Here is a 107,964-nt window from a genome sequence, read left to right on the forward strand (position 1 = left end):
ATGTAAACATTGACACCATTGACGGCCGCAAAGGCCCCCCCCCCCCCCCCCCATCATCAAAGTTATGAAAATATTTGTGATATTTTGGGGAAGGCGTTATGTTATTTTTGGAGATGCAGGCGAGCTGTTATCAATGCTTGGCACCACAAGCTACACAGGAAGTGACTCATGCTGATATTGATAATGTAACCCTTTTCTGTTTACATGATTTTTTTTAATACGTGGATTCTAATTTGATATATTTTTTCTATTTTTCAAATCCTCACACCACCCCCCCCCCCCCCCCCCCCCGGGCCAAAAAAAACCTCCTTTACAATGTATTTAAAAGTGTCTCACTGTTGCAATCGTAGCTGTGAAAAGTGGATAATAAACAAAACAATAACGCGCAAACCAAAGTTTTAATAAAAACTTCTGGAACATCACAAAAGTTTACGCCTATAGCAAGTGTATAGGCCTGGGCATCCTGGTGTTCAGTGAAGTCGAGAAGAAGGGGTAAATTTCACAAAAATTCACAAACTACGCATAGCATCAAAATAATATTCACTACAAATAAAGTTTCTAGTTTTGATCAAGGAGTTGAAAAATTAAAAAAAAAAAAATTAAATTAAATGTTAAATTCTTCTAATTAACTGGTTTTGATGAAATCTCATCACTTCTCAACTTGCCAATATTCAATTTGTATTTTCTTTTCTTTTCTGTAGAAGAGAGTTTTAAAATTTTCACATAAAGCTCAGTTTTATGAAAGGTTGTATACGACCACACAGCGCAGCGTACAGATCGGCCAGATTGTTTTGACAGTTTTGTGGTATTTCCTTCAGTATGCCAAGGTTCCGAGTGGTTCGACGCAGTTGCCGAGAGCGGTTTCATTACGGACACCCCATTTTGTTCTAGTTCTGTTCTTCCACTTTCCAGAGGAGTTATACTAAATAGGATCGCCATTGCCTCCTAGGGCAGCATCAAATTTATTTTTTGTGTTGTCTTCTGTTTAATCACATCTTTTAAGTTACGTTTGGTAAGAGGACATTCATTTTCAAATATGTACCCAACACTACGTTTACTGCCTCGAAGCACGCCGAACCTTCTTGCAACTCGTGAAACGGATGCACAGATATCGCTTGCGGTTCGCCACATCTTCCGCAACACTACAGTTGCTACGTGAACTTTTAGTATTTCCAGTGATACTACTTACGAATTAGAGTAGTCCTACAGAATTAATTTACATCTTCAGTACAACTAATACATTGGCTAATGTAACATAATAAGTGTAAATACATATTAAATATTTAATTTTAACTAAACTCATTTAAATCTTATACAAGATTAGAGCTTGAATGAGCACTATGCATGCATAATAAATTAACTATTATACATAGTAGTTGTATAAGTATTTTTATCTTTGATTTATTACATAGTGTTACTATAAAAAAATTATATGATTTGGTATACAAACACAAAGTTTAAAAAAATTACAGCAATTGTGATTACTTAATTTACATAATTTGGTATACGATGTTAAAAAATAATGACAATTGTAGTTACATATTTTCTGACTAAAATATAATATTTTAAGTTTTTTAGATTTTGGAATCTAAAATAAAGGAATGTAATCTTTTCAGGAAAATTTTTTTTTCTTCAGAAAATTAAAATTTGTATCAAGTGTTCATGTTATACCTCTAAAGGTGCAAGAACAAGTATACATGTGTTTATGCACTACTGCAGACGGCAGTCTTAAGGCGGGAATACGTGAGGGAACTAGACTTCCTCGTGTACGATCACAATTTGTGCAAACTGAGTCACAGTTCTGAGCTCATTTGTTTCGAGGGAAAAAAAAAGTCATCACTTATATCATTGAATATATATATATTCAATGCTTATATCTACACATTTATTCTCAGGTACAGAGTTAGAGCATACATTCGTCCACAGTATTTAAAAATAATGAGTTACGTTACTGCCGGAATCGGCAATTATAAAACATATTTATTCCATAGTTCAAAACAAATTGTTTTAAACGTGTTTATTGTTAAATGTGTGTTCAAAACATATTTTAAACACTCCAACACTTCGTTGATAACTCGTTCAACAAACCTGGTGTGATGCTAACAATTGTTAATGTAATGAGACATGATAAACGAAAACACGAAGTCACACAGCCTTCACACGGAACTCCTTTTCAGAACAACTATGTACTGTAGGGCCGCGACGTCTTGGCGGGTCGACTCCCTAGAGCTCAGCGACCTTGTAATCGACACGTCCCGCCTTGCCTGCTCCGCTGATAGCAACGGCCTGGAAGTCTTCATGCCGATCCGAAAACATTGGTCGAGAACAATCTCACGTACGGTGCAACACAGCGCAGATCTTAATGATACAAAGATGCGATAATGCTTTACGGTAATTTATTATTGAAAGGTAGTGCACTATTTGCTCGACTGGGCAGCTTTGTTAAAAATAGTTAAACATAGATATACAATACTTTAAAAGTTAAGAACTAAATTTGTAATTGTGGGTTGCTGTAGGAAACACAATTAATTAAGACTTGCAGCTAACTCCCTCGTTGATGCTTTCTTTTCCATTTGGTTTGGCTGAAACGTGAAGACGATCGACATGACACTTTGACGCACGTCAAGAACCTTACCACTTTTATGCACTCGGGTTGGTATTTTTTCCAGAATTGCAGTCTGAAAGAAAAAATTTAGTCATTTTGAGGGGGCCGAAAACCATATTTCTAGCAAACCATCCTCGGGTAGCAATATCGGCTACACTTGTAGCTAACAAATATTCTAACAAGCGGTGCAGAAAGTCTGGAAAATTGCCAAATGCAAAACAAACAAACCGCGGGTGAAAATACGGGGAATGCGTTGAAAAACTTATAATGTAAGTATTATTATTTAAAGTTATAATTATCTTTTATTGCCTGGTTTGTTTGTTTTTTATTTGGCGTCTCTCAGTTGTGTTTTCGGATGCGCGAAACTGATCTTTGGCTTATACCTGTGTATCGCGCAGCTCTTTCGGTTGCTTTTGCAAGAGGAACTAGCAGACATTTGTTGGAAGCTTCTTCATTACAACACTGGATTACACTACTTATAATTCCCCTTTCTCCACTATGTATTACTTTATTGTATCTTGAATGTCCTGCGTCGGGCTCCATTGCTCACTTCAGACTGAGAGCGTGGCGCCTGATGTTTTTGCTATGAACCACATAGCGGCTGATGTGCGCGCGCAGCTGCTTCCCCTCTCATTTACTCTTCCCCGCTTCCCCGCAAAACGACACGCCAAGACGTCGCGGCCCTACAGTAAGTATACCAACAAAAAATTACAAAAAAGAAAATATGGGAAATATTTTGTTTCTACCTGGAAGTTGGTTTAAAACAATGTGTGCGCATGCATGTATGTACGTATGCTCTTAATAATGTTCGCAGTAGCTAACTGCTCCCTGACGATGGCGACTGCAATGTCGACCGAAACGTCGGTGAATTATTCGCTAAGGACACGGCTACAACCCAGAAGCCAAGCTACTTATGTATGGTCTTCTTGCACACACGCGGGAAAATGTTTGCAAGTTTGTTCTTACTCTCAACTCTCCAGTCTTATTTATGACTTGATGTAAGCTTTTGGTCATACGCCATTGCTAAGCACATTTTCTGTAGAAGAAAACTAAAAAATACCCAAAGGGCAAAAAACACAAAGTAAGCAAAAAAATTGCAGTTGTTAACAGGATATAAACACCACATAATAATCCATAACAGGAATATGGTCAACAAACAAAGAAAAACAAAGAAAAAACAAAAAAAAACACAAATGATGACAGCACAAAAATATTGAACCCAAAAAAATTCAGCACAACAGTTGGAACGAGACAAAAACACGACAAAACGAAAAGACGAAATAAACACAATAGTTTTTTTCCAAAACAGAAACAAGTGCTTAGCAATGGCGTATGTCCAAAAGCTTACATCAAGTCATGCACTCCCATCGCACAAATCTTTCAGAGATAATAGTCTTATTCAAGTGCAGACACTCGGCAATGACACTCGGCAGTGACACACGGCAGTGACACTCGGCAGTGACATGGAGAGCTGTCCACGTGTCAGGCCTCGACCACGGCCTTGCCGAAGTTCTTCCCACGAAGCATCTCGATGAACGCCTGGGGCATGTTCCGGAAACCCTCCGTGATGGTTTCGCGGTACTTCACTTTCCCCTGGAACCAGCAGAGCAACAGCACTTTCAGCGAGAACACAGCTCCCCGGTCTAACTTCCAGAACACAATAAGCTTCAATCCAGACTAAAATACCTGTCTACTGTGAGCTTTATCAACAACGAATAAAGGTTAGGCGAAAAAATATTACAAATTCCTGCATGCCAAAAGATGCTCAGTGTTTGTGCATAGACAAGAAAGCACTGTACATTGAAATGGTATTAAAATGAGCAATTTTTTGGCATCTGAATTAAAAGTAAAGTACGGAAACTGGTTTAAAATATTTCTAATCAAGATTTATTTTTGCTGAAAAGTTACAAATATTACTAGTACACATATTTTCTGCAATTTTTTTGTGTGATAATAGTTCTATGTGGTTGTTCTTCAAAGAAATAAGAGATTTAAGATACCATACCATGATAGAATTTTTCAAATGAAAAAAGCAATTTGTTGCAAAAATACTACTACAGTATTTACTATTCGTATCGATGAAAATACGTAATGTGTTAAACATGTCTCAAAACTTGACAGTCGCTACATGTCGTGTAACTGGTGTGGCAACACACTCTCAACAGCGCTAGCCAGTAACGCATGGTTGACTAGTACTAGTCGGGCGTATTAGAGATATTGTGTGAGTCCTTCTTGATTGAACATGTAGCTAGCAGACGCGAAGCTAAACAAACCGGACCACTGCCAGACAACAACAGCATTTTTTGTATTCCCAAGATCCAGTCAGTACATTCTTATTGACAAAAACAAGTGGTAGGTCACATCTCAAAGAGTATCTCGAATATACCTCTCGAATCGGAGTCTAGGCCTCAAGGGTCGAAAATATAACAATGGACAAGAAATGAAATATATTGAAATATGATGAAAGATGAAAAATATCAAATAAAAGATGAAGAAAGTATAGACAATGCAATAACCGTTGCCAGAAGATAAAAAAAGAATCAACAATGCAAAAGCTTATGCCAAAAGATGAAAAAAAATAGCAATGCAACAGCCATTGCCAGAAGATGAAGAAAGCAACAACAATGCATTAGCCGTTTCCGGAATATGAAGAAATATTTATTTCACAAACTAAGTTTTAAGAATCAATATATCTGACAATTATTTATATAAATAAATGTTCAAAGTACACTATCTTGGGGAAAGGTAAACGTATCATCATGAAGAAAACGGACCTAGTAAAATTCAAAAGGTTTTTGATGTTGAATTTTTTTTATAATTTACTTTATTCCCTATTATATTATCTTTCGAATCTTTTCGTAAAATATCGGATCCTACGAATACTAACGATGTGATGGTATTTATGGATTTGAGGATTTGATTGGCCCATCGATAAGAAAATCCCATTTACATGGCACGACTGCGGGGACGCACCACAACGCCGAAATACCACAACGCCGAACGTACAATAACGCCGAAAACAATAACGCCGAAATGCCAAATTGACCACAACGCCAACAGCTAGAAAACTGCTGTTTACCACAACGCCGAATTACCACAACGCCGAAATACATTAACGCCGAAAAATGTCATTGCAGGACTGCCACATAGGTTAGGTTAGGTTAGGTAAGCTTAGCACACAAATTCATTCATTTTTTTTTCATTTTGCTTCTGTGCGCCCCCCCCCCCCCCCCCCCCCCCATCACCGCAACAACATTTTTCGGCGTTACTATTTTTCGGCGTTACTGTATTTCGGCGTTGTGGTACACAGCAGTTTTCTAGCTGTCGGCGTTGCGGACAATTTGGCATTCGGCGTTATGGTATTCGGCGTTATTGTACGTTCGGCGTTGTGGTGCGTCCCCGCGTCTCACTGGGTGGCCTTCCACTCGCAGCTGCTTGTCTGCAGACTCCTGGGTCGCTGCAACCACGCATCATTCCTCACACGTTGTTGACTACACAGTTTCACATGATATGGTACACGATGCCAGAAAATAATTGCAGCTATAACTGTGACTGTATACTTTTACATGATTTGGTATATGATGTCAGAAAATAATTACAGAAATAATTTTGACTGCGTAGTTTTACGTGATTTCGTAGAGACCTGCAAAATTCGCGGATTCATTCGGTGATAGGCTAGAATTCAAACACATATACCTCTTAGATAATTTTGTTATTGGCTTACTGTTCATCTGGACGAATCTCAACCAGTTTTAAACCCTCAACCAAAGAAGGATCGAATCACAGACAAACCAGCTGAGACGACTTACAAGTCGGCAGCCAATGAACTTGCGTTATTTGCCCGAGTGTACAGGGGTATGTGCAGTCTATCCTGAAGGCCATCGAAACCGCGAATTTTGCAGGTCTCTAGTGATTTGTTTTTGTTTTTTTTATACAAATTGACAATTTTTTTTCCCGACTTGGATGAAATTGAACGTACTTGACATTCAAAACAAGTTTTATAAAAAAAAAAAAACCACCCTCATTCCTCTTTCCCGCCCTTTAAAACTGAATTTTGGTACGTCTAAGGTAAAAGTTTTACAAGATCGATGTTTTGATTAGAGGAATATTACTGTCTACATTTAATTGAGAACAACTTTTATAGAAACAAATATAAATGAGATCTTTGAATATGAAGTAAAAGAGTCACATTTCTGAAACATTCAATTCATTCAAAGATTTCTTTTTTAATATTATACTCTTTATAAGAGCATTTTTATGAATATTTTATGGTAAGTTTCTTGAGTATGTGTTCTTTTAAAAAAATTTAAAATAAATTTCTGAAAATAGTATTTATGATTTCCTGTCATTCTATATGATGACTGATAAACAGCATTGCTATAACTCAAGAGGATAGACAGTAGTTCACTGTTTTGATCAGTGGTAAGGTTAATAGAGGTTAACCAAATTTAAAATGCTGTAAATTGTTGTAAATGGTTAGTTCATTTATGTAAGTGAAATTAAAAATACTTAATCGTATTTTTGGGACAATAGTAGGCCTACCGAAAAATACCATTTTAGTATTTTTAATTTTTTCCAGATGAGCACCTATTTTATGAAATTAACTGATTATTATGTTTCATGGAATCATTTAAAAATAAATGATTTAAAAATATCAGGTTTAAAATTAAGTATGTTTCATTGTTAAAATTTGTATGATATGTATTCTTTTGTTGTCAAGTTTAAAGTTAAGTCATTTGTCATGATCTTAAAGTCAATATATTTTTGTGGATCGAGAAAAGTTTTTTTTTTAAATTATGAATACACTGTTTTATACAAACGTGTGGAGTGTAAATTCATTTCTCTACGACAACAAATTTTCCAAGCGACAAGAAAACATTTGTGCCGAATCGGCCGCTTAATACAAGGGAATATGAATTTCGCGGGCATTCTTCAGGCCAAGCCGCTAGGATCGCTGCAGTCAGGTGTCGCCAGCGTGCGCCATGTTAGAAGGCCTGATTTCCCTATGTTTTCCCACTAAAATATTTGGTGTTGTTTAAAACTAATCCAGATATGACTTGCTCACTTGAAGCATCCACTAATATACTTAATGAATCTTTAACACTAACTGACTGACAGACAATACAGAGCCGGTGGGTCTAACATAGGAGTTCCTTGTATAAAGTAGTGATCACTAAGAAAGGATATTTGAAAATTCATCTCCTAAGAGGGTTAAATAAATGGTATTAAATTTGGTATCTAAGTTTGTCATTATTGAAGTTAGAAATACGGAAACTGGTGTTTTGATTTCTGTTTATAAATAAATATAAGTTGTATCAGCGTTTTTGGAAATTCATAAAAAAATGAGGGTTCAAATACTTTCCCAACGGGAACACAGCTATTATTGAAATAAAATGTCAGTGTTTAAAAAAAAAAAAAAAAACAGTCCACCAGAATTCATTTCCTTACCTTCAGCTTTGCGCATGACACCCGTGTTGTACGTGGAGAATGAGCCACAGACCGCCACCCTCCCGAATTTGTTCATGTGGCTCATGACTGCGTGGCTGATCTCGCCTCCGACCTACAACAGCATCCACGGCGGTGAACCTCACTGCAGTCCGACACAGCGGGCCTGAGACTCACTTCCAATGGCACGCCCTTAGGTCAGAGGTCAGAGGCGTTGGTGAACGCTACTGATGTAGTCAATACTGTTTCTCCCGTCTAGAGACGGTAACCTCTCCATACGCACTTATGCCACATTATATACTCTCGCCTGAGGGGAAGGTGCTTTAGGCGAGAGTATATAATTACAGGATAACTTGTAAGAACCTCAGTAGGTAACTGCTCCCTGATGATGGCGACTCCAATGTCGACCGAAACGTCGGTGAATTATTCGCCAAGGACAAGGACGCTCCTACAATCCAGAAGCCGAGCTACTTCAGACAATGGCCTTGAAAGCCTGCGAACATTATTAAATCTTAGTATGGACTTATAAAATAATAACCATATTTATACCTTGTATTTTCAGGTTAAATAACATTCTAAAAAGAGTGTTGGTCAGAAATAACCATTCAATTATAATGTAGCTCGTGGCAGTAAAATTGTCGGGGCGGGGGGGGGGGGGGGGGTGTCTCCGATCCTGGGTCCAGGGCCCGTGGTCGAATGTGGAGGCCATGCCTACATCTGAACCTTTACACGGACAATCTTGGAAACTCTGTTGCCAACTATGTCGCTTCTAAAATTGCGAGGCAGAGCTTTGTACCATTTGAAATTTTACAAAGCTCCACCTTGCAGTTTATCAAGAAACATCGTTGGCAACTGGATGTTCAAAAAAAAAATCACACTGTAACTTTAAGGGATTCTAATAGCAACGTTTAAACAAAGCGAGGAAAAACAGAAAAATTAAGACAGCTCAGTTTTAAGTCAGAAATAAAGTTGAACAAAAAAATTAAATTTTTAAGTGCAGGAAAATTTGTAAAACAAATTGATACCCCCACATCAAGGTCTCAATTTCTTAAATATATAAGCCCAAAAGAATACTTGCTAAATATTAAAACCCTAATCCAATAAATAAAACCAATACGTACGAGTGTATGTGTGTATGCTAGAGTAAAGAGGGTAAAGTGAATATTTGGCAATGGAAGTTGGTTTAGGATAAACCCTTGTCACGGGTTTTACTAAAGACATAGGAAAACCCTAACAAGGAGGAAAAAGAACGTATGCGGGTGGTTCTGAAATTAGTTGCTAAGTTAAGTTCATTCCAATAACAATTTATTGACAATCTCAATAACACAAACAAGTATTTCATTGAATCTCAAACTGACATAAAGAGTAAATAAGTCGGGTTCTTGTGGAGTCGAACTGCTGATACAAGATCCCACTATAACACAAGACATGTGAATTAACTCTCTGTGACGGATTCTACAAGAATTTAAAAAAAAAAAAAAAACAATACCCTTAATTCTGGCGAGCCGTGAGCTCGTCACCGCCAACGCGACCGATACGCCGTCAATCTAAACTACTAAGGCTAGAAAACATACAAAGTCACACTGAACATTCATAATCTTAAAATTACTAGTAACATAAATTCCGATCGTTAATACTAGTGGTTACAATTATTTGCACACAACCATGGGTGTAACATAGTCTCTGTTTATGCGGTTCTGTTTTCTGTTACTCTTCGGCTGCTACCGAGTGTAGCTCTCTACACATCCCCGCAGTAACGCATAAGTTCTTTATCTTGCTCGCTGTCTCTTGTGTCTACAATTCTTCGTTACCGGCGGTAGAGATAAAGTCCGTACTGTGTTGCGATCTGGTCGTGATAGTGTCCTGATAGTATCAAGACACCCGCTCGCTCGGCCCTCACGGAAGTTGCTAACGCACGCCCTCTTGCCCTTGTGGCTGGACCTTCGTTTTTAGTTAATGTCAGTTTGGAAAGATTTTAAGCCTAATCCAGCGACGCTTCCACATGAACTGTCCATATCCTGGGTTACAACTCGGAGAGGTCTCACCCAGTCGAAGTCTTCTCGGTCCTCGAGCGGCAGCAACTCCGCGGTGGTAGACGGTGTAGGCCGGCGAGCGGTGTCGGAGCAGCGTGGCAGCCTGCCCGCTTGATGTTCCAGTTGTTCTGCTCCTCGATTGATTTTTTTTTTCCTAACCTAACTAAAACTAAGTGTATTTGGTTTGGGAGGGTCTGGGTTAGGGGAAGATTCTAGGTGCGTCCCAGGCCGAAGCCTTTACGCCTATTCATGCTGGGTTTAAGCCATGCAGACAAGGGAGCATGCATCGTGTGCTTGTTCGGGGATTGGCCAGCCATGGCTGCGATTGGCGCCATGACTAACTCCCCTATCTTAATACTAGACTATAACTAGATAAGTTGGGCCCAGGTAAAACCTCCATAGACAGAGGGAAAACCCTGGGCACTTTCATGCGGGATGCAAATTTTCATGCATTAATTACTAGCAGGTTGGTTACAGGAACAGAAGGATGGTTCAGGAGAAGAGTTGGTCAGAGTAGAAAGAGTCTACCATGCGGGGGTTGGGCGCTTGGACGGTTGTGTCCGCTTGTGGTGTTTAGGGGCACTGGTTTTTTGGGGGCGACTTAGTCGTTTCCCCCAGCTGCCATCCAGCTGAAATCCTCGATTGACTTGGCGCATGCCCTTTTATACTCGCTGGCTTCCCTGACGAGCTGGAAGAACAGTCTCGTCTATTCGGGTGAAGCCAGCCCAGCTCACTGTTGCGCGGGTGGTATTCAGTGAAAAGTCAGGGGTACTATTCTTTGCAAGTGTACGCAGGTACACACGTTACAAGGATTTTTTAAAAAAAAGTGTGTTTATGTACTCGCCTTAGAAGTTATACTTCTTTGGCATGATTAAGAAACTGAGAGTTAACATGCATGTTAAAAGTTTGTCCAAGTAAAAATATGAAAGGAGAGAAGTGTGATAATAAAATAGTAAAAGTATTAGTCCAGTGTGTAGGCTTCGTGCTTGGGTATAAGCGACGGACGTATGTACCGACGCGACGTCAGCCCGCGTGAGGAGATAATTGGCAGGCCTGTCAACCTTCGTCCGCGGCGGTGCTAGCAAAGGGCTGTCGTGCACCTGCGGTCTCGTGCGATGTACTAGCCACCCAAAAACATTTCTCAGCACGTCGAGGAACCGAGTCGTTCTTCCTTGTGTTTCCGGAGGAATGTTTTTCTATCTGATCCGTAGAAAGGTTTACGTCACCACGTTACCGACGAACCTCTGCACCTGGCGGGCACTGCGCTGTGCGTGTTCTGTTTCACAGACACGTGTTCGTATCTGCTCGCCTGGTTCCCTTCCCGGTAAACCACGACGGGTGTCGGTTATGTATCTGAGGAAAACATCTGAACAACCTCTCTCTGTTTTAAGTTTCTTTTAATTTACGTCGCTGAATGTAGAAAAAATAAAACCTCCCGCAAAAATAACCTTAAAAATCCTTGAAAAAATTTATAAACACAATTTCTATCACTAATATTTACAGTAAATATATATTTTTTAATTATATGGATCAGCATTCAATATCACTACTAAATTATATGATTTAAAAGTACATATATAATTTTTATGTAGCTTTTTTTATCCCGTCAATTTTTGTTACATAATGCGCGCGCATCGTACGAAGTCATTCTAATTTTTTTTTCACAACACGCTTTAAAAAGTATAACTTAACCCCTCTTACATAAATAAACCTGAAAATACACTTGAAAAAATTTATAAACACAATTTCTATCATTAATATTCACAATAAATAGATGTTTTTAATGATACGGATCAGTATTCAATATCAATCACTAAATTACAAGATTTAAAAGCACATATGGGCCTATAATTTTTATTTGTATGTAGCCTTTTTTGGCGTGTATTTTTTTTTCCATCCTGTAAAAATTTCGTTGTATGGTAAGTGCTAATCGTAATAATTTACTTTCATAATTTTTTCATAAAGTGCCTAAAGAAATATAACTTCAAAACGTTCTTACCAGTGAGCTGTTATTAAACTGCAGGGATTTTCATTTTCTAAAACATTTTAAAATGGTCTGCCCTAGAATATTTCTGGTTAATTTTCATGTTTATATGTTTTAGTGTGTAAAGCTATCAAATAATTCGCCCTTGCCTATAAATTATGCTTTTTATGATGCAATATATATTAGATAATTAGTTTTATTCTTGAATAATATTTTTTAATGTAAGTTTAAGCGATATTATGTATGTTTGTTAAGTATGAGCAAAATATATTTATAACAATTATTAATCAAAATCGGCCTGTAGTAAATCTTTTTTAAACCGTGCCAAAAATATAAACTTTCCTACTACATAAATACTTTTTATATTAATATATTATTAAACATTAGTAACATTACTAATTATTAATCATGTTAAACATAATGATTCCTTAATTCAATTTGAAGACTTACAATTATTTATGTAGTGTGTCGTATTGCTCGGAATGCGCCATTTCACCAGAAGTTGCGGGTAAAAATAGCATCGTGGTTATAGCTTTTGTACATCCACTGCAGTACTAATGGTAAAATCCGTTCAAGTTTTATATACAAGAATAACATTAATAAAGTGGAGTGTGCACAACTGCAATTATATCTCAGTTTGTTGTTATTTAACCGAATCGTAGGCTTTTATTTTAAGGTGCGCCCTGCTCCCCCACTTTTCCCTACGCAGTAGCGCGAAACGAGACCTTGCCGTATCACTGGCCGCACCGCGCCTCTTCGCTTATTTTTTTTCCTAACCTAAATTAAATCTAAGTGTGTTGGGGAGGGTTCCGGGTTAGGGAGGGAGACTAAGTGCGTCTCAGGCCGAAGCCCATACGCTCTAATCATGCAGGGTGTTAGCCATGCAGGAGGGGTAGCGCGCATCATGTGCTAGGAGGGGATTGGCCAGCCATGGCAGCGATTGGCGCCATGACTAACTCCCCTCACTGACTATACTAGACTAAAACTAGATAAGTTGGGCCCAGGTAAAACCTGCATAGACACTTGGAAAACCCTGGGCTCTGACATGCGGGATGCAAAATTTCATGCATTAATATCAAGCAGGAGGCTTACGGGAGAACAGAAGGATGGATCTGGAAGAAGAGTTGGACAGAGTAGAAAAGAGTCTACCATGCGGGGGGGGGGGGGGGGGGGGGGTTGGGGGCTTGGACATTGCTGTCCGCATTGGTTTGGGTGGCGCTGGTTGTTTCGGCGGCGACTTTAGTCGTTTCCCGCCGGACTGCTAGCCAGCCCACCCTCTTCGCTTCGTGCCGTTGATTGTACAACCCTGTCGCGGCGCTTCGCTTCTCCTCGCCTCGCGCCAGTAGGCACTGTGCCCCTTGCAAGCCGAGAAGTCTCGCCCAGGAATGTAGCAATCTTCAAACAATGTTAACATTGAAAACGTCATTCAAAATATTATTATCTCTGCGCCACGGACTCGGCAGCAATGCTAGGAGCAACAGGACAGCAAAGAGCAATGAAAATGTTACACTGTAAGCGCATGAAAACAAGAATTCATACGGCGTTACGGAGTCAGTCAGTGATATATTATAATTAATTACCTATGGGTCGCTTGCCTTTGCACAGGTACAGTTTTCTAGAGCTTTAAATTATTTTTTTAGGTTCTTTTTTTTTTTTTTTTTTTTTGCATTTCGTACTTCTGAATTTTGCAAGCAGAAAATATTTTTTTTTTATCTAATCAACTTCATTTGTATTTTTCTTTTAAATTGTTTTGGGGTTTTCATTTGTTTGTAAAAAAAATGACGTGTGCTAATTTAAAAATAGTTTAACATTTGATTTAATTATTGGTTTTATGAGCTGAAGAGTTGTATTTTGTTGTCGGCCGCTGGTGCTCGAATGCACTGTTTCGCACCAACACCCTTTTTATTTCTCGATTTACGTTCTTGAATTATTATTTTTTTTCACATGACAAACAGTGCAAAACTTCAATGGCGTATGTTAAGGAAATTTTTATTAATTAAAAAGTACAAATCAAACAGGCGATGTATATATATATATATTGTTTGAGTAGCACACGCCGCTATATCTACTGCATCTGAGACGCAGCACATCATGTTTAGTTCCACAGCCGCCGCTGGGACGCAGCGCGCTCGTTTGTTGTGTTCGCGAACGCCCGGAGGAACGGGGAGACCTAAGATGCACATGAAGTTCTGCCATTCCCGATTACACCCGAACAATTACTTCGGGATTTGTTTTATTTTTTGCGCAGGAAAAATTAAATCAAATATTAAAAGTGGTCGGTTAGGTTAGCCACGTTAAAACACTTTGAAACACCATGGACGGTTAGTTTGGTTAGTATAGCTACATTGAAATAAACAAGAGAAATATATATATATATATATATATATATATATATATATATATATATATAAATAAACCCCGAGGTTGGCCGAAGGTGAATATTGTTTGGGTGTGATCGGGCAGGGACAGAACTTGATGGACATCTTAGGATTCCCGGAGGAACGCACCTTTGATCTTCGAGATCTGGCCGACGAAACTGCCGACCGCCCCCGCCGCCGCGGACACCCCCCCCCCTCCCCCCCTTTCGCGGGGCCGGCAGATGTCCAGGGACAGGAAGTACGCAGTGTTGCTGGGGGAGAGAAAAACAGAGCGACCTGCGCCGTGACAGCTGTGCTGCATGTTCTTGACAAGCACGTACCAGACCAGACCAGACCGGTTCCTGCAACCCTCCCTCCCTCCCGCCATTTTTATTTCCCTTTTTCTTCCACCCAACACACACACACACACGTATCACACAACATGCATACACACGCACCTACTGGTAATGTTACTTCTATTAAATTCAGTAGTTTGTGACGTTATTTCTGTCAATGTTTCCGTGGAGCAACCAAGTCGCCCTATTGTTAGGGTACAGACACTGTCTTAATGGAGCTCCATCAACTTCTGTTAACTGATTACATAGTCTCAATAGTAAATTTTCATACAATTTTTTTTTTGGTCCATGGGTGCCCCTAAACTTTTTGAGTGGGGGACACAATACCCCCAAAGAGCCTCGCACCACGTGACTACACTCGCACTACATTCCCGACTGCGGGAATTCATTGTTGTTTAACTGAATATCACGTGTGTGCATCGGACGGAAGCTTCCGTGCCGAGTAAGTTGATCAAAATTCCCACAGTGTTGACTGCTGGCACCAGTGGTACAGCGCACTTTCTAAACGCACGCGTATCAACAATAAAATCAGCATTTGCAAGATCCGATCTGCGAGGATCCTTCCGACATCGATAGCTGTTCCTCGTAACAAGGGAAACGTCCAGGACGGGTTCGAACAGGAGAGTTAGATAGCATTGTTTTCTAACTCCTCAACTCAGCATAACTGCTTTGTCAGATCATATTCGACTTCTGAAATCGTCGAGTAATATTCACGCAACTTCGCATTTGCACAACTTCTTCCTGGTTCGACTTTTTACAGGTACTGCAAGTTCTCCTGCAGATGGTTTGCGTATAATGTGTGTATATATGTCCTACATATAAACATATATATAATTTTTCTCTTTATCTGAATTTTAGCCTCCAGCTACTTGGCGCCCTAGGCGGTTGCCTAGTTCGCCTATATGGATGCGCCAGCCCTGTCTCTGCAGGCCTCGAATGTCCAGTCGCGCAACCCGTCCGAACCAGTGACCAGATCATTTAACAGATGTGGTAGGTATACATCGGGATATTATGCAATATTTTAAGGACCTGGTTGCATTCTGCCCACCATAACGAGACATTATTAACAAGTCCATGTACTTCACACGGGAGAAAGGTTAAGATTGTGTGTAACTGGAGTAAAGTGCTTGCAACAATAAATCATTGACACCAGTGCTTTGAGTGTCTTTTCATAGTGCTATTAGCATCCTGGAGGGATGTAACACTTTGGGTTAATTCTATCTGGTCAAACATGCTACTGCCTACATGCCACATGGTGATGTCTTGCCCAGAGTTCTCAGAGTCTTATCGCTCCATGAGTTGGTGTATGGACAGACCACCTGCCAATTGGCACCCAGCATTCTCGCCCTTATAGCAAGCACAGAAAGGCAGTAGATGTCATAATAACATGAGTGGTTATGATGGCACTTGCTCCTTGTCCAAAAAATTGTGGCTGGCACCAGTGACGTAGCTAAGGTGACTGGCGCCACTGGCCAGAATTGAAAATGATGCCCCCTCTTGGATTAAAAGAGAGGGGGGGTGTTCAGTAACCCGAAAACGTCGCGGTGGCGCCCCCTCCTGCTCCGGCGCCCCTGGCGGGGGCCATCCCTGCCACCCGCTTGCTACACCACTGGCTGGCACATGCTGGAGTAGGCTGGATTCGTATGCATGGTGCATGCCCGTGTGCCCTGCACGAACTAGGGAACGGAGGGAAGTTTAGGCCATCCACTCGAAAAGCACATGGCGAGATGCACGCGGAGATCCATAAAAATAGGTTTAAACAATGTTTAAAGAACTATGGCATTTACTAATCAGTCAAGGTATGCTAATGATGAGAGCTCTGCGAGACTAGGTCTCATCCCACAGTGAATCGCCTGGAGCAAGGTTTACAAGCCCGCAGCTTCATTTTGTGGGAGCAGAAGTCGCATTAACAATATCACTTATTTTAATCTCAAATGCTGCCAGTCTGCATTTGGGTACCTGTAAAACAACATTTAAATTACACTCAAATATATAATTCTGTCCATATTGGTGGTTAAAGTTTTAAAGCAACATCTTTAAAAAAAAAAAAAAAAAAAACATTGGCAGCGGCTGGCCATGTTCTCATATGGTAGATGGTACTGGCACCTGGGCTTTACTTACTGCCCAGGACTGTAACATACAATATTAGTATTTAAGATTGTTGATTTACTGGAATGGGTTTGTCTAGACTTTAGTATATATGTTTTAATGTTGAAATAACATGTACATAATATTAATATTTTGAGTATTTTAATAGTAAGTTTATTTAAAACACATACTTAAAAAAAAAAAGGAAATACTTTACCATGTAATGAAAGGTTAGATGAACATAGAAGGAGCAACATCCTTCACATAGATTATTTTCGTATTAGTTGTGGTATGGTGGTGGTAGTGCTTTTATGCAATAGGTTTTATGGTCCTTATGCACAAATGTTTTTGGTGATCGTGTCCTGGGGTGGGGGAAACGCTCATAAATTCTGTTAGTTGCCATGGCCTTAAATATTAATGGAATGCCTTGCTTAGGGCAGGAGGCTACTTAAAATACAAGATATTAGGCCTTTGATGTATTTCAAAATAAATAAAATAACTTGTGGAACTTGATAGTTTACTGAATATAAAAATTCAAATTTGAGTGAAATTTGGCTATAGCTTGATTAAAAATGACTATGCCACATGTGTCAATTGCTGAATTCACTCTGCTACATCAGCGCTGCAATCTCTTGTGGCCAGAAACATGTGTAAATCAATTTGTGTTGTTGGCTACTTTGATGGTGTTGGCTTTGGGTTTTATATGTTTTAAGTTGGTAATGTGTTTTTGTTCGTTACAAGTAGTTTAGACAGAAAGTAACAAATGGTCACGTAAAATTATTTATTTTTTTAATTGTTTAATTCCTAATGTTGAAAGACCCCGAGCGCTTGTCATTAAGGAAAATGAGTACTTCTTCACATAGTTCGGACACGTTCACATTGACAGGTAAAGGTTTCTATGTAATCACGCAAGACTATTAATTTTGACAGTATGACATTTGACACTTTTATTTAATCTAGTGGTTTAGGTTGGTTATAAAAGGCTTTCATTTGAGTTTCTTAGATATTTAGTTTATAACGAATGCTTGGTGTTTGTTGTAACCTATTTTTGGGTAGGTAGATGTTGAAAATCTCAGCTTATTAAATGTTCAAAAATGTTTCTAGGACTAATATTGGATTCTAAAAAAAACCTTGTTTGTGGGGAAAGCCACATAGAGCAGGATTTTTTTGGTTTGAAAATCTCTAATATTATCAAGGGATACATTTTACGCATAAGAGCATGGAAAAGACTGAATATAAGGTACACTAATTGCAGTTTTAAAGCTGCTGCAAGTATGCAGGCTGGTCTCAGCTGGTGCACGCTGAATCAAAATGACACTACACAGTATTAATAACACTGCAATTAATATGCCTTATTGAGACCACTATAAAAAGAATAATGTGATTCATTTATCACCTACGGTTTTACGTTTTATTTATTCTATTGTTTAAAAATTTAAAAAAAATGTTTTCGTCACATTCATACAGTTAATTTTTTTTGTAGCTATTATGATTCATAGTTATCTAGTATTATAAAGTATACTTCAGCCCTAACTTTGTGAATCATCCCATTCAAAATGTCCCATTCAGTATCTTCTAGTGTAATAACTTGCAGATCATAATTATTTCAGCAACACCTTGTTGACGACCAATAATGTCCCTACCATATTTCAGTGTTAATTTATAAAAAAAAAAATTAATTTACTTGTTCTATTCTCACAGAAACTTTTGCTATGATAGGTAGGCTAATATTCTTTAAGCACGGATTTTGCACGAAGTGATAGTAAAATTCGGGAAATACTTTTTTCACACACTAGAGACATGCCTATGTTTACCCTAAAACAGCATTTCTATATTGCTAGGTACTGGTTTTTGAGAAATCACCATCAATGTTACATTACATGCGTGTAAGTTAACGTAGCCGCCGTCATTTTTTCCATTCCCATTAGGGTATGATTTGGAAAACTTGAGTTAAATTGTGAAAATGGTTGATTATTTTAGGTTAGCTAAATTAAAAATACTTCAAAACAATGTGGACGGTTGGTTGAGTTAGGATAGCTACGGTACATAAAAAATACTACGAAATCATGTGAACGGTTGGTTAGGTCAGAATAGTTACATCATAAATTAATAATTCCTAAGCAATCATTTAAAATATTTTACAGTATTTTTAATGTAGCTATACTAACCCAACCAACCATCCATCCACAATGTTTCAAAGTATTATTAATTTAGCTAACCTAATGTAATCCACCATTCTCATGATTTAAAATAAGTTCTTCAAATCATATTTGCACGCAGGCCCACACAGGAAAGTGAAAAATGGTGGTGGCCACGTCAATGTAAATTATAAACTGTGATTTTTCTGAAACAAGTAGGAATTCAAAAATGCTGTTTTCATGGTAAATACAGGAACGTCTCTATTGTTTGAATAAAGTATTTTGGGGAATTTTATTATTACTTAACGGAAAAGCCATGCTGTAAGAATATTTAATGTAACATTGCTAATCAAACACAATAAATCTCTCACCTACATGTCACTAAAATATTTTATAATCCTTGACAAACCACTTAACCTTACCTGTATTCATGGCATTATTCATTTGGTATCAATGAATGTACATATTGGCTATTTTACATTAAATACATACAGTATCGCAAAACACGAACACTTATGTTCACTTCTCTCGTTACTACTGTAATTACATGTAATTGTTCCTTATTGCTTGTCCAGTTGTGTTTTAAAATAAAATATCAAAATATAGAAAGGAATGTGTTGCGTTTGTGATGCAAAGCTGTACAATTACCAAAATGTAGTTGAATTTGAAAATATGTTTAAAACTTTGAGAAACATTGTTGTCGAGAGAAATTGTTCTGTGTAACATGTCCATTTGTATTTTAACATAAAATATTAAAATAAAGTAAACAGTCAAATGTGCTTCAGCAATCTAAAGCATGCACCAATTTAAAGAGTATAACATGTTTGTGAGCTGGTTAAAATTGCTAGCAGCTGTTTCGGTGGAACAAAAATGTAGAATTACAAAAATTAATTTGATTTTGAAAATATGTACCTATTATAGGAAAAACGTTGATATTACCGGGATATGCAATAAGGAGCAATTGCCCAATCACGACACATTCATTCTCTCTTGACTACTATACTCATTACCACACATATGAAATTAATTTCTTAATACCTACTAAATACTAATGGTATATATATATTTTTTATTCAAATTTCATTACTTCACTCCTACAACTTGGAACTTCAGATTTGACGATGGTTTCGCTAATTTATCCTAACAATGATAACATTCTCACTTATTTATAAAGCTTATGATCAAATTCCATCGGAATTGCATAATTGTATGTGGCAGTTCCAAAACCGTTATCCCTTCATTCCTCCATTTAAGTGTCTTATCATTGGCCAGCTACTATGACTTTATCTTTCCTCTAAATTTTTTCCGGCCATTAATACACCACTTACCAGTATCGAGATGTGGACTTGACACCTCTCCACATATAGTAATGTAACTGAAGAGCTGGGAAAAGAATCTGAATGTAAGGTACACTAATTGCAGTGTTGAAGCTGCTGCAAGAAGACGGAGTGGTCTTGCTTCGTGCTCTGAGAATCAAAATGACACTACATAGTTTTTAGTTAACACTGTAATATATTCGATTGATTATTGTTACAGTTATTATTTCTCAACTTTGCAATATTTTGGTAAGAGCTTTAGCATTTTTATTCATTAATATTTAGGGTAAATTGCTGAAAATTTTTTTTATCATGTTCACACTGTTGAAAGGTTTTCTAATATGAAATTTTTCATATAGGAGAGTCCACTAATGTACAAAACTAACTTAGTTTTAAAATTAAAAAAAAATTTCTAACATTAATAACAATTTTAAAGAACCTCAAATTTACCCAGAGTGGGATAATTTGAATCAAACCCCTTTTTTTTTTATATAAATTTAAAAAATCTGAGGTGAATTGCTGCACAAACAACAACTGAAAACTCAATTCTAAAATGCACTTCCATAAAAAAAAGAAAAATATTTTGTAATGATAAAATTTAAATTTGGAATTACAAACATTTGTATACAAAACTTTTTTTCTATAGTACCTATTTATTTCAACATAAATATTATCCACTGTAATGCAAGTGCTTTGCAATTTCATACTGGGTTATAAAGTACATGACTTTTAAATTAAACCCAAATAAATTGTTCACTGTCCAAAAAATTAATTTTCTTCAGTTTTATTTACCTCTGGTCTGAACAAGCATTTTGGGATGCTAAATAGCACATAACTTCTTTAATACATAATTTATAATTAAGAGTGTAGCAAATAATTGAGATAATAATGTAAATGAATTATTAAAAGTGAAACCATTCAAAAATATTACATTACAAGGAGAGAAAATTGGTGAAAAAAGACTTAATTTTAAGTTTTCAGCAATCTTCTGTCTTGCTACGTAAATTTTTTTTAATGTTTTCAGTTTTAATAATTCATTTACATTATAATCTAAATTATGTGCCACAATCATCATTATAAACAAAGTATTAAAGAAGTTATGCTCAATTTAGCATCCCAAAATGCTTGTTCAGGCCAGGGATGTCTTACTGCCCCTTAAAAAAAAAAACCTCAAAATTGAATTGTAAAAAAATCTTACCTGATACAGGGAAAGTAAAAACAAATTTTACATCAGCATAAAAAATATTTCTAAAATCACCTTACAGTCTCAAAACATTGTTCCAAAAAAATTTAAATGTCGCATAGTGTAATTTAAAAGATAATATCTTGATTAGTTTATAATTGTTTGTTCCCGTGAATCATGATAAACATTAATGAGCTAACTATTGTTGTTATTAGAGTGGAATTAGACCTTTCATCAAAAATAATTAGGATATTCTATTTCAAAATACAGTACTGTATTTAAAAGGAACCATTTGGTTTTTCTATAAAATAGTTAGTTTAAAAACCTTTGTGGTTTAAATCCCTGTACAAATCCCAAGGTTTGTCTTCGCGACAATCATCTGGCGACGTGTGTCAGAACATAACTGTCTTTATTTATCTTTTTTTTTTTGTCAGATCAGTGTGACTGGTGTGTGCATGTGAAAAAAAAAGGACATGATCATACATTCTGTTGAAAATACGCATACTTCAGAACTCGAGAGTTATTTTGTCACCTCGTGGATGTGTAGCAATGGCTTACCCAGGGGGGGGGGGGGGGGGGGGGGGTGTTTTGGGGGTTCAAAACCCCCCGAAATAAAGGCAAGAATATTATGAACACTCGTGTCATTCGAAACTTATTTTCTGAAGTTTCACACCCAGCGACGAGAGAAATAACGTCGCCAAGCAGCCCAATTGGGTAAGTAGTTAACGGTAAACAAATCTGAATTTGCAGCGGTTGGTTCGTGAACGTCCACTATGCAACATCCGCATCGTGACCCGGAGGATGCGTTTGCTGAATATTTGCCAAAAAAAAAAAAAAAAAAAAAAAAAGGAAGAATTCTTCTGTCAAAAAAAGTATAAGTAAGCTTAAAAAAAAGTTTATTATAAACCATTATTTTTTTTTTTGGTGTTTTGCAGTTTTTTCTTAAAAATCAGAAGCGCCCCCCCCCCCCCCCCCCCGCCCCCCGCCACGAAATAAAATCTCTAAATATCTGGAAGAAACACCCCTTCCCCCCCCCCCCCCCCCCCAGGAAAAAAATCCTGGGTGCGCCTATGATGTGTCTGGGATGTGTAACGGTGTGCTGGTTGAAGCTCGCGAACTGAACTGGACTGCGTCTGTGCAGAGCTGACCCCGGAGCAGCAGAAGCTGCTGATCGACATCCGGCGCCGCAAGACGGAGCTGCTGCTGGAGATACAGGTGCGTGCCCCGAGCCCCGTGCCGCCACGCTGTCCTCCCCGGACTGGCAGGGGGTGCTCGCTCGAGTTGGGCCTGTTGCGGCAACTGCAGCGAGCTTCGTTCGAGACGACTGTGGGGCGTGTCCGTAGAGGAATGTCCCAGTGTCAGGGGCGTAGCCAGGGGGGGGGGATGGTTTTAGGGGTTCAAACACCCCCCTCCCCTTTTCCCGCTTAGCACCAAATCTTTAATTAATTTCTTATTCATCACTCAAACAAATTTCATATTAAAATTAATTAAAATTTTTACCATTACAATTATTAAATTTATGTACTGAAAACTGCTAAAATAGCACTATTTTACACCTTAAAATCCAAATTTTCCTGGGGCAGGACCCCCGGACTTCCCGCTGTAATATGGGGGGGGGGGGGCATGCTTCTTAACACCCCCCCATACACAAATCCTGGCTACGCCACTGCACAGTGTCAATGGTATATTATAACCAGGGTTGGAAAAAAAAACAGTTTTCTTTTAAAATCCAAACAACTTTTTTTTGTTCAAACCAGCTCTTTTTTTTTATTACATTAGTTATTTTGGTTCTCAGCATGTTCAAATGAAAGCCATACAACATCATCCCGCTTTCTGCCACTCATGTTGAACCAGGAAAGTTACGACATCAAAGAACTGATGTCCAGACTTGATGTGGACTTAACCACAGAGATGGTATTTCCCCAACAGGAAGAGTATTTTCAATAGAATTGGTGTTTCCCACTGAATAGGGATTTACAGAACTGTCGGGGATTTCCCACAATAAGAATTTTTTTTGAAATAATACATTTATTTATTTCCTCATATGTTCTACACACTTGTCTATAATTCACTAATTAATTTAATTTTACAGAAGTATTTAGCTGGGTATAATTTACAACTTACTCAGATAATTTAAATGATTAGATCTTGATTAGTATATAATTTTTTGTTCCTGTAAATCACAAGAAACATTAATGAGCTAACTTTTGTTGCTATGAGAGTGGAATCAGACTTTCATTAAAATAAACTAATATATACTGTTATTAAAAAAAAAAAGATTTAAAACAACCATATGGTTTTCCAGCTTATCACTATATTATCATCATCTACATCTTTATGTTAAATTTTTTATTTTGAATGGCTAATGCAATGGTAGTTAATGTACAAATGTGGTTAAGTAAAAGAAGGCATATTGCCTTAACTTTACCACCTACAAAGATGTTAAGTATAAAATAAGTAATCTGCATAGTAAACATTTATTTTCATCAAAAACTGAGCATACAAAATCTCTGATGACTGTTACAACAATTGAAACACGTGCCAAGTAAGAAGCCTGTGTATACGGGAAGCCTTCTTTTCACAGACGAGAGAGCCAAAACCTGAATTTCCCCAAGTTCATGCTTTTTTTCCGTATCTTTTATGTAGCTATCCTAACCAAATCAACCGTCCACAATGTTTTAAAGTATTTATAATGTAGCTAACCTAACCTAATTAACCATTAGTATCCTTTTATCAACACCGCCATATTTATTTACAATGAACAAAAAAAACCGAAGATGAACGATCAGGCGTTTGGCTCTCTTGTCTGCGAAAAGAAGGATTCCCCTGTGTATACAGTTGTGTTACAAGAAGCTCACAAAGAAAAAAATGAAATTAGGAGCAGAACGCTGCAATTCAGTGCCTTTTTGTGTCAAGGCAAGATTTCCTTTACATTGTTCCATTAACGTGTCTGGATAACTCTTTATGTTACACACTTTTATGCCTTTTTTACTTTAAAAAAATTGTTGGAATTGGTACAATAATTAGAATTTTTTTTATGTATCACGTATAATTTTTTACTTAGTCTTTATTTCCTTAAGTTATTAAAATTATTTGTCTTATTTCATATGAAGTTTAAGTTTTAATTTACAAGTTGTATGGCCCAAAATGTTTTGTGCATATTGTACTAAAACAATTTAGAGAAAATTTAATGTTAATAAAATAAATACTGGCCATATTATCATCATAGAGTGGGGTAAGAGAATTGTGAAAATAGCTATGATTCTCTTCTTTAGTGATGAGATAATTTTATAACATATTTACCCAATTTTATTGCTTTAATGTGATAAAAGCTTTTTCGAATAAACATTATTTGTTTTATACAGTGAATAGGTTATAAAGTGAATTATGACTGTAATGTAAATACTTGCCAGGGTGAGTAATTTTTTTATAACTACTGCTTATTTCAAGCAATTAGTTTCCATTTTTAATACATGCATATTAACTACGTATTTGATTGCTTTTTAATTAGGTACGGTGAATTCAGTAGTTTAGTGACATGTTTGGCACATTATGCAAATGTAGAAAGTTCTAGTTCTGTGTAGGTATACAGAAAAAAATTTAACATTGAAGGAAAGTTTTTTTAAAAATTTGGGGAACTTATTTAACAATAGTCCTGTGATATAGGAGAGAAAATAGTAAAAGTACAGAAATGCTTTATGTAACAATTTTTTCATTCAAAATATAAATTTTTATTAAAGTGATTTTAACAGTTGGGTTTCCTGTAATGCAAAACTGATATCAATTTATTATGTTTTACTTACAGCATTAACTCTTTTCAATCTAAAGATATTGTGTTCTGAGATTTGTTAATGACTCATAGTGTGAAGCGGAATGTAACCTTCCAACATCCAGTGCATGTGTTGGCCGTGTTTCACACTGGCCAACCAGCTCCTGTTTACCCGCGGAGCCCATCCTTAAACATAACTACACCATGCACACACTCAGCTGCTGCTATTTCTAGCTCATCCTTGCCCCTGTTTGGCCGGCGGCTGTGGGGATGGTGGGGGGTTGGGGGGGGGGGGGAGGCATCGCTGTGCCCAACCTAACCTAGCGTCAAGCCAAGGCGAACTGCTCTGGAGGTACTCAGTGAACTTCCTGATGAGTCTGCTACTAGGAATGCAAAACCAGCTGAACTTATCAAAAAAGAGAATATCGTTGCTAAAGAAACACCACTGCCTAAGCAACAATTTTTTTTATTTTTAAATTTTGTTTTTTGTTTCTCTTTGGGAATGTATGCATTTAACATCATGCAGTTGGTGTTATTGAGCACCTTCTGTGTAAATCTAAAACAAAAACAACATTCAAGAGTTTTTTTGTTTTTTTGAGCTCTTCTGAAACATTTGCTTTTTGTCACATAGGCGGTGGTGTTTCCTTAAGTGATGATACGTATATTTTAAGACTTCATAAAATGTTTCTGCTCGGTGTTACGAATTCCTTAGGTAAGATACACAGAGAGTCAGCAGCTGTGCTCTATGTGCAAAGCGCAGTGTTCAGTGTCCCTCTGGTGTTGATTGAAGGAAGCTTGGAGTCTCGAAGGTATCGGAGATAGCGCTGCCGTGCAGGGGGTTGAGCGAACTGAACTGGCCGTGGTACGAGACGGGAAGAGAGTTGACTGTCGACTGTCCGCGAACACCTCAGAGCCACACGAGAGCCGGATGTAGGAGTCCCTCTGCAGTGCCCGGTGTGGCCATGAGGGGTTTAAGAAGCTGTGGAAAGAACTGACAGGGCGTTTGTGGCACAAAAGTTCACGAATATAACAAAATTGAAGAACTTGGCACGAAAAAGTCCCAGGGTGGAATTCATGAAACTTTAATTTCCAGGCGACATTTGATTTTTTGTTTTTCATGCCTTGCCTGAGTTTATAGTCACATATAAATAGTTGGAGACAGTCCACTTAAATGATGTGGAAATTATCGCTGACAGGTCTGTAATATAAATATGGACATGCTCCTGTGAATAGAAGATCTGTTTTGTATTATTTCTAATTTTGCTTATTTCATATAAAAATAACCCTGCGATGTTGAAAAATTTTCGAAAAAAATTTATTAAAAGGTTTTGAAAAGTTTGTTAGGAGTAATTTCGTGAAAATGGAACGGAAATGTAACAAAAGATGGTGGACCTACGTGTAGCAACGTAAACCCGTATATAGTCACTTACGTAAATGTTAGGGTACATACCAAACATATTGGTGTGTCAAATGAAACTTTATGGTAGTGAAACTATCCTGGAATATATTTGGTAAACTAAATATATTTGGTAAGCTAACAATTGTTGCTATTAGAGTGGAATCAGACTTTTCATTAAAATAAATTAATATATACTATTTGAAAAACCATTTGGTTTTCCAGCTTATCACCACTATATTATCGTCATTTCCATCTTTGTTATGTTAAATTGTTTATTTTGAATAGCTAATGCAATGGTAGTTAATGTACAAATGTAGTTAAGTAAAAGAAGGAATATTGCCTTAACTTTACCACCTACAAATACATTAAATAAATAAAAAAGTAATCTGCGTATAAATCATATATTATCTATATAGGCGAACAAAACTTCACTTCCATAAATATAATTGAAATATTTTATAAGCACAATTTCTATCACTAATATTTACAATAAATGTTTTTAATGATATAGACCAGTATTCAATATCAATCACTAAAGTATATGATTTAAAAGCATATATATATTTTTTATTTTTATATAGTTTGTTTTCACCCTGTTAATTTTTGTTTCATGCTGAGAGTGCATAATATGAGATCATAATGCAAGATGAGTTGATTAATATTATTTAATAAATAATTAAATTTAATAATTAAGGATAACAGTTCAGCATATTTATTGATTTTCATTATTTATTCTAAATTTTCTCTATTATTTTACTAAATGGAATAATATACATGTGTGTATATTAATATTGTATACTGAGTTTTTATCTAAGTATTTAAATTTTTATTGAAATTATCTTTATTATTTTTAAATTTCCAGTACTTTTATTTTATTTCTATTAAACATTCACACGCAAAATTAAGTTTTTTTTTTAATTGTGCTAAGTAAGTAGTATAACTTTTAATGCTCATACACAAGTTCACGCACCTATTCCCCCCCCCCCCCCCCTCTCTCCCTTAAAATAATTTCCTGCAGATACCCGTGGCCTCTGAGGGCAGTCCACAACAGTACAACCCTGAGGGCTGCCATGCCCTTATCCTAAAGTGAATGACTTCATGTCGCACGGAGCACCGCCCTTTCTACAATAGCGATCAATTTCGATGTCCAAGTATACTTATTTCTATAGTAGTTACCAGAGCGCCAAGATAAGTGTTTTTCAATTGCTTTTGTTTATTGTCTTCGTTTATTGTAACTGAGTACGCCGCTAAGTATTGAATATTCATCGAACTTGTAGGCGTTCAAACAATATTCAAGTCATTCCTTTCCGTTTACAAGCACAATTTTTTGAAACGATAAACCGGGAACTTCAAAAAAAATCACAAGTGTTCATCTTCCGTGCCAGCGAAGGACCATAGACTGTGACCGCTGTCGACACCATCCGTGACGTCAGAGTCTGACATGAAGTATTGTGGGACCTGTGTCCGTCAGGCGACACGAGGGACGATGCTGTTGTAGAGTGAGTGAGTGAGTGAGTGAGTGAGTGAGTGAGAGTCACGATACCCTCGCCCGGAGGCGGGCCAATGGCGGCTTCAGGATGACTTTTCGGGAGGGGCTATCGCACAGAAGAAAGGCCGTAGTTGCAAAAAAAATGAAAGTGGTCAGATGTTGGCCTCGGAATATTATTTACGAATTGCAGGTTTCAAATACAGGACCTTGGTAGCTGCATGCAACTTTTGATGAGATGAAAGTTTAACGTACGAAATTAAATATTTAAGTAAACATGAATATAGGCTACACTAATCAGTACAATTGGTCTCGGGAGGGGCTGTCGCCCCCACCGCCTCCCCCCTTCCCTGGAGCCAGGCTTGATGTGGGCGTTGTCGCGCGTGTAGGGGCCTCGCGAGCGTGCTGGGAGCGCCGCGCACCTTGGGGGTGTCGCCCTCCGCGCCTGCCGTTAAATGGCGCACGTGTCTCTGGGCGTGGCTCCCCCCGGAAGGCCTTTGTTCTTGTCTCGCCGCGTCTCGCCGTGGCGGCCCGCGCCGCATATCGATCGGTCGACGACGGGGAATCGTTTGGGTTAGGGTCGATTCGCGGTGGGCTCTCTCTCCGCTGTATGGCCTGCGAGAGCTGCTTGCTCTCTCGCCGCTACTGTCGGTCTCCCTGTTCTCCTGGAAGGGGGGGGGGAGGCGGGCTATCTCCCCCCACCCCCCGCCACTATTCCAGTTGCGACAGCACACGAGCTGTTACGACACTGCGATTTCAACTGCGTGCGTAGTCATGTCTCCACGGCTGCTATTGTTAGTGGCAAGTATGTACGCTTATTAAATTTTTTTTCCTCTCCTTCGAAATCCCACACCTCCCCCAGTCCCTGCTTGCGGCGCGAAGTGAAGGAATACAGTTGGTGATAGTGAGGTCGAAGGAGGAGTTCTCGGGGCATCTCGTTCGCAGCGCGCAGCCAGAGCGCGCGCTAGGCGCGCCGTCGTTGCGTGGGCGAGCTACTCCTAGCGTCATTGAGGACGCCGGTTTGACAGTCCGGGCGTGTCGGCTATCTGCCCCCTCATCCCCCCCCTCACTTCCGGCCGCCGTGGGGTCGCTGGCCCCTGGCCGCTCGGGGTGCCCCGAGGCCCACACGTTACCAGTGTTTGGGTCGCTAAAAGATGTCCTGCTCTTGATTGAAACTTCATCGCCCTCAGATGAAGTGTGCAGAGCCGCCTGCGCGAGATGCCTGAGTAAGTAAGTCTGTTCACGAGAACATCCGCTGAATGCGGACGAGTGGTTACGTTTCGGTATTTCGCTTATAAACAATTTTTGAGAAGAGAGAAGATGGGTAAAAATCCGTGTTTTAAGGATAATTATGTTGGAATTAAACTCCCGGTACGGATTCTTGAAAATTACATTACACAAATTTATCTTCATTGCGTGCCACTAAACACGGCCTTGCGCTTAGAGGCGACACCGCGCTAGAAGCACCAGCGAGCGTCGCACCTATCATCCCGCCTCACTCACACACGTACACCCCTGACTAGGCGCGTGTGCTCGAACAGTACTACGCATTCTGAAATAGGCATGGCGAGACTGGAGTAGCCTTGCGTGTTCCCTCCCCCTCCCCCCTCTTCTTCCCCACGAACGGACGATTTCCCTTTTGAGTCGTTTCGAAAACTTTTTAAGATCAACTTTTGTTTCGTATCAGTTTTATTTTTTTTATTTTACCTCTCCGTCAACACCGCTCGCTTCTCAAGTGCTGACAGTATTTTCGTAATTAAGTTTTTTTTTTATAATTTTTTGTTTCAATAAAAAAGGTGACATGTGCAACAATGCACAAACAATGCCGGAAAGTCCATGCGTAACCTCGCTGGGTGAGTGAGCTACACTACCAGTTGAACAGTCTACAGCAGAGTAGCGCACTTCTTCTCCTGTACGTTCTTTGAATGATCCACGCAATGGGGAATTTCTATTTCATGCAGTTATTTTTTTTGGGACATACGCCATTATAGTTTTTGCACGGTTTGTCATGGAATGAAATTCCGAAAAACAAAAAAATAATTTAAAAAATGTGAAGATAAAAAAAAATAGACAGAAACCAAGACTGAATCAGCTGGTGTTCGGAAAAGCGGTCCGCAGCTCAGTTGATGGACATTCGCTGCTGCGGCTACTCGCCCGGCGAGTTGTGTGGCGACCGATCCTGCCACCGAAGCAGCGAGGCGCCCCGCGGACCACGGCAGGCACACAACTCGCCGGGCGAGTGGCCGCAGGAGCGAGTGTCCGTGAGCCGAGCTCGAGGGCTGGAGTGACGGACAGTCCAGGAGTCCACGCCCCCCCCCCCCCCCCCTCTAGTCACCCACCACCAGACACAACACTCGCTGGGTGAGTCAGCCAGTGCTGCCGTTGGAGTTACAGCATATATAGACAGACTTTTATTTCAAGTTTATTGGAAGATTCATAACTCAATAAAATAATAACTGTTTTAAGGGAACTTGTCAATAACCCGCGTAAACTCAACATTAGTGTTCAATGCTAGTTTAACAATGCGTTTTGCTAATTTGTCATGACGTGAATTGAAAATTGATTCCATTGCCAAACATTAAACAGAAGGTTCATTAGTGTTGCAGGATGTTGTTAATGGTTATTGTAAATTGTTTTATTTAATCCACAGATGTGGGGGGCAATGAAAGAAATAGCCTTTCGGATGATCATAATTGTAGTAACGATGTTAATAATGATAATAATGATACATGAAAAAAAATTGCCGCTGGTGCATTACCCCTGCTTCCTTTTAATTTTTTTTCTGTTGTAAACGGCAACTAGAAGAACCGCGTCACGTGCCAGATGTGAGAAGCCTAACTTCGGGATTTGTTTTATTTTTGCGCAGGAAAAATGAATCCAAATATTAAAAGTGGTCGGTTAGGTTAGCTACTTTAAAACACTTTAGAACACTATGGACGGTTAGTTAGGTTAGTATAGCTACATTAAAATAAACAGAGAAATATAAATATATATGTAAATAAACCCGAAGCCGAAGGTGAATATTCAGGCGTGTTCGGGCAGGGACAGTACTTGATGTACATCATAAGCTTCCCGTCAGATGTCAGTGTCAAGTCATTGCTGCGACCTTACTCGCACTCGGTGTCGGTGGTTGATGGGAAGGGGAAGGCCGGCTGTTCAAGTCTCGCTCGTGGAATGCGCCGTGAATGCCGAGCTAGCCACTGGCCAATGGCTGGCAGTTGTTTGTCCCGCCGAGACCGGCCGTTGGGCGGTGAGTGCTTCTTCAAGGCCAGCCGGAGGACAACCCACGTCGCAAGTCGCAAACAAGCCACCGCATTCGTCGTTCTCTGTATTTGGCGAGACTGTTTTTGAACCGTTGCTTTAATAATTCCAAACCGAGTGGCCAAATGGCTAAGCGTTTGCCAAGTTCCCCCTTTCGATGTTTACGTAAACATTCCAACTAACTTAACATCAGTTTTAGCTTTGGCATGAGTAATTCGGCGTGACCGAATGTGTACAAATAATTTTTATTAGAAACTTTATGTTATTTTTTTACAAGGATTATTATATCTTGGTTAGTAGTAAAATGTCGTCATGAAACATTTAGACTGTAGTTAAAATTATAGCATTAGGTATATTTTTTAACTTGTTTATAATGTCAATTTTAGTTAATTTCATTTAGAATATTGTATACATTAAATTATGTTCAGTATCTTATATTAAGTTTTCAGTTTATTCTCTTTAGTTTGTTATGGTTAACTTAGTGATACGTGATTTAGTTTGTTATAAATTTACATGTATTTACTTTGTAACAGCCAGTTTATAGTAATTGTTGGTCAGCAACGCTGGCTTCTAAGGGTGATCATTATGAATGAGGCCGTGTATATAATCTATGCAACCAACGTAAGACGCAAACAATTCAGTAACGTTTATAAACTACGCAAGACGCAAAAACGCAACGCAAGCATCGGCCAACTGCCAACTTCTTGCATTTCCACCTTCCGTATTTGAAGTTAAATGTTTCGAAAAATTTTAAAGACGCAGCCGTTATGCGCAGATAAGACTACGATGTTGTTTTTATTGTAGTGACGATTTCACCTGTGAAACTTTCGCACAGTGAAAGAAAATAAGACTTTTAAATCAAATGAATGATGTGTTCATTGGTTTTCGTGATAAACAATAACGATCAAAAGGAGACATCGTAAGTAACTCATTTCCTAATGTTTTACAATTAAAAGTTATAGGGTTGGTGGCTTCTTGTGACTTTCGTGCTTTGTAAACATCATGATTTTCTTGCGTTGTTGCTTTGTTTATAATTTCGGTCTTGTGTTTCTGAAATAGTTTCACGAGTTCCGCATACTAGTGTCTATCCTACAGTAGACTATGCATTTAACAGAAAGTATGCTCGGTTACGTAGGCGACGGGCCTGGGCAAGAACCACAGGCAGGCCGCGCTCACGAAGTTGTCGCTGTTGCCGCTAGATGCCACTAGTCGTGCTGCGTCTGCCGTCGTCTGCCCGGCTGTGCTTCACACCTTGGCGTCTGACGTAATGCGTAGGAGCTGACGGCGTTTGTTATTGTTACTCGTGACCCATGACGTCAGATGCTGATGGTGCAAGAGCTGGCGAACTTGAACTTCTGACATAGACAGCACCATCAGCATGTGGCGTCGTGAACAATATTCGCTAATGAGAAGCATGACGAGCAAAACCAAACTATAATGGACGTAGAAAAATATTCTTTTCCAAAATATGTTTTAATTGTATGGTTATATGATTTCGTCTTGGGAGCACCATTTTGTTTATTTTTTTTCCTTTTAGTTGCTTTTAAACTGTACACTAAGTACCCGAAAGTAATAAAGATGATAAACGTGTGTAGACATGAAAATAACAGGTTTGGTCCAAAAAAAAAATTTTAACTTTTAGTTAAATTTCGAGAAGTATCGAAATTTTATTTATGTATAGTTGCACTAGCTTATCGAAATTTTATTTATATATATTTGCACTAGCTTGAAACCCACGTCTTCGCTCACGCAATATCAGAGCATTGTTAGAATATTACCATTGAAATAAAAGTATGTGATTAATTCCAAACATTTTTACTAAATAAAAAGTGTCCGGTAATTTGAATTCACCTCAGCAGTGGGTGGGGCGGCGAATGTGACCTGCCTAGGTTTGGCAGACTTGGTTGCGGCGAGCGAACATGAACTTCGAAAATGGCATCAACAATTCGTGCATTTCAAATTTAAAAATTCCAATGCCTGCATGTTGAAACTGCTTCTTTTATGGAGCAGCATTAACTGATCTACGTAATGATGTTATAGTTAGATCTGTAACGCAATTCTTGTTAATGTGTACCGCAAAGGCAGTGTTGGGGTTTCCCTCCCCAAGCCGTATGTGGTACACACGTGCGACAGGCAGAGCTGTACGAGTGCGTGTCCGCTGAAGGAACGACAGCCGTGGTCTGTCATGTTTGTTTGGTCGGTGCGTCTGTCGGTCAGCCGGCCGATGTGTGCTCTGGCTGCGTCCCCGTTTACGCGCGGGCGTGTAAACACGTCGGGCGCTTCGGACACGCGGCTGTGGCCTGCCGACGCCTTCCTTCGTCGTCCTTCGTCGTCCTTCGTCGTCCTTCGTCGTCCTTCGTCGTCCTTCGTCGTCCTTCGTCGTCCTTCGTCGTCCTTCTCCTTCCTTCTCCTTCCTTCTCCTTCCTTCTCCTTCCTTCTCCTTCCTTCGTCGTCCTTCGCCTTGAGCGCATCCTGTAGTGCAGTAGTTCTGACTCGGCCCAGACGAACTCGTTGGGCCAAGAACGACCAGGCAGTTTCGACAAGACAACCTAGCAAACATACGAACACAACGATGAAAATAAAACAGGTATTATAGACAACACTGCGAACCCTGTAGGTTTCCTATGATAAAAAAAAACAGTTGTCGCTGTTTTTGTCATGGGAAACCTGTGTTCGTCGATGCTGTTGTCGTTGTGTTGTCCGTAACACCTGTTAAGTCTCATCGTTGGGTTTATCTGTTCAGACAACAGCTGGACGAGAGAGATGCAAGGTTCGGGAATGTGCTTGCACACACATCTCGGCATCCAGAACACATAGCCCACATTCTGGAAAGATGCAGGGTAAATCAGGGGAAAAGGCTGGGAATATTTCTATGCGTCACTGGTGGACCCCTGTTGGATGTCGTGTGTCGAAGCGAGTCGCGAGTGCGCGCTCACACGGGACTCCGTGAACTGCTTCAGGTGCTGCAGGCGGACGCGGTCACGCGCAGTCTGGAGAAGCCTAAGATGTACATCGAGTTCTGTCCCTGCCCGAACACGCCCGAATATTCACCTTCGGCCAACCTCGGGATTTGTTTTATTTTTGCGCAGGAAAAATGAATTCTAACATTAAAAGTGGTCGGTTAGGTTAGCTCCATTAAAACACTTTAAAACACTATGGACGGTTAGTTAGGTTAGTATAGCTACATTAAAATAAACAGAGAAATATAAATATATATATATATAAACCCGAGGTTGGTCGAAGGTGAATATTCGGGCGTGTTCGGGCAGGGACAGAGCTTGATGTACATCTTAGGCTTCCCCGCAGTCTGCACATGTTTCCTTCGACCAACCTGAACAGGTCGATGTGGTAGTTCAGAACGACATATCTTTTGCGGTAGCTTTTCCTGGCACAAGTTCGTGTGCTGGTTTACCGACTGCAACAAAAAAAAAAAAAGATCCACCACGTAAATATATGTATATTTTTTGTTTGGATTCTCTTAACAAAGTACCTACACTCGCTCAAATAAGTAAGAGCTACGAATCATCCGTTCAGATGACAGTTGACAGTCGGTATCGGAGTAGAACACACTTCACACCAACTGCCGTGTGACCGCGAGCCTGTATACCTGAAGTGGTCAGGCGTGCAGTGTAACCGCGCCCCCAGGCAGTGCCATAGCCGGGGGGGGGGGGGGGGGGGGGGGGGGGTTCCAATTTTTTTGTATGTGACCATGCTTTTTATAATAATTTTTTTTAAAAAAGGAGAGTATCGCACTATGATTAATTTAATATTAATAAAATAAAAATTACTTAAAAAACAATAATTCTATAATTTGATTAAATATTTATAATTTTTAAATACATTGTTCTTTTATCAAGTTTTTAAATGAAATCATCAGGCAAGTAATAAATACATGGGCTTAGTAAGCATTAAGGTCCTTAAAAACATCAATCACACGTGACCGCGTCACGAACTTGTGCATATTTGTCAGACGTGTGATTGCGACTTACTGAGGAAATTTGCTCGTACAAGCGCGCCAACTGATACTAAAAATATAGAATACGTGAGAACAAAATACTGCCGTCTATGAAATTTGAGATCGAAAAAAAGTTGAGTAAAAGAAGGGAAGAAAGACACTACGGAAGCCCAGTATGTATGGATAACAACAATCCTTCACAAACACTATCTCTGTAACCTAAGCTAATATTATGTATTTTTTGACGTGACAACGTCTAATAAATCGATGAACGCCGGCTGCATGCACGAAAAAGTATCCCGTTACGCACATTGTTCCGTTACGTTGTGTCCCGTTACGCTCATTGTACGCTTGCGCCGCATCTCTCTCTCTTCCACTCGACTGTTTATAAAGTGAAGTTAATGTGGTTTTCATTGCTTATTACAATAACAATTTCGGCAATAAAGGTTAATTATTCTTGCTTTTTAAAAATTTATTACTAGTATAATTTCAAGTTTTTATTCTTTTATTATAAAAATGATTCATTTTATTCATAAAGTATACAATCATTTCATCAGTGTTTTGTTATGACGTTGTCACGTTAAACTATCGTCCGTAAACCGACTTTACAGACAACCTATTTTTTTGGGGGGGTTTAGCTATTTTTTTTTCCGTGAACCGGGAAAAAGGGGGGGGGGGGGAGGTCCGGACCCCCCGGATGGTTACGTCCCTGCTTCAGGGGCGGACAAGGAAGTGCGGGACCCCGGCAGTTGCAGGGCTGGACGAGGAAACCCCCCCCTCCCCCCCCCCCCCCCGCGCGGTAGACTCTTTTCTACTCTGTCCAACTCTTCTTCCAGATCCATCCTTCTGTTCTCCCGTAAGCCTCCTGCTTGATATTAATGCATGAAATTTTTCATCCCGCATGTCAGAGCCCAGGGTTTTCCCTGTGTCTATGCAGGTTTTACCTGGGCCCAACTTATCTAGTTTTAGTCTAGTATAGTCAGTGAGGGGAGTTAAATCATGGCGCCGATCTCTGCCACGGCTGGCCAATCCCCTTCCTAGCACATGATGCATGCTACCCCTCCTGCATGGCTAACACCCTGCATGATTTAGAGCGTATGGGCTTCGGCCTGAGACGCACTTGGTATCCCTCCCTAACCCGGAATCTTCCCCAACACACTTAGTTTTAATTTAGGTTAGGAAAAAAAACGAGGAAGCACCCATCCAGCACTCGCCCGAGGATCTTCAGGAAGCCGCGGAACCCCTAGGTTCAGGTCGAGGCCCTAGTCCCGGTGCAGACAAGGGAAGGGGAGGGGGTAACCGCCGCCATTGTGTCGGCAGGAAGTCGTAAATGCTCGTCAAGGGCAGGGCGTGAGGTCTCACGCAAGGCGGACGCCAAACTCACGTAAATCCTCGTTACTTTCAGCGCGCTGCTGGTTCCCCCCCCCTCCCCCTTCAGTTCAGTCGGAGTTGCGCGCCGCTCGCAGCAGGTTTCGCCGGGTTCGCGAGCCACGCAACTCACTTTCGTTTGTGAAGCACGCAAGTCGCAGAACGTCACCAATCTTGTCAATTTTAATTATATACGAATTTCCACCCCGGGCGTTTTTTTTTTTTGATAATCTGTATTTAATCATGGATTTTCAATAATTTTATTTAAAAGTATTACCTTTTACTGTATGAAAGTTTACCAAGTGTCAAACATAATATAGCCTATGTAATACAAAGAACATAGTGGGTTTCTTCGCACATAACTTCTGCGTCTCTAAAAGTTTTCGGAACAGTTCTCTTCCAATACGGCCGTCGAAAACGCAAGCAGAAACGCAAGAAAGTGTTAGGTTCAGCGGCACTCTGCGAAGAAACGGCTCTCTTAGCCAGTCCGCGCTGGAGCGCCACAGCTAATCAACAACAGAAGTGAGTCCGGATATATTATCAAGTGTACGTTATAACTTCAATTTAGTATGTTTCGAAAAAAATGTTTGTTAAAGCGTGGTTTTATTTATCATGGGAAATTTTTTAAGTGATTTGTAATTAAGTGGTCTTACATTATCTAAATCAATTCAACATGATTGTGAGTGTTTGGTCTTTTAACTTTTTTTTTTTCAGTTGATTAAAATTTTTTCGGAACTAAGAATATGGTTAAAATGTTTTGGGAACTAAGAAAATTCTTAAACAATTTTGGGTACTAATTGTCATGTATGGGTGTTTACATATTAAATAAGAACACGATATTTCTAGATGGTTTGCGATAACCATACTTTTATTTTAACATGAGCTCTCACAATGATTGCCATCGTTGCCTTCCCAATACACACTTCCGGTCCATAGACCACACAATCACACATGTGTGATACTAAGAATATGGTTAAAAATGCTTCCTGTCTAATCATGCGGTGGGAGTGGTGGGCAGTATGCGCGAGGCACAGGTCTCCACAGTCGCGCGCCGAGTGTCGTCGTGTCGGCGGAGCTGAGAGACCGAGGCGCTCGCGAGGCGAGGCGAGGCGAGGCGAGGCGAGGCGAGGCTGCTCCTGGCAGGGACGGACGCTCGACGACTGCTGTCTTCAGCTGCGACTCGCGCGTCCACAGACAACGTCGTGGGCGAGCAACGACTCCTTACACGGGTCCGCGACAAGACGTCCCTGGCGCCGCCACGCGCGTGCGTGTGTGTCCACGACTGGGATGAACATCATTCGCGCGCACGTGAAATGAAGCACCGATCATTCATTCCGGAGCTATTTGTTCGCGTGGAAAACTCATGCAACCTTGTTTTGGAAAAAAAACCGGGGTGACGCAAAACTCGGGACTCTCTGGTACATGTTTTTCAAATATTGTAGAAGGCAATGCAGGAAACTCGGACCTGTTAACATTTGAATAAACTACGAGTCCGGGTCGAGACTCGCGTCATGTCCCCGTGGTCGCCTCCCGCCAAGCGAAACAGCCAGTGTACGTCCACGCGGACCTCCGTGCACGATCCATCCTAGCCGCAGGCCTTGCAGCCCACTTTCTTATCCACAAATAGCCCCCAGCAGGGGGAAGGTTTTTAAAGCCCCGACCGCCCCCACCAAAGGATACAAGTTAAACAACACTATAGAAGTAACTCAGCATCATATTTTCACAGACATCCACACATAAACTCTATTTTAAAACAAGAGGTAGTGGGCGGCAATCCGCGGCCTGGAACTCTTCGCGGGCCCTTGGTTCGATGCTTTGTTCTGGCATACGGACCACGAGGCCCGCAACTGCTATGATGACAATACAGTTTGCGGCACACTGTGTCGCAGTGTTGTCTGATAAGCAAACAGTCTGAGCAGCCCCCGGGGGTCCCCATGGGCGCGGATCCGTAATCACGGGAAGCCGTCAGAGCCTCGGCTGAGGCTACCCACCCCAGCATCGCCACTCTCTACCTGTCGTCTGTGCTGCTGGCGCCTACCCTCCGAGCCACAGCAGCAACGAGACATGCTCTGTTCGTGTCCGGTGTAGCCCAATGGCCGAAAGGAACGGCGTGACGCCCGGAGCAGCTTGGACACACACACACACAGCGGTGACGCGGGCCGCCGCGTGGCGCTCGTAAGGACTGGGCTGTAGCAGTCCGCCCGCGGCTGTGTACCTGCGCCTGCGCACTGGAGGTGTTGGCAGAGGGAGCAGCACGTCATCCGAGCGTCAGGAAGAGAGCGGCGAGCAAGCCATTCGCGGCCATTGTCTGAAGCAGCTTGGCTTCTGGGTTGTAGCCGCGTCCTTGGCGAATAATTCACCTACTACGTTTCGGGTCGACATTGCAGTCGCCATCATCAGGGAGCAGTTACCTACTGAGGTTATTACCAGTTATCCTGCCTTTGTATACTCTCGCCTAAAGCACCTTCCCCTCAGGCGAGAGTATATAAAGGCAGAAAAATTGCCTAGAACATCAGTAGGTAACTGCTCCCTGATGATGGCGACTGCAATGTCGACCGAAACGTAGTAGGTGAATTATTCGCCAAGGTCGCGGCTACAACCCAGAAGCCAAGCTACTTCAGTAAAGAAGTAAACAAGAAATTTCACTCGCAGGTTAAAAAAAAAAAAAAAAATTCCTTTTCTCTCACACACTTTGGAATCGGTCACTAACGATTCTGACACTACCAACCACGCAGAATAAAACCAAAGAAATTTTGTTTTGTCTCGGACCATATCAGGATCCATGCCTCCATGCCTCCATGCATCCATGCCTCCATGCCTCCATGCCTCTGGTTGACACTCCCGGCGTGTGCGCTGTTCTTGGAAGCCTCCGCCGCATGCCGAGACGTGTGCTGTGTTCGGAGCGGCGGAGGTTCGTAGTCGGCCGGCAGGGAGCAGTGTTGGCTCCAAGCGCAGTCTTCTCGTCTTACACAGGGCTACCGTGACATCTGAGAGCTAACCATAACATTATACGGCGGAGAAATTAAGATAGAGGTGTAATGTAATGCCAGTCCATTGAGTGCTCGTGCTCGAAGTAATATGTACCGGGAATTTCATTACAAAAAAAAAGGGGGTTGGGTTTGTCTGTAAAGTCGGTTTACGGACGATAATTTTACGTGACAGCGTCATAATAAAACATTGATGAAAAATTGCATACTTTTAATTTTAAAATATTATTTACAGTTTTTTTGCAAATTTAATTTAAATAATGTTTTTAATATAATCACGAATAATTAGTTTGATATTATAGAAGATTTTCTAGCACGGTGGTTGGCCGGTTCTTGCGCGCTCGGCTCAGGCGGAACGGTGACAATTTTTCGTGCGTGCAGCCGGCGTTCAACGATTTATAAGACGTTATCGCGTCAAAAAAAAATGAAAATTCGCGTCTTAGCAGCAATCTCACTCTTCTAAAGATAGAGACGGAAACAGAACTACTTACTTTTTTTTTTGCAAACAGACACCACTCTGATATCTTGAGCAGGTTTCAAATCGCATGGTTTTTTTTTCTCCTAATGGAGCCAGATACACTGTGTGTTTTGTGCACACAGCTACTTAGTGTTGTTATGTCTCGGGGACAGCGTGTGTGGGGCCCAGACTGGTCGCCTGCTGCAGACGGGAAGCCTTCTTTTCACAGACGAGAGAGCCAAACTCCCGATCGTGCATCTTCGTTTTTATTTTGTTCATTGTAACTCATGATAACTAATGGTCAATTAGGTTAGGTTAGCTACATTATAAATACTTAAAAACATTGTGGAGGGTTGATTTGGTTAGGATAGCTACATTAAAGATACTGTGAAATCATGTAAACGATTTCCTAGCCCTGTATAGTTACATATTAAAAAGTTATTGCTAAGGAACCATAAAATGATTCTACAGTATTTTTAACGTAGCTATACTTACCTAATATAACCAACCCTCCACAATGTTTTAAAGTATTTATAATGTAGCTAACCTTTCCTAATCGACCGCAAAATTTAATGCCACACCTGTTTATACAATGAGATAGAACGGAAAAAAAAAGCGAGCATGAACTTCGGGGAACTTCGGGTGTGGCTCTCTCGTCTGTGAAATATAGGCTTCCCGCTGCAGACCGGAGCCGCCACAATCACCCAATCTGAGACCTAGTTTTATCAAGTAGTTTTAAGCCCACCCGCTAGATAGCAGCTTTCGTGATATATTTTTAACATAGCTTCACTGATTGCGACAAGAAATGCGTCAGTTATTATCGGACAAACAAACCAGTGAACATTTATTCACTTTTTTTGTAGGAACTTTTTTTTTGTGGTTTGGCAGATCAGAAATGTTGCATCTTATATCGAATTTATATAAAACATGCTTTTTTATATAAAACATTGCACATTTTAAATCTATTTTACTAAGCGGTTAGTCATCAAATCGTTAAATTAACATTGTAAACACGACACTTTGTATTTGAACCTCCCACCCCAGTTGTTTTTGCTAGTAGTTGTGGGCCCGCCCATCAAACAGCGCCACATGTCTGTTTCAGTTTGCGCTGTAAGAGTCGCGCGTCTATGTGTCTCTTGTTCTATGGCGACTGCTCTCTCCCACAGTCGCCGGGAACTGGTGTTGTGTCTACCCTCGCTCGTGACCTCGCTCAGACGAGACGGTAAACAAAAAAGAAAGGCCGCCGGGTTTGTTTACTAATGCCTCACCGACACACATGCTTTTGTTGAAATCACTTAAGTAATCGGACACAGCATATATTAAAAAGCCCAAGTAATGCAACATCAAAACACACTTTGCATCGGAACTCGTTCATGAAAGAGACAACGAGGTTATGTAACCTAAACGACGCACCAACTGCCGTCCGCCATGACACATTTTTGAAACTGTCCTGTTGGTAGATAAGCCATTCAGGTGTTACACCTTGGATGAGGAGCGTAACGAACAGTCCAATTGGTTGAGAACCAGCAGTATTTTTTTTAACAGTTCGATACTCGAGTTCACAATTAACAACAGAGGTTAAGTATCAAGATGGGGATGTAAATAATATATAGAATGCACCACAGGCTGGTAGAGCCTTGGCAAAGAGTACGAAATAGTAAAACGGCCGATCTTAAAGTATGGCCCATTAAAGGAACTGGTCAAAGCTGATATTAAATCTAACATCCCAAGAGAAAATCATTTAAAATGGAGCTCCAAAAAGCTTATTAAATTTGAGCACATTGTAAACAGGCAACCAATATTACAGGACCATACACTTTGGCATAACGAGCGCATTCAAATTATAACCAGCGTAATCAACATTCAATAATTAAACATATTCCACTAACAAGAATTGTAAGCTGTGGAAAGTAAAACCCAGTCTTTAGAAAAGGATATCTCGTTAAATTTTTCTCGTAATCGATGAAAAACTGGTAGAAAAAAAGTATCCGTACTGGTATCGAATCGGTGTTGCCAGTATAATGAGACGCTCTAACTTTTGCGCTGGTCAACGCTGCCTTAGCTCTTGTGAACGCAACGTTACGGCCATACGAGTTGTGCCTGGGGTCGCACCACAACGCCGAAATACCACAACGCCGAACGTACAATAACGCCGAAAACCATAACGCCGTATGCCAAATTGACTGCAACGCCGAAAAATGTCATTGCAGGACTGCCACAAAGGTTAGCTTAGGTTGGTATTTCGGCGTTAAGATACATTTAAGAAACACACACAAATCCATTCAGTTGTTTTTCATTTTGCTCCTGTGGCCCCCCCCCCCTCCCCGCACCAACATTTTTCGGCGTTACTGTATTTCGGCGTTGTGGTACACAGTTGTTTTCTAGCTGTCGGCGTTGCGGTCAATTTGGCATTCGGCGTTATGGTATTCGGCGTTATTGTACGTTCGACGTTGTGGTATTTCGGCGTTGTGGTAACGACCCGTTGTGCCTCGGTTTTTGATCGGTTGTGTATCGAGAACACATGAGTGTTGGGTTTTCTCCTACAGGGTGTGTCGCTATTGGGAAGTAGGTTGTTCTGGATGAGGGTGTCGGAATGGGCGCCGCTCGCTTGCAGGACACACTGTAGGGAGTTCACACGGAGGCGCTCTGCGCCAACACGTGACGTCACCACAAGGACGCTGCGGCGGCCTTCTTCCGGCCAGGGGTGTCCACGTGCCACCACCATTGTCGAGACTTCGAGTGCTGAAGTAATCATGGTGCGCTACTGTACCATTGTTTCACATCTGCAGCAACGTTTATAATATGAAGACATGAGTGGATGAAGGTCACATGGAACATGTGCTCATAATGCTTCCATTAATTTTTTTTAAATGCTTCTTTGACCTGAACTGACACCATCGTTCGTTTGTAATTTTCTAATTTGAGCCTAATACACGTGATTTTAATGGCACATCATGCTTATGTCGACGCAAACATTTGTTATGCCATGAAATAAAAATTAAAACAAAGTGTTACATATAACCTTCATCCGCCCATGTCTTCAATTATTCAATAAAATTGGCCTTAAAATATGTTTCAGTTTTTAAGTATGTTTCGCATTGTGAATTAAAAAAGTGTTCTAATTTTCAACCAAATGAAGGATTATAATCATCATGAATACCGAGAAAAGTGAAATAACGTTGAGACACAAGTCAATATGCGTAAAACCGAAATGCGAGACAAAATATGAATTGCAATTAAATTCACGTTTATTAATTACCTAGTTAAGTCTTTTAAAATTTAACATTCAATTCGTAAATTTTTACTTTAGGATTCTATTTAAAAAATCTTAACTATGTAGTAAGTTCTACAAAGATTTATTTAGTTTATGGTACCTCTTTTTTTGTTTTATGTTTACTGAAAAAGTAAAGAAGTCTGAAACAAAATTAGTATCTTTAGCAGTTGGCGTACATAAGTGTCTTAAGGCGTAAAGACACGTCACAAGGAAACGGATAAGGAAACTGATTTTGTAAAATCATAGTATAGTAGTAATAAGATATTGACCAAATATAATTTTATTTACCACCTGCTGATAATGTTATCTAAGGTTAGTAGTTCCAATAACATGGTTTATTGTTTTGGAACAGAAAATTGTGATAGTAATTTTTCGTATTTATACACGATACTCGTGACCTGTGTACAGCAGTCATAAAAATGTTAAGGATAAAAGAGAAAAATTAAATTTTTTCACAACGAAATTGGTCAATTAATAAAACCTAAAACCTTATCTTTATTTGCAAGACACTAACAATGATTTTTTTAAAAATATAAATACTTTTATCTTTGTTAACTATTAATATAAAAAGAATAGTATGTGAAACGTCATATTTGTAGCATCATTTTGTATCGTATTGTAGCATTGTTGCGAACATCCAGGACCGCCGTGGAGTTACTGACGTCATAGCATCGCTGCCCTGCGGTCAAGGCGCGGCCCTCGCGCGATTGTCAGCGGGGTCGATTGTCGGCTGGGGTCGATTGTCGATCAGACCTTCGACTGGTTGTTTGTCCGGCCGCGCTGCGAGGCCGTCCGCCTGCATCCTTCTGCAGCCTCGCCTGGGAGACGATGTTCGTTATCCTCGGAGGGACCGTACATAACGCTTGCCTTGATCTGCAATGACTTGTTTCTGTTTTAGAAAACTGTTGTGTTTGTTTCGTCTTTTCGTTTGGTCGTGTTTTGTCTCGTTTTGACTGTTGTGCTGAATTTTTTTGTGTTCGGAATTTTTGTGCTATCATCATTTGTGGGTTTTTTTTTTTTTCGTTCTGTTAGTCCATTTTTCTTTGTTTTTTCCTTGTTGGTTGACCATATTCCTGTTGTGGAATATTGTGTGGCGTTAAATCCTGACAACAGCAATTTTTGCTTAATTTGTGTTTTTTGTCATTTGTGTTTTTTTGTAGTTTTCTTCTGCAGACATACATGTGCTAAGCAGTGGCGTATGTCCAAAAGCCTACATCAAGTCATGCACTCCCATTGCACAAATCTTTCAAAGATAATATTGATCTGCAATGCTGGACATTTTGGAAACGTACTGTCACGTCCCTTGCTGACGTGTAAACATCTTGGCTCTGGGTATACGGGATTTTGTAGGAGTAATTCCACGTAAATGGAACGGAAGTCGATGGACGGAATCGGGACACAAATGATGGCGGACCCCGCATGTAGCAACTTAAACCCCGTATATTGACACTTTCGTAAACATTAGGGGACATACCAAACGTATCGGTGTGCCAAATGAAACTTAATATTGAAACCACCCTGGAATATATTTGGTAAACTAATATAGTCGTTAGTATCTTTGAAAGATTTGTGCAATGGGAGTGCATGACTTGATGTAAGCTTTTGGACATACGCCATTGCTAAGCTCATGTATGTCTGTAGAAGAAAACTACAAAAAACCCAAAAGAAGAAACGTTCTGTCGTGTTTTTGTCTCGTTTCAACTGTTGTGCTGATTTTTTTTTTGGTTCAATATGTTTGTGCTGTCATCATTTGTGGTTTTTTTTCGTTCTGTTAGTCCATTTTTCTTTGTTTTTCATTGTTTGTTGACCATATTCCTGTTATGGAATATTATGTGGTGTTTATATCCTATTGACAACAGCAATTGTTTGCTTAATTTGTGTTTTCGTTTTTGTCTTGTGGGTTTTTTGTAGTTTTCTTCTACAGACATACATGAGCTTAGCAATGACGTATGTCCAAAAGCTTACATCGAGTAAAATAGTCGTAGTTAAATAAATCCCAAGTTTTAATAAAAAAAACTTAAATTTAAATTACCCCAGAGTTTGCAATTCTCACTTGTAGCTACTATTAGTAATTAAAATGCATTAAACACTATCATCTTATTTTACCATTGTTTTGTTTTTGTAGTCTGTACCGTACTACATCCACACCACATTGCATCAGGTCAAGGTTACCATGATCTTGCAATGTCAGTGAAGTAACAGGATGCCGAATTTGTATCGATCAGGTCTGTCGAAGTTGCTCACATTCCTCCATCGACTAGCAAAGAGCTGGTGATCTTTAAACGGCTGAACAGATATTCTTGAATCATAGCTGATTACATTGGCAACTACCGGTTGGTAGAGCCTTGACAAAGATTACGAAATAGTAAAACGGCTGATCTTGAAGTATGGCTCATTAAAGGAACTGGTCAAAGCTAATATTAAGTTTAACACCCCGGGAGAAAGTAATTTAAAATGGACTTGCTAGTGCAACAGATTGGTGCCCCTGCTTTAGAGTCCGACAGTTTCTATTGGTTGGTTTGGTTTGGTTTGGTTTGTAATTAACACGCAAGTTAGTTACAAGAAATGTAACGTACGACATAAAGTATTACCTCAAAATTTATTAAATATATAAAATTAATAAGTTAGAACAAACATTCAGCATGCATATTGATTTTAATTGTTTTAATTCATCTCGATTATTTTCCTAATTTAAATAATTATGTATCTGTGTTTATATTAATATTGGATACTGAGAATTTATTAATTTTTTTTAAATTTGATTGAATTTATACTTTACAACCGCATTTATAGCACTCCAGTCCTTTTATTACTGTAATTATATTATTTGTATTAAAATTAAAGTTAGTTTTTTATTACTCCAAGTAAGTATAATTTCTAACTCGCGTACATAAGTACACGCACCATGTTAGTAATGTTATAATGGTATATAATTTCAGTTTTAAAACGTAATTAAGTTGTTAAAACACTGTAGATAGTTTGGAAAATTGAATTTTAATTCCTACTAAAAATGTGACCTGCAGTCAGTAGTCGCTGTAGGTAGTGCCTGATGCTACTCGGTGGGTAGTGTTCGGGCGTGGAGGAGACATGCTCGTGTGCACCGGGATCTGCGCCGCGGGGCTCGCCGCCGTGCCCGTGTAAGTCCGGACTCGCGCCTCTCGGAGGGTTTGTTCTGAGGGAGTGGTCGCCCCGTGTTCGTCCGCGGAGCATTTGACGGCTGCGCGATCGATGTTTAAAACTCCCTTCCACTCAGCGTGTGTTCCACTCTTCCCCCTTTTGTTGACATAGCGCCCGCACGCATGTGTGCCTTTGTTCGTGACAAATTCTATGGCAGATGGCTGTGAACTGAGCATAAATATGTGTTTACACATCATGAAATGTCCGGCAAGGAATCTATTGTCTTTCGGCAATCGATCAATCGGAGATAGAGTTTAACTGTCTCCGACTATTCATGTGTTATTATTAAATTGATTATTGATTCACTGTGCATAACTTTTTAAGCAAAAATTCCGAGTCTTCCCGTGAAGACGACTCGACGATAATCGAGATATAAAAATACACACATACAGTGTCCTAGAATTCAACGACGAGCTGAGAAGTACTCGCACATTCTTTTGTTCTCACTTTGCAAATACACTTATAATACAAAACTCTGACACGAAAATTTAACGTAGAATTCTTTAAAATAATGCCGAGCGTGGTAAATGTAGGTAACTGGCGTTTAGTGACGTATGTTGAATAACCGCAACCAAGCGCCCATGTAAGAGCGCCATTAAACACCATGACGGCTGGTCAGTTAGTGTTCCTATAATGTTAGCAAACATGCAAAATTACCATGTCCTGTAAATTTGTTTATTTTTAATTTGCTGCTGTTTTTCCTTGCTATTTTTTTTTTACTTGTCATTCCTTCTGAAACTTCTGGTTCTGAGTATGCGCCCAGATCATTCACGTGGCATTCGGGAAGTCTAGTCAGGGGCGTGTCTGTCCTAGTGAGGCGGGACTAGCTGGTACTTCTAGCGCGGTGTCGCCTCTGGACTGGCGCGCACAGGACAGCTGTCATTTTTGAGCAGTAAATATAACATCAGATGATGGAGAGATTAAGATAAGGGCGTAATGCAAGTCCCTCGAGTGCTTTTGAAGGATCTGTACAGCGCGTAACTCTTCTAAAAAATTGGTTGTCTGTAAAGTCGGTTTACGGACGATAGTTTAACGTGACAACGTCATATCAAAACATTGATGACATGAATGCATACTTTTATGAATAAATTGAATCATTTTTATTGAATTATCACTATTTTGTATGGATACAAAGTGTGAAATGAAATCTACAATTTAATTCATAAATTTACTTTTATTTGCTCTCATTAATTCAAATATGTTTATTACTTTAACGAACAGATTATTTTAACTATAACTTTTATACATGTTCGCTATTTAACTTCTTCCAATCTGTGTTATTCTGTTAAGGATAGGGCGATGATAGGAAAAGCAGGAAAGAATTGGAGTGTTTCAAGTTTAATGTGCCTCGAAAAAGTCAAATCGAATGGTCGTTCCAATCGAGTGGAGGAGAGATAGATGCGGCGCAAGCGTACAATGAGCGTAACGGGACACAGCGTAACGGGACAATGTGCGTTACGGGACACTTTTTCGTGCGTGCAGCCTCGGCGTTCATCGATTTATTAGACGTTGTCACGTCAAAAAAATTCAACAGTTCAAAACGTCCTCGGCGTATTCTTAAGTGCTTTTCGTGAACAGACACAGCTCGGACATGTTGAGCTGCTTGTAAGTGGCGTGGTTTGTTGTGCAGCTCTGCCACGATGTGCGGGCGGTGTAGACAGTTGTCTGGTCGCAGACTCCTCCAGGGCCGGGGTCGGGGTTTCCCCCGCGAGGACCACATCTTTCCTTCCGCCTCGCCGCGGCGATAACCCTGCGTGCGTCATGTCCGTGCGCTGCTATCGGGGCCGCTTCCTCCTCCCCCCCACCACTGCTCCTGCCCGTCTCGTCGGCACTTCCATGAAGCCTTTCAATACATATATGTACTGTATAGAAGTCGCGAGTGGATAGGATTTAATCTACGTTTTTCAGGAGCGTATGACGAGCAGCTTGGGAACTTAACCGCTGCAGTGCGCTGCCGTAACGCCCTGTATTGTCTTAGGTTGTTATTTACACGTTAGAGCGCAGCACTGTCGCCCGCTGTCATTCCCCCGCACCGCCCACCCATCATTCACTGCAGGTCAAGGTCGTTCAACGGGAGGGGGAAGGGGGTGTTTGAAGAGTTCGACACTTGTCCGCTAGGGACCACCACGAGTCGATGCCCTAGAGATGGCGGCGATTGCGGCGGTGAATTAACCAACTACCTCAAAACCGTATTAGAAATGTTAACCTGGGCTGGCGACTTCTATACAGTATATATATTCAAAGATGAAACCAACACGCATTACTGGGGAAGCCTTCATTCCACAGACGAGAGAGCCACACCCGAAGTTCATGCTCGCCTTTCCCCCCCCCCCCCCCCTGTACCACAACAGGTGTATTTATTTGGGATGTAGCTTACTCATACGTCGTACGCCGTTCCATCTCACTGTATAAACCGGTGTGGCATTAAATTTTACGGTCGATTAGGATAGGTTAGCTACATTATAAATACTTAAAAACATTTTGGATGGTTGGTTATATAAGGTAAGTATAGCTACATTAAAAATACTGTAAAATCATTTTATGGTTGCTTAGCAAATAACTTTTTAATATGTGGCTATCCAGGGCTAGGAAACCGTTTGTTTACGTGATTTCACAGTATCTTTAATGTAGCTATCCTAACCAAGTCAACCGTCCACAATGTTTTAAAGTATTTATAATGTAGCTAACCTAACCTAATTGACCGTTAGTTATCATGAGTTGTCCAAAATAAACACTCACGGACACACTGCAAACGAAAAATATGGCGGCGTACAAATAAATACCGTTGCCTTGTTTATGGTCTTTCCTTTTATGAACACCGCCATATTTATTTACAATGAACCAAAAAAAAAAAAAAAAACCGAAGATGCATGATCGGGGGTTTGGCTCTCTCGTCTGTGAAAAGAAGGCTTCCCGCATTACTGTGTCTCTACCCGGTATCAGGCACGCAGATCTACCCGAAAATTTAGGAAAAAGAAAGTATAAATAGTTAAACAATATATTGAACAATGTTCACTTGGAATGGAAAACCAATTGTCCTGGCCGTAACGTACTGACATTAAACATCCCCTGCCTTTTGAAAGAAAAAACAGCCTTGGCTACGCGTTATTCCGAAGGATCTCTGGAGAACCGCAGCTAGTATCAAGTAAAACGGCCATATTTATATCACAGTTAATATTTGCAATAATTTTACACCAACCTTTAACCTGAAAATACCATTTTTCACATGTGACTGGAATATTCGTATTCAAGTTTTACATTATCTCCCCCTTCCCCGCAAAGAATACCCAACGACGCATTTTAAAATCCCACACACGGGCCTTAAGCAGTAAAGCCAGTATTGCATTTAAACTATTAAATTTTTGTTTTTGTCACAACAGCGACGCATAAAAATTTAGTTTTTGGACAAATGTAAAAAAAAAAAAATTCCGACGAAATCGATACTAAGGAAATTTTAATTTTTTTTAAATCTCAACCCTTGTTTTCACGGTAGTATTTATTACTGGGAAATCTACCTGAAGAGCAGTAAGGTTTGGTAATGGTAAGTTGATAACGACGCGCGTGAAGGAAGGGAAGCCTACGATTCACGCCGAGTATTCGACATGCCCGAACATTACCGAATACTTGACTTCGGGTGTCTTCGGAAATCTTTTTTTTTTTTTTAGGTGAAAAAACGTCTGTTTTAAATGCCGGAAATGTCAATGCTAACTTCTCCAATGATACCAATGAGAAAATCTAGTCAATGTGAGTGTTACATACACTGGAAAGTTATGTATGAATGAAAAAAAGAAATAAAACACCATTTAAATTTGTTCTTCTGAAATAGTAAATTTGTAATTATTAAGGTGAGTAATTTTTATAAAAGGGAAAATAATAATAAAAACAACTACTTTTTGACAAGGTTTTTCTGACATTGTGATCTAATAGTTCACCATTTTAACAAATGATTAGGTTTATGCATTACAAATCTGTGATATAGAGAATGAAAATGGTCAGTTGGGTTAGGTTGTGTGGACAGTGGGTAATGATGGGTTAGGTAAATTTAATATTATTTTAAAATTTGGATGATCGGTTAGGATATGTTAGCTACATAGCTAATCAAAAGAATTCCGAAGTCACCCGAAGGCAGGTATTCGGTAATGTTCGGACTCGGCGTGAATCGTAGGCTTCCCGCGCGCGGAGGGGGGGTGGGAGAGGAGTGGGAGAGTGGGGGGAGCGGAGGAGTGGGGGAAGAGCGACGCCAGCGCCGCGCGGCGGCCGGCGGGGAGAGCGGCCGGCAGTGTCGCGCGGGCCGCGGAGCAGACAGGTCGCGCGGATTGGCGGGAGTGATGCGGAGCTAGCGAGCAGCGCCTCGCCATGCTGGAGCGGTGTAGCAGCGGTCAGGCCCAGGCGCGCCCCGCGCCGGGCTGGTTCTCGTCGCTGCGGCGGACGCCCAAGTCGCGCGGTCGCGCCAACTCCTCCGCGGGCATGCCCCCGGCGTCTGGCCGCCTTCTGGCGCGCTCCGCCTGGGACCTCACCTGCTCGCACCTCGTGAGTCGCCGCCCCTCGGCCCTTTTCCTCTCCATTACCTCGTTTAGGGTGAAATTTCAATCCGGATTGAACTCGGAGTGAATGTGTAACGAACATAAACTGACGAAATGCGTTTATGGTATATATCACAATCCAGATTGAAATGTAAACAAGATCGAAGTTGGAGTCAACATGGCCTGAATATGTTGTCCTTTCCATTTAATTATTATGTTCTGTTGTTCTTTTGAACCCCACACTATCCATTTCTGCCTTCAACTCAAATATCATCTTTCCTATACTTTTTTTCCGTCCATCAATCTTAAAATATGTTTTTCAATCATTATGCCCAACAATAACTCTACTTCCATCTCTGTCTACACATTCCTCTGCTCTTTTTTTTGTTGCGATTTTCACAAATTATGCCTGAAATGCAACGAGACCAATAACAAACAATGCATTATGGCGGCGGCTTGCTCGTGCGTGTTTTCTTTTCACTCCAGTCCGTGTTTAAAGTAAAATCTCAATCCGGATTCTTCAGTCCAGTCCACCTCAACAAGTGGAGTGGATTATCTCACTTCACTCCAACTTCAGTCCACAACAAAGTGTTTTAAGTAAAATTTCAATCCGGATTGAAATTTTACCCTAAACGAGGTACATGGGCGTCGCAAGGATATATTTTTTGAGGGATACTGCAATTGATTTAGTTGTTGAGGAATATCCATCCCCTGGAAAATAGCGGGGGGGGGGGGGGGGGGGGGGGGTGCCCGGGGTCTTCCCCCGGGGAAAACCTGGCATTTGAAGGTGCAAAAAGGTGGTTTTTAGGCATTTTTCTTTCCTAAATATTCTAATTATACTTGGTTGCAATATATAATTTATTTTTTATAAAAAAATATTTTTTTTCAGAGAACAAAGTTTATGGAACACAGTGCTTACATTACTACGACTGGACTAAATGCACCATGCGCAACATATGGGTTATATCACAGTAATAATATTTTTAATATAACTACGAAACTAAATATATTATTGGAGGGGACGAAATTGAAGACTTTTATTATTGGGGGGGGGGGGGGGACGTGCCCCCCCCCCCCCCCCCGGTTGCGACGCCCATGGTCCTCTCTGTTTCTCTTTCAATGATAACGTCATATTTGTGGAAACGTTAGGGACATTTTTCCACAACCTCGCTAAACATTTATAAATATTTTTTTTTTTGTTTTGAATATTTAATTTAAAATAAACAATCTCTGAGTCACCGTATAAGTTACCGTACAAGTATAAAACTTTAGGTTTTCAAATGCAAGTTAAAACTTAATATGGGAGCAGTCAAATAAATTTAAAAGTAAAAAAATAATAAAAGTTAAATTTAGGGCAATGCCTTTTTAAGACATTTTATAATTTCATCCGTCTGTTGAAAGTTAGGGCTTGATAAAGTTTCTGACGGATGGATGGAATTTATTTTTTTTTTTTTTTTCGTGTGGCTATAGATGACGTGATTGACGGACGCACGCGACGGATTTAGATTCCACAACCGACTCTGTGTTCCTTTTGACCTTTGTATTTTCTGGTGTTTTGCACATGTTTGCTTATTTATCTCGTCACGTCTTAGGCTTTCCGTGGTGTTTTTTTTTTTTTTTGTTTTCATCACGAACTTCGTCTAAACAATACGCCACTGTTTAGCGTTGTTTTTGCGCAAGTGTTTTTTTTAAATAAAAAAAATAGGAATGGAAGCACATTTTGATTACTTTAAAGATAAATTGTTCTATTCCTTTTTTTGCCGTCAATTGCACATAATTGCACATAATTGCCAAATTTTACTTATCACTTGTTGGAATCGTAATTTTTTTTTTTTTAGTTTTTGCGTGAACATTTTTGGGACAGTTAAATATTTTGCAACTACTATTAATTATGTATCTAATTTAATTAATTTAGTTTTTCTTTTTACTCTTTGGTTATCCTTATCCTAGTTGACAGGGTTTTCATATTCATAATATAATCCTGAGCCATTTCAGTGTACTACCTGGATATAAGGAGCGCCCCGATGAATCAACGTAACACTATGTGCTATGTGTAATAAGCATGAACTGGAGGGTAGCGGATGGGGCATGTACTCCGGGCGCTAGATTGTGGAGGGGGCAGAGTGATTGTTAATTTAGATATTTACTTGAATATCATAGAGTTAGCACAAAAAAAATTGGGAGGGCAAATTAACTGATTTATTTGTATTGAAAGCTGCATGGATGTATATCGTCAAATATTTTTAAAAACTTGTATATTTCGCGTACTAGATGGTATGTATTAAAAAATGAAACGACTGCGAATCTGTTTACCATCTTAAGTTGAATCGAAAATATTATGGTGGCGATGAGAGTTGCTGTCGGGGAAACGTTTTGGTTTTGGAAAATAAAAGGAGGGGTGGGGGTGTCAGGATGAGTCGACGCCCCGGGTGGAAGTGAGTCTAAGTGACGTACCTGCGGCACGCGTGTCGGACGTGCAGGCACGTGTGTGCCCGCGTGCCCAGCGGTCAGCCAGCAGCGACGCGGCCTGGAATAGCCGCGCTGCTCCGCCAAGGTCGCTGGCCGCCCTTGGAGGTCGCGCGGCGTGTCCTGGTTCCCGGCTCTCTGCTCTACTCTCTGCTCTACTCCCCTTTCAGCCGTGCGTTCTCTCTGCGAGGCTGCCGAAGATACCCGAGTGCTGTGTGCTGACGGGTAGTTCTGTCTCCGGGGCTAAGCCGCGTGTTTTCAGCGTACATTTCAGACATGATCAGAATCTTAAGAAAGCAACCCAAATAGCCTTGGACTGCACCTCTGTGTTCATTTCCCCGCCGTGTGTCATGGTTACCGCTCAAATATATCACTGCGCGCCAGTCCACATGCACCAGATGGTCCCGCCTCAGACAGATACGCCCCTGACTAGGCGTGCTCCTTCCACACTCTGAATCCTCGCCATTTATATCAACATGGTTCCTACGGAACTGGGGAAACTCGGGTAACTGAAGAATAGGTTACTTTAAAAAGCTGGGAACCCAGGAAAAATTAAAAATTTCCTATTCGTGTGCTGTTAATCACCCGTGTCTGATTTTTGCTCAAATTAATTAAATAAACTTTTCATGATGCCAGCGTCGGTTACGTAGTGTTAAAAGAAAATAGAAACATTGTAAATTGCATATTGTGCAGGAAAACATTGAACAGTCAATTCCGGCACCTTATGTATGTTTAGGTGTTTTTTTATAAAAGTGTATTGTAATATATCTGTTGCTTCACAGATACACGGATGAGTAAAGGAGAGATTTTGGCTGGGACAGGGAAAAATCGGGGAAATTGGCTGAAGCAGGTGTTGAGTAAGTTGTCACAAAAAAAAAATTACATCTTACACTAGTGAATACCTGTTCAAAATATTTGTGGTGAAAACAAATCCAAGAGAGGTACCGTGTTAAAATTGACCCAAATATCCCTTAATTCAATCATGATGCCATATTCAAGTCAATTCCCCCTCGTTGCTTGCGAGACTGAGCTGTTACTGACTTGCTGTTTCATTCTTTAGGGTTGCTTCGTTTACTAGTGTAGAATGTAGCTGAGCGATATTTGCTTGTGAGTACGGATTATAGTTTTTTTTGACGTAGAATAGTTTTCTTTGTTGCCAGTCGGAAATTCAAATCGGGACGCCCCATCTGACGACACGAAGTAGTGTGTCATACAGGTACGTTTTATTTTACCAAGTACTTCACTTGATCGCTGCTCGAATTGGGGTTTTGAACGTGGGCTTCCGTGTTTCGTTGCGCGGGTAAAAGTTTCCATGATGAGTGATCGACCACTCGAAGTGATCTGTAAACAGTTGCGCGCGAGTGTTAATCATTCCTAGCTGATGAGCTGTCGCGTGAATCACCTCAGTCATACACTGCATTATGATGATCCGTTCGAAATATTTGTGGCAGCAACACATGCAAGAGAGTATCGTGATAAATTCACAGAAATGGCCCTTAACTAATAGTAATAACAAGAAAGTGAAAAAAAGTCAAGTGCAGAACTAAACCGAGTCAGGGTAGATTGCGTGGTAGAGTTTTAGTGCAAATCAATGTGTATAAAATCTCCTTAAGATTTTGAAAGGTTTACGTATACGTGTGTAGCGTGATAAATGTAGTACGCTGTGAAGTAGCTTAATCACCACTAGTTCTGTGTAGGCGCGTTACCAACGAAAAAAAAAAAATTAACTCTAGTTTAGTGCCTTTCACGTAGGGGTGAAAATGTACGGGATGAGAGGTTGCCCCCCCCCCCCCCCCCTACCCCCGTAGCCCTCACTGCCACGTGTATGACCACGTGTCAGCCGGGGAACTTCGGCTGCCAGTCAGATGGGAAGCTCAAAGCCTAGACAAGTTATTGGCCCTATAAAATACTATTTTAAGGCATTTCTGATGAATTTATGAGTCATTGTCGAATATGCTTCCCCCCTTATGATTTTATAGAACTAAAGTTGAGATGCATTACCCGATTCGGTAATACTAATAATTTTTAAATAATACTTAAAAGAAGACCTGGAATGTGTTATTGATGTTATTTTTTGATGTTATACTACATTAGGCTTTTATAAACTTTTTTAAGTGTATTTATGTAAGAAAGGTTATGTTCCCATATGTTAATTTATTTGCATTATAAATTATTACATTATTATTTATAAATAATGAACATTAATACATTGGAATAAACATTCAGCATATTTATTGATTTTCATTATTAATTAAAATTTATCTCGATTATTGTACTAAATTAATTAATATTTTACGTTTGTTTATTAATATGAAATATACCGAGTATTTATTAATTTTTTAATTTGATTCAATTTATAGTTTACCAACAGAATTTTTTGTAATGTTACTCCAGTGGTTAATTATATGCATTCAGAATTTTTTTTTTATGACTCAATCAAGCCTAACTTGTAACGCGCGTACTTAAAGTACGTGTACGCATTTTTTTTTTTTTTTTTAATTTTATAACACCATAGTTGAGACGTTACACGGTTCGGCAATGGCTAACAATTTTGAAATACGTTTTTTACGAGGGGGGGGGGGGGAGAAAAGGTAAAATGCGGCATGGAGGACATGGGGGGGGGGGGAAATTAGTGCTCTTCCTTTAGGACCTCTGGTCGCACTGAAGGACGTACTCGTAGCCGCGTGCGCTGACCTCTGGAGCCGCTACGCCATTGTGCGGGCTGATGGGGCGAAGTGGTCTCATCCATTACCGGGCCTGAGACTTCCGCCTGTAGTCGGCTCTGCACGGCACATACATGACTGCCAACCTTCGCTGAACACTGTCATGTAAGGCCGGTCCACTCGCAACGTTTTGTACACAGTTTCGACTGCGCAGGCAAAACTGTGCAAACAAGAGGTTGCAGTTTAGCCGTGTCCACACAACACAGTTTGCAGCCAAGTTTTATCCTATCAGTTGCGAGAATTCCTTACTTTGGCCAATTCTTTCCGGTATACCGACTTTAAAGAATTAATGGTTTTTTTTTTGTGATTTTATCTCTGTTAGCCGCGATGTCAACCTCTTTGTATTTTTGCACAAGTGCTTCATACGCTTGACTTTTTTTTGTCCCTATCGCTATATTCTTTTGATTTGACCCGCCACAAACACGGAAAGGACTCGTACAGACCAATGAACTCTGTAAGAAATTCACGTGAACACTGTCGCAGATCGGTCATCGTCGGAACAGATTACACTGTTCCGGCACAAACACCGAGGGAGAACTGAGCCCCGTGTGCGGAGAAGACGTAGGAAGTGTCCACACGCCATACAAGTCCGTGCAGGTCGACTGAACTGCGCGGACATAATGCTCTTGGCCACAGTTTTCCTGCCTACACGCTACGTCTTGTCTACAAGGATGTGACCTGCGCAGGTAAATATTTGCTGAAAACGTTGCGTGTGGACCGGCCTTAAACCGAGATAGCTCAAACTGTACAGTCTTATAGATGTATTTTAATACGTTCTCGGGTGTCTACATTCTGGAAAGTCAGGGAAGTGCTGAGTGGTCAGGGAGAAGTCACAGATAAAACTTCGAAGGGGAAAATGTGTGCTCCAGTCTGCCATCGGCAAAACTATGAAATAATTTTTTTTACAGATTGTGTTTTATTGCCTAATCACAAACTACATAATAGCGTGTCAAAGCTTCTGTTTGAAATAGAGTGGAGATATCGAGAATTTTTTTTTTTCCCCCTCAGAAGATTGAAAAATAGGTAAATCATTTTTCTAAAAGTCATGGAATCATGAAATGTGTTGGGAAAAGTATGGAAAAATTTTACTATAGAATTGCATGGACACCCTGTTTAAAGTTAGTGACGTATTTCTCTCTCTCTTGCCCTCCCCTGCGAAATATTTGACTTGCAACATTCATACACACACACATTTTTACTTTTGTTAAAAATTCTGCTATGTGATTTAGGAAACTACTTGTCCCAGGTGGGGCTTAAAAATTTATACACAAACAGGATGATCAGTAGAGAGTTAGACAAACTGAACGGGCGTGTTGGTGGACCCATTTAGAAAATACACACTGACAAAAAGCCTCCGGAGTCCAAATTTGTTGTCCTTTTTTTATATTTTTTTCCATGTTTCTCAATTTACTTAACCCCTATAGCTATTTTGTCGCGTGTTTTAAACAGTATCTTGTTATTTACGTTTGGTCTCTGTTGCATCCGGAAACAGATGGGAATAAACGTCAACTTCAACTTAATTAAAAAAAAAATCTGTTCAAGAAGTTCAGATGCTTTTAAAAACTTCCCTAGTTATTGTTTATCGCAACGGTGTACTAAATAGGTGTAAACATTTATCAGTATAGTAGTAGCTACATACCACAGTTCCCTCTCCAACGGCACTGTCCTGGCGCGCATGTAGCAACACGCTCCGTGCCACACACCTCCTCCCCCCTCCTCCACAATGACGTGGCAAGGTCACGGCTCGTGGATAACGGGAGTGCGATGTGCTCTGCCCTGGCTTCTGCGGCACCGGGCCGAGACACGACCAGACAAAGCCACACTTTCTTCAAGCAAGCCTGCTTGTTTCTAAACACAGTGGCTGTACAAGGATCCGTCCATACCGCAGGGAACCACATAACTTAGAAACACTCAACGCAGAATCACACAACTTAGAATTTTCATAACTTAGAAACACGTAACTTAGAAACACGTAACTTAGAAACACACAACTTAGAAACAGGCATAACTTAGACGTTTCTATATTGCCAACTTAGAATTTTCATAACTTAGAAACACATAACTTAGAAACATGTAACTTAGAAACACGTAACTTAGAAACACGTAACTTAGAAACACGTAACTTAGAAACACGTAACTTAGAAACACGTAACTTAGAAACACGTAACTTAGAAACAAGTAACTTAGAAACACGTAACTTAGAAACACGTAACTTAGAAACACGTAACTTAGAAACACGTAACTTAGAAACACGTAACTTAGAAACACGTAACTTAGAAACACGTAACTTAGAAACACACAACTTAGAAACACACAACTTAGAAACACACAACTTAGAAACAGGCATAACTTAGTCGTTTCTATCTTGTGTGTTTCTAAGTTGTGACAGCACCCCCATACACAGCACTACAGTCCTTAGCACACGCTGCCACAGTGTAGAGGACTGCTAGCACCACCTGTTGTCAGTAGGCCGTACTATTGTGCACGTAGCCATTTTGAGTCGGTATATCTAAGAATATTAAGCAAAACGCAAATAACGCCCAATGTAAAAGATTTTATGCAACGTTACTTAAATACACTTGATAAAAGTTTATAAACACAATTTCCATCACTAATATTCACAATAAATACATGCTTCTAGTTATATGGACCAGTATTCGATGTCAATCACTAAATTATATGATTTAATAGGTTATATGTAATTTTTATTTGTATGTAGCCTTTTTTTTCTATCCTGTCTATTTTTGTTGCATGGTGAGCGCGCATCGTTTAAATTAACTCCATTTTTTTCATAACGTACCTATAAAAGTATAACTTAAAAAGTCAATAACTACAAAATTTAGGTGTGCAGATCGTCACTTGGAGTGTGGATCCTAGTGTTTCGTGAGTACACGTCGGTGGTGTGATGTGATGAGAGTGCGGAGAATGTGGCTCCCGAAGGCCTCTGTGGTTGCGGTGGTGTCCGCGGCATGGCGCCACGTGGCATCCGCGTGTGGCAGGTCAGGGAAGTTGGGATCGGCCAGGGAATTTTCTTGGAATCTTGAGGGGGGGGAGGGGGGGAGGGGGGGGGGAAATCCTGGAAATTCTCAGTAGTGATCACGAAATTCGAAGGGGAAAATGCCGTACTCTAGTCCATCACACAGGATCTGAAAGAAACGGCTCAGTTTGAAACGAGGAAAGTTGATAAGAGAATTGTGGGCCAGCTGTGGGGATGGTGCGGGCTGGATGATTCTCCAGACTGAAATGAACTATGTAAATGCAAATGGGTTGAGGGTTGTTGGGGGGGGGGGGGGGGGCTGCTCCCACAGACGGTGTCGCCACGCCTGTCGACCGCCACGGGTCGCCGCCTGCCTGCTTCCGCTCAGCCACTTCCGGCCGCTGTCTCTCCACAAGCATAGTAGCTCTGTAGCTCTGTTTCGGTATTTAGTGATTTCAGAAGCGTTAAGATGGCTGTTTTAGACACATTGGAACAACCGTTAAAGGTTTATTACACCTTTATCTTCATTTTTCTCCGCCGAATAATGTCATGGTTACCGCTCTTATCTCACAGTTGTCCTGTGCACGACGAGAAGACTGCGCGCCAGTCCAGAGGAGACACCGCGCTAGCAGCACCAGCGAGCGTCGCGCTTATCATCCCGTATCACACGTATACATTCCTGACTAGGTGGGTCCCATAGCCTCCTATTCGTTGGTGAGTTTTTTTATTATTTTTTTTGGGTGGGGAGGGGGGTCGATAATGTTGCAGTAAATTTTTTTTACTAGCATTAACGTATTTATTTATTCACGTATGTTCAACCACTGGCGGGTTTGCAACGAACTGTGTTGGTTGAACGTACAATATTTTCGTAAAAAATAAAAAATGAGTTATGAAATCTGTGTAAGCATATTGCATTTAGAATTTTCTACGCCTGAAAGGTAGTTGTTTCGTAAGTGATTGCCGACCTGCTGTAATATGACAGGTGTACAGTCCTCGGCTAGCGAGGTTCTGCAAAGCCTCGGACAAGTCCGCCTCGCAGTGGCCTCTGGCATTGAAGCGCCCCTCAGCTCGTGTCGTGATTGGTCCGCGCTCTCTCGCACGTCATTACTCTTATTAAAGGACTGTTTTTTTTTTTTTTTTTTATAATTTCAACCCTATTCCTCCCTTGAGTTTTTAAACACCTATCCACTTGTGCAATATCATGGTTGTAATAAGGCGCGCATTTTTTTCGTAATTATCATAACTTTTTACTCCCGTGAGACTGCACTAAGTAAATATGCGTGGTAAGTAAAGTATTAGTGGCAGAACGACAAAAATGTTGGCGAGTATAGAATTTATATTTTATAATAGTCCTTAAAAAGTAATGAAGAAAAAGCGTAAAACATTTACAAGATGTATGAGACTCAGCGTGTTATTGGCTGTGTGTGGTCGATGGTCTGACTCATGTACGTGTCGAGTGCCTCACTCGGCGCATAGCAGTGCTGTCGGGCCGTCAGACAATGGGGACGCGTGGCGACCTTGGACAAGCCTCCGTGAGGCTATCCGTGGCTGCGCCGTGACTGCGTCCAGCCCGCGGCCCGTGTGTGGTCACGACATTCCTGTGGTTGGATCCACTTCTGCGTGTCCCCCGAGTGCCGTCTGTTCGCGTGCTTTCAGAATGAATTTCAAATATGATACACCCCGGTAGATATTCTTGAAACCACTCAAGTGACTTCCATTACACCTTTAAGTTCATTACTCCGCCTCATAATGTCATGATGTCCACTCACTCAGATCTCGTAGATGCTCTCTACACGGCGAGAAGACTGCGCGCCAATCCGCAGCCTTGCGCTTAGAGGCGACACCGCGCTAGAAGCACCTGCGAACGTCGCACTTATCTCCCCACACAAACACAAATCTGACTAGGCGGGTCCGTTAGGTCAATTATTAGCTTCGGTTCCACACTGAGTAGCATCTATCATGGACTATGCTGTGGTAGGTAGCTACATCCAGTTTTTAAGTGGTATTAAGACTACTCATTTTCATAATTTTTTGTTGTTTATCCCGCCATATTTTGCTGTAACTGTTAGTCCCGTTAAGGTGCGTTGCCGAAGAATTAACTAGTTTAGAGCATTGCGCGTAGAGACGATGAAACGGTCCAAAAATGACAGTTTTCGCCCTTAACGCTACGGCGCGTCTAGAACCCCTAACAAGCAGTGGACTTCTTTCTTTTATTCGCGCGACATGTGTGGGATTTGACATTTAAATATTTCCCGCCACATTGAATGGTCTTAGTGCGTTGAGATACCAGCTGAATTTTAATTGACGCTAACAATTTATTTTTTGTTACCGCCAATGTGTCTAAGCATGTGTCTAAGATGTATTTCCCGGCCACTTTTAGTTATTAAAAGAAGGTAAATTATTTGAGATTAAAAATATACTAGCTGTGGCACATGTCCTTGAAAGATTCTATTTCCGCTACGTCGCAGTGCGAAGGAAATGATTATGGAAACTTGCTTGCCTTTGGAACAACAACAACAGCATAACTCCAGAGTCTCATTCTTGGCGGACGTTTATAAAGGTCATGCGTGTTTTTATAATTCATAACCAATATTTTACCTTGAATAATTTTATCCCATTGTACCGAGTATCGAAATGATATGCAGTCTGTATGTTAATATATAGGTTGTCCATAAAATAATGTCTCAGTTTCAATGATACATTATAATAGTTTAATTTAGACGATTTACAACAAAAATAACAAATTTAAGGTAAACTAGTTTTTCTTATGTTCAATGTGTGCACCTTTTATTTATACGGCACACATCCAACCCAAAGTTAAATTCATCCCACACTTTGGTTAACAAGTCCGGAGTAATGTAAAGTGTCTCAACTCTGGAACATCATTAGATAACGGCGGAACGTAGACGCAATCTTTTGTAAAGTCCTAAAGAAAAAAAATCGCATGGTGTTATGTCAGGTGAACGTGGAGGTAAGCGTGAAAGAGCTCTGTCTTCTCGACCATTACGACCAATACAACGGCCAGGGACTTGGACGTTCTACCACTCTCTTACAAAGAGATTGCAATGGGGATGGGACTCCATCCTTTTTCCGAATAAAGTTTACAGGTTCACTCTTGGCAAATTTCAGAACGCAAAACGCTTTACGCTCAGGAGTCGCCGTTTTGCGTGGGTGGCGTTGCGAGCGAGAAAACAAACAAAGCTGTACTCGCGCATGCGATTATCTAAAACTGTTTTTGAGTTACTGTTTGTGACATTGAACCAACACACTATAACGCTTACAGTTGATGCTGTTAAACTTTATAACTGGAACATTCTGTTATTGACATACTGTAGTTGGGGCCGCGTGTAAGAGTAAGGCCGGTATTCCACTGTAAAATATTTTATAAAACATCTTTTATAAAACATCTTTTATAAAACTTCTTTTATAAAACTTCTTTGACCAAGATTCTTTTATAGTGTAATAGGTCATATTTTATAAATAATAGGTCATATTTTATCAATTATATCTTTTATAAGATTTATTTTATAAAATGTAATAGGTTGGCATTACATTTTATAAAAGAATTTGATTGTTTTCATCGATTCACGGTAGTAAATTTTAAAAATGTCCACTATGCCCACAAATAAATACATTTGGAGTGTGGAAACGTCAAAAATGTTGATTGCTGAGTATGAATGTAATGAAATGCTGTACAGTGCAAAGCACGAAGATTACAAAAATAATTGTGATTAAGTGTAATAATTAATATAACTAAAACAACATATATAGAAGCAGGGGACTAGTCGTCAGTCCGGGCCGTGTCGGATGCTGCGGCTAGTTGCCTTGTCCGGCGTCTGCCGAAACGACCCCCCCCCCCTCCCTCCCCCATTCACACCCGAGCGTCAGGACGCTTGCCAAATGCCTCGCCGCGCATTATTTTCGGGCCGACTAAAACTGGTGCAGCGCCTCGTAGCTCTGACGTCATCATCACACGAGTACAAACATACCAAACTTTAGACTGAAATCACAAGGATGAAGGAATACTATCTGGTCTACATCACTGTAACAAACTCTATACATCACCAGGAATCCACATCGACGGCAAGAAGAAATGTTATTTTAAGTTAGTGATAATGTGATTTTACATACTACGTTAAAACTATTTTTTTTCCTGTATCGAATATTGAGAGTGACTGAGAGTAAAGCGATTTGTTCACGTTAGTAGATACGTTTTTTGCAATAAAAAAATAATCGTAACACGAATTTGGTCACTAAAGCTTGTTTAACCGTTTAAAACATAACTTGTTGTACTACTTCAATCACCGACTGCTACACCATCAATAAGTGCAGAAAGTGCCGGTAATTGTCTGTTCCCTCGGGGACTAGCGCCGTAGCGCCGAGACTCCTGGCTGTGGGACTGTGTTCCTGTCGCCGCCTGTGCTCCAGGAAGCCGCGCGGTCTGTCTTCCTGTCTTCCTGTCCCGGGAGGAAGCAGCGGCGACCACATGCACCGGGCAGACAGCGGCGCGATAACGTGATGACCACGAGGATATTTTTTAGATGAAGTATTCAATTGTATGGTTTCAAACATGATTCACTTCTTTTTAAGATTTTTTTTTTCAAGAATTGTAGGTTTATTCCCCCCCTATTAATGCGTATAATTATTAAAACCGTATTTTTTTTTTTTTTCGTAAGAGAGAGACAATTTATTTTTGTTAGTCGTGGAGCAGTCAGTGGTGGGGGCAGGAGTAGGGGTGGGGAGGGGGGGTGGCAGTGACATTTGTGCAAGTGTCGTAACATATCTCGCCGTGAATCGCCCAGGATAGTACACCGCCTGAAATGTCGTGCAGGGGTCGTTACCACAACGCCGAATGTCAAAATTGACCACAACGCCGACAGCTAGAAAACTGCTGTGTACCACAACGCCGAAATAACAACTGAATGAATTTGTGTGTGTTTCTTAAATGTACCTTAAAGCCGAAATTTCCACAATCAAACCTAACCTAGCGTAATATAACCTAACCTAACTGAACCTAGCATATCCTAGCCTAACCTAACCTAGTCTAACTTAACCTAGTCTAACTTAACCTAGTCTAACTTAACCTAGTCTAACTTAACCTAGTCTAACTTAACCTAGTCTAACCTTTGTGGGAGTCCTGCAATTACATTTTTCGGCGTTAGTGTATTTCGGCGTTGTGTATTTCGGCGTTGTGTATTTCGGCGTTGTGGTATTTCGGCGTTGTGGTGCGCCCCCGCCGTGCAGTGTGTAGCTCGAGCTCGGCCGGGCCGTGACGGGACACGAGTGAGCACGAGAGCGGTCGGCGGGTAAACAAGGACGGCCGCTCGGGCTGATTGCTCTGCTCGGAGACGACCGCGGCATTTCCTGGCTCCGTCCACTTGACCTCGACCCGTCCAGACGTTCAAGTCACCACTCCCTCCATTGCAGTCCTACACCGCTTTGTCGCGGGAGGAAATCAGAGAATGGATGCGTGTACTTACGTGGCGCGATAAAAGAAACTAACTTTAATTTTGCTTCCAAATAATGAATAGTAATAAAATAGTAAAATGACTAGTGATATTATAACAATAGTTGGTAAAGTATGAATTCAATTAAACAAAAAAAAAACAACTCAGTGTTCAATATTAATATAAACATGTATACAAAATTTATTATTTTATTTAGTTAAAATAATCTCGGTAAACTTTAATTAATGTGATAATTTATAATGCAGATAAATTATACATACGGGAACATAATCTCAAAAATAAAAACTGAACGTAGTGTCTTGTATCACTGCCTAGAGCGAAAATTTACATCGTGTGGACATGGTGTGGTGTTCATCCTTTTGTCTGTGGTTCAGTGCAGGTATACTTTGCGGCGCACTAATTACACAGTGTTAGTTGTTGCCCGACGACAGGTATAATGTTGTCTTCCAGGAAAAGCCCAGATTGCTTCTCGCTAAGGCAGTGGTGGTCGCTAGCTGGTGAATGTCGGCGCCAGAGCTGTGCGCTCGCCACTCGCTGCTCAAGCTCATGAGAGTATGGCTCATGAGTCATGAGAGTATGGCTCATGAGTCATGAGAGTATGGCTCATGAGTCATGAGAGTATGGCTCATGAGTCATGAGAGTATGGCTCATGAGTCATGAGAGTATGGCTCATGAGTCATGAGAGTATGGCTCATGAGTCATGAGAGTATGGCTCATGAGTCATGAGAGTATGGCTCATGAGTCATGAGAGTATGGCTCATGAGTCATGAGAGTATGGCTCATGAGTCATGAGAGTATGGCTCATGAGTCATGAGAGTATGGCTCATGAGTCATGAGAGTATGGCTCATGAGTCATGAGAGTATGGCTCATGAGTCATGAGAGTATGGCTCATGAGTCATGAGAGTATGGCTCATGAGTCATGAGAGTATGGCTCATGAGTCATGAGAGTATGGCTGAGTCATGAGAGTATGGCTCATGAGTCATGAGAGTATGGCTCATGAGTCATGAGAGTATGACTCCATGTATGAACTTGTATGAAGAGAACACGCGTTTAAGTTACCTCGCCTCCCTCCTCCAAATTACCGTTTTTATAATTTAAAATGTTCCTTTAAAGGCTTACTTATTTTAAGATAAAATTTTGGTTATAAGTTTTCGTAGTTAAACTATTTGTTGTTCGTTATATTATTTTATGGACTTTGGAAGTGGAAAGTATTTGCCGCTTGTAGAATTAAGTTAAGGCAGTGGTAATCATCAGAGTGCAACGGAAAAGCGTAACAAAACAAAAGTTTTAACTCTTGGCGCGAACAAAGAAGTAGTCGGGACACCTATGTAGGACTCCCAAGTTTCTCGTCGCGATTTTTTCTCCTTATAATTGTGAACCTGCGTTTGTGCACTATTGCCCTTCAGATGACTCGGCGAAAACGCAGTGACAGCAGCGCTCGAGGTAATGTTTGCGTACTCGCGCACTGGCATTGTCGCCTGCATGCTTGTGTGTGGCGCGCCCGTTCATTGGATGGTTCTAAAGGCCGGTCCACACGCAACGTTTTCAGCAACGATTTACCTGCGCAGGTCACATCGTTGTAGACAAGACGTAGCGTGTAGGCAGGAAAACTGTGGCCAAGAGCATTATGTCCGCGCAGTTCAGTCGACCTGCACAGACTTGTCGTAGCGTGTGGACACTTCCTCCGTCTTCTCCGTACACGGGGCTCAGTTCTCACTCGATATTTGTGCCGGAACAGGGTAATCTGTTCAACGATGACCGATCTGCGACAGTGTTCACGTGAATTTCTAACAGAGTTCATTGCTCTGTACAAGTCCTTTCCGTGTTTGTGGCGGGTCAAATCAAAAGAATATAGCGATAGGGACAAAAAAAAGTCAAGCGTATGAAGTCAAGCGTATTAAGCACTTGTGCAAAAATACAAAAAAAAAAAAACACACATTAATTCTTTGAGGTCGGTATACCGTAAAGAATTGGCCAAAGTAAGGAATTCTCGAAACTGATAGTATAAAACTTGGCTGCAAACTGTGTTGTGTGGACACGGCTAAACTGAAACCTTTTGTTTGCACAGTTTTGCCTGCGCAGTCAAAACTGTGTACAAAACGTTGCGTGTGGACCGGCCTCTAAACAAACATGCTAATGATCTAAAACTGCTGGTTGTAAATGTGTCGAACGGAGCCGGTGACCCAGGAGTCTTGTGTGCCTGGGATTGGCACGGGATGGAGACGGCAGGTAGCAGGGGGGCGTGACCCGAGCAGGTGTCGGAGTCGCCCCGTAGCGCGACACACGAGCCGGCAGACCGGCCCAGTCCACACCTCGTGTCAGTTTTGACTGCAACATGTAACCAAGTATTTCCCCAACACCAACACACTAGTGAGATAGTGCATTTAGTCTGTACGAGTATTTATTGTTTATTCTATTGCGAAATGGTTACCATTTATGAAATTTTACGTTACCATTATATTACAGTACAGGTAAAAAAGTAGGCGTAGACACGTGGCGTTTTAACAGTAAGTTTAGTACAGTTTCAGTTTTGGTCGTTCTTTATCACCCAATGGCTCACATATTTTTGTTATTTGTTACGTTTGTATTAAACCGTCGATGAATATATATTTTTTGTGTGTTGTTGATTTGTCTACATCTGTTTGGTATCGTCGTTGAGTTGTTAAAGGTCGTTTTTGTCTTTGTTTACAGTTAATTGTTGCTACTGTCTCGTTTATAGCTCAGTGTCCGTCTGTTATGTAATCTATTTACTATTTCCTTCCACGGAGTTTTCTGTGCTGTCTTATGTTTAATTTTTTTTCACATCGCCTGATTTTAGCCCTTTTTTCTGTGTGTTTGCATATGTATCTTTCTTGTCTGTTATCGAGGTTTATTTTGACGTACAGTGCAACGTCCGAAACTACATATTGGATCAGTCGCCGTCATCATTGCAAGAATCATCCAAAGAACGGGTCGTGCCTTAAACCAGATGGAAACTATCGCTAAAATGTTTTTGGCATTACGTCTTATAAATCGATGAACGCCGGCTGCACGCACGAAAAAAGCATGACTAATTGTCACGTTTCGCCTGAGACCGAGCGTGTAAGAACCGGCCAACCACCGTGCGAGAAAAATCTTCTATAATATCAAACAGGTTAAAGGTATGCAATTTTTCATCAATGTTTCCTTATGGCGTTATATCACGTAAAATTATCGTCCGTAAACCGACTTGTACGGACATTTTTATAGCTTTTCCACAAGAAAGTTTTCGTTCAATGTTTGATTTGGAACATCGTTTGTGGAAACGGGCCAGCGGTGTGAGAGTGGCTCGCCCGTGTCGGCAGACGCGGGGATGCACCACAACGCCGAAATACCACAACGCCGAAAACCATGACGCCGAATGCCAAATTGACTACAACGCCGACAGCTAGAAAACTGATGTGTACCATAACGCCGAAATACACTAACGCCGAAAAATGTCATTGCAGGACTGCCACAAAGGTTAGGTTAGCTAAGGTTAGCACTCAAATTCATTCAGTTGTTTTTCATTTTGCTCCTGTGCCCCCCCCCCTCCCCGCATCAACATTTTTCGGCGTTACTGTATTTCGGCGTTGTGGTACACAGTAGTTTTCTAGCTGTCGGCGTGGCGGTCAAATTTGGCATTCGGCGTTGTGGTAACGACCCGGCAGACGCCCTGGCAGAGGGACAGAGCGACCGCCCTGGTCTCATCAGCGCGGCTCGCGAGTGGAGGGGGAGACAGCGGGAGGACAGCCGCGTCTATTGGCCGTCCCGGGACCTGCGCGGTCCACGCGTGTCAAGGACGGACCAGTGTGAACACGCTCCTTACCCTCGCGAATCTGTTGGAGGGGGGCGCTTGGGTTTTAACCGGCACAAGTCAACTCACCGTTGTATACAGCCCCATATCCATGCAATAAGCAGAAAAAAAAAATTTAAATATGCAGAAAGGTTTTACATATTTATCGACCCTGTATTATAATAAACGCATATTTGCAAGCGGGCCACCTAAGATGGGGGGGATTCTTAATTCCAGGGGAGACGCCCCCCCAGCACTTCCCCATATAACTGCAGAGGAGACGCAACCTCAGGGTCACTGCGCCGGGGCTGGCAGACTGTTAGCGCCAGTGGTTAGGCTGGCTGTGCCAGGCTCACCACCCCGTGGAGGGGGGGGGGGGGGGGCAGATCTGCGCGAGTTAGCACGTGCTGTTTGGCGAGGTGGGGCGAAGTGAGCGCCGGAAGTAGCAAGTGGCACACGAGTTGAAACGAAAGTCGTTGGTTGGTCCTGAAGACGCGAGGCCTAATTGCAGGGCAAGTTTTTATGAGGCGGGTTTAGCTTGTAGTAGTTACCTTGGGTGGTACATACATTCCCTATAGCATTCAAGTATTTGTTACGTCTCTATTATTTTCTAATTTACTGGTTATACGTGTATTTGACAGTCAAAACAATCCAACGCAGCTGTTTTCTTCGAGCGGTTTTAGGTCACTAACAATAAATATTACTCACTGTTGAAATACGCCATAAAGAAAAAAAACTGCGTGTTACTGTTTCTCCATGTAATTTTGTCATTTGGAACACGCCAAATATCTGAAGGAAATATGAAATTCATAACGGGTGGCGCTATCTGTGCTGGAAACGCAGGAACCGTCTCATCAACAGCGCACTCTACGCTGCTGGTTGAACAAGGAGGAACGCGAGCGCGTGGGTAGCAAATATCAAATTAAAGGCACTCACAGCTGAATGTATGTGATACCTATATCTATTTTCTGAAACAAGCGCATGTGCACACTCTTGTATTATTCTTTCGTGCATCTGTCTCTCTCTGTTCTTTATATATATATATATTTTTTTTTTGGCGGGGGTTGAATCATCGCACAAAGAGGAAACCGAAAACGAGCCCAGCAACGTATATGGCATAGTGCTTTTTTTTTTAAATCTCTTTGGTCAAGTACCTATTTCCGGTTTTTAAAGGCTTCAGAAACGTTTCCATGTTTTCACGAAAACGTTGCATTGAAATTCGGCATTAAATTTTTTTGGTGTTATTCGCGCTCTAAGAAGTTTCACTTCAAAACGTGTTGGTACTCGCGTCAAGGGCGTAGCCAGGGGGGGGGGGGGTTAGTGGTTCAACCCCCCCCCCCCCCCCAAGCACCAAATCTTTAATTTCTTATTCATCACTCAAATTTCATATTAAAATTAATAAATTTTTTACCATTACAATATTTAAATTTGAGAACCGAAAACTGCTAAAATAGCACTATTTTACACCTTAAAATCCAAATTTTTCCCGGGGGAGGGCCCCCGGACCCCCCGCTTTAATCCGGGGGAAGGGGGGCATGCTTCTTAACACCCCCCATGCACAAATCCTGGCTACGCCACTGACGCGCGCAGCTTCTCTGTGCGGTATCGCAGCACGCGTGTTCACGACTGGAGTGTCGAGGCGCTGACCGCCGCTGTCGTGACGCGCTATTTCAGGCACGCAGCCCCACGCGTCGACATCCGGGCTGTTGGCACCACTGCCGAGTGCGGAAATACAGCGTGTCCGCACAGCACTGCCCCCGGTGCAACTGTGCGAGGTCACAGCTTTGTTGTTTCATCACGTGCAGCGCGAAAAAAAACAAACTCTTTCCCTACTTGGTAGAGGGTAAACATGTAAACAATATTTGGCAACAGGATGCAGCCCCTCCCCGTTGGAATCTTTGCACGAGAGTGGCTGGACATCCAAGTCCCTGACCGTTGGATTGGCCGTAATGGTCGAGACGACAGAGGTCTTTTTCGCTGGCTTCCACGTTCACCTGTCGTAACGCCATACGATTTTTTTTCCCTTTGGTGCTTTTATAAAGGATCGTCGCTACCTAATGATTTGCCAGAGTGTGGGAATAATTAGACTTTTTACGTCGGATGTGTGCCCTTGAATTACATAACTAAAGCTGCAAGTATTGAAATTTTGTAAAAAAAAAAAAACTAGGTTAGTCTACTTTCAATTTTATATATGATTTGTTGCAAGTGATCTAAATTAAACTTTAATTATATACCTTTGAAACAGAAGCATTCGGTTTTGCACAACCTGTATTGTTGTGACATGTTGTGACCTCTTGTGTGATCTTCATATCGACGATATTGGTGTTCATTTTTGTTTTATATTGTTTAACAAATACATTATATATTGTAAAGTGGTAACTTTTTTCAATATCGCAATGATATTCATTTTAACTGTTCGGCAGTAAGAAAAACAAGCGAAGCATGGCGAAGTATATTCTACTTTTTCTACTTTGCATGTAGGAAAAAAAATACATTGTAGGCAACTGCAGTCTACAATTAAATTTTTATGAAAGAGCGTTTGACGTAACACTATTCTCTAGATACTGTAAACAACACAATTCACAAGGTGCCATATGGCTAATCATAGTTTGAAAATAATGAATGTGGAGTTCAACACAAACTGACATATACGCGCGTGGTTTTGTACTACGTTTATCACTATAACCATAAGTCTTTACTGTGTTTCCCAACGGTAAACTGCATTTCATAATAGTTGTTTGAGAAAATGTTGAATAAGTAAAATTGGTTAATGGGCTGACACAGTGTCCGTTACTTAACTGATTAAATGGTGTTTGTTCAAGCGTGCTTGATTTATATTCCAGTGAATATTTGAGTGCTGTTAAATGTCGTAATTATTTTTGGCCCAAATTATGTTGGCTCGTATGACAACAGGTGGACCATGTGGCTCGGACAAGGTAGTCTTTAACATTTTGAGTCCCGGACAGAATCATCGGCGAGGTGTCTGCGCCGCGAACAGCCAATGGGTCGAGCTACGGGGCTTGAAAGGAGGCGGGCCGTTAATTGAGCTGGAAGAAATAAGTTGATGTAACTCACGAGTGCGCACTAAACTGTCCTAATGTGTGGGCTTGCATCACTGGCGTGCATTGGCGGGCAGCAGGTAGCCGCAAGTACATTCGGTCTTCGCTGTGGGTCTTGAACCCACCCCCTGGAGACTTGGGTCCGGGACTTCGAACCGCACTAGGAAGTGGTTCATGTTCACCAGGGGCGCAACAACTAAATTTCCAAAAAGGGGGGGGGGGGGGCAATATACCTTTTTATAAAGAATCATCGATCCCCCCCACCCCTATTGAATCTGGGTGTCCAGGGGTCCTCCCCCGGGAAAATTTGTATTTCAAGTTGAAAAATGGTGCTATTTAAGCAATTTTATTATCTAAAAATTGATTACACAGCACTTTCTTTGCCCCCGTTTGCCCCCACTTCAAGGTTTCAGGGTAGGGGGGGGATACCCTTCCCCCCCTGTTGTTGCGCCCCTGATGTTCATAATAGATTTAAAAAAAAGTGTATCTTGTGGCGTTCAAACAGCAGTTCATCGCACAAGAAGCATCAGTTACATTTGCCTGGATATTTTTTTTGTATTTTCCCGGAACACTAACTTGCGGAAACATACTCCAGCATGCCCAAGTAATTCGGTGGACATCTTGTGCTCAAATCAGAAAGGAAATAAAGTAAGTGGCTGGGCTCCCCAGTCGCAAGTACATTCGGTCAGCGTCGTGGGTCTTGAACCCAACCCCTGGGTCGTGGGTTCGGGACTTCGAACCGTACTAGGAAGTGGATTGTCTGAAGGCCCCTGTGACTTTGCCTCGGCAAGCACGATTATCTCGAGCGCGTGGACCGCTAGGTCAATGTTGGTTCTTTATTGCATCACTACCTACGTCTGGATTACACGTCGCCGCTTATCTCCGATGTGAGCTTTCAAGGTAGCCCGTAATTCTTCCCAACTGTGCAAAGCTCCAAGACCATAACAGCTGAATTATTTCTAACCTCAAAATCTTTCCTGTAGCAGCTAGTCGCTAGCCATTCTTCCTTGGATATTGGAGACATGAATCAATTGATGTGTCATTTAAGAGTCCGTCAGATTTGTTGTGGTTGTGTGTTCGTCTCCCTGGGCCCTGGAGTCGCGAATGGACGAATGCCCGCAGAACCTGAACGTGAGTCCTCGTTGAAGCGGCGACTGAAGACAGGTGAGCCACGTGGCGGGTTGATCCGGCAGAGTGCAGGGGGACTCTGCCCCCTCCAGGCCCGCCGCTGTCCATCACGTCGTAATGGACCAAGGGAACCAGCCCCATAAACTCTGAAGGGTTTTGTTATCGCATTCTTCGGTGTGCCGGGATCGATATATCGATAAGCGATTACCGAGCATGTGATGGCGTGTCAAGGAAGGAGCTCTTGAGTAACGCCCTTCGCGACCCTAACTGCTCGAAATATTCCCGCTCTTATAGCGTTACGTTGATACTAACCTGTTAGTAAATTACTTGCAACCAGAGGACTAACCACACTCTAGATCTTATTTCAAACGAATATCACCCGAAGGTATTTCCAGCTAGAATTTTTCCTGAAGCCGTAGAAATGCAGTGAAATATATTTCTCCAAATACCACTCTCGTCCCGTCTGCAATCAGGGTTTAACTTCAGGTTATTTTAACTTCAAATTTTAGATTAATTTACGAATCAATATTATTGAAAACTCAAAGTTTTTTTTAGAGGTTATTTTTCGGGACCTTCGAGATATAGTTATTTTTTATTTAGCGACAGTCTAGAATGCAAAATTTTGTGCCTTGAACTACTCTTGTCCTCAGTTCACGTTTTTTTTTTTTTTTGCCATTCCTGAAGATCTCGAAACCAGTGACAAACACCTGAAGACAAATCTGACCGAATCACGCGCGACTATAAACGAGACACAGCCAATGAACAAAATGTTATGACTTCTCTACATACAAGCGTTTAGATCCTCCCCTGTTATATAAAACACATTGATAATCTTCCGGATCTTAATGTATATATTTTTGATAATTGAAATACGAATTCAATTAATACACACAATTTAAAAAAAAATGTAATTGATTTTGTAGAATCACTATAACTATAGTGGACACATTTCAAATCCTTTTCGTATCCTTTTTTAAAGTTACGACGGCAGGGATGTATATGGTTGTAGATATTGTACTAAAATCAGGTTGTCTTGGTTGTTGCACAGAATCGATACCGGCCAACTTCACATGCACTATTTACACTTGATGTTGCTGTAAAGTCCAGCTGTCCGCGACACTAATAGTAGTTTGTTGTCGAGGGAGTAGTGCACGGGAGCCGTGTGTTCAGCTGGGGGCAGTTTGCCTGACCACGTGCAGCGCCAGTGTTACGGTCCAAAGTTACTTTCGTCCACGATTGCCGCGCGTGGAATGACTGTTGCTTTTGTGTGCAGTGTGGCCACGAGGCTTTAACCTTTAGTTAGGGCGTGGGACAGACAGTACGGCCAACATGTTAGTCACTCGTGGCTGGTTTAGGAGCGATGTCACGGGTGAACAATGCTATGCCGTGTACTGTACCCGTTCAAACGTTCCGTTAGAAGTATTTTGGAAGTGGATTAGTAAAGTGAACAGTGGACGGTAGAGTAGCTTCCCCCCCACCACACCCCATCTCACTCGCTCTCTATTGGAAACCTATGAACGACAATGGAAGTGGCTTGGCTTCTGGGTTGTAGCCTTGTCCTAGGCGAATAATTCACCGACGTTTCGGTCGACATTGCAGTCGCCATCATCGGGGAGCAGTTACCTGCTGAGTCGACCGAAACGTCGGGTGAATTATTCGCCTAGGACAAGGCTACAACCCAGAAGCCAAGCCACTTCAGACAATGGCCGTGAAAGCCTGCGAACATTTACGAACGACAATGTTTTTAATTAGAGTTCGTCGGTGCGGTGAACGCTCAGTCGCCTATTTTCCGTTTTTCTCGAACACTCGACGTGATTACTGGCCTAGTGTAGGCAAGCCTCTGAGGGCTCGGGAATGTGTGCAGGTCTCTGCTTTGTGCGTTGATTTTATTTTCCTTCGCGACACGTGACGTACCTAACAAGACACAAGTTCTACGAAATTGTTCGCTCGTTATTTCCGCGTATACGATTCCTTCTTCTCTCCTGCTTCTAGTGCAGTAAACGTGTTTACTGCGCAATAATGATGCCCCCCTACTCCTAGCTGTGGGGTTTGGGCTAGCACTGCCGAGCTGAATAACACTTTTATGTGCTGGTCGATATGGCGCGCCCATGCGGCAGTCGTTAGCGCGGGTCTGCACACACCTGCAGGCGAGGAGGTCGTCGCCGTGGTGACGGGCGAGACGTGGTCGAGCTCGGGGACGCACAACGCCGAATGTCATTGCAGGACTGCCACAAAGGTTAGGTTAGACTAGACTAGGTTAGGCTAGGTTAATATACGCTAGGTTAGGTTGGGTAAGGTTAGGTTAGACTAGGTTAATATACGCTAGGTTAGGTTGGGTAAGGTTAGGTTAGACTAGACTAGGTTAGACTAGACTAGGTTAGACTAGACTAGGTTAGACTAGACTAGGTTAGACTAGACTAGGTTAGACTAGACTAGGTTAGACTAGACTAGGTTAGACTAGACTAGGTTAGACTAGACTAGGTTAGACTAGGTTAGACTAGACTAGGTTAGACTAGACTAGGTTAGACTAGACTAGGTTAGACTAGATTAGACTAGGCTAGGTTAGACTAGGCTAGGTTAGACTAGGCTAGGTTAGACTAGGCTAGGTTAGACTAGGCTAGGTTAGACTAGGCTAGGTTAGACTAGGCTAGGTTAGACTAGGCTAGGTTAGGTTGGGCTAGGCTAGATTAGGTTGGGCTAGGCTAGATTAGGTTGGGCTAGGCTAGATTAGGTTGGGCTAGGCTAGATTAGGTTAGACTAGGTTGGGCTAGGCTAGATTAGGTTAGACTAGGTTGGGCTAGGCTAGATTAGGTTAGACTAGGTTGGGCTAGGCTAGATTAGGTTAGACTAAGTTAGGTTAGATTGTGGTATTTCGGCGTTAAGGTACATTTAAGAAACACACACAAATTCACTCAGTTGTTATTTCAGCGTTGTGGTACACAGCAGTTTTCTAGCTGTCGGCGTTGTGGTCAATTTTGACATTCGGCGTTGTGGTAACGACCCGTCTAGCTCCACATGACCAGGCGCATGAGCGACTGCCATTGCCACGCACTCTCCCACAGCCAGCCAGTGTCCTGAATGGCCCGGTCAAACAGGGCAGTGGCCTCTCTCGCAATTACAAGGGAACAGTCGCTAGCACGGGCATACCTCGTTGCAGTCTAATGGGAAAACACGAGCTCCTTCATGCGGGGTCTCGCAGCCCGGCTGACCCCAGCACGCCCTCTCTCGCGGGCCTGCATTCCGGAAGGGTTGATTGGTCAAGCAACTTGAAATAATGGAACAATCACGGAAACTCCCCCAATGATAGAAATTTGAGGGGAAATGTCATACGCCAGTCCGCCTCAACCCAGACTGTGGAAGCCTTTTTTTTTTCGGATGGTGTTTTAGTGCATATAAAATGGCGTACGTAAGTTTCTTTTTTTTAACTAGGCCAGCTAATGGGGATGGTGGAGGTTGGATTTTCGTAATTTCTTTCAGAAAAGTTTTCATACAATCAGAACTGGGATTTTGTAATTTTTGTCATGTAAATTCAGAGCAACATATCCCTAAGTATAGCTCAACTAAAAAGAAAACTTACTTACAATACGTGTTTTAGTGGTTACACTGTACGCCCTCCTTCGAAACGTCCTGACTACGGGCCTGCTACAAGAGTTTATAAGAATCAGTGCATTTCCCGCCAGAAGTGGGACATAGTTCCCAAGGCTGCTTCGGTCCGGGTGTTCTTTATTCGAACGTGGAGAGTGTTTGCGAGTGTCGAGTGTTCTTTATTCGAACGTGGAGAGTGTTTGCGAGTGTCGAGTGTTCTTTATTCGAACGTGGAGAGTGTTTGTTTGCGAGTGCCGAGTAACGGTTCTGGCGCGCAGCAGACGCGAGGACGCCTGTCCCGTTGCCGCGCTATCAGGACTAGTTCCGTTACGGCGGGCGACTGTAATTACTGCATTCCGCGATAATCGCCGAGCCGTCGAGCCTCCCAGCCTGAGTCTGCCCTTTCTCCGCCACTCCTTCCCCCGGCCAGCTCGCTGCTCTAGTGGATCAGTTCGTTGAGCGGGGAGGCGTCTCATTTCAGGTCATGATTTTATATTTATATGAATCACTGATCAACTTTTAGACTTTTCCCTTTGTTTAACTTTCACGAAATGAAAAAATATATACAGCTCATACTTTTTTTTGCATAATTAGCTGCCAAAGTTACGTTTTTAACGTTTTTGGGTTTGTACAAATAAGGAGAATTTCATGTATTGCAGAACTGAAACTTTTTAGGTTTTAACTGCAATGCCACTGGCTACTTCATGATATGGTTTGCATTTCTGTCACAAAAACTTATTTCATGTTTCTTGGCTGTCAAAATCGTAACAAATTTGAGAATTTTGAAATGCCAGGTAAAATTAATTAATTATTTTTGAAAGAATTTCTAACCATTTCTTGGAAGTAGCCAGTGGAATTGCAGTTAAACCTAAAAAGTTTCAGTTCTGCAATAAATTAAATTCTCCTTATTTTTACAACCCAAAAACTTTAAAAATGTAACTTTGGCAGCTAATTATGCAAAAAAAAAGTATGCGCTGTATATATTTTTCATTTCGTGAAAGTTAAGCAATTTGAACAGTCTAAAAGTTTATCTGTAAATACTGTAAATATAAAATCTTTACCTGAAATGGGCTAGCGTTTAGACAAGTGTGCAGTGCCCTGGTGTTGGCTTCGTATGTGCTTTGTCATGTCTTTGTTTCCGCTGTATCTGCGACTTGTGTGGCTATCTGTGAACATTCACCAAATAACCCGCCGGTACGTTCATTGCGTGAATTATTCGAGTTCTTTATTAAAAAATTGTTTGCGCTGGAGTTACGCAAAGTCTCGCAGATTTAAAAAAATATTCTGGACGTAAGTCATTGCTGGTTTACACTGTATGTCAGACAGAGAAAACCCGAATAATGGGTGAATAATTAAATGAATACACACAAAGAAAAAAAAAGCCAGAATCAGACGATGCCAAATGTTAAATAAATGCCATAGACAGCACACAGTGTCGTGGAAAGAATTAGTCAAAACAGTATCACAGTACAGACGAACACGTAGGCTGACAACGACGAGAACAGTAAGTACCAACCATCGTAGACAACACAGCTACAAGTGAAGGAACCAAACGATAATACTAAGCAGATAATCTGAACAACACTACAACAGTAGGACGATAAACGGGATAACCCAGCGATAAAATTAAAACGGACATTCCGAAAATACGACGATGACACCACAGGCTTACACAGTAGGCTTCTTATGGTAACTTTTTAGTCTCGTTTTCTGTGTGTTTATGTAGCCACGGGATCGACTGATGCCACGGCTTATCTCCTCACTATAACTAGAGATATTCTGGACCCGGGTAAAACCTGCGTAGACACAGGGAAAACCCTGGGCTCAAGTCGCGCGGGGTGCTATTTGCATGCATGACGTGTAGGAGAGAACACAGGAGACAGGATGGTCTGGATGAAGAGGAGTTAGAGCAGCGATTTCCAGGGTCACGGGGGTTCCACGAGTTAGGACGAATGTCACAAAGCAGGCACAATTATTGCCAAATAACTTTCTTCGAAAGTAAAAGTCGATCATAAGGTTCCCTGGCCGGAAAAAAAAATTGGGTACAGCTGGGTTAGAGTATAAACGTCTTTCATTGGGAAAATACAAGGGGGGGGGGAATTGATGACTCTTGATCTGCTTTATATTTTAATACAGAGCTGGATTTTGTGACCATAGACGCAAACGCCCCTGGTGGTGAAAGGCTACACTAACCACTCACTCCGCTGCCAGTCAGCACTTGGAAAAACCAAGAAGAGGAGGAAAATATCTTACAAGGTTAAGACGCATCTTGTTTGCACTGATGATGAACAGATAAAGAGGTGGAGTCACCGCCATGCATCACAACGAGCGTGTTGACCCACATCTGAGTCAGTCCAGGACTTTGTCATCTGAAGATCCACGCTCTGTCGCGCTTCGGTTTGATCTTCGCCTCTATGCGCAGTGTGCTGTGTGGCCGATGCTGCTTGCGTAACACGACTGGAAACTCCTTCCTGTTCGAGCACGACACACACATTGTAAACGAAATTACAAATGGGTAGTTCAATGGTTTCCTTAGTCTGACTCCTCAAAATAAACAGTTTATTAATGAAACATATGTTACTTATATTCTCACCGGCTGTTCGAACATTGATGAACAAATACAGTGTAGCATGTGTAAATAAAACACAAAATTAAACATTTTTTAAAAAATATCGTTAAAAATATTTAGAGCACATACTGAAATCAGAATGCAACTTTTCTTCAAATATATATAAAACTTAAAATATATTTAAAACTTAAAATTTATAATAGGTTTATTAACTTTTGACGAGTTAATGTAATAGATATGTATTTAAGTGGTTTTCAAAACATTAAAAAAGAGTGATTTTACTTGCTTCTTATTGTGCTGTTATAGAAGCATACTACTGGCGACTGGTCGGATAGGCTCTCAGAGAAAGAAAGAAAAATTAAACACCGTTCACTGTAAAATATGTTTATTGCTGATGTGAACAGTAGCCGAGACCTGCTGTGTTCTTCGCGCCGAGAAACTAGTTTTGTTCCGCATTTGATGATACGAGGAGTGAAATTGCAGTGTGTTTGGTTATTACCGCGACATTATTGAGTCACTGCAATGACGTTTAAGGGCAATATGTTTGTTGAATAAACTTTCCGTCTGAACAAGATTTTTTCCCCTTATAACATAAATATTTATTTGTTTAAAGCATTTTAAGTTCTCTGTTTCATAAATTAAAGATTGAGTGATAAACTTGTGAGGTCAATATTGCTAATCCTGTAACTATTCCTAACCTCAAATATTGTTTTCGTTAAATTTAAATTTTCATAAGTTTAGCTCCATAGCACACACGGCTATTTTCAAAGAAAATGGTGCTTTTAAAAATTTTTATTTCACAATATTTCACACTTACAGTTAAAATACATTGCCAACCTCATACTGATACACGCGTGAAATATAACGTCGTGCTGGTGTGATAAATACCATCTGAAAGTAGTTTTCACTCCCAAAGGTTGCGACTCATGCCGTCACAGTTTCATCAATAGTGCGACTTGAGTTTGACGGAGGATGTGGTGTTCGCAATCACGTGGCCGCTTCCCGCGGTGATGACCTTCGTTGCTTGCCGTCGTGAGACTCGGAGCGAGTGCTTCGCAGAGCCAGTAGCGGCCAGTATCGACCAGTATCGACCAGTATCGGCCAGTAGCGAACAGGAGCGGGCAGTAGCGGCCAGTATCGACAAGTATCGACCAGTATCGGCCAGTAGCGAACAGGAGCGGGCAGTAGCGGCCAGTATAAGCCAGTAGCGAACAGTATTGGCCAGTAGCGGCCAGTATCGGGCAGTGACGGCCAGTATCGGCCAGTATCAGCCAGTAGCGAACAGTAGCGGCCAGTAGCGTTCAGTATCGGGCAGTAGCGGGCAGTATCGGCCAGTGGCAGACAGTAGCGGTCGGCCGCGCCTACTGGTCAGCAGGCCGTGTTCTCGTGCCGCCATCTTGTTGAACGCCTAAGTGCTCAAGTGAACAGGTGCACGTGCTAACGAGCCGGAGCTGCGGTCTGTAGTTGGACGCAGCGCGCCACTTTCAGTTCCATTTCTAGCTTAGGCCATCTTCCCAATTACTTTTCAAACCATTTAATATTAATCTGTAAACATTGTCACATCCATAACTGTATAAGTGATCTGAGCATATCGCCCAACTTGTGAAGTTTCCATTGAAGTATTTTAGGATTAGACTTGTAATTGTCGTCCTTATCAGGGTAAGCTCACGCATTAAGGCCCTTGCCTACACGGACACACGCGGTGTGTAGAGCTTCAGATGAAACCACTAAATTTGAAAAATTCACCAGATGTCTGACTGGGGGTCTGTTTTCGAGAAGCATTTAAGAATAAGTGAGAGAGAGTATGAGTAGTTCTGTTTCCGTATATCGTTTTAAACTGTATATTCAGGAGATTGAAAAGTGCCAAAACGCGTGTTTTCAAAGTACAGATTCTTGAAAGCACTCAAGGGCGTCGCATTACGCCTTTATCTTCATTCCTCCGCCAAGTAATGTCATGGTCACCGCTCTTATCTCGCAGTTGTCCCATGATCGAAGAGAAGATAGTCCCGCCTAACTTTTGATGACGAAGCGGGCCACTTAAATAAAATATCTGAACTCAAGAGTTAATTTGGTTCTAACCGGGGACTTCAGAAGTCAATTACGTAATTGCTTTTTCATTTAATGTGTAATAATTGTATTAAATTTATACTTTGTTAAGTGGAATATGGCGGCTAGCTCAAAGATGCTCAATATGGCGGCCACGCGAACGCAAATAGAATGTGACTATAAATCCGACACACGGCGGCTTTGACGTCTGAGAGCTGCTGACGTCATTCAAGGTCGCGGCCGACGCACTTCAATCCGGACTTACGATCCTGGCGTGGCGGAACATTCCACGACTTCTCGCGGTCATTTCTTCTGCTTCCTTCTGCTTCCTTCAGCTCGATGAGGGAGTTGCTCCAAGCGCGACCTGAAACCATTGTTGAACCTTTACTTTGTGGCGTTACACACAGCCACATGCCACACGTACGACAGACGGCCTTTTTATCATTTTATGGATTCAGATCTTTAATTTTTATATTCGGTATTTGTTTACTCTTGTCTTTAGTGGTGTATTGTTCAGCGTACTTGTCTTTTAACGGCGAGGTCCTGGGTTCGAGTCCAGAGAGTACTTGCACCATTTCGTTAAGCCCTTGTGCGTGAAGCCAGGTATGTAAGTTTCGTTAAAAAAAATATAAGTTTTGTGGCCCGCAGTTGAGATTTTTTTGATCCAAAAAATATCCACTGCTTGGCTTCTGTGCCACTTGTGTGCGCTGTTCTGTTTGCCGCTGGGTTCGCTTGTGCGTCTCGGATTTGTCAGTGTGTAGTCCAAGGTTGTATTTTTTTGTCTGTTTAGCGTCTCATCAGCGTATTGACTACTAACTCCGTCCAAGGACTTTTTCTTTGTTATATGTTATTATCCATAGGCATCGGATAAGTTTGTCTGTGTATTGACATTTTTTTTGTCTTATTGAGGTTTGTTATGACATACAATAGGCTGTGTCCAAAACAAGATATTTAAAGCGTTATTCCCCCCAGTGCAAGAACCATTGAAAGAACGGTGTAATAGTGGTTGACTGGCCCCGAAGGCCCCGCTGCAGATTCCCGTAGCCAGAGCAGTGACCCGCGGACAGGTTACGTCACGCTACGTCACGCTACGTCACTCTGCTTCCGGCGAACACCGAGCGACGGCGAGCGCGCGAGTCATGCGCTGACGTCACACGGCGCCAGCCACATCCCGACTGCACTGAGGGCTCATTGGGCTGCTCTGGTTTGGTTTGTTATACAACCATATGCAGTTTGTGATTTTTTTTATCTGCTAAGCAAATACTTTTTAAAAGTTTATTTTTTTTTATGAAAGTGAAGAGCCTTAGTTTGTCCTTTAATCATGAAGTCATGTGGTATACAGTTTGGACTAATCGTTCATATGTAGCCTAAGTCATGAAACTCTTTATTTTTAGCACATTGTTTGTAAATAATTGGATTCCCCAACAATTTCAGAAACATTTCAGAAACGTGTGTTTCAGGGGTTCCGGAAAACCATTTTTTTTTATTAATTTATAAGTATATACTTAAAAAAAATAGTTTCAAGATAACGGTTACACACGAACGGTTTATCCAGTACTGTAAACCTCGAGATTTCTGGTTTCCAGCACATGCTTGTACTGGCATAACAATGTGCCCTCAAGTTCACAAAAAAATTTTTTTTTTCAAGGATATCGTCAACGCCGCGCATTCTAATTTTTGTTTAAAACTTTTTACTGAAACAATTTTTGATAAAACTTAACAATTTCAGCAAGAGGTAAGAAAACAGGTAGAGGATTTTTCAACTTAACCAAAAAAACAAAAACAAAGGGAGTTGTCTGTAAAGTCGGTTTACGGACGATAATTTTACGTGATAACGTCATAAGAAAACATTGATGAAAAATTTTAATTTTCAAATAATATTTACAGTTTCTGGAAATTTAATTTAAATAATTTGTTTAAATATAAAATCACGAACAATTAGTTAAAAAGCCCGCATTAACCTGTTTGATATTATGGAACATTTTCTCGCACGGTGCACGCTCGGCTCAGGCGGAACGTGACCATTTTTCGTGCGTGCAGCCAGCGTTCGTCGATTTATAAGACGTTATCACGTCAAAAAAAATCAAATAATAACTTGTTTGGTTGAAAACGCCTCTTAACAAATAATAAAATGATGTCATGTTAGTAATTGATTTATGATGGTGTGCAGAAACACTAAGCACTACAAGCGAAGCGAAGTAAAGTAATGGAGGACTGACTGTACTGCCTTGGTGGTGGCGTGTGCTGATATCACTCCGCAGGCGAGGCCGGCCGCTGATGCGAGACAAATCATCGAGGGTCGTGGAGCTATGTGAATACCAAGACCTTTTTCCGTTAAACTCCGACCATGGATGACGTTCTGACGGTATATATACCGTAACCTTTGAATACACCGGTGCTACTTTATGTACCAGGAAGCCTTCTTTTCACAGACGAGAGAGCCAAAACCCGAAGTTCCCCGAAGTTCATGCTTTTTTTTTCTTCCGTATCTTTAATGTAGCTATCCTAACCAAATCAACCGTCCACAATGTTTTAAAGTATTTATAATGTAGCTAACCTAATTGACAAATAGTATCCTTTTATCAACACCGCCATATTTATTTACAATGAACAAAAAAAAAACCGAAGATGCCCGATCGGGCGTTTGGCTCTATCGTCTGTGAAAAGAAGGCTTCCCTTATATACCACGTGTGCATCAGTTGGTGGTGTGAAACGAATGAGAGGCTGGCGATGTAAGCTAACCACAATAAATAAAAAAAAAATATTGCGAAAATTTTAGTGGCAGGGTTTTTCTCGTTATCAGTCGGCTTTTCCTTTCAGTGGACCGCGTGCCGCTGGCGTAATTGATTGATAAGAAGGGCCGTGAACCGCGCGATAGCAGGACCGTGAACTGCGTGTTATCGTGAGCCGCAGCTGCTTCGAGGCACGGGACCTCCCCGCCCTCGGACAAGAGTCGCTACTGGCCGCCCTCAATGTTATCACTGTGATTTAATAACATGCTTTGTTAAAAAGGATCCGACTGTTGAAAATAGAGTTTCTCCTGTAAAATGATATTTAGTGTTTTTTTTTTTGTTTTTTTAAGGAATAACAACTGGATTAACGCTCACTTGCACTGATATTTTTTTTTATCTGGGAAAAAATCAAAAACTCGTATAATCAAAAGGACATATTGAAGCATAATGAAGGACGGTATACTCGGAGCTGAGACGCCGGGTGGTGTGCAGTTGGCGCCGTGTGCTCTGTACCGCGGACTGCGAGTGGACCACGTCACATTCGCGCGGCGTCCTTGCCCCTTGTGGAGGGGGGGGGGGGGGGGAGAGGTCGCGTTCCTGCCGAGGGAAAGTGGAACAGCGCTGCGGGTTGCGTCACGCCCGTAAGGACATCTCTCTCCAGGCAACTCCGCTCACTGGTCATGCGCATCTGGAGCCGCGCAACGAGTCAAAGTAAACAAAATGGTCAATTTTCTCATTGACTAATGTTTAGGGGCAGGCATTTTTCGCGAATAAATCTGAACGCCTATTAGATTGAAACAAGTTATACTCTCACCAGCGGTTTCTTCTTTGTGATTGGCGGCCGTCTGGCGAGAGAAGTCGTTGCCTTGTTTGACCGGGCCACTCAGGACGCGTTTGCTTCCGCACTGAATCACTGTGATTGGTGTTGTTACAAACGATATGTACCTGGGAGAAACTCGCCCAATCAGACGATGCTATAGTGTTTTAACTTTTATTTAGTCTGAAAATCTTTTCGCGAAATCTGCATGCCCCTACTGATGTTTTAAAACATTTTAATGAACGTGCGCCATTGCCGTTTTCAGCGATATATCTTGGAGGAACCACAAGACGGGCAATAAATAAGTACACGAAAAACAAGAAGGAAAAACCCTAATGTTAAATCGTGACGTTCCCGGGAACTGTATTCGTCTGTGCCATCGTCGTTTTCTTGTCCAGATGATCGGTTTGGTATCATCCTCGGGTTCGTCTTGGCTGTCGCTGTGTGATCCGAGGTGGTGGTTTGTATTTACTGTTCTTGTTGCAGTTGTCTCCTCGTTTTCAGCCCGCTGTGTTCGTCTGTGCTGTGATATTCTTCTCGTTCCTTTTACAGAATTCCCTGTTATGTCTCAACATTCAACATGGGCTGATTTTTGGCTCTTTTTCAGGGTGGTTTTGTAATAACCTTGTGATTGGCAAAAAGAAAGAAAAAAATGGCATGATTGCTGTAAACGGTTGTTACCACGGGCGTTGTGTATATGCCTTTAATTGGAAACAGTTTTTATTTGGAATATGCCAGCCACAATTATTTTTTAAAAAATGTGTGTTCTAATTTACCCCAGATATGATTCGTTTTACCCCTTTTCTTAAGCGAATCGGTTCATTTAACCTTTTGTTCATTGTCCGTCTTGTGGGTTTTCTACGAGACAGTGTAAACAGAAGATTGAGTGTATAATTTTTTTTATCAACCTTCCCCGTTGTATGAAATATTGAAAGGATGTAATATAAGTATGTTTTATGATTGTATTATTATACTGATGTGTATGCCAGCCTCCTGATAAACAAGTATCCGTATGTAAACGCTGCGCGGTGTGTCAGCGAACGAGGTGAGTCACGGCTGTATTGTTTACCCAGACGAGATGATTGCGCTGTGGTTTCCCGATGCCCGGCGCCCTCACCAGGGATTCCGCCCTGCACTCAGTTCGTGCGGTGAGCAGAGCTTTTCCTTTTCAAACTGTATTCTTAGGAGAGCCTGTTTTCAGAGTAATGTTTAGGCATGAAACTTTCGGTACAGTGACTTGATGTAGGCTTTTGGACATACGCCATTGCTATGCTCATGTATGTCTGTAGAAGAAAACTACAAAAAAACACATGACAAAAAACACAAATTAAGCAAAAAATTGCTGTTGTCAGGATATTAACACCACACAATACTCCACAACAGGAATATACTGACAACGGCAATTTTTTGCTTAATTTGTGTTTTTGTCATTTGTGTTTTTTGTAGTTTTCTTCTACAGACATGCATGAGCATGGCAATGGCGTATGTCCAAAAGCCTACATCAAGTCACGCACTCCCATTGCACAAATCTTTAAAGGATTTCGATACAGTGTCTTGAAAGCACTCGAGGGACTTGCACTACACTTTAATCTTCTATTTCTCCGCCATGCAATGTCAAGGTTACCACTCAGATCTCACAGTTGTCCTGTGACGACGAGAAGACTGCGCGCCAGTCCAGAGGCGACACCGCGCTAGAAGCACCAGCGAGCGATGCAGTTTGGTTGATGATGATCTCGCTCAGAGAAATGTAGCTATTCTAAAGCAAGACCGAGCAGTATTCTCTGCAGCCGTATTGTCTTGATGGTCAAGGGCCGTTGGCAGAAACACCCAAATAACATATGTTTTTTTTTTTTTTTTTCAAAACCCACACATTGAAATGTATCGGACGGATTCTGTGACCGGAACTGTAAATGTTTATCTGCCTGACTTGTGAGGTTTCCTGCGAATCGTTTCAGCAATAGACTTGTCATTTCGTCCTCTTGTGTGAAAAATCTTGAAATTCAACGGTACCTCGGGAATATGTCTCCCCCCCCCCCCCCCCCCCCCACCTTGTTAGCTGTTGTCAGCAGATTTGAGCAAGACTGATTAGGCCCTTGTGACTGCCAGTCACCGGGATAACGAAATAAGCTTATCTGTTAACAGCTGTTGTTCACTGATCCTACCCGATAAGAATGTTTGGTTATAATTCCCGTCGCATGTGTGTCGAAGGAACTCGTGGCGCTCGTGCTGATTGGTTCCCGATGACTCATTGTGATTGTTGATTAAAATGGGCAGGGTCGGATCTAGAGGTCTGGAGGCCTCGGGGCAACAGAGGAGCGGAGGCCCCCTGGCCCCAAATTATCTTACAAATAAAATGAACCATTTTTTTCAGTCGAGTTTTCCAATAAATAATTTATTGTGAAATCAAGTAGATTCTCTTAGTATTTAAAAAACATACATAAATATAATCGGAGACAAGAATTATATGAAATTAAATTTTAGTGTTAATGAATATTTCTGTTAATATTTAACAATATAATCATGTACTGTAGGTAAAGGTAAAACAGCGAAAAAAGAATATCAAAGGAAAATATGTTTACTAGTGTTTACTTGTCGGAATTTGAAAGATTTTTTTTTCCGAAGTGTCTAGGGCTTTCGCCCCGGTTGCCCTCTAAATCCGGCCCTGAAAATGGGCGTCAGTTCAGTGGCCGTTAAATGCGGAGAAGGCGGTTGTGCATAGTTGAGGGGGCGAGTGAATTTAATCTAGCGAACAAAAACTGTTCCACAAACTTAAAGAAAACTGCCGATAAAAATTATCTTACATTTTCTGTCTCGAACTGAAGTTATTTATCCAAACGCACCCGTGTTAAGGGCGTATGTCCCTTAATAGGTCATTATTTTACATTTTCGTTACACACTGTTGAACGTGCCGACGTTTTGAGTGGCTGAACTTTTACAAAGTGAAAAAAATATATATATATATATATATATATATATATATATATATATATATATATATATATATATATATATAGCATTCTTTTTGGATAATTAGTTGGAAAAGTTACATTTTTAACGTTTTTGTGCACTATGGATAAGGATAACCAAGTGGAATATGACTGGAACATTTTAGGTTTGAAGTAAATTTTACTGGCTGCTTAAAGTGATACAGTTTAATGTGTTTAGAAAATAATTATTTAATTTTACCTGGCCTGTTAAAATCAGATATTTTTTATGATTTTAAAAGGTTAAATATTAAACTATTATGAAATAATTTTAAACCACAACACGCAGTAGCCACACCAACATTGCCTTTAAATCATTTTGGGATTGCCGTTCACATGCAGCCTTCGTTTTGAAACGCTTTATTTTTATTGTAAATAAATATTAGGTTTTCTCAAATTTTGGAAAAATTCTGGTATTGTATGGTTTTGGACAAACATGATTTTGTATTTATGCCTGATATTTTAAAATCAAGAGTTTGAATACGGACTACATAACAAACTGTTAATCCCTAACTGCATTGCACTTTTAAGTAGAAAAATAAACTTTTTATGGAAACTTGAATATGGTTTTATCGTAAATTCATTCGTGTGCAGAAGCGGGAAATAACGGAAGCGTGGTAATTGAGGGAACTAACTGGCACTTAGAAAGGGGTAGGCCGCGAGCGAATTGTTGGCGAGCGGTGTCGGAGCGGTGTCTGAGCGGTGTCTGAGCGGTGTCTGAGCGGTGTCTGAGCGGTGTCTGAGCGGTGTCGGAGCGGTGTCGGAGCGGTGTAGCAGCTCTCGGAAGCCGCGGGAAAGCGGGGTGCGCCCCAAGGATGCCGCCGACCAGACTGGCGCTGACGACATCGCTGCATTCCTGCGGCGTGAGCGAGGAGAGGCTACCTTCCTGCGTCGCCCCTGGGACGACCTTCCCGGCTTCCTGCAGCCTGTCCCGGACAAACTCTCTCTCGTCAGAAACATCTCCATTCGACCGTACCTTTCCCTGGACGGCCCGTCACGCGTGAACGCGCCGCTCTTGGCCCGCGCAGTCAGCACAAGTGACTCGCCAGTCCATCAGCCGAGTGTCTCGGCAGACATCTTTATGTCCTTTGGTTACTTTGTATTTTTTTTTTGACGTTACAACGTCTAATAAATCGATGAACGCCGGCTCCACGTATGAAAAAGGAATACTCATTGCCCCGTTACGTTTTGTCCCGTTACGCTCATTGTACACTTGCGCCGCATCTATCTCTCTTCCACTCGATTGGAACAACCATCGATTTGACTTTTTCGAGGCACATTAAACTTTAAACACTCCCATTCGTTTCCTACTTTTCCTATCATCGTCGTATCCTTAACAGAATAACACAGATTGGAAGAAGTTATATAGCAAACATGTATAAACGTTATAGTTAAAATAATCTGTTCGTTAAAGTAATAATCATATTTGAATTAATGAGTGCAAATAAAAGTAAATTTATCAATTAAATTGTAGATTTCATTTCACTCCTTTGTATCCATACAAAACAGTGATAATTCAATAAAAATGATTCAATTTTATTCATAACAGTATGCAATCATTTCATCAATGTTTTGTTATGACGTTTTCACGTTAAACTATCGTCCGTAAACCGACTTTACAAAAAACCAATTTTTTCTCTCTCCCTTTTTCTAACTAAAAGTGCAACTGCCACATCCGCAAGTTTCTTCCATATTCCACGATGAAACGGGTGTCCCCGCGTGTCCATAAACACGACTGTTGGAGTGATCCGTGATGCGAGCTGCTGTCTCGTGTCCACTGGATCAGCCGCGCGGTGCGTACTGCTGCCCACGGAGGTGACTTGTGGGACTCTGCAGATAGTCCTGGGGCAACCCCGCGGTCTGGTGTAGAGCCCTCCGTGTTGGCTGCTCTGCTTCCTCTATATTGAGTCCCTTTTATTCCCATTAGTTCCCGTTACTATTCATACCTACACACTCTAACCCGACTTCCAGAAATTACATGAAAACACATTTTGAAAACTCTTACTAAAACCCATGAAAAATGACTCGATTTCATACTACACTTGACTAACATTCAGATATAAAACAACCATGTTGTAAAATTTATGACTTAACAGGTTGTTAATAGTTTGTTTCAAAAGAAAAAAGAATTCAATTGCAGTAGGTGTATCATTTTGACCTTTGATGCTGTTGCAGTGTTAAAAGTAATTATTTGTTTGTGTTTTGTAGCGTATTTTGCACCCACTGGCCAACATTGTGTTTTGAACTGTTCCGTGACCGACAGGAAAAAGCTGTGAACTCGCCGACCGCCGATGCAGGAGAGCTGCAGAGCTGCGCTGATTGGCCAGGTGTTGTGTGGTTCTGTGGCACGGCGGTGATGTGTGCACTCCTCGCTTGTTGCAGCAACTGAAGGATGCCCTCAGCGAGGTGGTGGCTGAGATGGAGAACATGGACACAGCTGACGAGAGGTAAGCACCAGGCCTGTGTCCTCGTCCTGTGCTCATGGACATCTTATACAAAGAGACCGGAAAAACTCGCGAATTCATCTCGCGATAGGCTAAAATACAAATAGTTATACCTCAGTGCTGCCTCTGCTATTGGCTCACAACTACTCACCTGGATGACTCTGGGGCCAGTGAGAATCACCCGACCAAAGCTTTATCGAATCACACAGGCTGCTACGCTGGAACGTCTCACAAGACAGCAGCCAATGAGTGGGTGGCATTTGACCGAGTGTACGTAGAACTATGGAGTTCATCCTACAGGTCATTGAACCCGCGAATTTTTCCGGTCCCTAGTTATACATTACACGCAGTTCATATCTACAGTTTTTGGCCATGGTGACATATCTTAAAATGATTTTTAAAATTTTTGGATTTGGGAGGTGGTTCAAGACAAAATTTTTTTCACCCCCGAGCCCCCTTATTTTCCCTCAACACCCCTCTTGTAAAACACAACTGTCTTGATTAAAAGTGAAAGTTTTTTTTTTTTAAATTGGACATACTCCATTGTTGGTATGGTTCATGCTGAAAAAAAAATTCAAAGCAATGTTCTCCCCATTGCAAGTATCATTGAAAAACCATTCACTTTTTTTTGTGAATTATTTTTTACCTTTTGTGAATGATCGCGTATTTTGTGGAGATTTTAATGTATTCGAGAAAACTGGATATTTGAGGTGAGAACGAATATTTAGTTACAGTTTCAACTAAATATTGTTACGTATGTCCTCTTCATTGGTTCCAGCTCAATACAAAGAATAATCTTTTAAGGACTGATACATATATTTTTTGGAAAAGTTATGAGAATCTATTGTTTAGAGCTAATACCAACATAAACCTATTTTTAAAATTACAGAGGCTAACTTATTTTAATTGATTTTTTTAAATATTGTTTATTGTATTGAATATGACTATGACAGTTAATTAAGGAGTTAATTTTACTCACAAATAAATTGACAATTTACTGCCTAGAATTCAGCCACCTTACTAATGAAACAATGATTATTCTATACTAATCACAAAGATATTTACTTCTAGGAAAATGATCTGGAGTAATCTGTTGTTAAGCGTGCTGGTGCTATGTGGTGATGATGTAAGTGTGCTGGTGCTGTGTGGTGATGATGTAAGTGTGCTGGTGCTGTGTGATATTGTAAGTGTACTGGTGCTATGTGGTGATGATGTAAGTGTGCTGGTCTATGTGGTGATGTAAGTGTGCTGGGCTATGTGGTGATAAAGTAAGTGTTGCTGGTGGTGTGTTGGTGCTGTGTGGTGATGTGTGTTGGTGCTGTGTGGTGATGTTGTAAGTGTGCTGGTGCTGTGTGGTGATAAAGTAAGTGTTGCTGGTGCTGTGGTGATGTAAGTGTGCTGGTGCTGTGGTGATGTAAGTGTGCTGGTGCTGTGTGGTGGTGATGTTGTAAGTGTGCTGGTGCTGTGTGGTGATGTTGGGCGGGAGGATGAAGCGCGGCAGTGTCCTGCTGTTCAGCAAGAACAACACGAAGGCCAAGCAGATGTCGTTCGGCCGCAAGAAGTTCAACATGGACCCGAAGAAGGGCATAGAGTACCTGACGGAGCACGGGCTGCTGAAGGCGACCCCCGAGGACGTGGCGCAGTTCCTGTACAAGGGCGAGGGCCTCAACAAGACCGCCATCGGCGACTACCTGGGCGAGCGCAGCGACTTCAACGAGAAGGTGCTGCGGGCCTTCGTGGAGCTGCACGACTTCACGGACCTCATCCTGGTGCAGGCGCTCAGGTGGGCTCCTCCCTGGCCCTCATTGCCCATTCAACTGTTGATCATGTGATTGAAACTGGAAAAAAATTGGTTGTCTGTAAAGTCGGTTTACGGAGGATAGTTTTAACGTGACTACGTCATAACAAAACATCGATGAAATAATTGCATACTTTTATGAATAAAATTGAATCATTTTTATTGAATTATCACTATTTTGTATGGATACAAAGAAGGAGTGAAATTAAATCTAAATTAAATTGATAAATTTACTTTTATTTGCACTCATTAATTCAAGTATGTTTATTACTTTAACGAACAGATTATTTTAACTAAAATTTTTATACATGTTTGCTATTTAACTTCTTCCAGTCTGTGTTATTCTGTTAAGGATAGGACGATGATAGGAAAAGTAGGAAACGAATGGGAGTGTTTCAGGTTTAATTTGCCTTGAAAAAGTCAAATCGATGGTTTTTCCAATTGAGTGGAAGAGAGATGCGGCGCGAGCGTAACGGGACACAGCGTAACGGGACAATGTGCGTTACGGGACACTTTTTCGTGCTTGCAGCCGGCGTTCATCGATTTATTAGACGTTATCACGTCTAAAAAATTTGTGCCAAGTCGGCAACAGTTTTCGTTGAAATAGTCCATGACTGTAGCCAATTTTGTTAATTTTTTTTTTTTTTTAGATAACCTGTACATGTTATGAAACAAATAACTTATATTACACAGCTTTGAGGGTTTTGCACGTGTGGGGGTAATCTGTAATCTACACTACATATCTCACTTGGTGGCCTAGGCCCCTGTGCAATAAGTAAGTAGAAATCTGTATGATATTTAAACAAGTTTTCTTAGAATATAAATTTGATATTGCATCCCTGTCCGCAACTTTTTTTATTCCGAGGATGCTGTCCCTCCCCCCTTCCCAACCCCAGGATCTACCCCCATGCTTGCGACTAATTTTGAGGGCTTCGGGTGTATTTATTTCAATAGTACTCATTTGCGACCCATCAGCAAATGCAGGAAAATCCTTTATTTAATAGTAATGACAGTAAAATCAGTGGGACAAAGCCTACTACAATAGTATAACATTTGACCTTTAGCTATATTTAACTAGTACATAATCCCATATGTTAAATAAGTAATTTAGAACTATATTTTCTTTTGCATACAGTAATGTCAAGATCTGTGCAGGTTAAAATAAAAAATCATAAAGCAGTTGTTTTCTGAACAAATCATGTTAACTAATTTCCTTCTGAGTAAAGTAATTTTGTTAATATTAAATATTTTCAAGTGTCTGCAATGTTGCCCAATAGGGGTATCAATACTGTGACTGGACTTGGGAAGTGAAATTCTTTTAGCTGAAGACAATGGAGTTTTTTTTATGAAACCTATATTAAAGTTGATGATGTATGAAGTTATACTTCACTAACTTGAAACTAATGTAAAGCACAGTTGACATTTGTAGTTGGTTTTGAGGGCTTTTTTTAAATCAGATTATTGATATTCAAATCAAAAATCAAGAAAATAGTTGTTTTAAACATTAGTATTTTTTGAATACTATAAAGTTTTATTTCTCTGTTGCAGGCAATTCTTGTGGAGTTTCCGGTTACCTGGGGAGGCCCAGAAGATAGATCGCATGATGGAGTGTTTCGCTCAGCGGTACTGTCAGCTCAACACCAACATCTTCACAAACACAGGTCAGTCGGGTAGTTTTCTCACTGACTGTACGTGAGGGGTGTTCACAATTTTCATTAACCATTACCTTTGAATTGAAAACATCAATATATTTGTGTTTACATTTTCCTTCATGGCGTAAGTTTTTCCGAACCCCTCTACTTGTCAATATGTATCTCCTGAATCAGAGGTTCTTAAGAATCTTATACAGTTCAGATTTAAAAGTAATTAACTATGCTCTTATTTCTCTTGTTTATGTTTATCTGTCCCACTTTTTATTGATAGATTGGGCACTACAGCTCACACTACCCTGATGGAGAAACCTGAACAGTGATGAGACATTGCTCAAGAACATTGCAATATTAATGAATTGGAAATTATTAGAAACTACCAGAGTTCTGGTGATTAATTGGTTTTTCTGCACAAAGTTAGCAGAAATCAGATTCTGGTTCACGTTTCCCGGGCAAATGTTTTGGGTAAGCATTGATCATGGCAGTTAAAACTCGGGAATTCGAAACGCTGTACGCCGAAAAGGTCGTTGATTCGGCACATTCTGTGGTCTGTCTCCAGTCCACGTGGTTGCTTGCGTTCTGATCTCGTGTGGATTTGGCCGCCAGGTTGAATCGCTGCGCTGCCGACGTTTTTAGTTACTGTCCGTTTTTATTTCAGCACAGTGGATTGTGTTTTTGATAATCCGGCAACATCGCTGATTCGGCACGGCCGTGGTTTGAACCGAACTAAAGAAAGACCTTTTTTTTTTTGCTGTATTTGTTTTGTGAGAGTGCAGTTGAGCGTGAGTGACGGTACCTGGCGTGGATGAGATGTGTGACCGCTCTGTGTTCCCCCTCTGCGCAGACACGTGTTACGTGCTGTCGTTCGCGATCATCATGCTGAACACGAGTCTGCACAACCCCAGCGTGAAGGAGAAGCCCACGGTGGAGCAGTTCATCTCGATGAACCGCGGGATCAACAACGGGGGCGACCTGCCCCAGGAGCTGCTCGTGGTGAGTGTTCAATATTGCACAGTTACCAACGAAAATGACATTAACTTGTTCAGTGATGCTTGCTTCGCCCAGATATTTCACACACTTCAACAATAAAATTATTTGTTAATAAGCATGCATGGATAACTACTGGGAAACGATAAAAATAAATCAGCACGTATTATGTGTGTTTGTAAAATGTTTGAATGTGTCACAATGTAAAAATTAGTTGCTGATAACAATTGCAATGTAAAAGATGGGAAAAATTTTTTTTTTCCAATTTATTTAGTCCATACATTTTGGTACTATCTCCATTCATTGAATTAAATGCATTAAAAGACTTTTTTTTTTTTAAATCTGAGTTGAGTTTTGATTAAAAAAGCTGATTAATTTAGTGACTTTTTGATGCGTTTTGGTGCTTGATGGTGTGTTAACGTGCGTGCCTGGTGTATCGCAACTCGCCCGACTAATCGGTGGTGAGTGTGACCCTCGGAGACGCGAGCGAGGAGCGAGGCATTGTGCCGCGCGGGGGCCGTGGGAAGTGACGCGGGGGCCGTGTGTTCCCAGAGCCTGTACGAGAGCATCAAGACTGAGCCGTTCAAGATCCCGGAGGACGACGGCAACGACCTCATGCACACCTTCTTCAACCCCGACAAGGAGGGCTGGCTGTGGAAGCAAGGTGAGCCCGTCGCCCTGATACACTTCATAACAGGAAGACATATCGATAAAGGCAGGGGCGCAACAACTAAATTTCCAGGGGGGGGGGGGGGGGGGGGGCAATATACCTTTTTATAAAGAATCATCGATCCCCCCTATTGAAGCGGGGGGTCCGGGGGTCCTCCCCCGGGAAAATTTGTATTTCAAGGTGGAAAATGGTGCTATTTAAGCAGTTTTATTATCTAAAAATTGATTACACAGCACTTTCTTTGCCCCCGTTTGCCCCCACTTCAAAGTTTCAGAGGGGGGGCAAAATACCCTTGCCCCCCCCCCCCCCCCCCCCTTGTTGCGCCCCTGGATAAAGGTAAAATTGTATGTTTGGCTCAATATTTTTTTTAACCAAACACGTAAAGGAAATTTCATCTTAAAGGTTTAAGAGTATTTTTAATATTTCTAAGGTTCTATTTGTACTATAAATTTATATATTTACATGGTTTATAGAAAGTTTTTTTTTTTTGCGAATTTATTGAAATTACATAAAACTTTTCATGTGGTACTTTACACTTTTTGCCCCAGACTTAACATTAAAAATTAATAAATGAGCAACAACAATATAATGTTCAAATTGTCGACGATCAAAATGAGACGCAAATTGACGTGTGGATTGCATGGCTACATATGGTATTAGTGATCCGTATGTTAAAGTAATGCAAATTATACCTATGATCATCTGGGATAACATTTAATAGTGGGTGAATGCGACCAGTATAGTTTTAGTTATTCACAAATAATTGTGCTAAACAATATGTATTTGCTAGTGTGAAGCTTACCAGAAAGTTCTGGAACATATTTGTGGGAGATGTTAGACTTGCTGGGAGCTGCTATGTAAAGTTTTTAAATTTTCACAGTACATTTGTTGAGATATTTAGGTAATTTTTTTTTCATAATTATATTGAATCCTCTATATCAAATGCTATTAGAATAAACGTTTGCTCTCAGTAAATATATTGCCTATTTTGCAACTAATTTAAGTTATATAATTTATATTTACATAGCTTTGGTTGAATCCTAACTGGAACATGGCTCTATTTAAATCAAGATTTGTGAAACTGATAGGTACAAACTTTATAAAGTCCAAAATGAAGTCTTCATAATTATATGCCAAAATAAAATTTTGTAAAAATACATGTCGATTTCACCCTCCCATCGTGTTTCCTGGTCAACAAGTGGAGAAATGCTAGGTGAAATATTTGTACGTAACTGCTATATATATAACCCAAACTGTAGTTATTTACTTTATCCACTGGCATCAGGATTCAATCTTTTCAACAGTATTCAGCAACCAATACTTTGTACGTTGTGTTCTCTGTAACTGTCCATATATTTTTTTTTTGTTTTTCAATTATTGTTACCATTGAAGGGCCTCGCCTACCTGGGCACACATGCAGATGCAGAGCTTCATAATAAACCGTGCAGTTAAAACTACCGGAGATGTCAGAGCGGTGTCTGTTTACGAAAAGCATTTAGGAATACTCTTGAGGGCAGTTGAGTAGTTCTGTTCCCGTATTTTGTTTTCAAACTTGTGTTTTTAGAAGAGTGAAACTGACCAAAATGTGTGTTTTATATGAACCATTTTTAAACACGAAAAACCCGGTACTTGTTCTCGAAAGCTCTCAGAAGGACTTGCATTAGTGTTTATCTTCATTTCTCCTCCATATATTGTTATGGTCGCCGCTCTGATCTCAAGGTTGCCCTATGCATGATGAGTAGACTGCTAGTCCCGCCTCGCGGACACGGCTACGCCCCTGGCCGGGCGGGCCCCTTGATGTCTCCGGCCATCCTTGTAGCTTTGAACATATATACTGTATAGAAGTCGCCAGCCCAGGTTAAAATTTCTAATACGGTTTTAAGATAGTTGGTTAATTCACCGCCGCAATCGCCACCATCTCTAGGGCATCGACTTGTGGTGGTCCCTAGCGGACAAGTGTCGAACTCTTCAAGCACCCCTTCCCCCACACGTTGAACGACCTTAAGCTGCAGTGAATGATGGTTGGGTGGTGCGGGGGAATGACAGCGGGCGACATTGCTGCGCTCTAACGTGTACATAACAACTAAGACGATACAGGGCGTTACGGCAGCGCACTGCAGCGGTGAAGTTCCCAAGCTGCTCATCATACGCTCCTGAAAAACTTAGAGTAAATCCTATCCACTCGCGACTTCTATACAGTATATATATTCAAAGCTTGTAGAGAGGCAGTGTTGGTGCGAGAGTGTCGAGACGTGGCGTGTGTGCCTGGCAGGGGGCCGGTACAAGAGCTGGAAGCGACGCTGGTTCATCCTGAACGACAACTGCCTGTACTACTTCGAGTACACGACGGACAAGGAGCCGCGGGGCATCATCCCGCTGGAGAACATCCGGGTGCGGGAGGCCCAGGACCGCCACAAGCAGCACTGCTTCGAGCTGTTCGCCTCGGGCTGCGACTTCATCAAGGCCTGCAAGACGGACAGCGAGGGCAAGGTGGTGGAAGGTGCGTCCGCTCTTCCACGCAACCATGCTTCATTTCATTTGTGTTGCATCAAGTGATTCTGTTTGTTGTGTTAGGTTTCCGAGTCATTTCGTTACGTGTGGATGTATTTCATTTACATTTGTGTCGTTTATGATTATTTTTGTTATTTCACATTAATATTTGCACACATTTCAGTTCTTTCCTTTGATTTATTTCGTTACAATTCAAGCGGTCTGCGGGACCGGACACATTGTTCGCTCAGGCCTCGGCACGTGTTGCGTGTCTCAAAACCAGCACGCGTGTGTTGCTTCGCATTTAATACAGGATAAGCCAAACGTCAACCAAGGTGTTATGATCGTTAATAACCTTTTTTTTAATTTGTCCTTCTTTAGGGGCGTTACGAAAAAAAAATGAGGAAAGTGAATTTTTACAATGTGCACGTGCCATGGAAAAAAATTTTCACGGGATGAAAAAAAATGGCTACATACAAATAAAAATTGTATATGTGCTTTTAAATCTTAAACCAAGTGATATTTGAATACTGGTACATATCATTAAAAAAAAATTATTTATCGTCAATATTAGTGATTTAAATTGTGTTTTCAATATCTTTCAAGTGTATTTATATTTGTGAGGTTATGTTCCCGGGTGTATAATTTAAATAGTTACCACTAGTTCGAATTTTGAAGACCGTCAAATTTGGGACAAGTTAAATGATGCAGATTTAACACTGGGCCCCATAGGTTGGGTACAAGGCTCCAAGGCTGTAGTAAAATCTGGGGCTAGTGCGTTTGTAATTCTGATAGTGTAATTCACGTTAGGCCTGCATTATTCAATATTTACGTCTTGCGATCTCTTAACTTTATACTTGTAGCTAATACAGTATTTATTAGTTTAGAATATCTTTTGCATAATTATAAGGGCTTTCCTCCCCCTCCCCTCCATTTTAATGCAGAACTTATTATAACTTATTTTATTAAGTCAAGTTGTCCACAGTATGATTTGGTTTTGTTTAGATAGTTATTTAATGTACTCTTAAGTAAACTTTAAAAAAATAATAAGTTTGTAATTGTTCACATAATTTCTTTGTCATGTCTTTAAATCCTACATTAAGGATTTCATTTTTTTAAGGTGTTGTATTTGTTTATTTTCTAGCAAAATTTTACTGTCATTGCAATCAATATAAATTTTGTTTTAATCGCATATTACAAGTTAGCAACTTTTTTAATGCTGGAAAATGGAGGAGTGATTCTTACTTGGCTTGAAATATCTTCAGTATAGTAACATTTAGTGTTTTGACATCAATACTGATTTATAAAGTATGTACATTAACTGTAGACTAATGCCATTAGTATCACAAGTTTATTTTGTGTGACAGGCAAACACACGGTGTATCGCATGTCTGCGGCGACGCCGGAGGAAAAAGACGAGTGGATGAAATGTATACGGTGAGTAGAATTTTTGTGTATTGTGTTCTGGAAATCCTGTGAAAAATCTTGTGTACATAAAAATAGTCACAGTGAGTGAAAACTATATCAATTTAAAACCTGAAATTCTGCTTGCTACTGTTTTTTTTAATCAACTGAAATTTATTTTTTCCACCAGTGCTTCATTAAACATATATTAATGTGTTCCTACTTCAACTCTCGTTATATGTTACAAAAGCACAATTTATTACTAACTTAGTTTTGAAAAATGTACCTAAATTTATTAGCATTGTGATCCTTCTTTTTAAAGAACTTGTTTATAACTAAAAATAAATTTGGTCCTTTCTGTTTTGGTACAAAGAGTTTTTTTCTGTTAACATACTACTATTTACAAGTAAATAAGTGTATAGCACACACAAAATAAATTTATCTTTGTTATTTACAGGGATGAGTACTTGCAAGCAAAGACTTAAGAAAACACTTGTGTCTTACACAGTCATTGCTAATTCAATTTCAAATGTAGGTCAGGGGTTTTATGTTAGACAGGTTCAAATACTGAAGCAGGTGTCTCTGATGTAATCGCATCATAATAATATTGATTTGTGCTGTGGTAGAAAAAAATATCCAAATACTCTGCAATTTTAATTGTTTCCTGTGTTGCATATTTATGACCAACAGCATGAGATTTACAGTAATGGAGTTGATTATCTCGTGAAAACAGCTGTATTTTGCGCCAAACGTCATGTTTCATCAAGAATGTTAAATTTTGAAGGGAAAAAAAACTTGAAAACAGGTAATTTTCGTATTATTTTGCGGATTTCACGGTTCAAAGAGTTTTCAGGGTCCCTAGTGTAAGTAATTTGTTGGATTAAAAAGTATGGTTATTATGTAATACACAATTTTTTTGTTCCAAGGGTAAACAATTATAACTACATTTTAAAATATCGTAGAATAATATGAAAAAAAAAAACCAATATAAAGTTTCAACAAAAATAATTTTAAAGCCATGCTTTGGTTCAGTGTAGGTTGGAGGAAAAAAAAGCTTAAGAATCACATATTCTTCCAAATTTGATGGCATGTCTTCTTGTAGGTAGTACCCAATTGGTTTTTATTCATTCTTTTGAGTTGCAGGTGTGCCATCTTAAATTTATATTTTACAATTCCCCCCCCCCCCCCCCCCCAAAAAAAAAAATACATCAGGTGCTGTATAAAATTGTGAAAGTTTCTCTTTGGAGCATATTCATTATTTAGGTGTGATACGCATGTACTAAATGAGAAAATAGTTTTTAACTTTTTTTTTTTTAATTTGATTTAGAAATTACATAAAAATTGTGATCAAAATTGGTAATAGTTAGGTGAGTACAAACCTTGTTATTGCGAAGGTATGTGGTGATGGTCCCTGGAGGTGTGTGTGACTGTTGCGAGACTCGGGACTTGGGTGTTGCAGACAGAGCATCAGCCACAACCCCTTCTACGACATGCTGGCCAGCCGCAAGAGGAAGGCCCAGAAGACGAGCGCGCACCACTCCAAGAGCTAAGACGTGCCGTCGCGTGCGACTGTCGAGTCTAGTCGGTGGGAGCGTGCGCGACTCGGGACTGCGGGCGCGCTCCGATCACCAATCAGAGCAGAGTGCTGACAATACTAGTGTGCGAGGAGCTGACGCCGCCGTGTGGAGCTGCTAGAATCAAAGGAAATAAAGACTTCGGTTTCCATTATTTTTCTATGCATAACTGGGACCATAGTGCAGAAACATTTTGATTTCTGGGCGACTTCGAAAAAATGCTGTATACTTACTAATTTGTGTTGGTGCTTTGTGAAGTCGAGGAAGTGAACGGCTGATGAAGTGGGGCACTGTCCGTTGGCAACCTTTTTTGTTCCCAGTTCGTTAGTTCAATGTTGGTAGTGTCTGGGCGTGAAGCGTTGCGGAACCTTTTGAAAAGTTTTTTGGTGATATTGCGCACAACGATCCTGCACATAATTCTTCCTATGACGCTGCTGTCGGCATAAATTTTCTCTCCTGTATTTTGTGATTTTGTATTGTTGTGAATGTGAAGTGCACTTGTTTATGACTGTATACAGTTCCCCATTTACTATTAAATAGTGCTGTTACGTTGTGTGGGTCCTAATAGCTTGTTCCGGAGGAAGAGGTGAGATATTTCCATGGAAATTATGCTTGGTTTATGCTAGCCACACCATGAATGAAGATACAGTTACTTGGTATTTTGTTCCCTGTGAAGACCCAAAATTTAAATTTTAAAGAGACTTGCTTTCGAAAAGTGTTCGTTATGCACAAATGTTCCCTACAGTTTTTTTACACTAAAGCTTAGCTGTGTGCAGTGGTTCTTTCACTCAGGGTAGGTAGCAATTTTAAAATTATTTACTACGTTTGGAGCAAAATTTGGGACTGAAGCGAACTTGGCCTGGAATTAATGGAGCAAGCTTAGAGAATCAGAGTTTAAATTTGAGCAAATTCAGAGTAAAAATGCTTAATCAAAATATATCGGCAGTTTTCCAAACTATAGAAAAAAAATTACTTTAGATGTCTCTAATATTATGATATGTTATAAAAAGGCACATAAAGAATTTTTTTTTTCCTTGACATTATTCTCTGAGTTTCTCAAGAATGAAGAACAGTTGAACCTTAACAATAATGACTTGATTTAGGTTTGCCCCCGAGTCCTGTTCCCAGCAGTGTCAATCATATCTCAGCCCACGCCTGGTTCGTCAAGACTCAAGGTTGCTCCAAGGGCAGCTATAGTTTCAGTGAATGTGTTAAGTTTCTTGGCATTACGTGCATGATGTAAGTGAAACTATTCCTCTGGACTTGTGTAATGTAGTCGCGTGAACGTGGTATGGTAAAGCAGATGAGCCCGGAAGCAAGAGTGTGTATGCTCTTTGTATAAACAAACAAGTTTTGTATCCGAGGGATGACGTTTGTAAAGTTGTGGCATTTTTATTTGCCAAATATTTTTTCCACTAGATACCAAAGAAAGGATGCTTTCTTGTAAGAGACATCGTGTATATTTGAAGATGCAAGATTTATTTTTATTAATTGTATAATTGCGTGTTCCACCGATAAAAAAAAAGTTTTACGTAATCCTCTTATGAAAACTATGTATGGTAATTTATGTATTTATTCAGTTTCTGTGGAAGTTTAAATTTGTAGCATATTTTTAGTAATGTAAGGCAGTTTTGTGGTAAAATTAACTAATTGTGGTTTTGATCTGCCTTTGTTATTCTACGAACTTACACATCATTCATTCTTTTCTTGGAGCTGAGTTGGCAGCAGTGTCTCAGACAGGAGCCAGCCCACATGCATTACATTTTGTCGTGTTGGTATCGGAGCGTGAGGGACTGCATTTCTCTGTTCACATCTCAGTTTGTACATTTTCTCATAATTTCTGTGTATGTATGTAAGTAATCACCTGTATATCATTGTTAGCATTAATTTTTGTACATTATGTTGTTCGTTATTTGTTTCTTGTAAATTGTTTTCTGTAATTTTAAGGACAACACACAACAATATAATTTATTGAATAGAACTGTAGTATTATTTTAACCAAAATGTTACTGCACTAATTTTTTTTCATTTTAGAATGAAGTAATGGGCTGAAAAAACTTAAATGTGTATGAACCTTAATAATGCAGTTAATTTAACCAATTAGCCATTCAAGAAAATTTTTAATTAATTTCACGTCTATACTTCTACACATTATTACATGCAAGCACATTTTCAATTGTCCAGGGTATAAGTAAAGTTGGGATTTTGAAAAGAAAAAAAAAACTTTTAATGCATGATAGTTACATTATATTTAATATATTTATAACCCAAAGTATATATTTTTTCATTTGTATTTGTTTTGGCATCATTCAAAAAACTTTTGCATTAATTTGGATGAACTGATGGGTCATGAGAGACATCCTAGAGTAAGTATGTCTTTGAAAATTCCACTTAATTATACAAATCCTTTTTTAAGAGTACTAAATTGTTTAAATTATATTTTGAGTAGTTTCATTTCGTTAAGAAATTTCACCCCCTTTGTTGGTACAAGAAGAAAGGTGGTTTGGAAAAGCCTTGATTAACTACTTCCTGAAGTTATGAAAAAATTGGCAAAATATCAGTGAAGATAGTAAGTTACTGTTGGAGAAGCCACATCGCCAACAGCTGCAACTGTAGATCCGTCTGGCAGTGTGTTCATGTCAATATAATGCAAGATTTCACACTTATACCCCCCCTCCCCCCTCCAAAAAAAAATACCACTCATGCATTCGCCACTGTTGAAGTGCAATGCTGTGAACTGGCACGCAGTCTTCTCGTGGTGCATACTGCAAGTATGATAATATTTGAAGCAATAACCTTAACATGAGATTACGGAGAAATGAAGATAAAGGTGAAATGCAAGTCCTTCCGGGCCTTTACGTCTATCACTTGATTTTTTAATTAAAACAGAAAAGCATATTTACATGTTTAAAAGTATGTATACTTTTTATTTCAAAAATGTTTCCTGGAGTGCTAAACAAACATTCCCAGAGGAATAAGTTCTATGGGCAAGTTTTTCAGAATGTTTTGCAAGTAAATACAGCGAAATAAGGGCATAACTATTCAATTATTTGAATTTCATTATTTTTCATTTACTTAAAAAGTTCTGAAACACGAGTAAACAAATATGTTTGTATTAAAACTTTTATATACATATTTATTGTTATGTAACACATTTTTTGTTTGATGAGAGGTTTTTTTAATATTATTTTAGAATCTTACATTATCGTCACAAAAATGTGTTTTAGAGGAAACCGCTTCTGAAAGGCACGCCAAAATCTGAGTTCACAGACTGCCTGCCTTCGCAGCTGCAGTGAGCTGTGTTCTCGGAGGTAATAGCCTCCCACCATTGATCATCAGAATCAATACAGTAGACAATACTGAAACCACCGAATAGTTAAATCCGTGAATATCTGACCAAAGATTTATCCAAATAAAATATCATTCACGTAGGTGAAAATAAGGTTCTTTGTTAGCTTTGTGTAAACTGTATATCAATAGTTTCTTCCTCAATTCATATTAAAGGTATAATTCTATGTTAAGAGTCATTACGGAGAGCTACAGGAAATATCAGTCTTGCAGTGACAAGCACAGAATCTAATTCGCACTTTCCATCATCCGGCGTTACCAAGCACCATTTCCGCAATATTTTTGGTGTAAAAACATGGCGATGTTAAAAAGTGACTTCAAATACATCAGAGCACACCATCTCCTGACAATTCCGAACACCATGTTGAGAACCATAACATTGCAACTGGACTTAGGGTGTTTTTGGCTCAGCTAAAGCTTTGGACTTAAGCTCTTAATACTTTGGACTTAAGCTCTTAATAACTCTTGCTTAATATTTAAGAAAAATGTTTTAAGTTGTTGATATTATGATGCAATAGAAAATATCAATTTTTAAGGTATGATCTGCAGTAAAACCACGATGGACTAGTGCTTGTTTGTTTCTGAATCACACAAATTTGGTTGTATGCTTTGAAAATGTATCTAATGCATACAAACACTTGTCACTCTCGAATAACATCTGCATTCCAACTTTAATTAAACGTTATGCGAGTATGCACTGAATGTGATGTGAAGTACTAAAGGTTGATAAAATTCACGTGACCTGATCACCAGGACAGAAGGGTTGGGGGGGGGGGGATATCTATGATTGTCAAGACTTTTATAATGCAAGAGTTTATCTGCCAGTAGTGCATATAAGTAAGTCTACTGCTAGGGATATGTATTTTTCGTGAAAAGATTTTGAGACTAGCTGCATTTTAAAACTGGCATTGTCACGTGTTTCGTGATTGGTTGTATTTCTCTCTGGCACATGCCCACTGTCGGCACACAAATTATTGCAGAAGTTTTGCGCGGAAGTAAACTCGCTCCGATTGGTCTGGTCAAAGGCGGCAATGGCGTCTCTTGCCATATTTCCTATTTTCTAGTACATTTGCGCACCCGAGCGGATCTACTCGGGAACCGGGTACAGAGACAGCAATTCGGGTAGATCTGGCAACACTGGGACTGAGGCGTGGGGAGGAAGCGCAACCGCTGAGCGACGCCGGGTCTTATCTGCGCCGCGCGGGACTGTTGGCAGCCCTGAGGGACACAGCCGCAGCTGATAGGCTCCCAGAGGATCCGCCCGCCGCCTTCCTGCAGATAAGCCCTGCCACCAGGCGCGAGACAGTGATTTGGAAATACAGTTCAAAATAGAAGTGAGAGAAAAAATTGAAATATCCAAGATGGCGTGATATGTCTCACGTCTTCTCTCCTGGGCTGGACGACCCTTCTCTACAGTCAGCATGTGTCTGTTTGGACTCAGTGGCGTAGCCAGGATTTGTGTATGGGGGGTGTTAAGAAGCATGTCACCCCCCCCCCCCCCCCCGTATTAAAGCGGTGGGTACGGGGTCCTCTCCCGGGAAAATTTGGATTTTAAGGTTTAAAATAGTGCTATTTTAGCGGTTTTTGGTACTTAAATTTAAATATTGTAATGGTAAACATTTTCTTAATTTTAATATGAAATTTGTTTGAGTGATAAATAAGAAATTAATTAAAGATTTGTGCTAGGGGGGGGGGGGGTTGAACCCATAAACCCCCCCCCCCCCCCACTCTGGCTACGCCCCTGTAGTCTGGTATCATATGTATCTCTCTCTACAGGCCTTACACCTACTTTACCTTCAAGTACTAAGTTGACATAGGCTATATTAGGTTCTTGAAAAGTAGTGAAAAATTATAGTCTATACGTTAGTTACAAGACTGGAAATTTTCGCATTCTAAATGTGTATCATACAAAAAAACTGCAGAAGAAAGTTATATTTTGTCATCTTTTAAACATGTATTTTATACGTTTAGTCGAGATCAGTGAATCTGTAGAAGACCGTTGTTCATTTACATATTTGATTGTCAGCAAACAATATACTTATCTTTACCTTTCTTGGCTCATGTCTTGCGACAGTTATTTCATTCAGAGGACAGATCACAAGGCGCTAGTCCGTGGAATCAAGCAACCCGCAACTCGCCAATTAGAGAGGAGCTTCTAGCAGATTTACGACTTCGACCTCTGACCTCTGCGCTATCCGCGCTCAGGCCCAGATGCGGCACGTTGACTGCTTCCGGTGGCTTTGTGGGACATTTGTTCCCCTCTCGCTTCACCGACAAGCTACAAGCTTCGCGCCGGAGTGGATGTCTTGTGATGTAGCCAGCACGTGGTTTGACTGTCACTTGATTGTAGCGTCTACTGCTCAAGGGGAAGAGAGAGAATTGGGTTTAATAATATCTATTTTGTCATTTGGTTATATTTATTTGGCCTTCTTTTTTCTTTTATTAACTCATGCTTTATTTAAGGCTTTATTGTTTATATGTTCAGGTGTTATTATTCATTCATTTAAGGATTGTCAAGATATTCGTTATATGGGTAATTTATTTAATAAAATGCCATTAACTTCTTTATGTTTTTCTATTGCTAGTCTTTGTTTATGTAGGTTTCCTTTTTTATCTGGGTTTTATTCTAAGGATTTAATTTTAGATATGTATTCTGTTGATTATATTAGTATTTTCTTATATTATACATAAGTTATACATAAGATCAGAATTGTTAATGTTTTATCCTGTTAGGCAAGAACAATATTCAATTAAACTACTTCATGCCCAACTATCTATCTATCTACGGGTACGTATCACATGTTCACAACTCGACTGTATTGTCTGCTGGTCGCCGAGTGTGCATTTAGGTAGGCCCTTGTAGGTTCGTGTGCAGACCGATCTCACGCCATCATCATCGGCATTTCTGACTCATGTCTTCAGTCATGTTTGACATGCATGAAGCTGCGTAGTCCCAGCTGTGGTATGAAAGCCACCAACATTCTTGCCGTAGTAATCCAAAATATCAATCATTATATAGTTACATGGTTTGCTGCTCGGAACACTAAACGTCCAAGTGTCCCGATATGCACTAAGTAATTGAGTAGGTCATTGCCTACTGCTGGTTATAATGACATACTCGCCAAACTTTGCTGTCAATTTTTTGGAGCAATTTTTTAAATGTGTAACACCTTCGTTTTGTCACCTGAAGACTGTTGAATTTCCGTCGCATGGTGCGCGCGCATTCTGTCGCATGCTGCAATGTCGCTCTCAACGCGCCTAAAGACAGTGGCGGTCCTATATTTTGGGCCATTAACTTTTGTGGGTCTCTAATATTTTGGTGTGTGGTCTTACCCGGAGAGGGGAGGTATATAGCCTCCAGCTAAATGGGAAGTGAATAGAACAAGAAACTACCTATACAATATCTATTAATATTTTGTATTTACTCATTATAAATAATCATAAGAGGTTTAATAAAATCATACGGAGTTTAGAAAAATATTCTTAAATATTTACATATATTTTTATGCATGTTTCGTTCATTCATGGGCGTAGATCCCAGAAGGGTCAGGGGGCAGGAGGGCCCTAGTCCCCCTTCCTGTGACTAAGGAGGCCCCCCCCCCCCCCAATCGAGGGGACCCGCTTGCTCTTGCAAAATCATGTGACTGAAACTGAGTTGATAAACGTAAACGTCAATATATTTTTTAAGTTACTTACTTGCATGCACATAGGCCAGAACTTGGGCTGTACACAACATACAAGCATCCCATACGGAGATGGGACAACAGCGATTTTTTGCTTAATTTGTGTTTTTGTCTTTTGTGTTTTTTTTTTGTAATTTTCTTCTACAGACATACATGTGCTCAGCAATGGCGTATGTCCGAAAGCTTACATCAAGTCACGCACTCCCATTGCACAAATATTTCAAAGATGATAGAGATGACGTGTGTCGGTTAGAACCCACGCAAAACTCTCGGGCCGCGCGGCCTCCTGGGAATTTCCGTCCCCGCCCCTCTGCTAATCATCAGGATTGGCGCCCTCGGCAGTTGGGAAGGAGGCCACCACTGGCTGACAAAAGGCGCGGCTGAGGAAGTAGAGAGCACGCGGCGGT

At 40.8% G+C, this 107,964-nt stretch overlaps 2 protein-coding genes across 7 annotated transcripts; one reads left to right on the top strand and one right to left on the bottom strand.

The window, feature by feature from the left end:
* Positions 1-4,087: 4,087 nt before the first annotated feature.
* On the bottom strand, positions 4,088-14,746 carry LOC134538569 (prostaglandin reductase 1-like). Its single transcript, XM_063379993.1, has 5 exons — positions 14,575-14,746; positions 11,318-11,400; positions 8,054-8,165; positions 6,016-6,062; positions 4,088-4,198 (listed from the first exon to the last, which is right to left on the bottom strand). The coding sequence occupies exons 1-5, from the start codon at positions 14,744-14,746 to the stop codon at positions 4,088-4,090; spliced, it is 525 nt and encodes a 174-aa protein (XP_063236063.1).
* Positions 14,747-17,530: 2,784 nt separating this feature from the next.
* On the top strand, positions 17,531-102,507 carry LOC134538055 (cytohesin-1). 6 transcript variants are annotated; one of them, XM_063379030.1, is made up of 10 exons: positions 17,531-17,754; positions 22,647-22,720; positions 89,893-89,957; positions 91,456-91,737; positions 93,301-93,413; positions 94,246-94,394; positions 94,941-95,052; positions 97,331-97,558; positions 98,916-98,985; positions 100,412-102,507. In XM_063379030.1, exons 1-10 carry the CDS (start codon positions 17,676-17,678, stop codon positions 100,500-100,502), a joined length of 1,263 nt encoding a protein of 420 aa, XP_063235100.1. In that variant the 5' UTR covers positions 17,531-17,675; the 3' UTR covers positions 100,503-102,507. The 6 variants fall into 6 exon arrangements, with proteins under 6 accessions (XP_063235100.1, XP_063235101.1, XP_063235102.1 ...); XM_063379031.1 differs by having other exon boundaries at positions 91,471-91,737; XM_063379032.1 differs by lacking the exons at positions 17,531-17,754; positions 22,647-22,720 and adding an exon at positions 29,094-29,385.
* The last annotated feature ends 5,457 nt before the right edge of the window (positions 102,508-107,964 follow it).

This window comes from Bacillus rossius, chromosome 13 (genome assembly GCF_032445375.1).
Source record: "Bacillus rossius redtenbacheri isolate Brsri chromosome 13, Brsri_v3, whole genome shotgun sequence".
Lineage (NCBI taxonomy): Eukaryota > Metazoa > Arthropoda > Insecta > Phasmatodea > Bacillidae > Bacillus > Bacillus rossius.

Excerpts from the sequence above, each read along its gene's own strand:
- LOC134538569 (XM_063379993.1), bottom strand. The coding sequence starts at position 14,746 with ATGCAGCACAGCTGTCACGGCGCAGGTCGCTCTGTTTTTCTCTCCCCC. Across the intron at positions 11,401-14,574 it reads CCAGATCTCGAAGATCAAAG|GGAACCAGGCGAGCAGATAC; the intron begins GTGCGTTCCTCC and ends TTTACCGGGAAG. Across the intron at positions 4,199-6,015 it reads TGCGAGTGGAAGGCCACCCA|GGGAAAGTGAAGTACCGCGA; the intron begins GTGAGACGCGGG and ends TGCTGGTTCCAG.
- LOC134538055 (XM_063379027.1), top strand. The coding sequence starts at position 50,995 with ATGCTGGAGCGGTGTAGCAGCGGTCAGGCCCAGGCGCGCCCCGCGCCG. Across the intron at positions 89,958-91,455 it reads ATGGACACAGCTGACGAGAG|TGTCCTGCTGTTCAGCAAGA; the intron begins GTAAGCACCAGG and ends GAAGCGCGGCAG. Across the intron at positions 97,559-98,915 it reads CGAGGGCAAGGTGGTGGAAG|GCAAACACACGGTGTATCGC; the intron begins GTGCGTCCGCTC and ends TTTGTGTGACAG.